The 138,235-nt window shown below is 46.5% G+C and overlaps 1 protein-coding gene and 1 long non-coding RNA gene across 3 annotated transcripts; one reads left to right on the top strand and one right to left on the bottom strand.

Annotated features, from left to right (window-relative positions):
* Window positions 1-29,930: 29,930 nt before the first annotated feature.
* On the top strand, window positions 29,931-92,040 carry aifm4 (apoptosis inducing factor mitochondria associated 4). Of its 2 annotated transcripts, none has more exons than XM_038814199.1 (19): window positions 29,931-30,099; window positions 38,976-39,120; window positions 42,349-42,458; window positions 43,573-43,682; window positions 44,316-44,360; window positions 44,472-44,553; window positions 50,487-50,599; window positions 52,395-52,481; window positions 54,268-54,359; window positions 56,461-56,591; window positions 58,940-59,055; window positions 59,691-59,762; window positions 59,885-59,948; window positions 60,063-60,139; window positions 69,255-69,372; window positions 71,458-71,556; window positions 88,223-88,298; window positions 88,407-88,511; window positions 90,642-92,040. In XM_038814199.1, the coding sequence occupies exons 1-19, from the start codon at window positions 30,075-30,077 to the stop codon at window positions 90,673-90,675; spliced, it is 1,701 nt and encodes a 566-aa protein (XP_038670127.1). In that variant the 5' UTR covers window positions 29,931-30,074; the 3' UTR covers window positions 90,676-92,040. The 2 variants fall into 2 exon arrangements, with proteins under 2 accessions (XP_038670127.1, XP_038670128.1); XM_038814200.1 differs by lacking the exon at window positions 29,931-30,099 and adding an exon at window positions 30,763-30,875.
* A 535-nt stretch (window positions 92,041-92,575) lies between these two features.
* On the bottom strand, window positions 92,576-116,787 carry LOC119974876. The gene is made up of 2 exons (XR_005462601.1): window positions 116,740-116,787; window positions 92,576-92,814 (listed from the first exon to the last, which is right to left on the bottom strand). It is a non-coding gene; the product is annotated as an uncharacterized LOC119974876 (long non-coding RNA).
* Between the last annotated feature and the right edge of the window lie 21,448 nt (window positions 116,788-138,235).

Genomic DNA, 138,235 nt, shown 5'->3' with positions numbered 1-138,235 from the left:
AAACTGGAAAAGCTTCCGTCTATGAACAGATCTCCCACCCTTCTGATGCCTGCCCTCTGCCAGCTCTGGAACCCACCATCCATCCTACCCGGGAAAAACCTGTGGTTTTGCATATCGGGGTCCAGACCGATGCTCCCTCCACCTTCTTGTACCTCCTCCACTGTCCCCAGATTCGCAGTGTCGCCACCACCACCACCGGACCGTTATCAAAGCTCACACCCCTTTACATGACGCCGCCTCCAGCTGCTCCCACGCCACCGCTCCCCCCCCCCCCCTCCATCGCCCACTTCCTAATCATAGGCTATATTGGCCGCCCAGTGGTAGTTGCGAAAGTTCAGTAGCGCCAATTCCCTCCCCCATCCAACTGCGCTCCAACAGCGATCTCCTTACTGGCGGGGTCTTATTCGCCCACACAAAGCCCGTAATGACCCTACTCACCCGCTTACAAAAGGCCTTAGGGATGAAGATGGGGAGGCACTGAAAGACAAACAAAAATCTGGGGAGGACAGGCATTTTCACGGTCTGCACCCTCCCTGCCAGTGACAGTGGGAGCATGTCCCACCTTTTAAAGTCCCCTTCCATTTGCTCCACCAACCGGATCAGATTGAGCCTGTGCAGGGCATCCCATATCCTGGCCACCTGTATACACAGGTAACAAAAACTTTTCTCTACCATCTTGAGCGGCAGCTCTTTCAGTCTCTCCTCCGACCCCTTGTCCTGGATCACGATCCCCCCCCCGCCAGTTCCTCGAGGCTCTCAGCGCCATAGCTAGTGGTTCTATAGCTAGGGCAAATAGTAACGGGGAGAGGGGCACCCCTGCCTCGTTCACCGGTGAAGCTCGAAGTACCCCGATCTCAGCCAGTTATACACTTGCTACAGGCTCCTGGTACAGCAATTTCACCCAGCCAATAAAGCCCTCACGAAATCCGAACCTCCCCAGCATTTCCCACAGGTACTCCCACTCCACCTGGTCAAAGGCTTTTTCTGCATCCATCGCTGTTACCACCTCCGCCTCCCCTCCCTCTGAGGGCATCATAATAATATTCAAAAGTCTCCGGACATTGGTGTTGAGTTGTCTGCCTTTAACAAACCCAGTCTTGTCTTCCTCTATCACCCCTGGGACACAATCCTCAATTCTTGTGGCCAGAATCTTAGCGAGCAATTTGGCATCCACATTTAAAAGCGAAATTGGCCTGTATGACCCGCAATGTTCTGTGTCCTTCCCTCGTTTAAGAATGAGTGAGATCAAAGCCTGTGACATTGTTGGGTGGAGGGTTCCTTTCTCTCTGGCCTCATTGAAGGTCCTCATCAGGAGTGGGCTCAATAGTTCCCAAAATTTCTGATAGAATTCTAGCTGGTAACCGTCCGGCCCCGGGGTTTTATCCGATTGCATTCCCTCTATACCCTTAACAGTCTCCTCCAATTCAATCGGGGCCCCCAGCCCCTCCATCAGGCCCTCTTCCACCTTTGGAAACCTCAACTGGTCCAAAAATTGCCTCATCCCTTCCGCTCCCGTCGGGGGCTCCGACTCGTATAGAAGTCCTCAAAGACTCTGTTCACCCCCCGGATCCAAGACCCTGTTACCCTCCTTATTCTTTACTCTCCCGATTTCCCTGGCCGCCTCCCTCTTTCGCAGTTGGTGTGCCAGCATTCTACTCGCTTTCTCCCCGTACTCATAGACTGCCCCCCTTGCCTTCCTCAGCTGTGCTACCGCTTTCCCTGTGGTCAGCAGTTCAAACTCCACCTGCAGACTACGCCGCTCCCTCAGTAGCACCGCCTCAGGGGCCTCCGTGTATCTCCTGTCCACTCGGAGTATCTCCTCCACCAATCTCTCCCTCTCGGCTCTTTCTCTCTTTTCCCTATGGGATTGAATTGAGATGAGTTCCCCTCTGACAACTGCCTTCAGAGCCACCCAGACCGTTGCCGCTGCTACCTCACCCGTATCATTTGTTTCCAGGTAATTTGGATGTTCCTGCTAATCCGCCCGCAAACCTCTTCGTCCGCCAGCAGCCCCACATCCAGTCTCCAGAGTGGGCGCTGCCCTCCTCACTAAGTCGTAGGTCCACCCAGTGTGGGGCATGGTCCAAGACTGTGGTTGCTGAGTATTCTGTGCCGGCCACCTTTGGGATTAACACCCTGCTCAAGACAAAGAAGTCTATGCGGGAATAAACCTTATTAACGTGGGAGAAAAAAAGAGAACTCCTTTGATCTCGGCTGCGCGAACCTCCAGGGATCCACCCCCCCCCCCCCCCCCCCCCCCCCCCCACCCCATCTGCTGCATAAAACCCTTCAGTTCCTTAGCCACTGGCGGTTGCTTCCCTGTCCTGAACTTCGACCGGTCCAGCTGGGGGTCAATGACTGTGTTAAAGTCTCCCCCCATGATCAGGTTGTGTGACTCTTAAGTCGGGGATTTTGCCTAGCATGCGTCTCATAAATTCTACATCATCCCAATTCGGAGCATAGACATTCACAAACACCACCCGGACCCCTTCCCACTTACCATTATATACCTGCCCCCCTTATCTGCCACAATTCTCCCAGCCTCAAATGCCACACCCTTACTGATCAGAATTGCTTCCCCACTGGTCTTCAAATCCAGCCCTGAATGGAACACCAGGCCTACCCATCCCTTTCTCAATCTCGTGTGATCTGCGAGCTTTAAATGTGTCTCCTGAAGCATTGCTACGTCTGCCTTTAACCCCCTTAGATGCACAAACATGCGTGCCCTTTTGACCGGCCCATTCAACCCTCACATTCCACGTGATCAGCCTGGACGGGGGTTACGCCCGCCCGCCGACTAGCCATCACCCTTTCTTGGCCAACCTCGAGCCCGCGCCCGTCACTTCCTCCGGCATCCTCCTCATCGGACGAGGCCTGGCGTTCCTCCTCCTCCTCCAGCACACCGCCCCTCTGCTGCACGATATTGTGGAGGATGCAGCAGACTTCCACGATGCAGGCAACGGACAATCCTCTCAGCATCATACTGGAGGGCCCCTCCAGAGTGGTCCAGGCACCTGAACTGCATCTTCAGGAGGCCGAAGTACCACTCAATAACGCCCCTGGTTGCTGTATGGATGCCATTGTAGCGGGTCTCTGCATCAGTCTGTGGTCTCCAGATAGGTGTTTTCAGCCAAGTCCACAGTGGATAACCCAGGAGCCAACCTCTCAGATAGGAGGGGCATCTCGAAGAGGCCGGGATTCCTCGAGTGTGCCACAATAAAGGCATTGTGCACACTGCCTGGGTATCAGTGGACCCCTTTCGGTTTGTGTAGATCAGCCTGTTATTCGCAGGTGCTCGTAGGGGGGCATGCATCTCGTTATCACCGTCTGGACCCGGGGCATCCCTTCGATGGCGGTCAACCCCGCTGCTCGGACATCCTGGTGGGCTTGGTCCACATTGAAGTGGAAGTATTTTGCTGCCTGGGCAGATAGGGTCTCCGTGATAATACGGATGTACCTGTGCACCCGAGATCTGTGAGCTCCCGGACAGGTCCCCATTTGGCGCCTGGAAAGACCCCATCGGGTAAAAGTTCAATAACTGCTTTGTTCACCTGTCCTACCACTTTCAAAGGTCAATGCCAAGTACCCCAGGTCTCTCTATTCTATTATCCCCTTTATAATTGTATCCTTTCAGCACACACTGATTTTCCTCATTCTTCCTACTAAATTATATCACCTCATACTATTCTGCATTGAATTTTATCTGTCATGTGTCCGCCCATTCCACCCACCTGCCTATGTGCTCTTCAAGTCTATTACTGTCTTCCTAACTGTTGCATTTATGTGCTGGCCAATGGTGCCAGCCTATGGAGCCTTAACTGCCTTTATCGGTGATGCACCATCAATTGGACTCGAGTCGTAGTGAAGTTCCAAACAACAGGCTTTAATACGCTAGATGTGAGCCCGGCAGTGGTCATACAGAGAAAGGCCGACAGCCAGCCAGCATGAGCTCTTATACCCCGCCTTGTAGGCGGGGCTACCAACCTCTCAGCCAATCGGCGGGGAGTCACGTGACCAGCCACAACCAATTAGCAGAGAGGCACATGACTTGCCTGGGCCAATGGGCAGCGAGGCTGCTGTACCAATGGCAGCTTGGTTCTCCGGTAATATGATCTCTCTAGCCATACTACCACAATCGGGAAATCTATTCTGTATATTTAACAATCTATTAGCAGGAAGTAGATTCCTTCTAATCTTGGGCCCAAGAATTTCCTAGATATAAATCAGGTTGCTGTTGCACATTTACTTTAAGAAAATGGCACACCTTGCAACTGGCCTCTAGGGAGAGCTGTATAGAGGTATTCTGGGTATGGAATTTCCATATCCATTGTACAAGCAGTGCTGTAAAACCATAAGCAGCTAATGCAGCAGGAAATCTCTTTAATTCAGTCTGTGATATTCAGCCGAGTACAGGACAAAAAGGAAACACTGGAACTCTTTAATTTCTCTCACAAATTACTTTATCACGGGTTATCAAAATTTGTATCACACATGTATATATTATGACCCATTCGGATGTCATTTGTGTTTAGAGGGAAGCAGGAAATGGCACCAAGCCAGAGGTGAAGAATGCACAACTTAATTTGTTTGGACTTCTGCGCCCTTTTAGGAAAATTGAAGCAAGGATACACAGATTTCTGGGTACGGATGACCCAAATCACCGAGAATTACCACTCATCACTACTTGGAGAGAGATGGCACCAGTTGACTGCTGACTCGCTCGTAGAAGAGTACTGCAAAGCAATTCCATATCCTTAGCATGGCAGGTACCATGAACACTCTCACGTTAGTCACCCTCTTAAAGCAACGAATCCATCACAATTAACTCTGGTTAAGGAGGCATCTAATTCCCTAGTCTGTGCTGTAATAATAATAATAATCTTTATTAGTGTCACAAGTAGTCTTACATTAACACTGCAATGAAGTTACTGTGAAAATCCCCCAGTCGCCACACTTCAGCACCTGTTTGGGTACACCGAGGGAGAATTCAGAATGTCCAGTTCACCTCGGCAGCACGTAGCAGAAGTGGATAGCACTGTGGCTTCACAGCGCCAGGGTCCCAGGTTCGATACCCCGCTGGGTCACTGTCTGTGCGAAGTCTGCACGTTCTCCCCGTGTCTGCGTGGGTTTCCTCCGGGTGCTCCGGTTTCCTCCCACAGTCCAAAGACATGCAGGTTAGATGGATTGGCCATGATAAATTGCCCTTAGTGACCAAAAAGGTTAAGAGGAATTATTGGGTTACAGGGATAGGGTGGAAGTGAGGGTTTAAGTGGGTTGGTTCAGACTCAATGGGCCAAATGGCATCCTTCTGCACTATATGTTCTATGTTCTAACGAGGACACGTCTTTTGGGTCTTGTAGGAGGAAACCGGAGCACCCGGAGGAAACCCACACAGACACGGGAGAACGTGCAGACTTCACACAGGCAGTGACCCAAGCCGGGAATTGAACCGGGTCCCTGATGCTGTGAAGCAACAGTACGTATGAGGTGGAGAGGATTGTGGCCAAACCGGGGGATGGAAATGTGATGGTTAGTGGGAAGCTGGAGGGGTTGCAGGTAGTCCTGGTAAACGTTTATGCCCCAAATTGGAATGACGTGGACTTTATGAGGCGAGTGTTGAGGAAGATTCCAGACCTGGATATGCATTGTTTGATTACAGGCGGTGATTTCAATACAGTCCTTTACCTGGCTATGGACCGGTCGAGTCCCAAGTCATCGAGGATTTCGGCAATGACCATGGAGCTGAGGGGGTTCATGGAGCGAATGGGGGAAGCGGACCCGTAGAGGTTTGGGAGGCTGAGGGTGAAGGAGAGTTCATACTTCTTCCATGTGTACCGGGCATATTCCTGGATTGATTTATTCGTCATGGAGAAGGCGCTGGTGGCGGGATTGGCCAACTTGGAGTACTCGGCGATTGTAGTTCTGATTACGCGCTGCATCGGGAGGATTTACGGGTAGTTTAGGGGGAGGCCCAATGGCCGCAGTGGAGGCTGGATGTGGGGCTGTTGCCGGATAAAGGAGTGTGCGAGTGGGTGAGGGCTGTCATTTGAGGCTATGTGGAGTTGAATGACATGGGGAAGGTCACAGCTGCCACGCTTCGGAAGGCACTCAAGGCTGTAGTTCGGGTGAAGTTTGTTTCAATTCGGGCGCACAGGGAGAGGGTGCAGCAGAGGAGAGGGCAAGGCTGATAGATGAGGAGTAGGGTGGTGATGGAACCAGAGGGGGTGAATGGGGCATTTGAGTCCTTTTATCGGAGGCTGTACGAGTCAGAGGGCCCGACAGGGGAAGAGGGGTTGCAGCGGTTCCTGGATGGGTTGGAGTTTCTCAAAGTGGAGGAGGGGCAGGTTCGGGCCCTGGGGGCCCTGATTCAGTTGAGGGAGGTGATGGACGGTATGGGTGCGATGCAGGCAGGGAAGGACCCAGGGCCAGACGGGTTCCCAGTAGAGTTTTAAAGAAAGTTTGGGGATGAGCTGGAGCCACTGCTAGTGAGGATGTATAATGAGTTGAGGGAAAGGGGGGATCTTCCCCCCCAATACTGTTGCAGCCTTCCATCGCCCTGATCTTAAAGAAGTTAAGGACGGGATGAGCGTGGGTCGCACCACCCAATATCGCAATTGATGTTGATGCCAAGCTGTTGGCAAAGGTGCTTTCATCGTGGATTGCGTGCCGGGGTTGACTGGGAGGACCAGACGGGTTTTGTGAAGAGAAGGCAGTTGTCGATGAATGTGATTATGATACCCTCAGAAGGGTAGGAGGAAGAAGTAATAGTGGCAATGAGTTCGGAGAAGGTTTTTGATCGGATGGAATGGGCGTGTTTGTTTGAGGTGCTGGGGTGGTTTGGGTTTGGGCAGGGGTTATTGGATTGGGTCCGGCTGCTGTACAAGGTGTCGGTGGTGAGTGTGCAGACGAACCTAGTGAGTTTGAGGTAGGCTGGTCACATGGCATGTGAGAGGGCTGAATGGGCCAGTCGAATGGTCGCGCGTGTTGGCCCACCTGAGGAGTTTAAAGCTGGATGTGGCATTTTTACAGGAAAAGCATTTGAAGATCATATAGAAGGCTAAGGAAAGGGTGGGTAGGGCGGGCATGTCTTCCATTCTGGATTAGATATGAAGATACGAAGACGCAGCGGGTGGCCGGTGCTGATAAATAAGCGGTAGCGTTTGAGGTGGGGAATATAGTGGCTGATTCTGGGCGAAGGTTTGTGATGGTGAATGGGAAATTGGAGGGGATGACAGTGGTCTTTATTTTATGCCCCAAATTGACATGATATCAAATTTTATGAGGCAAGCGTTGGGAAAAATCCTGGACCTGGACTCGCACCAGTTGATAATTGGGGAGGACATTAACAGTTATCGAGCCGAGATTGCACCGGTCGATTTGGGGCCCTATTTGTGAGGGGCAGCTTTTCGAGTTGAGAGGAATTGGAAGATGAGTATGAGTTGCCCGGTGGGAATGGGTTACAAGTGCAGGACTATGTCAGGAAACAGGTGCCGCCCTTTCCCGAACTGCCGCCCCATGGGGCTGCAGGATAAGGTGGTGTTGAAAACAGGGATTGGCGAAGGTAGGGTTTCGGAGATCTATAAGGAGTTAAAGGATTGGGAGGACACCCCGACAGGAGAAGTTAAACGGAGGTGGGATGAGGACCTGGGGAGGGAACTGAAGGCTGAAGTATGTGAGGAGGCTCTGAAGAGAGTGAACGCATTCTCCTCGTGTGCTGAGCTTAGCCTTATTCAATTCAAAGTAGTCCATAGGTCGCGTATGGAGGTGGCCAGAATGAGTAGGTTTTTTTGAGGGGGTGGTGGATAGGTGTAGATGGTGTGCAGGGGGGCCCTTGAACCATGCCCACATATTCTGGGCCTGTCCGAAGCTGAGGGGGTTCCGGCAGGGGTTCACAGGTCTAATGTAGGAGGTGCTGAAGGTGAAGGTGACCCTGAGTCCAGAAGTGACAATTTTCGGAGTATCGGAAAACCCGGCAGTCCAGGGAGCGAAAGAAGCCGACATTTTGGCCTGTATCTCGCTGGTAGCCTGGAGACAGAATTTGTGGGGTGTTATTTATCTGATAGAAGATTTCCCGTTTATTCGCTTTTTGGTTTTGGTTGTGTGTAATGTGTATTATAAATGCCTTAATAAAAATATTTTTTTAAAAACACTGCAATGTAGTTACTGTGAAATTTCCCACGTCACCACACTCCAGCACCTGTTCAGGAACACTGAGGGAGAATTCAGAATGTCCAATTCACCTAATATGCATGTCTTTCAAGACTTGTGGACGGAAACCTATATGCGGGTGATTTGTTGTATATCTCGGACCAGATGGGCAGCACTGGGGGGGTTATGGAGATTTGGAGGGAATTTGGCCAGTTTTCAGGATATAAATTGAACATGGGAAAGATTGAGGTGTTTCAATCAATGCCAGAGTGCAAGAAAGGACGTTAGGAGAGTTGTCGTTTAGGGTGGTGGGGATGAGTTTCAGGCACCCAGGTATTCAAGTAGTGCGGAGCTGGGCCCAGATGCATAGATTGTACTTGGCTCGATTGGAGAAGGGGATGAAGGTGGATTTTAAGAGCTGGACATTTTAACAGTGCTGCCTAGGATTCTGGTTTTGCTTCAGAACCTCCCTATCTTTGTTCCTAAGTCTTTTTTTTAGGAAAGTCAATGGGCTGATCTTGGGGTTTTTGTGGGCGGGGAAGGACCCGCGAGCTGGCGGACTTTTTTGGAACTGGAGTAGGGGTGGGAGGTGGAGGCTGGCATTGCAGTAGTTGATAAATGATTATTGGGTGGTGATTATTGCGATGGTGAGGAAGGGAGAGGTCAGTCTGGGGCGGGTGGAGGCGGCATCATGTAAGGGAACGAGTTTGAGGGCTTTGTTGTTGGCGCCTTTGCTGTTCTTGCTGATCAGGGACTCTGTAAATGCAGTGGTGGTGTCAGCTTTAAAGGTGTGGGGGCAGTGTAGGCAGCATTTGGGCTGGAGGGCATGTCGTTGTGGGCAGAGATCTGCGACAATCATAGGTTTGTGCCGGCCGGGCTGGGCACGAGATTTTGGGGGTGGACACATCCTCGGCGTGTGCAAGGTTGAGCCTCATCCAGTTTAAGGCTAGAGGATAGATGTGGGTGGTGCGTGGATGGCCAGCGAACCACGTCCACGTGTCCAAAACTGAAGGGGTTCTCGGATGTGATGCCCGAGGTGCTGGGTGTGGCAGTGTCTCTGAGACCGTAGGTGGCGGTATTTGGCATGCTGGAAGACCCAGGAGTCCGGGGGGAGTATTGGCCTTTGCCTCCCTGATAGCCAGGAAACGGATTTTGTTGGGTTGGCAGGACTCGGAGCCGCCGAAAGCGGGAATGTGGGTGAGCAGCATGGCAGAATTCCTGAGGTTGGAGAAGGTCAAGTTCACTCTGTGGGGGTCGCTAGGGTGAGTTCGCTCAGAGGTGGAAACCTTTCATCGATTTCTTCAAGGAGAATTGAGGAGTCCGCAAGGAAAAGGGTTTTTTTTTGTTCAGGGGGGGATAAGGGGGTAAAAATGGGGAAAGCGGGACGTGGCAGGATGATGGTGTCAGGGGTGTTGGAGGGTGGTGGCTGTTTATTGGGTTGATGTGTCCTTCTTCTGATATTCTGTACTCTGTGTATATATGTTAAATGCCTTGAATATTTTTTTTTTAAAAGAAGGCAAATGGTATGCTGGCTGCTGTGTTATGCTTCTTCATGTACCATAAGCTGCTTCCTTGATGAATACTCTGACAAAGGAAGGTTCAGACTTGGAGATAGGTTTAACATTTATTGAACAGTTAACAATTCTCCTACTTGAGTTCGACTCTCCTGCTGATCTGGCTATAGTAACTCAATCTAACTAACCAGTCTGATCTAATCCATGCGGTGGGTGTGATGCTTCCTGATCTTCCTGATGCTTCCTGATGGGCAGCATGGTAGCATGGTGGTTAGCATCAATGCTTCACAGCTCCAGGGTCCCAGGTTCGGTTCCCGGCTGGGTCACTGTCTGTGCGGAGTCTGCACGTCCTCCCCGTGTGTGCGTGGGTTTCCTCCAGGTGCTCCGGTTTCCTCCCACAGTCCAAAGATGTGCGGATTAGGTGGATTGGCCATGCTAAATTGCCCGTAGTGTCCTAAAAAGTAAGGTTAAGGGGGAGTTGTTGGGTTACGGGTATAGGGTGGATACGTGAGTTTGAGTAGGGTGATCATTGCTCGGCACAACATTGAGGGCCGAAGGGCCTGTTCTGTGCTGTACTGTTCTAAATTCTAAATTCTAAATCTGCCCCTGTCTCTCTGAGTGTCGCCAATGAAAAGAGAAAGAGCATGTGTGCCCTGTCTTTTTATATGCGTTGCCTGCTTGTGGTAGTGTTACCTCTGGGTGTGTCTTGACTGCCCATTGGTCGTGTCCTATCTTACTGACCTATTAGTTGAATGTCTGTGTGTCATAATGTCTCTGGTGCTCCCTCTAGTGTTTATTTAGTTGTAAATACCCCTTGTGTATTTACAGTGATGCATATCACCACACTGGCCTTCACTGTGAGTGGATTCGAGTACAGGGACAGGGGTGTCTAGCTGTAATTATACAGGGCCTTGATGAGGCCACACCTGGAATATTGTGTGCAGTTATCCTTATCTGAGAAAGGATACTCTCGAGGGAGTGCACCTAAGGTTTACCAGACTGATTCCTGAAATGGTGGGACTGACATATGAGGAGGGATTAAATGGGTTAGGATTGCATTCGCTGGAGTTTAGAAGAATGAGGGGGATCTCACAGAAACTTTTAAAATTCAAAAAGGACTAGATGGGGTAGATGCAGGAAGGATATTCCCGATGGTGGGGGTGTCCAGACTCAGGGGTCACAGTCGGAGGATACGGGGTAGACCATTTAGGACAGAGATGAAGAGAAATTCCTTCACCTAAGGAGTGGTGAACCTGTGGAATTTGTTACCACAGGAAGTAGTTAAGGCCAAAACAATGTGGGCTGGATTCTCCCGCCCCGCTCACGGCAAGAACGCCACGGGCAAGCCGCGTACAATGGATCGCGCGCGGGATTCTCCGGTCGGCGGATGGACGTGGCCGGACAATCCCGCCCCGTATGTTTTCAAGAAGCAGTTAGGTATTAAACTTACGGTGAAGGGGATCGAAGGATATGGATGGATTGGTTTATTGTCACGTGTACCGAAGTACAGTGAAAAGTATCTTTCTGCGAGCAGCTCAACAGATCATGGATATGGGGGGGGGGGGGGGGGGGGGTGCGGAATTAGGCATTTGAATTGGATGATGAGCAATGATCATAATGATCAGTGGAGGAGGCTTGAAGGGCTGAATGGCCTCCTCCTGTTTTCTATGTTTCTATGAATACTCGATCAATTGAAAATGTAAAGTACAATTGAAGCTAATGATGTTATGCCCCAGTGGGGTAGAAAGTTCACTGTTTTGCTTACCTTTCAGGTGTACCAGGGTTGTAAACGTTTGACTCATATTGACTCATAGTTTACAGATTGGGAATTGTCTAAATTATCTTTGACCTAGCTTTAGCAAACTGATTATTTTTAAATGACTGCCGCTACTTGGGAGCAATTGTTTTTCGCTTCCGTCATTCAGGGGTTGCAAACTGTTAGAATTAAGTGAGCATATGATTTTTACAGACAGTGCTCAAATCCAAAGAAATCTCTATGTCTGGTTCATTCTAATATAGTTTTAAGGAGGTGCTATAGTGGCTGATAAATAGCAAGACTGTTATAGTTTGGCTGGATGGAAATATTGTGGTTTGTGTTTTCCTTTTTCTCACAAAAATGATGTTCTCACAGAAATGTTTTTTATAAACTGAAATCTGTACTTTGTTCTTAAATATGCTGAGTTTAATAATGATGATAATAATATTTATTATTGTCACAAGTAGGCTTACACTAACACTACAATGACATTTCTGTGAAAAGCCCCTCGTCGCCACATTTGGCGCCTGTTCGGAGAATTCAGAATATCCAAATTACCTAACAGCATGTCTTTTGGGACTTGTGAGAGGAAACCGGAGCACCCGGGAGGCACGGTAGCACAGTGGTTAGCACAGTTGCTACGCAGCTCCAGGGTCCCAGGTTCGATTCCAGGCTTGGGTCACTGTCTGTGCGGAGTCTGCACGTTCTCACCCTGTCAGCGTGGGTTTCCTCCAGGTGCTCCAGTTTCCTCCCACAGTCCAAAGATGTGCAGGTTAGGTGGATTGGCCATGGTAAATTGTCCCTTGGTGTCCAAAAGGTCAGGTGGGGGTTACTGGGTTGCGGGGATAGAGTGGAAGCGTGGGCCTAGGTAGGGTGGTCTTTCCAAAGGTCGGTGCAGACTCAAATGGCCTCCTTGTGCACTGTAGTGATTCTATGATTCTAAACTTCCAATCAATTAAAAATTATACACTCTACAATAAATTACAGAATGATATTGTCTTCAGTACCATAATTGATATTTCTTACTTGTGGGCTCAGCCTTTCATCAAAAGTTTTTTGCTTGCATTAACTTATTACTCAGATCTGATATGGGCGGCACGGTAGCACAGTGGTTAGCAGTGTTGCTTCACAGCGCCAGGGTCCCAGGTTCGATTCTCGGCTTGCGCCGCTGTCTGTGTGGAGTCTGTACATTCTCCCTGTGTCTGCGTGGGTCTCCTCCAGGTGCTCAGGTTTCCTCCCACAAATTCCAAAAAATGTGCTGTTACATAATTTGGACATTCTGAATTCTCCCTCTGTGTACCCGAACAGACGCCGGACTGTGGCGACTAGGGGCTTTTCACAGGAACTTTGTTGCAGTGCTAATGTAAGCCTACTTGTGACAATAGAGATTATTATTATTATATTTTGACCAAGAAATGTGGGTCCATTCGCTCAAGGTAGCTCCTGTGGGCTGATCAATAATGTGTCATTTCCAAAATGTATCCAACGCATTTAATGGATCATATTTGCATGACTGTTTTTCAATACTATTTGAAGTAAGGTCAGAAGACAAATCTCTTTAACGGGAAATGTTTATTATGGCTGTTTTTTTAAATGTTTGATAAAGTTTGCAACTGTACTATCTGGATGAACAGAAGAATTCTGAAGTTGCCTTTGATAGCTTTAATAAATAAAAAGACCGCTGGTCGAGAGACATGGTAATGTTCCTCTTCTCTACCTGGGTGGCAATCTATTGGAGTGGATTGCCTGCTCATTGTAGAACCTGTCCAATTTTCCACCTTTCGGTTTCTACAACAGGAGAGTAATTCATCCTGCGAGGTCATCCCCCAGGCGATGAAGAGAAAAATGACCCCCATCGGGACAGGAGATGATACTTTGCAATAAAATTCTTTTCAACAACTCTGTTGGCAGATTAACACGGGCTACAATCTGTGATAAATTGGCTGGTGAGATTGTGTTTGCACATGGGGCCAGGCACAGGGGAAATGGACAACTTCCTGTTAAAATTGAGAATTAGAAATTAATTACAAAGCTTAAAGTCTGAAAACAAAACATGTTCTCTGGTAAACTCACAAACTATTCGATATTTTTTTGTAAGGAGAAACTTTGAGAAAATAAGCATCACTTCCAGAGAGCGTTTACCTCTTAATGGAAGCCTTAAATTTCCTTACCTGGCAGATAACTATTTGTTAGGTTGCATTTATAAAGCATTCATAGGCTATATTTCTCTGCCGGTTTGGTATCTATAGAAAACACAAATCTTGATAGTGCAGATGTATTTTTCACATTCAGAGTTTGTTTGTTGCTGTTGCAATTTCCGAACTTGACACCATGAAACACTCCTGTAATTGATCTCTCACTCCCCAATAAACAAACGTAGCAACTTCTACACTCAATATCTGGGAAGGTAGTGCTGAACAGAACACGCATGCTATTGTATCTTGCTCACTTGAAATGATACAATACAGGGTATTGGTAGAATAAGCATTCCATTAGACCATGTAAGCTAGACGGTAATTTACACATTAGATTTATTGAATAATGAAACTCAAACAAAAGAAAGAAGTTGTGACAACCAGGTTTTATTAACTCATAGCTGAACAAAACTGAATTCCTGAGGGGGTAAGATGGAAGGTGGGTGAGTGAGGGGGTAAGGTAGCAGGTGGGTGGGTGAGGGTATGTTGGTCGGCAAGTGGGTCAGGGGGTAAGGTAGCAGGTGGGTGGGTCAGGAGGTAGGGTAGCTGGTGGGTGGGTGAGGGGGTAGTGTGGCTGGTAGGTGGGTGAGATGTTAGGGTCGCTGGCAAGTGGGTCAGGGTTGGGGTGGCAGGTGGGTGGGTGAGGAGGTAGGGTGATAGTCAAGTGGGTTGGGAAAGGTTTGTGGGAGGTGAGCGGGTAGAGCACGTAGGGGATGTCAGGAAGGTAGGGTTGGATTCTCCCATAATCGGCGCGATCGCCAGAATCCGGCGGCAAAAACGGCACGGATCACTCCACAGTTGGGACCCCCAAACGGCGCAAAGTCTCCGGCCCAGAATGGGCTGGGAGCGGCGTGACGCCATTCGCGACGGAGTCACCTGCCGCGCCACTGATGCCGCAGGGCGTCACATGACAAAAGACGCACTCCCCCCGGTGAGCCGTCAAGATGGATGCCCGCCGTGCAGCTCCGAGGTTCCAGGAGCGCGTATTCGAGGTGCTTCTGGACGCAGTAGAGCAGAGGAGGGAGGCCCTGTACTCCGGACACGGCCGCAAGGTCGCCCCACGCCTCAGCCGGCGCCTCTGCAGGGAGGTGGCAGAGTCCGTCAGCGCTGTGGCTGTAACACCAAGGACAGCCGCCCAGTGCACAAGAAGGTGAATGTCCTCGTCAGGGTAGACAGGGTGCGTACCCCCCCTCACCTCCCCGATGTGCGGCACATGCCCAGGTGCAACTAACCCTAACACTAAACCTACCCCGAACCTTAACCCTTGCCCTAACCCTAGCCCGAACCTTAGCCCTAGCCCTAACCCTAACCCTAACCCTAACCCTAGCCCTAACTCAAGCCCTAACCCCAGCCCTAACCCGAGCCCTAACCCTAGCCCTAACCCCAGCCATAACCGTAAACCTACCCCTAACCCTAAACCTAACCCTAACCCTGGCCCTAACCCTAACCCTATCCCTAACCCTAGCCCTGGCCCTAACCCTAACCCCCCCGCCATGTATGGCACATCCCCAGGTGCAACTAACCCTAACCCTAACCCTAGCCCAACCCTAACCCTAACCCTAATGTGCTGTGCACCTCTGCCAATATACGCTCAACTGCTGGCCTGCATGTATATCCCTGCCTAACACTGTTGCCCTTTATCCCTGCCACCCACCTGCCCACCCCCCACAGGAGAAGCGCGCACACAACAACGTGTGTGAGAGTGTGAGAGGACCCAGCTGATGAGAGACCACTCACCGTTCATGAGGAGAGGGCCCTGGAACTGGCAGGCGGACCCGAGGACCGGGAGGTTGCCGATGCAGAGGTCGGGGGCGAACCACCAAGTAAGACCCCCTACGGCCCGTCCCCCTTCCCCCATATCCCCCCTCCCCCATATCCCCCTTTCCCATACCGCCCATATCCCCATCCCGCATATCCCTCTCCCCATATCCCCCATATCCCCCATCCCATTACACCCCATATCCCCCCTCCCCCATATCCTCCACAATCCCCCTCCCCCATATCCCCGTGCATGTCTGACTATGCTGCTGTATTGTGTATTGCAAGACCAAACGTCGAGGCACCCATCCCCGTGGATGCCGACCGCCCCCTGGACGCCCCAGGGTGGCCACGAGACAGGGAGCAACAGGGAGGAAACCTGAGCACCTGGAGGAAACCATGCAGACACAGGGAGAATGTACAGACTCCATACAGACAGCGACGCAAGCCGAGAATCGATGGTGGAGGGTGTTGGAGATAGCAGTGGCATTGTGTCGTACTCATCATCCATACCAGAGTCCATGGTCCCCTGGGTTGGCGGTTCCTGTCCACCTGTTCCCTGTGTGTCAGTGTCCTGTGTGTCGGTGTCATGTGTGTCAGTGTCATGTGTGTCGATGTCCTGGGTAGGGCTGTCCTGGGTAGTGGTGTCCTGGGTAGGGCTGTGCTGGGTAGTGGTGTCCTGGGTAGTGGTGTCCTGGGTAGGGGTGTCCTCGCTCGGCTGCGACGGGGGCCTGTGGCTGCCCCCCTCATCACTGGGTGTCGCACGCCTGCGTCGCCGCACTTGCACGAGACGGGCGCAGACGTGCAGGATCGTCATGCGGTGGGTCACAGACCACCTGAATGTTCATGGAATAGGTCCCCTTCCTATTGGTGAACACAGCCCTGTTATCTGCAGGTGGCCGCACGGCGACGTGCATCCTATCGATCGCCCCCTGGACCATGGGAAACCTGGCCTCGGCAGGGAAGCCCACTGCCCGGGCATCCTGGCTGGCTCGGTCCACACGGGACTGGATGTAGCGGTCTGCAATGACATATAGGGCGTCTGTCACTGCCAGGATGCACCGGTGCACCGATGTCTGCGAGATTCCGGACAGGTCCCCACTTGGCGCCTGGAATGACCCCGTGGCATAAATGTTCAGGGCCACCGTAACCTTGACGGACACGGGGAGAGGGTGTCCTCCCCAATGCCACGCGGTGCCAGGTGTGCCATCAGGTGGCAAATGTGTGCCATGGTTTCCTGGCTCATCCGGAGTCTCCTCCTGCATGCCAGGTGCAGGAGGTCCTGGTACGACGAGCGGGGCCGGTACACATGGGGCCTCCTAGGGCATCTCCGTCGCCATGGCGCCACCACCTCCTCCTCCACCTCCTCCTCCTCCTCTTCCTCCTCCTCCTCCTCCTCCTCCTCGTCCTGTCGGGTGGGCGGCCCTCCAGCCTGGGCGGCTGCCACCTGCCCCTCTGCGGCACGCTCTTCTGCGGAAGCCTCTCCCCCTCCCCGGCACTCGCCCTCCCCTCACCCCGGCACTCGCCCCCTCCCCTCCCCGGCACTCGCCCCCTCCCCAGCACTCGCCCCCTCACCCCGGCACTCACCCCCTCACCCCGGCACTCGCCCTCCCCTCACCCCGGCACTCACCCCCTCCCCTCCCCAGCACTCACCCCCTCCCCTCCCCGGCACTCGCCCCCTCCCCTCCCCGGCACTCACCCCCCTCACCCCGGCACTCGCCCTCCCCTCACCCCGGCACTCGCCCCCTCCCCTCCCCGGCACTCGCCCTCCCCTCACCCCGGCACTCACCCCCTCACCCCGGCACTCGCCCCCTCCCCTCCCCGGCTCTCGCCCTCCCCTCACCCCGGCACTCGCCCCCTCCCCTTCCCGGCACTCGCCCCCTCACCCCGGCACTCGCCCTCCCCTCTCCACTTCTCCAACCCCCTCACACCCCCCCACCCCACCCCCACACCCCCACCTCACACCCCCTCCTCACCCCCTCCTCCCCTCACAACACCCCCTCCACACCCCCCTCCACACACCCCCCCCTCCACACACACACCCCCCCTCCACACCGACTGCGGCCGTGCCGTCACTTCTCCTGCGGCCACCCCACGCCGTGACGAACCTCCGCGCTGTCCGGCGTCAACCATCAGCACTGTTTGACGCCGTTATATAGGTGTTTTAATTTACGCCGGTGTGACCCGTGGTCACATCAGTGGGACTTCGGCCCATCCGGCCGGGAGAATTCGTGCAGCCCCGAGGCCCATAGCGTCACGCTGGTGCCTGCCATTCTCCGAGGTGGGCGGCGCGATTAACGCAGGGCCAGAATTTGGGGGCTTTGAGAATTTGGAGGACGGCGGGGGCGGGATTCATGCCACCCCCCCTGGTGATTCTACGACGCGGCGGGGGGTCGGAGAATCCCGCCCGTAGTTTTCTCTCTCTCTCTCTCTCTGATGCATAGAAATTCCATCTCCACATTTACCGAGCTATCAAGTTCTAGCACAACTCTTTATCACAATCATTTGAATCCTCCTCTTTCTCAAACTGCAAAACAGGATCTACGCTCAACAAATCATCTGTTACTTAGGAGATATATGAATCGTTCATGAACGTAACAATGTAGAAACTATCAGCATAATATTGAGTACCTGTGAGGCAGCACAGTGGTGCAGTGGGTTCGATCCCAGCCCTACGTCACTGTCTCTGTGGAGTTTGCACATTCTCCCCATGTCTGCGTGGGTCTCCCCCTCACAACCCAAAGATGTGAAGGGTACGTGGATTAGCCACACTAAATTGCCCCTTAATTGAAAAAAAAGAATTTGCTATTTTAAACAAAAATTGAGTATCTGTATTTAGAAACCTGCTCTGCATTACGATTTGAATTTTCAGTTTATTGAATGCAGGCACAAGAGGACAGAGCAATACTACCAATGCATTTTACTCGGCACTGACCATATTTCACATAGAGTAGACACTTATCGCAACTGGATACAATGAATTAGATCTATGACTAAATTACTCGATTGTCCTCAGCAAAATACCATCCAAAATGGCAAAATAGTACAGATAAATCTTATCATTTATATTATGGAATATTTCTGTTACATTACATTCGACATAAGATTTTTTCCATTAGTAAACAACTCACTGTATTAACCATCAACAAAGGTTATTATTTAGTGTGGATCAGTTTAAGATCAAGGAAAAAATGTTTTCATTTATAAAAACTATTGAATAGGGCACTTGCCTCCCCGAATAGGCGCCGGAATGTAGCGACTAGGGGCTTTTCACAGTAACTTCAATTAAAGCCTACTTGTGACAATAAGCGATTTTCATTTCATTTCATTTCACTTAGTAGAGCAAATGCCTCCACCACGCTGTATCAATTCAATGTTATTACTATTGTGAAACTTGAGGCTTTTTCCTGCCCGGTTGATGGCCGGTAACTACAAAGCTCAAAAATGAAATATTTTTATTAAGAGCTTCCATTTCACCAAGGAGGCTGCAGGCTAATCCGCATCCAACAACTTGCTCTGAAAACTCGGCTGACCTTTTGACAGCTGTGACAAATTCTACCACAGTAGCCGTGACAAGCCACGAAGAAAAAGTAACTTTGTACTAACTCGAATGTTAACATCTTCGCCGAAACTAGTAAGTTCTTCTTTGGACCATACCCTACCTGCGTACCAGATATTGTAACAAATCTGTCCAATAGTTCATTGAGAGATAAACAGACCTTCAGTGGTGGAAGTGATACTATAATTATATATACTGGAAATACTTAGTAGTAGTCCAGGTAATAATTGTAAACAGGCTAATATTTTCCTTCAAAACTTAGAGATAAGAAAGACTCTTTGCAATGTTGTAAAGAAAAAAAGAGATGGAAGGAAAGAAACAAATATATTTCTATTCATGAGAGGAACATAAGAATAATAATCTTTATTATTGTCACAAGTAGGCTTACATTAGGACTGCAATGACGTTACTGTGAAAATCCCCTAGTCGCGACACTCCAGCACCTGTTCAGAGACACAGAGGGAGAATTCAGAATGTCCAATTCATCTAAGAAACACGTCTTTTGGGACCTGTAGGAGGAAACCGGAGCATCTGGAGGAATCCCATGCAGACACGGGGAGTACGTTCAGACTCCGCACAGTGACCCAGTGGGGAATCGAACCTGGCACCATGGCGCTGTGAAGCAACAGTGCTCACCACTATGCTACCGTGCCGTCCATAGATGGTATGCAACTTTTTTATCTGGAAAGCAATAAAATATTATAAATAATGTACCAATATAAAAAGTCACCTCATTGAGACAATTTAAAGATATCAGAAAAACAATAGGGTATTAATAATTATTTTACAGCTGTTACTTTACAACCTTCCGAACTCAAAATTGAGTTCAACAATTTCAGACCATGACCATTGCTCCCATTTCGTCAGGCTGCAGATGTTGCTATCAGTTCCGCTGTTGCCATTTACAACACTGCTTGACCTACCTTCTGTTTATTTACTTATCCCATTACAGTGCCACCCAGTTCTGCTGTGCCCAATCATCTCATTTTTCATTTAGTCACTTCTCTCACCCTACCACAGGGGTTCCCTTTTACCTTTCCTCCCTCTGCATCCCTATTTCTTTGCCTCTGTACTAGTTTTAAAAGCCGTTACATCTCTAACTTTTGTCAGTTCCAACAAGAGGCTAGCCACCTGAAACATTAACAGTGGGCCGGATTTATCAGCTGTTCGTACCGGTGGGAAATTCCCGTCCCACGCCCGGGCAAGGGTTTCCCGGTGACGAGGGGTGTTGTCGTGACTACGGCGGAACCAGTAGATCCCACTGGCTGGCTACCGAAAAACTTGCGGCGTGGTGGTCGGTAAATCTCTCTCCACCGATGAGTATTTAGAATCATAGAAACTTACAGCACAGAAGGAAGATGTTTGATCATTCAATCCTCTATGATACCTTCAAAAGAGATTAACTATTTAGTCCCACACCCCACTTCTTTCCCATAATCTCCACACGAACAGTGACCCAGAGCTGGGATTGAACCTGGGACCTCGGTGCCGTTAGGCAGCAGTGCTAACCACTGCGCCACCATGCCGCCCACAACATTCGAATTGAGGAGTCAAAATAGCTCTGCCCTTGCCCAAAGCTGGCTGGGGCAGACACTTTGTCCACTAGTCCTTTGTGATGGTTTGGCTGGAATGTTCATACCATGCAAAGGGTTTGACATTCCAGGACATTGGTGAATTAGCATTGATCCTATTGAAAAAATATTAAACAAAAGAACATGGAAGAGAAACAAATTTTAAAGATTTTTTTCTGTAATATGGTCATCTCAGTATAGCAATAGTAATAAACTGGTGAAGAGCAAACGTCTCAGGAGCAAATGTGGGTATCTCCCACCATTAAATCATCAGTGGCACGTTCAAAACCATTAAAATGAAACTGTGACGTTGTTGGATTTTCATGCACACATGATCTAAATACACCTTCAAATAAGGATATATAAGCTCACCATGAGTTGAACTATATATGCTCAGGTTTAGGGATCGATGGTACTCCAGCAATTCTTGGACTTCAGTTGATCATGTCTTTTGATGTAATTTCCACTACCTGTTCATTGAATCTGACCTAAATCATTCCATTTCAGTGTCTTTCAAACTTTTTTGCCCGGGACCCATTTTTACCAACTGGCGATCCTTCGGGACCCACGCTGGCCGACCTTTGCGACCCACCATTTTCACTTACCTTTAATGTGACAGGTGACCCTGCTTGGTCCTCACAATCTCACTTGCTTTGTTATCCAATGTTACATTTTTTATAATGACTTCATCAGATGATTTAAGATCCCACTGCATCCGTTGAAACAAATAGAGGTTTGCCCTCAAACTCACCATGATTAGTCTTCAAATGACTTTGAAGTTTTGAGGGTTTCAAACATTCATTTGCCATTGCTTCCCTACATATAACACACATAACCTTTGAATCCTGATTTGCAGTGGCACTATAAATAAACCTGATGAGACCATCAATTCACGCGACACATGGTTAGAAGCGAACAGTGGTTTTAATCGTCTTACAACAGAGCCTGCCTGTGACGGGATGAACTCGAGATGAACTGGCAGCAGGCTCACAGCACTGATCTATATACTTCCAGCTGGGGGAGGGGCCATGGGCGGAGCCAAGGGTGGAGCCCATCTCCCCCTATGGGCAGGGCCGCGCGATTACACACAATCCGGTACAGAGTACAGGCTCAATACATGTGGTACAATACAGTGTGAATTCCTGAAGTTTATAATTCAGCACATTCACCCCCTGTGAAAAAAATCAAGTCCGGCAGGGGTGATGGGTCTACAAATTGAGTCTGTCCGGTGGCCGGGTTGTCCTTTGTGATTGGCGGAGCACCGGAGTTGCAGCCTCTTCCGGTGGCTGGACGATAACGGTTGGTTGGGGTATGATGGCGTACTCCGGGGGTGATTCTGTCCGAGCTTTGTACCCGCCTGGTTCGACTGGTGACGGGGAGCGCTGGAAGCTTGTGGGCGCGGATGCGCGGAACATGGGTAGCGGACCGGTAGGTGCGGGGGCGTGAGGCGTGGTGAGTTGGGTGGGGTGTAGTGTGAGGGGTACCTCGGCGGTAGTAGTGGTTGGATTAGATCCTGCAGGCGCTAGGTCCCGGAGGGATACAGTGTCCTGACGGCCGTCTGGGTACTCTATGAAGGCGTATTGGGGTTTGAGTGGAGTAGGAGCACTCTTTCTACGAGTGGGTCAGTTTTGTGTGCCCTGACGTGCTTCCGGAGGAGTACTGGGCCTGGTGTCTTCAACCATGCTGGGAGCGAAGCCCCCGTGGTAGTGCCCCTGGGAAAAACAAAGAGCCGCTAGTGAGGGGTCTGGTTGGTGGCCGTACATAGGAGGAACCTAATAGCATGGAGCACGTCGGGGAATACCTCCTGCCAATGGGAGGTCGGGAGCTTCCTGGACCAGAGGCACAGTAGGACGGTCTTCCAGACCGTCGCATTCTCCATCTCCACCTGCCCGTTCCCCCTGGGATTATAGCTGGTAGTCCTGCTCGAGGCGATGCCCTTGTCGAGCAGGTACTGACGCAGCCCGTCGCTCATGAAGGACGAAACCCTGTCGCTGTGTACGTAGCTGGGGGAACCAAACAGGGTGAAGATACTATGCAGGTGCCTAATGACTGTGTGGGAGGTCATAATGGGGCACGGGATAGCAAAGGCGAAGCAGGAGAACTCGTCGATGACATTAAAGAAGTACACATTCCAATTAGTCGAGGGGAGTGGCCCGTTGCAATCGATAGCGAGGCATTCAAAGGGCCGAGAAGCCTTGACCAGGTGGACCCTGTTTGGTCTATAGAAGTGGGGTTTGCACTCCGCACAGATCGGGCAATCTTTGGTGATGGCTTTTACCTCTTCAGTGGAGAAAGGCAGATTTCGGGCTTTGACGTAGTGGGCGAGCCGGGTGACCCCCGGGTGGCAGAGGTCATTGTGGATAGCTTTCAGGCTGTCGCTTTGCGCGCTGGCGCACGTACCGCGGGACAGGGCATCTGGGGGCTCGTTGAGCTTCCCCGGTCGATACATAATATCGTATTTGTAGGAGGAGAGTTTGATTCTCCACCTCAGGATTTAATCATTTTTAATTTTGCCCCTTTGGAGTTGTCAAACATGAAGGCAACCGATCTTTGGTCGGTGATGAGGGTGAACCTTCTACCTGTGAGGTAGTGCCTCCAGTGTCGTATAGCCTCCACAATGGCTTGTGCTTCCTTTTCGACCGAGGAGTGTCGAAGTTCCGAAGCGGAGAGGGTTCGGGAGAAAAAGGTGACGGGTCTCCCTGCCTGATTCAGTGTGGCAGGCGAGAGCGACCTCTGAGGCATCGCTCTCTACCTGAAAAGGGACGGATTCATCCACCGCCCGCATGGCCGCTTTGGCGATGTCCTCCTTGATCCGAGTGAAGGCCTGACGAGCCTCATCTGATAGAGGGAAGAGTGTGGCCTTAAATAGTGGGCGGGCTTTGTCCGCATATTGAGGGACCCACTGGGCATAATACGAGAAGAATCCCAGGCACCTTTTGAGGGCCCTGGGACAATGACGGAGAGGGAGTTCTAAGAGGGGGCGCATACGGTCCGGGTCGGGGCCCAGGACTCCGTTTTCCACGACACAGCCGAGGATGGCTAGCCTGGTCGTGCGGAAAACGCATTTCTCCGTGTTGTAAGTGAGGTTGAGTTTCTGGGCCGTCTGGAGAAATCGATGGAGGTTGGCATCATGGTCCTGCTGGTCATAGCCGCAGATGGTGACGTTATCCAAGTATGGAAACGTGGCCTGCAGCCCGTACTGGTCCACCATTCGGTCCATTGCTCGTTGGAACACCGAGACCCCATTCGTGACGGAGGAAATGGAAGAGACGGCCATCGGCCTCGAACGCCGTGTCCGGGCGGATTGGGAGCTGGTGGTATGCAGACCTCAGATCCACCGTGGAGAAAATACGATACTGGGCGATCTGAGTCACCATGTCTGCAATCCTGGGGAGGGGGTACGCATCGAGGTGCGTGAACTGATTAATGGTCTGACTATAGTCCACTACCATTCAGAATTTTTCCCCGGTCTTGACAACCACCACCTGAGCTCTCCAGGCGCTGTTACTGGCCTCTATGATCCCCTCACATAGGAGCCTCCGGACCTCGGTTCTGATAAACACCCTGTCCTCGCCTGCTGCGAGTGGCTACGGGTTTACAGTCCGGAGTGAGATTGGCAAAGAGTGGAGGGGGGGGAGATTCTTAGCGTCACTAGACTGCAGATAGTGAGTGGGGGTAGGGGTCCGCCGAAGCTGAGTGTGAGACTTTTGAGATTACACTGGAAATCGAGTCCCAGTAAGAGTGGGGCGCAGAGTTCGGGCAGGACGTATAGCTGAAAATTTGAGTAGCTAGCGCCTTGGATCATTAGAGTCGCGATTGTGCTCCCTTGGAGGTGAACAGAGTGGGAGCCCGAAGCGAGGGAGATAGTTTGCCGTGCAGGAAAAACAGCGAGCGAACAGCGTCTTACCAGATCTGGGTGTAGGAAACTCTCGGTGCTCCCGGAGTCGAAGAGGCACGGCATACTGTACCCGTTGATTTTAACGGTCATCATTGAGTTTCGGAGGTGTTTCGGACACGACTGGTCCAACGTGACCGTGCTGAGTTGCGGGTAGTCGTTGGCTCGATCAGCTGTGCTGGAGTGGCCCCGTGATGAATGCCGCTGAGGTTGCAGTCTTCGATTTGAGTTTCTGAGTTTAGAGAGGATGGAGCCCAAGATGGCCGCCCCCGTGGATAGCACGTGGCGGGCGGCGAGGAAGATGGCATCCAAGATGGCGGCCCCCATGAGTCGCACGTGGCTGGCCGCGGGGAGGGTGGTTGCCAAGATGGCGGCTCCCATGGGTCGCACGTGGCGGTTGGGGGCGGAGTCGGAGTACAGGCTGCAGCGTTATGGGGCCTGTGGGCCTGCGAGTTCGGGGAGCGAGTGCTCTGGGCTGCGAGAGAGTTTGGGGCAGGAGTTTTCTTCGCCAGGCATACCCGGGCATAGTGTCCTTTGCGACCGCAGCTGCTGCAGGTTGCGTTGCGGGCCGGGCAGTGCTGCCGCGGGTGCTGGGGCTGTCCACAAAAGTGGCACATTGGTGCAGTATAGTGGCTGGGTGGCCGTGCGGCACAGGCCTGGGGCAGTCGCTGGTTGGGGGCCCATGACGGGGTCGCGGGGTCCGCAGGGAACGAGGTGAGGCTGCGGAATGAGACCTCCATAGTAGTGGTGAGTTCTACAGTGTCTTCTAAGTTTTGTGCCCCCTTCTCAAGCAACCGCTGGCACACGTAGTTGGACCTGAGGCCTGCAACGAATACATCTCGGACAGCGAGTTCCCTGTGTTCGGCAGTAGTTACAGCTTGATAATTACAGTCCCAGGATAAGGCTTTTAAATCGTGCAGGAATTCTTCTAGCGATTCTGTGGGGCACTGGCGGCGAGTCGGAAAAAGGGGCGCGCGTAGACCTCATTGACGGGCCTCACGTACATTCTGTCGAGCAGGGCCAGGGCCTCCGTATATGAGTTGGTACAATTAAGTTGAGTAGAGATACGATGGCTCACCCTTGCGTGCAGTAGGCTGAGTTTCTGCTCCTCTGTAGTTTCTGTAGTGCTTGCTTCAGCCAGGTAGGCCTTGAAACATCTGAGCCAGTGTGAAAGATTTCTTTCGCCTCTGCATCCTGTGGGTCGAGTTCCAGTCGATCAGGTTTGAGGGCTGATTCCATAGTCGTTTCTTACTGTTTCTTAAGACGATTAAATTGATGATACCATCAATTCAAGCGACACGTGGTTAGAAGTGAACAGTGGTTTTAATCGTCTTACAACAGAGCCTGCCTGTGACGGGATGAACTCGAGATGAACTGGCAGCAGGCTCACAGCACTGATCTTTATACTTCCAGCTGGGGGAGGAGCCATGGGGGAGCCATGGGCGGAGCCAAGGGTGGAGTCCAGTACAAACTCCTCATCCCCCCCTATGGGCAGGGCCGCGCGATTACACACAATTCGGTACAGAGTACAGGCTCAATACATGTGGTACAATACAGTGTGAATTACTGAGGGTTATAATTCACCACAAAACCCACACATCAAGTAATCATCTCTATGCTGCTTTATTCCTGTTCTTAGTTTATTCTTCGTGGGTTGTTCACCAGAGGCCCAGGAGTTCACACCAGTACTGCTGGCAGCTGCAAAATGGAGGAATCTCTCTCGCACTCAGAACATGTGACATCAGCATACGGGGCGTGTGACCTGCTCTCTGCCGCTGCTTCCGGTGGGAGGACTCTGCCCTTTGCTGAAAATACTGGCCCTGGACAGCGTGCTGAGTCAGGAGGAGGTGGTCCACAACGCTGGGCTCCGAGCCTGCCCACATTTTGATCCAGCACGCATGCGTGGGATGGCCGGCAATCACAAAGGTTCGTGAAGGCTGGCATTTTGTTGGTCACTCCTCCAGCCATCGGGATCGACGCAACCGACCACCACAACTCTCCCGAAACCTGCCCCGACTTTGAAAATCCCTGTTCTATTTTATCAGGATGTAATTATCTTCAACATTGGGACAATAGTGTATGACAGCTCATTGAGCATTAAAGGTCTGATTTCTGGCTTGTGAAGATAGATTAAACAACCGCTGAAATGTTTTGATTGAAGCCAAATTACAAATCACAACATTAATACAAAATATTGTGTCCAGGTATCATTAAAAGTACCTTACTAACCATACAGCATCCTCTCATACAGAGACACAGTAGCTTTATTTCCTTTCTCAAGCTTTCATGTTATTTCCTGGGCTGAGGGTTGCCTTTCCTGGTTGTCTGAACTCTGAAACATGTCAAATAAACTTACAAAACTGCAATGGCAGTATAATTTTAAATAAATGTTGCATTAAAAATAGTAAAAACACACCAAAATCTCTACAACTCTCCATACTAATATATTGTCGGAGAGTGTGTATTTACCTTATCATAGAATCATAGAATTTACAGTGCAGAAGGAGGCCATTTGGCCCATCGAGTTTGCACCGGTCCTTGGAAAGAGTACCCACTTATGCCCACACTTCCAACCTATCCCTGTAGTGCAGTAACCCCACCTAACCTTTTTTTTTGGACACAGGGCGATTTAGCATGTCCAATCCATCTAACCTGGACATCTTTGGACTGAGGAGGAAACCGCAGCACACGGAGGAAACCCACGCAGACACGGGGAGAACGTGCAGACTCCGCATAGAAAGTGACCCAGCCGGGAATCAAACCTGGGACTCTGGAGCTGTGAAGCAGCTGTGCTAACCACTGTGCTACCATGCTGTCACTCTGATTATTAATTAGTCGATAGTTTGACTGGTATTCTGTTTAGATTTGTAATAATTTGTCAAATACAGTCAATTTACGTTACTATATTTTGGTTCATGGCAGTAATGCTTGTGGACATTTTAGACAAGTGGTTTAAAGCTACTAATGAATGCTCTGAGACTGCTAGCAACACTATAGTTTAGATCTAAAGCAAAATGGGAATGCTGGAAATGCACAGCAGGTGCCTGAGAAAGAGGAAAAAGTCTTATTTTCCATGCACAGCCAGCGAGGGATGGTGGAAACATATCTCATCCAACAAAAACACCAAGTGCTGGAAACACTCAGCAGGTTTCAGTTGTAAGTCTTCGACAAAATTTTCCAGCATTGTCCATTTTATTTCAGGATTTCCAGCGGCCACAATATTTTGTTCTTTTTTCAGTTTCCAGCCTTTTTGACATGTGCATAATACACCCTGCTCTGATCGCGAAAAATGCCTCTGCTATTTACAAATGGATAGTTAGGTTAGGTGAGTGGGCCAAAATTTGGCAGATCAGCAGATCATAATGGAGTTTAACGTGGATAGGTATATGGTTATACAGTTTGATCAGAAAATGGAAAGGCAACTTATTATCGAAATGGAAAGAAACTTCAGATTGCTTTGGTGCAGAGGGATCTGGGTGTCCTTGCTCACGAATTGCAGAAAACTAGCATGCAGGTACAGCAGGTAATAAGGAAGGCAAATGGAAATTTGTCCGTTATGGCGAAATGAATAGAGTATAAAAGTAGGGAAGTGTTGTATCTGTACAAGGCATGAGCGAGACCGCACCTGGAGTATTGTGCACAGTTTTGGTCCTGTTACTTGAGGAGGGATATAGTTACATTAGAGACAGTTCAGAGGAGGTTCACTAGGTTGATTCCAGAGATGTGAGGTTTGTGTTATGAAGAGAGATTGTGCAGTTTATACCTATACTCTCTTGAGTTTAGAAGAATGAGAAGAGATGTAATTGAGGTATGTTAGATGATAAAAGGTGGTATTGACAAAGTAGATAATGTAGAATGGATGCTTCCTCTTGTGGGGCAATCTAAAATAAGAGGTGATAGTTTTAGGATAAGGGGTAGCAGATTTAAAACAGAGATGAGGAGGAATTACTTCTCTCAAAGGGTCCTGAATCCATGGAATTCACTACCCCGGAGTACAGTGGATGCAGGAACATTGAGGAAATTTGAGGAGGAGATGTGCAGATTTTTAATTAGTAATAGGTTGAAGGGTTCTGGAGAATGAGCAGGAAATTGGAGTTGAGACCGAGAGGAGATCAGTCTTGATTGTACTGAATGGCGGAGAAGGCTTGAGGGGCCGAATTGTCTACTCCTGCTCCTAGTTCTTATGCTCTTATCATGCCACACTCCCTACAAGCGGTAAAAGGTTTCAGCTGGGAGGGGAGGTGTGTTGTGGAACCTTCCTAAACTCTCAACAATCTTGTAATTTTCCTGTCTTATGCTTTTCCATTTCTTAATACAACTATACAGAATCACAAGACCAGTTTTCACGTTGCTTCGGGGTGCTCTGCGTGAACAACAGTTTCAGTTTAGTGTTCCAGCCAAAAATACTGCTGTGTAAATGGCAAATGGCATAAAGCAATAGGGCTGTGTTTAGAGTGCAGGAGTTTGTTGAGTTAACTGATCCCAGCATGCAAAAAAAACCTGGAGGCGGAGGGTCTGTTACATTCTCAATGGTTTTATTAATACTGCAGATCCTTCATAAACTGATGCCAAACAAACATCAGGCTTCATGGGATGCTATTTCCATAAGGTATATGGAGAGCACAGATGGCGGCACGGTGGTTAGCATTGCTGCCTCAAAGCGCCAGGGATCTGTGTTTGATTCCAGCCTCGGGTGACTGTGTGGAGTTTTACGTTCTCTCTGCGTCTGCGTGGATTTTTGCGTCGGCACCACGTTAGCATTGTGGATAGCACAATTGCTTCACAGCTCCAGGGTCCCAGGTTCGATTCCAGCTTGGGTCACTGTCTGTGCGGAGTCTGCACATCCTCCCCGTGTGTGCGTGGTTTCCTCCGGGTGCTCCGATTTCATCCCACAGTCCAAAGATGTGCAGGTTAGGTGGATTGGCCATGTTAAATTGCCCTTAGTGTCCAAAATTGCCCTTAGTGTTGGGTGGGGTTACTGGGTTATGGGGATAGGGTGGAGGTGTTGACCTTGTGTAGGGTGCTCTTTCCAAGAGCAGGTGCAGACTCGATGTGCCGAATGGCCTCCTTCTGCACTGTATATTCTATGAATTCTATGATAAGATGTGCAGGTCAGGTGGACTGGCCGTGCTGAATTGCCCCTCAGTGTCCAGGGAAGTGGGGAATAGGAGCGGGGTGGATGGGGGTATAAGACCTTGGGGGGGGGGGGGGGGGGGGGGGGAGGGGGGGCGAGTGCAGACTCGATGGGCCGAACGGCCTCCTTTTGCACCGCAAGGGATGGGATCTGTGACCCTCCCGGTTTGGTTTGTGGAATCCACATACCCCGGTTTAAACGCGCCGGGTAAAAGTGAGGAAAGTTAGTCAAGTCTCCCTCCCTCCGATGGAAGGCGAAGCGAAAAGTCCTGATTTGTGTCCCCAGGGCCCGGGGGCGGTGACATCGCGGGGAGGGGGCGGGGCGGGGCGGTTCCTAGGACACCGGCAATGATACAATAAATAGTGTCTGATTGTTTACACTGGCCTCAGTCTCTGTGCGCGCCGACACTCGGCTATTCCCGCAGCTGCCCACTTATCCCCGTGCCCCAAAGCCATACCGCTGGGGACTCGGAGAGCCGGCCAGCGGCTCCACCACTCGCTCCCTGCTCCTGTCTCAAAAAAAAATATCCAATCCATCCAACGCCATGGGAGGGACCAAATCCAAATCAGGTAGGGAGAGGATGGGGAAAGGCACCGCTTTTGACCCAAGTCTGGGCGGGCGAGCAACCTGCTCTCAAGTTTATTTTATTTTGCCCTTCGCGGTTTTCCAGTTGGTGCCCTGCCGAGAGGAGCTGGCCAGATTGTTGTCGTTCAGTGCGGATGGTTGACGACACCGAGGATACTTCAATGGCCCCATTCCAAAGCGAACTCGGATAGTGATTTAATCGGGGTTTCAAATTTGCCGCGACAGACAGTCCAAGTAATGCAGCCCGTCGGTAAAAAAAAACCAGTAAATCCGGGAGTAAAATTCCTCACCGGCCTCCAGCTATAAATAGAGTCAGGAAGAGTGAGGCCGGCGTGCCTTTCGAATGCAAATGCACTCGACCCCAATCTCCCCACCGTGACACCTGCAGTTCTGGTCGATATTTCTTCTTCAGAGAATTGTGTGTGGGTTTAGGGTTTACGAATGTTTCTTAATAATACAAAAAAAAAGCCGTGTTAGAGTCAGGGGTAGGGCGGGGATTTGGTTCTGCTCTCCTCGCAATATAAACTTTACCGCATGTTAGATAAGCAGTAATGAATTAAATTCGGGTGTTAATAGCTAGCTCCATGAATGTGAAATGTCAAGTTGTATCGCGGTGCCAGATTGATTTTTTTTTTCTCTCTCACTGGCGGATCTGGCTTCATGGTGCACATGGACGGGCCGTGTGTCCAGCAGTGATGCCGTGGGCGAGGAGTGAGCGGGGTGGGGACAGGCAGAGCAAAACTGGAGTTGGTGCATGGAGGTAAAGGAGGAGAATGTTGTGCAGGAGAAAGACGTCGAGGGAAAGGAGTAACAGGATTTAATCGGGTTGGACTGGAGGGGTGAGCAGATTGGGATTGGGGTGGGGGGAGCGAATGGGAAAGGGTTGCGCAAAGGCAATTCCACCTCCTGGGGTGGGGTTGCAGGGAGGGATGTTACCTGGAAGGTGGAAGATTTTTTTGCTAGGGCAGTTCTGAGAAGTGCAAGTTAAATTATCTAAGATGGGGGGCTACTGGTGTGCTAAATTGGGGGGGGGGGGTCGGTTACTGGGATGGGTTGGTGTGGTAAACTATTTTCCAGTTTAAGAAGAGGTGCGAACGTTCATTTTGAAGAGCGAACTATAGTGCTCTTGGTCTTGTTTAGAGTCTGCTGAGGTACGAAAAATGTATTAAAAAAAATACATATTTTATTGAGGCATTGATCTCTTAACACAATAGATTAAAAACACCACCCAACTCCAAACAACATGGCAGTACATAACCAGCTCAACAAAATACCCCACCGACCGGCCCCCACATTACCCAAATGTAAGGAAAATGTTAACTTTATTTAGAAACTATTTATTGTGGCATGCTAACCATGACATCAAGATCATGAGACAGTATCTCCCTTCCTGTGATGTACACTGTTTCATTAGCAAATCAGTTAGAATTAATAATCTCTAATACAATATCTCCAAGTCAATTGCATGCCACAATCTCCCCCCCCCCCCCCCCCCCCAAAATTTCTGACTTCAATATTTTTAAAAATAATGCCCAAATATCTTTGGTACAGTCATTGCAGTGCATTGAGTCTCAAGTCTTGGAATGTCCACTCATTCGTCAACTACACTGAGGTGTCCTCTCTTTTCATTGTATTGTCTGAAAATGGGATTGTGTGGCATGTATGCTGACCATCCTTCGAAGTACTCTCTGACCTGGGCCACTTAATCTGATTTCTGTGCCTCTCCAACTTCATTTATTCACTGAGTTGTTGCTGGTTGAGTTTTGGTTGTTGTCAATGCAAAGGTTTCTACCACTTCAAGCGTTATACCATCTTGTTCAGGTCTTGCCACTAGGACGTGGGACAAAGCATCTGCTGTTTTCCCAGAACGTAATATATTCTTGCATGAAATCTCATCTGTTTGTATTGTTGGTGGCATTTTTGTGAATTTCTTGTGTTCACTAAGAATTTATGATCTGCTTCTGTCTTGAAGTCGAGACCAAGAGCATAATCTGAAAACTTTTCACGGCCCGTGTAGCAGAAAATGCAAATTTATCACAACCTATCTCTCTGTTCAGTTTTTGTTAGTGAATGGAATGCTTAGTAAACTGTGCTTTTCATCCCTCTGCATCTAATGCTGGAGAAGATGTATCTGCAGGAATGATGATAGACAGTTTTGGGTCATAGTGAGTAAAATGTCAGCTTTTTCTTAAAAGTCCTCTGTTGTGCTTTCTGCCAGCACCACCGAGGAACTTCAGAATTGGCTGTGAGAATTCTCATTTGTTGAGTTTTCAGGTACCCGTCCTCTAGGCATTGCAGCACAGCTCTTTGTCTAATGCCATGTTCTATCTGAGTGCACCCATGGATCAACATCCATGTGACATACGACTCCCATCTAGTCCCTCTCGACTACTTTATTATCCTCTTTCTGGTTGCCGAAGGTAATCTAGTGGAACAAAATCTCCCAAATGGTGTAATGGGGGTTGTGAGCAGCTTAGACTCTTCATCGAGGAGTCTAAGTTATTAAAAAACAGTATTTTCATCCAACTTCATGAAGATTGAACTCTTAAGTTCACCTCCACAGATCACAGAGGCTGAACTTTGCGTTCAACTGCTTTGTTCAGCTGTATAAGATCTAGACAGATCAGTTGGATTTTGGAGCTAGGACCATCCCTGAGCACAGGGTTGTTGTTTCTGTCACAGGTAAAATAACTCCAAATCAATTTCCTGCTTTACCTTTGGCAAGAACTTTTTTCAGGGTATAAACAAACAGGCTTAATTTCAGGATGTAGAGTAATGAGATATGCAGTCTTCAGCTTTCGTAGTCCTGTGAACAGCTATGGGAATTCAGCTCTGAAGATTTTAGTCTGATCTTTTCAGCTTTCTCAGTGTGGGACAGCACAGTAGCACAGTGGTTAGCACAGTTGGTTCACAGCTCCAGGGTCCCAGGTTCAATTCCGGCTCGGGTCACTCTGTGCGGAGTCTGCACGTTCTCCCCGTGTCTGCGTGGGTTTCCTCCGGGTGCTCTGGTTTCCTCCCACAGTCTAAAGATGTGCAGGTTAGGTGGATTGGCCATGATAAGTTACCCTTAGTGTCCAAAAAGGTAAGGTGGGGTTACTGGGTTACGGGGATGGGGTGAAGGTGTGGGCTTTACTGGGGTGCTCTTTCCAAGGGCTGGTGCAGACTCGATGGGCTGAATGGCCTCCTTCTGCACTGTATTTTCTATGAATTTCCAGTTCCTCTAATCTGCAAATGAGATGTTAGTTGGTACAGGCTTTCCTGCTTGAATGAACAGCTCGGCTTCAGGGTCACATGGTGGTACAGTGGTTAACACTTCTGCCTTACAGCGCCAAGAACTGGGTTTGACGACTTTGTCTGTATGGAGTTTGTACATTCTTCCAGTATCTGTGTGGGTTTCCTCTGGGTGCTCCAGTTTTCTCCCATATTTCAAAGATGTGCAGGTTGGATGGATTGGCCACGCTAAATTGCCCCTTCATGTGCAGATTAGGTTATGGGGATTGGGTGGGGAGTGGGCCTAGTTAGGTTGCTCTTTCGGAGGGTCGGTGCAGAATTGATGGGCCGGATGGCCTCTTTCTGCACTGTAGGGATTCTATAATTCACATATAAGGTTTCTGTGTTTTTTTTTCTTTTTATATTGAAGAGTTGCATTCAGTTGTCCTATGACCTTAAGTTCTATGCCTCCTGGCCCATGTAGCTATTTGCATGATGGCTGATGAGAACTTTCTTTCAACTGCACATCAGCAATAACCAAAACTGTTGCACCATATCAAGCTTAAAGTGTCTCTTATTTCCCTCTACTAGGATATAAGCATTCCAATAGCTTCCCACTTGATTCCTGGAGCTCCCTGAGGAAAGACATCTCCATATCATTGATATCTTCTATGTCATGGATCTTGCCACCTTTTGAAGGCTTCATTTTTTGCTTATTCTGCAGTCTTCTTGCTGAGATACAGAGCCTGTAAATTACCTTTCTTTCTGCAGTAATGGCATTTGGCCTCTTTGACGGGACAACTTTCTTGCCTGTGCTTCTTCCCACCACACCTCTCTGCTTTTAAATTTAACATACTCCACTTAGTCAGTCATTTTTGTGATTGACAAAGGATTCAGTGCTTTTTTTGCTTCGTTGTATGTAGTTTTTTCTTCATTGATCCCTTGCCTGAATAGGATATCATCTGCCAGCCACCCACTACCTGCAATAGCGTACTGACCTGCTTGCCACTCGCCCCTACCGCGAGCCCCGTGTCTTGCGATATCTGGTAAATCTGCACCATCATTTCAGCCATGCTTCTGCTTCATTGGACCCTGTGATCTGGCAGAATCTTCAGATACTAGCAGAGACATTTCTAGCATTTCCATGCTTACTCTCTCACTCACTGTCACCATGTAAATATTCTTGATCCTGTTTTCTGAATATTTATGAGTCTGCTGAATGAAGGAAAACATTAACTTTATTGGATATCTATTATTGCTGGCTACATGTCCCAACGAGGTTGTATAAGAAGGAATGAGATAATGACATTGCGTCATTTTCTGTGATGGTGTTTACATCCAATTTGCATTTTCTCTAACCGGTATATTGAGAACTTCCCATGCATGTTGTCTGCTTAAGGTCTTTCATTTTCCTATCCAGATTCATGACATTAAGTATTCTGGTCTGCACCTCCACTCCTTTATTATTGACCACTCTTAAATTGGAAATATGATATCTCATCTCTGGTTGCTTCCAAAAATATTATGCCAAATTCTCTATTCAGTTAGGCCAAAGGGTTCAGCAAAACTGCAATCTCTGCTTATTCTGTGGTGGTGGCATAGATCCCATTTTTGGAGCAATCCTTCCTCAAAGTGGATTTGTGGTGATCTGCTTCACTGGTTCGGGATTAGGGCCTTTGTTCTGAAGGGGGTTGGATGAAGAAGATTAATTTTTTGTTCACCACTCAGCAATTCTCATTTCAGCCAGGGAGCGTTTTATTTGTGGATGGAGTGGCTTTTAAACTCTGCTTTAGCGAGGGGCCAGGACTGCCCATTTGTTGGGGGTTGATGAGGAGAAGTAAAGACTCGGTAGGAGAAGAATTTGTTCTCTAGCTGCTGCTGGGAATGCACTGTGTGGGTGAAGGGATTTGCTAAATCTCTCCTTGCTGTTGGGATAGGCAGGAAGGGAGCTGAAAAACCTGTATATTGGTTTAGGATTCTGTGTTATTCCTTGCTTTAATTGGCCTCGTTCAACCTCACATCTTTCCTGTGGTTTACACAACTTATACTTGTGGGAATCATCCCTGAATTTAAAGTCGCAGCGTGATTGAAATGAATAGCGGTGATGAGGCATCCAAACCTCTAATATTGGCGCAGTAAGAAGTCTTACAACACCAGGTTGAATTCCAACTCCTTCCTCAGCAGTGCTCCGAAAGCTAGTGATTTGAAACAAACCTGGTGGACTTTAACCTGGTGTTGTAACTGTGCTCACTTCTTGCTGTGCTCACCCCAGCCCAACGCCGGCATCTCCACATCATGTCTAACATTGGCGAACAACGCAACTGCATTTGAAAATTACTTCTGTCGCAACATGAGTCTTTCAAGAGAACCACCTTACCAAACAAAACATTGTCTTTATTTGATTAATCCTATTAGCAAATGTCTCTCAAAAGCATAATGATTCCTGGTGTCGCTTATGACAGTTTGCTGCAAGTGGGCAATAACTAAGACAGTTTAGCTTGTGCCTATCAAATCGTAGGTTTGCAGTTGGAAATAAGACAATTAACTGTGGAGCTTTAGTATCCAGTAACTGGTGGTTAAAAGGAAAGCTTATATTTTTCCTTTCTGGATCGTGTTTCCATTTGGACAAAAGTAGCTTTCATGCCAGGTAAGGCGCTTGAAGTTACACTTCGATTTCTTGAAAATGTTTTTTTTAGTGAGCAAGTTTTAAATATTTTTAAACTTTGTTACAAAGATCTTTTAGTGTTGCTCCATATGTGGAGCTATCCAAAAACTAAATTTTAATTCCCAAAAAGGTGCAGTTTAAAAAAAAAAAAAGTTTGAAAATCATTCCCTTCACAACATTTTTGAATAGTCAGTTGTTCAAAATCTTGTACTCTATACTGCCCTCGAAGAGTAAAGGTTGAGGATGTACACATTAAAGGATCTTCTGAACTGATATGGGTGAGAGTGACAATGATTGGAAATCCTACAATGCTTGCAGCATGTGGAACATTTCTGCTTTGCAGCAGTGGATATTTTGGAAAAAATGCTATTTATAGAAAGACCTTTCTGTTCATCCCTACTGTTGAAATGTGAAATTAGGCATTTTAAGAAAAGAAATAGTGGAGGCTCTGATTATTATTTTTAAATCCTCTCTGGCTACAGTTGTGGTGCCAAGAGACTGGAGAATTGCTAACATTGTCCCATTGTTTAAATGATGTGGAGATGCCGGCGTTGGACTGGGGTGAGCACAGTAAGAAGTCTTACAACACCAGGTTAAAGTCCAACAGGTTTGTTTCAAACACGAGCTTTCGGAGCACGGCTCCTTCTTCAGGTGAATGAAGGGTCATTCACCTGAAGAAGGAGCAGTGCTCCGAAAGCTCGTGTTTGAAACAAACCTGTTGGACTTTAACCTGGTGTTGTAAGACTTCTTACCATTGTTTAAAGAGGGAGGAAGGGATCGACCGAGTTCTTACCAGCCTGTCAGCCTAACCCACGTGGGGAAGAAAATTCTGAGGGGCGATTAAATCTTCATTTAGAAAGGTGGAGATTAATCAAGGGTCATTAATATTGATTTGTTAAGGGAAGTCATGACTGACTAATGTGATTTAATTTTTTTGAGGTAACGTGAAGAATCGGTGAGGATAGTGCATTTGATATAGTCTATACGGATTTTATTAAGGCTTTTGATAAGGTCCCACATGCAGACTGGCCCAAAAATGTAAAAGCCTACGGCAAAGTTGCAAGTTGGATCCAAAATTGGCTCATTGATGGGAAGCAGAGGGTAATGGCCGATAGGTGTTCATATGACTGGAAGGCTGTTTTAGTGAGCACACCGTACCAGCTACCTTGCTTTTTGTGGTCAATGTCAATGATTTGGACTTGAATTTAAGGGTTATGATTAAGCAGTTTTCAGATGAAACAGAAATTGGCTAAGTGGTTGAAAATGAAGAAAGCTGTGAACCGCAGGAAGCTATCAATGGACTAGTCAGTTAGGCAGAACAGTGGCAAATGTACTTCAATCTGGAGAAGTGCAAAGGAATGCACTTTTTGGGGAAGACTAATGTTAAGGGAATACACAATAAATCGAAGGATTCTGAGAGGTTAAGAGGAACAAAGGGACCTTGGAACGCTTGTCCACAGATCTTGGCAGGTTTCTCGACAGCTGGAGAAGGTGCTTGAGGAAGCATTAAAAAGTTGGGAGATTATCCTGGGAACTATAATGAAATAATCCTTGGACGGGATTCTCTGGCCTCTCTACTGTGTGTTTCTCGGCGAGGGGAGAGGCAGCATGCTGTTGCTGGCAACACGATTCACTGATCCTTCCGCTGTCAAAGGGATTTCGCACTGAAGATGCCGGGAAAACTGCAGGCGAAGGTGGACAGCTGGCGGCACCAGAGAATCCCGCCCACCAGGAAATGGCCACAGAATTCCGGCCTTGGTTAAATCCCAGCTGGAGTTTGGTGTGCAATTTTGGTTACTGTACTATTGGAAAGTTCTGATTGAACTAGAGATGGTACAGGGCAGAATTATGAGGATGTTATCTGACTGGAGAATTTTATTTATCAGGAAGGATTGGATGGAGTGGGATCTTGAAACTGGTGAGGCTGAAGGGGAACATGATTGAAATTTGAGGGGTCCAGATACTGTGGACAGGAAGGCCCTATTCCCTGTGGTGAAGGGATCCATAACCAGGGGACATAGATGTAGGGTAAGGTAGAAGATCTAGAGGGAGTTCAAGGGGAAATTATAGTGGCAATCTGAAACTCACTGCCTGAAATAGTGATATAGCCAGGAACCCTCATTTTGAAAGTACTTGGATAAGTGTCATAGCCAACAAAACTCTGGGCCAAGAGCTGGAAAGTGGAATTGGGCTGGGTGATCACTTGTTGTTCAGTGTAGATGTAGGTGTAGATGTGCTGAATGGCCTCCTTCTATGCTGTAAGTTCCTATGATTGCTTAATTACCAGCTAAAGTAAAGGTAATCATCTTCTCACTGCAATGAGAGATTAGAGCTGAGAAAACTGTGCTGCTGCTTTTGGATTCAAATGATATGTGACTGCCACTTCTTCTGTGACACTAATTCTGCCTTAAATATGCTACGCTGAGAATATTTCGGTCTCTTTTCATTACCAATGCTCCCTTTTTCACCTCCCCACCCCACACACTGGGCTGCAGCTTCAGGGCAAATAACTCTGTATCCTGCCTTGTTTCTGATAATTTGACGCATTGACATTTTATATTGGAATGTAACTATAAAGCAATTTCCTTTTGGCTGCTCTAAGTTCAGCTCAATATAGCCTGAACTCTGCATCTGAACTCTCTTATGCTGAAAGGAAGCTTAAGCAGGATGCTTCGGAGGTTAATCATTTTTTCTTTTGACAATTAAATCAAATGGATGGTCTTTGTTCTCCAAAACGTGAGTTACATTTTTTTTTTGGATGCGAACTATATTGTACAAGCACCAATTCTAAAATTATTTATAATTCAGCTTAACATAGCAGTGACACTATGGGCATTGTTCATTAAGGGAAAACTAACTGACCATGGTGGTAACAGAGATATGACCAACACAGTTGGAAATGGCATATCTATTCTCTCGCTAGCCTGAAAAAAGGAGGTGAACTTAAATCTTTTTTTTCTCTTCCCCCGCCCTCCCTCAACGTAGTTGATCTTCCCACACTTTCTAGCTTTGAAGCCAAGGATAATCAATTACATAATGACAGACAGAAGCGTAGAAGTAAAACGAACAAGGAGCCAGAGACTATATTTGAAAAAGAAGTTTGTTTGGCGACTGAGATGCAAGATGAAGAGTAAGTGCTGGTATTTTATAATTGCAGTCTTCAAAGCATTAATGTTTTTCATAGTTCAAAACTCAGCAGTTACATAGAATTTACAGTGCAGAAGGAGGCCATTCGGCCCATCGAATCTGCACTGGCTCTTGGAAAGAGCACCCTACCCAAGGTCAACACCTCCCCCTATTCCAATAACCCAGTAACCCCACCCAACACTAAGGGCAATTTTGGACACCAAGGACAATTTTATCATGGCCAATCCACCTAACCTGCACATCTTTGGACTGTGGGAGGAAACCGGAGCACCCGGAGGAAACCCACGCACACACTGGGAGAATGTGCAGACTCCGCACAGACATTGACCCAAGCCGGAATCGAACCTGGGACCCTGGAGCTGTGAAGCCATTGTGCTATCCACAATGCTACCGTGCTGCTGGTTTACTATATTTAATGTTGCGGCAATGGAAAAATCTGTCTAAATGCTCTCTTTGCTCTCCTTATTCCCCAATGTTGCAGGGTGGTGGAAAATGTGTATATAGCAGGTACAACAATAAATATTTATCCCAATATCCAAGATCTCTGCATCGCTACCTATTTAATAATTTATTGAGCAGAGAAATCTTTAAAATAGTTTCAAGTTAAAAGAGCAATAGACCATTATATTTTGGATTCCACCTGCCATCCATTGCTGGCTTACACCAGTGTATTTATTTTCATAGAATCATAGAATTTACAGTGCAGAAGGAGGCCATTCGGCCCATCATGTCTGCACCGGCCTTTGGAAGGAGCACCCTACTTAAGCCCACGCTTCCACCCTATCCCTGCAACCCACCTAACCTTTTGGACACTTAAGGGGTAAATTTAGCATGGCCATTCCATCTAACCTGCACTTTGGACTGTTGGAGGAAACCGGAGTACACGCAGACATGGGAGAAAGTGCAAACTCTACACAGTCACCTGAGGCTGGAATTGAACCCGGGACCCTGAAGCTGTGAGGCAGCAGTGCTAGCCATTGTGCCACCCCTTTTTCTTTGTCACAAGTTATTATCTTTATCCATTTATTTTTGAAGATCACATGAGCTCCTGTCTCTGGTATCTGATTGGACATTGTGACTAATATTTCACTGTTTCATGCTATGTTTCAAATCTATTAGTCTGTGTCCACCTAAACCTCCGCTTTAAACCTCCAAACCTGCTCCATGCCTCAGCTCAGTTCATAGTTCACTCCCAGCTCACCAACAATGAGTTAGTGAAGATGAACATACAAAATTAACAGGCTGGAAAATCCTGGGTGTAATTCTCTCAAAGGGAGACAAAGTGCTGACGCCGGAGTGAAACCCGGAGTGTTTCACTCCGGCGTCGGAGGCCGCGCCTCGCCCCTATTCTCTCACCCCCAGGGGGATAGAAGCGGCGGCGCATCAATCTCGCGCGCCGGGCCTTGACACTTGTGTCAAAGCGGCGCCGCCTGAATGATGCGGCCTGCGGCGCCTAAATGACGTCAGCCGTGCATGCGCAGGTTGGCCGGCGCCAACCTGCACATGCACGGTTGCCGTCTTCCCCTCTGCTGCCCCGCAAGACATGGAGGATTGATCTTGCGGGGCGGCGGAGGGAAAAGAGTGCGTCTTTCAGAGACGCTGGCCCGACGATCGGTGGGCACCGATCGCGGGCCAGACCCCTCCTGAGCACCCCCCTGGTGCTCGATCCTGCCTCCGCCTCCGCCCCCACACGCAGCGGTCGCGCGATGTTCACGCCGGCAGTGACCAGGTGTGGTTGGCGCCGGCGTGAACCGGTCGGATTCGGCAGGCCGCTCGGCCCATCCGGGCCGGCGAATTGGCGCTCAACCGGAGCGGCGATTCTCCGAGCGGCCTGTCGCAAAACGCGACACGCCGTTTTGTGGGGGGTTGGGAGAATCGCGTGCGGGTGCTAGGGCGGCGTGGCGAGAATCGTCCGGCACTCCTGCGATTCTCCCACCTGGTGTGGGGGTTGGGGAATCATGCCCCCCAGCTTTGTCTGCCCAACATCACAATTGCTGGATGGTCATGACTGAAATATAACAATACAAATCTTGTGTCCTATTGTCATGATTTTCGATATTATTTTATACCAATATTTAACATTGTTCCTATAAATACGTGGAATTGAAATATTGAATGCACATACATATTTTTAAAAAATCTGCTGGTGGTGTGCTTTCCACTACTTGGTAGTACTGCAAATATTGATTGTGTGCACTAGATGTGGGACACTACATACTGTGGGAAACTAGGTATTTACTCTTGAATCTCTAAGAAATCAAATCATAATGAGACTACCATGAATGTAACTGTTTTATTCTACATATATGAACATACAGCATCACTTGAGTGAGTGATGTGCTTTAATTCAGCGTGGTGGTTCAGAAATATGCTTTTTAACTTTAATGATCAAGAATGATCTATAATTTATTTTTGGAGTGTTTTGCATCTTGCTTAGTTTTACGATAACTAGTCTACAAACTGATAAATATTTTATCATAAAGGTAAATGCTGCGAGTATTTGCATTTCAATTAGCCATTTTGTTGCTCAACAACCATAACTAGGAACTCCTACCCTACTCTGTTACTATGTCATCCTACTTGCAATGAGATACATCAATTAATGGACCAAGAAGGGGCATTGGTATGATATTCTGCAAATTCAAGATAAAGTAATTGTTGCAGATCTGCGTATCACACCTTATTTATGTAATTCAATGATCGGTTTAATCTTTAAAAAGGTTTTCCATACATTGCTTACTTAATAGTGGAACTATAAAATGCCATCCTATCTTTAGATGAAAGTTGCCTGTGGATTTACTTAATATATTGTACTGAGTTTTAATTGTCAAATATCTTTTTTAGGAGTTGTAGTGCTCTTTGGTAAGATGGATATATTGAAATCTGATGTGCGAATGAAATATCAAAATGCGTTGGTCCTGTATTTTTATTTTACTCACTGAAATTTAAGATATTCTTTTTTTAAAAAAATTCCCCAGCAACACTCACATTTGTTGTATTTTTAATAAAACTTAATTGTGCGTTTTTTTTAATGTGAAAATTGGAATTGAAGTTCTTCCAGTCAATAAATCCGTGCCAGATTTCTTCACCTGCACATAGAAGGAACATTTCGACTTGAGCTGGTTTTACTATGTTTGGAATTCTTTCCGGGTATATTTAATCGCATTTTCTGAGTTTTTTGATCAGTTTTATCTTTTGCTGTCCCGCGCAGGATGCGTGAAGTTGAAATACAAAACCGCAAGGTGCTACTCATTAAAAGCAATGGAGAATTTAGTGCCATAGGACACTTGTGCACTCATTATGGAAGTCCACTGGTAAAAGGTAAAAAATGTTCCATGGGTTATTATAGTACAAGCCAACGAACTGTTTATAAGACCAGTGATTTTGAAACTCATGGGCCGGAATCTTCTGTTCTTATTTGTGGCTGGGATTTCCCAGTGCTGTTGAGAGTAAAGGGAGTTTTGGCTGGAATGGCAAATTCCCCCCCCCCCCCCCCCCCCCCCCCCCCCCCACCCCTTTGCTCGCAGAAGGTCCTTGCCAAGGACGAGACCGGAGAATCCCACCCAACATGTTGCTTATTGGTTTTTTTCAGGGATCGCATAGAATCTAGATGATTCAACTGATTGCCGGAATGAAACTTTGTACTCTAATCTGCCCACGTGGTCTGATTTTGGTGCTGATTGTCACACATCTTAAATGGGTGCACACCTGACAAATGCTGGGATGGATGTCCCTGGACTAACTCGCCTGATGATTTTAACTTTTGTGTTGGGAAAGCACTTTTCCACTTGGTAATAAAGGAAAGTCCTGCACTTTGTTCAAAATAGTTCTCTTACGCATGTAAGGTAGTGGCTGCCATGCAGGCAACTACTTTACAAGCAATAAGATCCTTCAAAAAGCAATGAAATGAACAAACTGTGAAACTATTTTCAGTGGTGTGATTGAGATTTAGAGAAACATTGACCAGGACACACCCCACTGAACATTAAAGTTTTTGTGGCACCATTTGCACAACAGACTGTCAGAGCCTGGGTTTAATGTTTTATCTATGGGACTGCTAATTTGAAATAAATGCACTCACTCAGTACAGTTTAAAAAAAAAAAAAAATGATTTCACTGGATGTGGGTGGTACTAGCAAGGCCAACACTTATTTCCCTTTCCTAATTGCACTTGAGAAGGTGGTGGTAAGCCATCTCCTTGAATCGCTGCAGTCTGCGGTGCAGATACACTCAGTGCTGTTGGAAAGGGATGTCCAGGACAGTACTGCAAGGTATTTCTCCTTTTGTCCAAGCCCATATAATTGAGGTTTGAACCTTATGACCCAGAGATAAATATGCTCCAAACTGTGCCGATTGTTGTATCAACTTTTAGAGTCTCAAATGCTTTGGACAGATGTTCCATTTGTTATCTCCCATCTTCTTCCTGCATGTTTAGGCATTCTCTCACATGGAAAGGTTCGTTGCCCCAGACATGGAGCCTGTTTTAATATTAAAACAGGTGATATTGAAGAGTACCCTTGTGTAGATGGACTACAAAGCTTTAAGGTACAATTTAGACTTCTTGACTGCTTTCTCTCATTTGTACTGGAACTAATTTTAAGTGAAAACTTTTATGTAATAAAACTTTGCAGCTAACATCCAGAGACTGTTGGCTAATTTGAATTTTATAGTAATTCCATTAATTATTTTCTAACTAAATTCCATCTCCTCTTGGTCACGTCACTTTCAGATTTATCTTGCTTTCTCTGCTTTGCCAGAAAGTAAGCCGAGCTTGAGTACAACCTGGAACTCTGAGCGAGGTGTCTTTTGAGGAACGTGAAAGATCATAAATCCTGGGTCCCCATTGGAGACTATCTTTTACATGAATGAAAGAGTGTTCGTAAACACCATCAATGGTGTGGGGCTCAAATTTGCTTTCAAATATTTATCGGAATGCCTAGTGCAGTTCATATGATCATCAGTCATTTTGGTTTTTTTAAAAAGAAGACAGACTTTCTTTTCATTACGCTTCAATATTGGATATCTGGGCTATGGAATCCTAGCACCACTGAATAACTCCCAACTAATATGTAAAAAGGATACAGGTCTTCACACAGGTATCCTCTGTATATGCTGGTATGTAGCACGCATTAAACAAAACTGTTAATTTATAATAATCTTAACATTGCTTCTGTTTAGGTTGAAGTTCAGAATGGCAAGGTTATTTTATCCGTAAGTGCCAAGGTAAGTTTCCTTTTGCATGGCTCAAGGCAAATATGAAAAAAAATTGGATTTACTTACCAATTTGCTTGTCTGCCTATAAATAGGATTCAGCATATTCTGTGTTTTAAATAGGTCTTGGATTTAAACAAAAGAACCCTAAACATGGTCACCCGGTCACCATCGGATAAAGGTGTCATTCTTCTTATAGGGGGAGGTAGGTTCAATGTGCCAGCTCCAACGTTGTGTTCTCTTATTTATGGAGTAAAATAGTGTGTCTTTCATGAGCTCAAGTCTGAAGTTGTCTTGTGATTGATTTGCTATGGACTGTAATAGCCAACAGAACCAAGTTACACTGCCAGGTTTGAATCACGCTGGAGGTCAACAACCAATAAAATCTGTGCACGCAAACTCACGCATGTAGGTAGAGCTCCTTTTCAACTGATCGTGTTGGGAAACAACATGCTGGATCGTGTGTAAACCTGGAATACATTTTGCACAGCTTGGTTTTGGTATGTTCAGTTTATGCAGCCCATTTTGTGTTAATATTCATCTGAAATCACTGCGTCCAATGTTTCCTTGAAGGTGTGTTTGTGTGTGGCTCTACAACAATCTGGGATGTGCCATGCGTTAAAATAAACCGGTCACTCAACATTGAGTTCAAGTGAGGGTCGGAATTAAGCATCAAGCTGCAAACATGCGACTGGCTAGAAAGTGGATTGGAGGAGCTGCAAGCATGGGAGAAAATAAATATGTAATTGGAGAAACACCAACATGGCGACTGGAGGAGCAGCGAGTTGGAGAGGGGTGCAGGGAGGTGCACTTGCATGTCAGCAGTGTGTGGTGATGAGGGCGGGAGGAGAGGAGCCAGATTACGCCTTTTGAAGTGATTCTGCTTCAGTCGGGGTGAGCACTCCAATCAGAGTTATGGGAGGGAGAGAGACTTGGTAAAGTTCACCAGTAAATGGGTTGGCCTGTTCAGGGAGAGACTGAGCCCAATGCTGGGCCAGTCACGCATCTGGTTGCTGGCCCAGGATTAAAGTGGTCCCTGGGAGTCTCATTTTATTCAGCAGCTTCCTAAGACCCAGGACTCCAACTTTCAGCCACAAAAGACCTAGAGCAACTGAAGGTGACAAACCTAGTGGCAATATTTCGGAATGAGCATCCCCAGTCTGGGCTGAAGTTCACCAATGGATTCGCCCCAAATGCTTTCTTGTGGGTAGGTTTATGATAAAGATTTTGTAATTGATCATCTATAGGGAGAATGTATTTGGCAAGGATAATGGATGGGAGACAAGATTACGAGAGTTTCATTGCATTGTTTGGTACTGTGCGTGGTTTAGATAACCTGTGATCCAAAGCCTGACTTTCAGGCTATGTAGACCCCCTCTGCTTCTTTTTGTTTTTGTTTACTCTCCTGAAAGTGAGAACTCTTGTATCTAGAAATGGGAGCTAACATTCCAGGCCTGAGATGTCAAAGGACAGGTAGAATAGGACAGATGTGAGGACAGGTAGAAAAAGAGGAGAGTGAAAATGGAAGCAATGACGAGAGATAGACCCAATGTGGAATAATTGGATTCAGACCAGTGAGAAGTGAAGGTGGAATGAGACCTGCAAGGAGAAGGAAAATGGGACTGAGGGGAAGGTGAGTAATGCTTCCCCGGGTAGTGCACAGCTGTGCGTCAATCTATGCGCCATACATTAATATAAACAGGACACGATCATCTTTGCGACAATTGGTGCTGTTAAAATGTCAACTTTCCATGGGCCCGTTGAGTGGGGGTACCTGTGGGAGGTGCTGGAGCGGTTCGGATTCGGGGAGGGATTCATCAAATGGGTGAGGCTGCTCTACGCAGCTCCGATGGCGAGTGTAGTTACCAATGGAAGGAGATCAGAGTACTTTAGGCTCTACCGTGGGACCAGGCGGGGGTGCCCCCTGTCCCCCTTGCTCTTTGCACTGGCGATTGAACCTTTGGCTATGGCGTTGAGGGAGTCCGGGAGATGGAGGGGTCTGGTGCGGGGTGGGGAGGAACATCGTGTATCGCTGTATGCGGACGACCTGCTGTTGTATGTGGCGGATCCAGAAGGGGGAATGCCGGGGGTGATGGAGCTGTTAGCGGAATTTGGGGGCTTCTCGGGCTATAAGTTAAATTTAGGCAAGAGTGAGGTATTTGTAGTACACCCGGGTGATCAGGAGGAGGGAATTGGGAGACTCCTATTTAAGAGGGCAGTGAAGAGTTTCAGATACCTGGGGGTGCAGGTGGCCAGGAGTTGGGGGACTCTCCATAAGCTTAATTTTACCAGGCTGGTGGAGCAGATGGAAGAGGAATTTAAAAGGTGGGACATGGTGCCGCTATCGTTGGCGGGTAGAGTGCAGTCCGTCAAAATGACGGTTCTCCCGAGGTTCTTGTTCCTTTTTCAGTGTTTGCCCATCTTTATCCCTAGGGCCTTTTTTAGAAGGGTGACTAGCAGCATCATGAGCTTTGTTTGGGCGCATGGGACCCCGAGGGTGAAGAGGGTCTTCTTGGAGCGGGGTAGAGATGGTGGGGGGCTGGCGTTACCCAATCTCTCGGGGTATTATTGGGCGGCCAATGTGTCGATGGTGCGCAAGTGGGTAATGGAGGGGGAGGGGGCAGCATGGAAACGGATGGAGAGGGCGTCCTGTGGCGATACAAGCCTGGGGGCCCTGGTAACGGCGCCGTGGCCGTTCCCTCCTACGAGGTATACCACGAGTCCGGTGGTGGCGGCTACCCTCAAGATTTGGGGGCAGTGGAGGCGACATAGGGGAGAAGTGGGGGGCTCGATGGAGGCTCCGTTAAGGGGGAACCATAGGTTCGTCCCGGGGAACATTGATGGGGGATTTCAGGGTTGGCACAGAGCGGGCATCAGACAGCTGAGGGACCTGTTTATTGATGGGAGGTTTGCGAGCCTGGGGGAGTTGGAGGAGAAATTTGGGCTCCCCCCGGGGAACATGTTCAGGTATCTGCAGGTAAAGGCATTTGCTAGGCGGCAGGTGGAGGGATTCCCTTCGCTTCCCGCGAGGGGGGTGAGCGTCAGGGTGCTTTCGGGGGTCTGGGTCGGAGAGGGGAAGATATCTGATATCTACAAGGTTATGCAGGAGGCGGAGGAGGCGTCAGTAGAGGAGCTGAAAACGAAGTGGGAGGGGGAACTGGGGGAACAGATCGAAGACGGGACATGGGCTGATGCCCTGGAGAGGGTTAATTCTTCCTCCTCGTGTGCGCGGCTTAGCCTCATCCAATTCAAGGTGCTGCACCGGGCCCACATGACTGGGATGAGGATGAGTAGGTTCTTTGGGGGTGAGGACAGGTGTGTCAGGTTCTCGGGGAGTCCAGCAAACCATGCCCATATTTTCTGGGCATGCCCGGCACTGGAGGAGTTCTGGAAGGGGGTGGCGAGGACGGTGTCGAGGGTGGTGGGATCCAGGGTCAAGCCAGGATGGGGACTCGCGATTTTTGGGGTTGGGGTGGAGCCGGGAGTGCAGGAGGCGAAAGAGGCCGGTGTGCTGGCCTTTGCGTCCCTAGTAGCCCGGCGAAGGATCTTACTACAATGGAAGGATGCGAGGCCCCCAAGCGTGGAGACCTGGATCAATGACATGGCGGGTTTCATTAAGCTAGAGAAGGTCAAATTCGCCCTGAGAGGGTCGGTACAAGGGTTCTTTAGGCGGTGGCAGCCTTTTCTCGACTTTCTGGCTCAACGATAGGGTACTGGGACAGTAGCAGCAGCAACCCGGGGAGGGAAAAGGGGAGGGAAAAGGGGGGGGGGGGGGCCGACAATGACTATGTTTATTTAATTTTAATATTTTTTAAAGTTCTTTTGTTGTTCATTAGGGTTGGGGGGGGGGGGGGGTGGGGGGATGTGATACATGCGCCGATACGGTCTGGGGGTGTCACAGTTATTATGGGTTATTTTGTTGCATTTCATTGTTTGTCGTTATGTTTTATATTTTCTGTAAAAAATTCCAATCAAAATTATATTTAAAAAAAAAAGTCAAAACAAAAAACTTTCCATTGGCCCAAAAAGTGCTCTAAGGAGTTTGTAGCCTGCCAGTATAAAGATAATTTATAGGGAGCACTGTTTGCATCAATTAAACATAAGGGCAATAATCGAAACCATATTGCAAAATTTTGTCTCTTTGTCATTGACCTTTTGAGAAGCGTGAAGTATGGTGAATGGGTGGTATTATTTAGTTTAATGGTGATTCTAAAACTCATTCTGGTTCTGCCCTTGAGCTCAAATGAAATTTCCATACTCACCAACCCGCCACACACAATTACCTCCAAATGTGACTATCATCACTCCAGAGGGACGGAGTCTGGCCTGCTGCCCTGGAAGCAGAGAAAATGAGGCCAGGATGGCTGAGTACCGAGGTTGGCAGGTTGGATGGCGTGCCTCAATATTCTGGAAGTTTCATGCCCAGTATGCTGTAAGATTTAAGGTCCTCACTCCTCGGCTCCCTCCAGTCCTGTGACCTCCTTGTACCCTCCAAGCCAACTCCTTCAATATCCTGGGCAGACCTCCAGAGCCAAATGGAGATGAAATAAAAGTTGAAATATCTAATATGGCTCTCCGTATACAGACTTGATAGTAAAAATAAACTCCTAATTCACGAAGGCCTGTTCAGAGATTTTTTAAAAATATTGAATGCTTAGTCTGTTATAAAAACAAACAAACTTCGATTCATACCTCACATCAAAGACAGCTAATCCTTTAATAGGCTTTTTAGAGGGCGCCACAGTGGCTCAGTGGTTAGCACTGTGGCCTCACGGCACCAAGGACCCGGTTTGATCCTGGCCCCGGGTCACTGGCCGTATGGAATTTGCACACTCTTCATGTGTCTACGTGTGTCTCACCCCCACAACCCAACGATGTGCAGGTAGGTGAATTGGCCATGCTCAATTGCCCTTTAATTGTGAAAAAAATTGGGTGTACTCAATTTATTTTAAAAAGTAGGCTTTTTAACCTATCACTCAAACTGTGAATTCAGTTCCCCTTGCCGAGATCACCCAACTGTTCCAATTGAATTCTTGGGGAAATGTCAACAACTATTGAAACTGCTAAAGTAGATGCTACACCACCTGGCCTGTCAATCAAAGCAATTCCACATTGTTCTTTTGTAACTTTCTCTGATAGTGTGGCCTTCTAAAATTCTTTTTAAAGGGTTGGGGATTTGGATAACTTCAGATCATGACATTTAAATATACTTAATTAACCCTCCAAGAGCTTTCATACCTACTCATAAGTTTGTGTCTCCCTCACAGTGGGTTTAAAGCCCTTGTACAGGCAGACATTTCTTTTAAGACTCGGCACCAGGTTCAAGTGACTTTGCTGAGTTTGAGTTTTCCTTTACGTATCACACACCTTCCCCTTTTTCCAATATCGACAAAATGAGAGATCTGGTGGATATGAGGCATGATTTCCACATTTGGGTTATGCCTGCCATGTTTAAATGTATGCAAACTCTTCCCAACTCCTTAAAAATCCCGCACTATGTCTACCTATACTGGTGAAATTACACTCACCCATGTTGCTAAGAGGCAGTAGCATATTCCAAAATTCTGCCAGTGCTCTCTAAAGTTGTCTTAAGTGCTACTCGTACGTCACTATTCTGCTCTCTCACATATGTTAGATATGCATTTCCAATGCTGTCCCTGTGGAATGAATAGTTGATCTTCCTGTGCTACTGTGTGTAGTGCTGTGAAGTCCTCTTGTGAAAAGCCTAAATAGAAGGAACAGCTCCGAGCGGTATTTATGCATTTCCTTGTGGATATTTTCAGAGCAACATTGGTAGCATTCTGGAAGCAACTAAACATCTTCTGTTACTGGACATAACCACATGGAAGAAAATTATGTAGGTTTAAATAGAAATTGTGTCTAATTGTTCGTGGGTAGTGAGACTATGGGGCAGGTTTCTCCATCCCGCCACGCCAGATTTCTGGTTCCGCATGGGATTCTCTGTTTCGCCGGCTGATCAATGGGGTTTCCCGTTGTGGGGCTGCCCCACACCATCGGGAAACCCTCGGGATGCTGGCAAAACTGAGCATCCCGACGGCGGAGAATTCAGCCCATGGTTCTTCAGTAGATGGTAACATTTTCAATCCATGCTGTGATAATTTTCAATTTTGCCATAAGGTCCAGCCTCATTAGTCTGTGCAGAAACTCTTCGCCAGGAAGGTTACAAAGGACGCATAATATTAGCAACCAAAGAAATGCACTTTCCTTATGATCGCCCGAAACTCAGTAAGGTTAGTAAGAAAAATAACTTTTATAGGTGAGACATGACTAATAACTAGGAACATTATGGGCTCAGTATTGTCATGTTTTTGTGGTCTGTATTAAATCATTTAGTTTTGTAATAGAGGTTGAACATTAACGAGGCTCTTGGTAAACAAGATTTATACATCCGGAATATAATCAAGGTGCACCTCAAGTTGTGTTTGAGAATGGCACAACAGAGGTACTATTCTGTGAGTGAACATCAATTAAAAACAAAATATTTATTTTCTATACATAATATGTGACATTGAAGTTGGTATTGCTACTTTTTTGGAGTGCGATGAATGCCTTCAGAACTTAAATGTCTTCTGTGATGCACATGTGAGATGAATCCCATCAGACACCATATTGCTGCAGATTTTAGCGTGCGTGTATTGATTATCCGCATTGGAAGTATGTGGAGCAGGCAGATCATGACGGTCAATCAACAGTATCATTTTGGAGGTCATGCTCCAGGTAGCATCCTCTCTCTCAAACTTGCATAACTGAATACATGTGCAGCAGTAACAAGTATTAACCCCCGCCCCGAAAAACAAGAACTATTTAAAAGGATCATCACAATTACAGGTTAGTTACTGATTGTTTTCAGCTGACTGTTGCTACAATTATTGAAGTCGGTGGTGTCTAAGGAGCATTGGTGAGTTGCTGCAGTGCATTTTGTAAATGATACACACTGCTGCCACTGTTCTTCAGTGGTAGGGGAGTGAATACAGAAGGTGGTAGATGGGGTACCAATCCAGTGGGATCCCCCCACCCACACATGATCCCCGTGCAGGGATTGATAGTGAAGGATACCTCAATGTTAATGCTACTAAGTGACAAAGGGAGATGGTTATATTCTTTCTTGATGGAGATGGTCATTGCCTTGCACTTATAAAGCTTGAATGTTACTCGACTTGACACTGATCACCTAAGACTGACTATTGTCCAGGCTTTGTTACATTTGGACATGGGCTGCTTCAGTATCTGAAGAGTTGCGAATGGAGCTGAATATCGTGCATTCATCAGTGAACATTCCCACTTCTGACCTTATGACGGAGGGAAGGTCATTGAGAAACAGCTGAAGATGGTTGGGCCTAGGGCACTCCATTGAGGAACTCCTGCAGTGATGTTCCGGGACTGAGATTAACTTTCAACAGCCACACCCATCTTCAGTTGTGCTAGGTATGGTTCCAACCAGTGGAGGTTTCCCCCCCTTATTCGCATTGACTTTTGCGCTGGCCTCTTGATGCCACACGTGGTCAAATGCTGCCTTGATGTTAGATGCAGTAAATCACACCTCACGAGTTCAGCTCTTTTCTCCATGTTTGGACTCTGCCATAATGAGGTCAGGAGCCAAGTGGTCCTGGCAGGCAGAACATTGGAAGCACTTAGTGAGAAATTTGTAAACAGTCCTGCTTCCATGTTGCCCTTGTGTGTATGCATGAAGGACTGATGTAGGAAATTGCTCTAGACCTTGGGTATAACAAATCAAATACTGTTTAATTTTAGTGATTATGATACTTTTACCGTCAGACAGACAAGTGGTATCTGTCGTTTTTATGTACTAGTCTGCCTTCCTAAAACCATCCTGTCCTTTTTTGTTTCTTCCTCTCCACCTGTGGGGCGATAAATGTGAACTGGTTACACCAATTACCTCGCTGCACACCATTATCAGGATCACAACAGGGAAGCATTCATCCAGCTAACAGTAGCTATTTATTTCTTCCTCTGTAAAAGGTTCCTGCATTTTATTTCCTAACCGGTTATTGTGTGTTTCCTTAGCATTTAGACAGCCATATTGAAAATATCTTGTTGCGGAAGCCAGAGTTCTACTCAATGCATGCTATTGAAGTGTTCACCGACAAGGAGGTGAGATGGGACTTCACCTTTTGTAATAGCATTTTATGACTCTTTTTCTCTTTGCTTGAATAATTTTTTAAAAAGCAAGTATCACGGTTTTCTTACCAGAGGCCTATGTCTGTGTACAGAAGAGAGCATACTGGCTTTACAACGCATCTCATTGTGATGACAGTGTTGCCTGTTATCAAGCTGAAGACTGGAATGCAAAACTCCTGATGCAGAAAATCCAGTTTTGAAATGTGATTGTGCAATATAATATTCCATCAGTGCTTTCCATGCCAAGGGAAAGAGTCTGCCCAAACTGTTTCAATTTGACTTTCAACCAACAGAAGCGCAGCCATGATTCAAATTGACAAAATACTGTCAAATTACAATAGCTGCAAGCTACTCCACCACTGTGTGCGTGTGTGTGTCAAGTCACTATAAATCTATTTAGAATACCCAATTAATTCTTTCCAAATAAGGGGCAATTTAGCGTGGCCAATCCACCTACTCTGCACATCTTTGGGTTGTGAGGGTGACACCCGTGCAAACACGGGGAGAATGTGCAAATTTCACATGGATAGTGTCCCAGAGCCGGGATCGAATCTGGAACCTCAGTGCCGCGGGTCAGCAGTGGCTAACCACTGTGCCACCATGCTGCCTCTGCACAGTGTTTTCAAGTGTCTAATAGTTACATTAAACCATGGGAGTTTATAATTTTAATTTGGTCTGCGGCAAGTTGAACAGCTGGTTAGGTTGTATTGATAGTGAAATCATCACTGTTCCACTTAGTTACTTTTCTGAAACTAACAGAAATTTCTGGAGACTGCAGATTTGCAGTTCAGTGTGGAATTTACTGTCGGTGTCTCTGCTTCTCCAAAGGGCGTGGAGTCGAAGGCACCACAGATACCAATCATTTACAAATCACTGAATTGACAGAAACCTGTCCCTTTCTGCTATTAGTCTCACTATAGAAATCCTATAAAAAGGGTTGAAGGAATTATTATAAGCAGGTTGTTAACAAGTGCCCTGAGTTCATAATTGCTTCTGAACAGCCTATTGTACCTAAAAGGAATTGTGGTATGTGACATTTCTCCATTTATGATTTTGTATTTACAAAATCACATTTTTCATAAACACTGTTTATATTTCAGTTTCTACCTTTAATACCAATCATTTATTTCACTACCTGTAAATTTTTACCTTATAAAAGTGACAAATCAGTGGCCAGGATTTTCCAACCCCCCAGCCGTGTGTTTTTCCATCACCATTGACTGTTGACAGGATCTTCCAGTCCCGCGGTACATTGTTCTCCAAACTTGATCCAAAATGGCTAAAGTGTTGCTCATCCTGGGCACAAATATAACATTGGTTGTGTCACTTTTGCATTCTTGCTTCATATTTGCTTTATCGCTCACTATGAAGTGTGCAATTCACATTAGTCACATATGTCAGTTTTTAGGTGAACAGAGTCTGCATAAAACTTCTAATCTCCATTCCAGAGAGCTAGCCTTCCAGAGTATTTTTAATTGAAACCAACAAGTTAGACTACAGGAAGTCTGTACTGTAACCTGCATGCAATGCATCACATTATTCATGATGGTTTAGTTACATTAATTCCTTGACGCTTACAGGATATGTCAGCGCTTCTAAAGGATCAATGGACGCATCTTCAATTAATGAGGTGAAGAAAGGGATCTATCTACTTATGTTAGATCCTCTTAGTCTTTTTGCTGCATTCTGGTTCCAGAGTGGTTTCTTTTCAGTATCGCACTTTCGGATTGATGTTCATCTTTGTTTTACTGTGCTTTAGGCCACATCTGTGAACACAGGAAAAAGGAAAGTCAGTTTCAAAGATGGAACCATTCAGCACTATGACAACTTGCTGATTGCAACAGGAAGCATGTAAGTGGTTGACTCCCTTCAACTCAGTCCCTTCTGAGCTATAGCTGGTAACTGCCATTAGTAATGTTGTATGTGTGTGTGAGTTGGGTTTCTCTTAACCTGCTTAGATCTTTCGAATTTTATTTGACAAAATCCAAGCTTTATTGTTTGGATCCCAAATGAGATGGAGAATGAATTGTGAGTATTAGAAACAAAGTAGACAGCCACCCTGTGGTGGTATACAAGACTTTGAGAAATAGCATTCCCCCCCCCCGCCATTCCATTTATGGCAAATCTTTATTTTTGTGGTTTGTTAAATTAATTGACTCGCATGTCTGTCTGGCTTAGAAATGATGTGGAGATGCCAGCATTGGACTGGGGTGGGCACAGTAAGATGTCTTACAACACCAGGTTAAAGTCCAACAGGTTTCTTTCTAATCACTAGCTTTCAGGTGAATCCTGAGGAAGCAGCTGTGCTCCGAAAGCTAGTGATTCAAAACAAACCTGTTGGACTTTAACCTGGTGTTGTAAGACTTCTTAGAAATGGCCAGGAGGTAGAATGTCTGTGGTGTGCAGGTTTAAGGGGAGTTGTAAGAGAGATTAAGATACTCTGAAGCTAGAATTTACTCCTTTCTGAGTAGTAAAACGTTCTTTCAGCGATACTCATTTTTCCTTTGTTTTGCATTCCCATTTCTTTGCCTGCATGCATGCCGCAGAAGCAAAGTAAGCTACTTATCTCTCCAGATGCACTGCTGAGTTTTCAGACCAGATTTTCTGACACTCTGACAAAACAAAACCTGAGGGTGTGGTTTACACAGTCAGTCTGGCAGGGCAGAGCCTGATGGATAAAAGCAAATTATTGCGGATGCTGGAATCTGAAACAAAAGGGCCAATGCTGGAGCCTGATGGAGCTGGCCATGCTGGCTCCCCAGAGATCGGGGCGCCATCTTTAAGCGAGGTTGGTGGACCTCCAGTGGCCAGAGCAGGAGTGGAGGACATCAAGGTAGGCTTCCAAAAGGCATTCCAGTGACTGGTCACTGAACTCTACTTGGTTTTCAGGGACATGTCTCCACTGGAGCAGTCTGGGCTGCAAGCGGTAAGAATTGTGCATGTAGTTGCAGTTTAGATATGGCACCTGAAATGAGGTAACGGTGAGATAATGGCATGGCAGGCGATTCCAAGGCTGCCCACCAGCGATATGCTGTGTTTTCTGTGCCTGCATAATTAATGACGCAGGAAGCAGACGTCATGGCGTGGAAATCCACCCTTCTGGCTAGCTGGGAAAAATCTCGTCTTTTTTTTTAAACACCTATCACTTTGCAATTCAGGGAAAATTCCACCCCAAGTTTTGAATCAACTAACTGGTTCAAAACCAGGGCAACCTACCTTGTATACTTATCTAGAAATTGACCGAAATCTCACAAACATACGATGGTAATGAAGGATGTGGGAAACTTCAACGTAAATTCTGACAGTATCATCGAGTTAATGGACGGGGTTTTCTGGCACTACCGCTGGAGATTCCCGCCCGAGGTCAACGGACCTTTACATGGTCCCTGTCCTGTTCGTGACGATCTTGCGGCAAGCGTGGTCGAAAATCCAGCTCAATATCTTTACTGATATGAAAGAGTATGTATACACTAGTTTTAAAAACATTTCATGTGCGAGTAACTTCATACTACTAGCACCTTCAATGAAGTGTCAGTACATTGACTTGTGATTCACAAATTGGTTGGTGCACAACACACTGGCCTCGTTGAACAGTGCAGGGAACAGGTTTATGAACGGGATCATAACGTACATGGATGTATCACTTAAAAGCAGGTATGTTTGTAACTGCATATGTACAAACCGAATGCACAGGTCTCCCATAGTATGTTTAAATGACGATGTGAATTTTTAAACTTGATAGTGTTTTTCTGTCAATGTGGCGCTTATTAACTTTAAAAAGTACTTCAGGTCTGTTTTTCTATCTGAGTTCTTTGGAATCCACTGTGGTCTGTGCTATGCACTTTAATATTCTAGTTAACATCAGAGCCATGGATGAAAATATTGAGCATATTTGTGTTCCTTTTGAGTTCTTGCTTTGCTCCATTTATGTCATGTTATCCATTAAATCCAGACCCAGAATGGTTGATTGTCCAGGCGCAGATCTAAAAAACGTTTGTCTCTTGCGTACCCCTGAAGATGCAAAGAAAATCAATGAACTATCAGCAGGAAGTAATGTCGTCATCATTGGCACCTCATTCATTGGTAATTTAAAAACTTTTCTTCTGGTGACGCTGTACCAAAATTCACGTGGTTCTGTCAATGCCATAAATTAAGGAGTATTTATTTTTGGAGTCCTGTGATTGCATGCAAAGGATTGTACTTTTCGGGTGGCACATTGGTTAGCACCCGCCGAGATCCCAGGTTAGATCCCGGCTCTGGGTCACTGTCCGTGTGGAGTTTGCACATTCTCCCCGTGTTTTCAACGGTTTTGTTCCCCCCCCCCCCCCCCCCCCCCCAACCCGAAGATGTGCAGGGTAAGTCAGTTGGCCATGCTAAATTGCCCCTTAATTGAAAAAAATGAATTTGTACTCTTAATTTATTTTTTTTAAAGATTACACTTTCCTGAGGGGAAAATTTTCCCTTTCTGTACTTAGGGGCTGGTTTAGCTCGCCAGGCTAAATCGCTGGCTTTTAAAGCTCGATTCCCGTACCAGCCTCCCCTGACAGGCGCCGGAATGTGGCGACTAGGGGCTTTTCACAGTAACTTCATTGAAGTCTACTCGTGACAATAAGTGATTTTCATTTTCATTTTTTCATTTCATAGTAAAAGTTCCATTCACACGGCGGAAAAAAAGAATCCGGTCGGAGACTCATTTTCCTGCAACAGAACCAACTTGATTTTCCTCAAATTAAAGATCATCAAACTGAAATGTTAACTGTTTTTCCCTAAAGGTGCCGAGTATTTGCAGCATTTTCTATTTTTCCTCCGTGTCTTCCAACTGATAAATTATTTACAAGGGAGTGCAACAATCAAAGTAGATTTGTTGATGCGATAATGTGTTTTTTAGCGCAGTGATTGCTTTAGTCGTTCTTTAGTTCCCCTTTGTCTTTTACAAGGGCCAAACTAGCATCCCTTATTTAAGTTTATATTTCATATTTTCATGCCTTCACTGCTGAACCAGGATAACACGACCTCTATGAACGACCTTGGCTGCAAAATTCTAGGAGATGTTAAAGAATCAGATGATCAGGTTTATTTTCACTTCCACTGCTCGATCTGAGAGATTAATCCAGTGTCAACCATTGTTTGTGATGAGCTTTCTGTCATCCATTCTAAATTTTCCTACAAGTTTGTTCTCTACTCTTCATTTTCCAACATAAATGTTTCAGGTCTACCTTTTTCGACCTGTTTGTTATCTCCTATAACTCTTTCTGACTGCCCCATTTATGCCTTAAAGAAGCCCAAGTTTCTCACCTTTCCTCATTACTCAGACCATTGGTTCTGGAAATCAACTTCATGGCTTTTCTGTACTATTTACAATGCCTGCATGTTCCCCATATGTCTCGGTGACCCAGACAGGAGCAACATACGTTTTGATCATGACTTCCTTTTGGCTTTTAAAAAATATATATATACTTCAACTTTTCATTAGCTTTGTTAATTGGGGGACATGTTGAGCGTTGCGTCTGCTAGGATTCATAGGTCTTTTGCAACTTCAGTCTCAACTATTTCGAAACAATTTTTGGAGTGGTTTTCGCCCCTTTCTTTTAATCCTATGAGAAATATTTTGCATACTTGTATTAAATTTAATCCACTGTCTGCCTACTTATATACTTAGTCCAATTTGTTCAATATTTTCTAAGCTGCTTTCAGTTCTATTGCTTCTGTTTAAACTGGTATCATCAACAAGTTTAATTAATTTCTGTATTACGTTTCTGAAAGTCAAGCCAAACAATCAAAAGATTCAGATAGCCTACTGTAATCTGAAGCCAATGATCTAAGGATTTCTTAATATTCTAGGCATTGAAATTGCTTTGAGCTGAATGATAGGTTTGTTTGTCGTATTAGTGTTACATTGCAAGTCTGCACAGTAGAGTTTTGAGGTGAAGTCAGCAGCAGTGCGGAAGCCACAACATATACTTCTAGAAGACAGTGAAGTCTAGTTAAAGTGGTTGCAATATGGTGTAAACTATTAGCTATTACAGTGCTGTGCATGAACCATTAGTGGCAACAGAAATCCTTTATCTTTGTCCACCTAAAAAATTAGGATAGGATTTTCCAGCCCCCTCCGTGGCGTGTTTTGCCATTGGCCGCTCATTTCGATGACATTTTGCAAGGCTTACCCATCCTGTCACCAGGGAACACGCCTGGGGGGTGGCGTGTCACAGGTCCTCGGTTTAATGTCCCATCTGAAAATTGGCACCTCCAACAAATTTTGTATCCCTGCAGTGCTGCACTGGGAGTGCCAGCATAGACATTATGCAAACCTTTGGGGCGGAACTTGCGCCCACAACTTGCTGAACTCGGAAGCCAAGCCATGGCTGACACACTGCTTCATAAAATTAAGTAACGAAAATATTTCTATGAGGGATTTTTCTCTTGTGTTCCAGGAATGGAGGTAGCTGCCTTTGTGGCTGAAAATGCCAAATCGGTGACGGTGATTGGAACCTCTGAGGTACCATATCAACATGTACTGGGGATAGAAATTGGCAAAGCTATAATGAAGTTAAGTTGAAATTCAAATGTTTGAAATGCAAACAATTCAAAGTTCCAGTTGGGATGGTTATAAATGATAGACACGGGACAGTTCTGAAAGGAAATTGTTGTTTGTTTTCTACTTTCCGTTTTGTTATAGATCATAGATTTTACAGTGCAGAAGAAGTCTTTTTGGCCCATCGCGTCTGCACTGGTCCTTGGAAAGAGCACCCTACTCAAGCCCACGCCTCCACCCTATCCCCATAACCCAGTAACCCCACTTAGCCTTTTTGGACACTAAGTAGCAATTTAGCATGGCCAATCCACCTGACCTGCACATCTTTGGACTGTGGGAGGAAACCCACGCGCACACGGGGAGAATGTGCTGACTCCGCACAGATAGTGACCCAAGCTGGGAATCGAACCTGGGACCCTGGAACTGTCAAGCATCTGGGCTAACGACTGGGCTGCTATGCTGCCCATCATCTAATTTAGATCAAAACTTTCAAAAGTATTTTATTGCTGTTCAAGACAGGATTTTAAACCTTCTCCAGTTGTCCTCAGCTTTTAATATAAACTTGCACAATTTCCACTGATGGATTTAATAGAATAAAAGAACTTGGAACTTTAACTTGGTATTCTAATTTTAAGACTGTGAAATTACAGGCGTTTGAGGAGGAAGCTGTGAAGTTTTACATGCTGGATCACGTGACCGAGCTAAGGGGAGAGGATGGATTGGTAAACCAATTTTATGTTTAATCATTTAAATTCACACCTCTTTTTAAAAAAATATTCTTTGCATACTGTTTCAATTCCTGTAGCTTGAATTTGAAAAACAATTGTTTTCCATATATTTGCAGTTGAAAGAAATTGAACTCGCAAGTGGAAATGTTCTCCCAGCAGATATCTGTGTGGTTGGCATTGGTATAAAATTCTCTTTTAATTGGATTTTTAATTTGAACCTGTTAGTTTTTCTGATTGCTGGTGTTCTCAAATCTGCTTTTCTTTTCCATGAATTACTCGCTGCCTTGTGGAAAGGAGTGACACCTGCAACTGATTTCCTTAAAGGGAGTCGTATAAAGACCGAGTCAAAGGGAACAATTGTTGTTAATGAGGTGCCGACGTTTTATCTGAGTTTGTTTACCTTTTTATATATGCTACTTTAAGTGGTAACACTTTCTGAAATGAGATGATTATAATCTGCACTTTCACATGCTCCCCTCCCTCATTTAAAGATCAAATACCAAAGTAAAGCCTTCCCTATTGTTGCTATTCTTCCTCCCCATATGGATACAAGCAAATCCTAATTCTTCATTTCCAGGAATTATTCCGAATGCATTGATCATGGAAATCATCTGCTATGTGGATAAACTTAAAATAAGGGACTCTCATGGGTGAGAGATTCAAGATTTTTGTTAATTGTTTGTTTTCTATGAAGTGGGAGGTTTTTGTTTATTCTTTGCAAGACTGTATAATGACAATATTTTTGAAGGGCTGAAGGTCATGGTGGGTGAAGGAAGGGAATTATTTATAATGGAAAGAAAATAAGTGCATTGGAATTGAGGGGGGTGGGAAGGAGTGTGGATTGCTAGACTTTGGAGGGATTGTAGAAGAGAGAGCAAAACATTTCTGAAGGCATACAGAGTCATGGGAGGGATTAGGGACTGGTGCTTGGCGACGAGGGAGATGAGAAATCATTGGAGGCAACTGTGCAGGTGGGTCAACTTTGATTTAAAGAGATCCATGATACCCCCCCCCCCCCCCGCCCCTTGTGAGGCTTTAATGTGAAGGTGGATGAAACTGAGGAGAAGAGTTTTAAGGAGGTGGCTAGTTATTTAGAAAAAGCGTTTGAGATGATTTTGGAAAAGTCAGCAGGTTTAGTTGAGAGGGAGAAATATTGTAAAACTTGGCATGATAAACGCAGATTTGGCAATCTGCTGTGTGCTATGAATGCTACAATTTATACCCCTTGTGGATACTGTATTGGGGAAGTCCTGAGCGTAGGAAACAGTGATATGTTTGATAGAAATACAAGCATCATGGGCAGATGAGGAAATAAATAAGCCAGTCATGAGTGGCAGATGTCGTTTTTAAAAAATCTTTATTCCACAAGTAGGCTTACATTAACACTGCAATGAAGTTACACTCTGCCGCCTATTCGGGTACATGGAGGGAGAATTCGGAATGTCCAGTTCACCTAACACGCACGTCTTTCGGGAGTGGTGGGAGGAAACCGGAGCACTGGGAGGAAACCCACGCAGACATGGGGAGAATGTGCAGACTCTGCTCCGACAGTGACCCAAGCTGGAAATTGAACCTGGGACCATGGCTTTATGAAGCAACGGTGCTAACCAATGTGCTACCAGGGAAGTGTAGGGGCTGGAGGCGGTTACAGAGATGGGGAGGAGTGTAGTGGCTGGAACGGGGGGGGGGGGGGGGGGGGATGATGAGGCCATGGTGGTGATCTGAAAGCCTGGATCAGAACATTGAACCTCTAGATGGTGCCGGACCAGGAATCGGTGCGCAAAATCTGCCCGCCCGTCTGTCGATCCTCCATCCCACCCCAGCGACCTTGGTGGCCGAGCTGGTACTGACGACCTCGCTGCCATGGTCTAAGGGATCCGTCACTATCCGAGGGGCATCATTTTCCCCCTAAGACGGGGGTGGATTGGCTATCGAGTGGTGTTGGGGTTTGGGACCCTCTGCCGGTTTCCTCCACCTCGGTCTCCAAACCCACTCAATATGTTGAGGATTTGGCCACGGCACAGAGGGGGCCACATCTCCCTCCTCCACCCTGACAACGACCTGGGGCAGAATCCCGGTGGGTGTGAATGGCTAAATTAACATTTGAAAACAGACTTTTACAGCGAACCTACCCCCTTGATCAACTTACCGGCAGCTCTCTGTCTCTCTCTCTCTCTCTCTCTTTCCCCCACCCACCCTACCAAATTTCATAATATCCACATTCACCTTCTTCTTCAGCCACTTGACCAACTGTTGGGGGACGGAGAACAAATATCAAATGGCCTTGGTGGTAGACGACTTGCCCCCAACAACGAGCTGCCCCTTTCCACCATCACCCCACCCAAAGGGAGGAAGTTGTAAATAAGGGAATGATTTGGGAGTGTTGTGAGAGCTTGGGACAAGATTTTTCCAGGGTGAATAATGAAGATAATGGGAGCGAAGGACGATCGGGGTGAGAGGGAAAAAAAGATAAATGGTCGGTGATAACCTTTTATATTAATTACTGACAAAGCTATGAGGAATGATGGTCAAGGCATTGGTCAGTGATATCGTTGGGCTAGGGGTGAAGATGAAGGGTCAGATTGGAGGAGGACGTGAGGTACTGAAATTGAGGAGTGGTGGAAAGATGGAAGAAGACCAGGTGTTTGAAGGAACCAGAAAAATAAAGGGGAGGGGCCTAATGGAAACTTAAAATGAATTACTTCAAGAAGGGAGCTCTCAATAGGGGGCAGAAGATGCCTATGAGACAGGTTTCAGTTAGTGATATAAAATTTAAATACAAGGGCCATATTAGTAATATAGGACGTGATACAAAAGAAAAATCTAGCCCATTTTGGGCATATTTGGTGGCGTGTTTCACGACGGCCTCGTTGGCGACATCGAGGCCCATATTCAACAGTACTTAGTGCCAAAATTGAGCCCCTAGAAGATTCTCGACATCACTGGCTATCTCACCATCTGATTCACTGGACCCACACCTCTTGTGTTTTGCTGCTAACAAAGGGTGCTGCTTTTAAATGCTCCCTCACTCCCAGTCAACACACCAGCATGGTAGCGTATAGACCTGCCCCTCACTTTGGGGATGGCGACCTCACAAGGCTTTTCACGCTGTGGATAAGAGGTGGGCCACCCTGTACCTGAGGGGGTTGGGGAACCAGCAGCAGGGTCAGCAGTGCTGCCTGGTAGGCAGCGGGTGTTAGTGCGGGCAGCCATCCAATGTTCGACAAAGGCCAATTGCCTCCAATGAGCTGTAAGGGCATGTTACCATCTCTCTCCTGCCATCAGTTCTCCCTGCCCTCCCTCCCCCAACCCACCACCAACTCACTGGCTGATATCTCTCACCCTCCCCTCGTGCTTGCTCCTCAGAACCCCCTGGCACCCATCAGTATAACCCAGAGGTGGGCAAACTTTTCCGTGCAAGGGCCACATTCAGAAATTCACAATTTTAAAGGGCCGCATAGTATATTAAGTAAAATAATTACTTCACCCGGTTATGATTCTGGGCGCCTCATATAGAACATAGAACAGTACAGCACAGAACAGGCCCTTTGGCCCTCGACGTTGTGCCGAGCAATGATCACCCTACTCAAGTCAACGTATCCACCCTATACCAGTAAGTAACCCAACAGCCCCCCCATTGACCTTAAAAAAAATTTATTTTTATTTTTTAAAATGACTTGGTGGGCCGCATAAAGACCTTTGGCGGGCCGTAGTTTGCCCACCCCTGGTATAACCCCTTCATGTCCAGGTGTGGGGCCCACGCATGCCACCTGCCACAGACCCCCCGACCCACCAAGCGTGTGGCTCACAGTGCCCTCTCTTTGTCCCCACAGGGGGAAGTTAGCCCATAATGAACAGAAAAGGGCCAAGAGGTTTTGCAGGTAGGGTTGTCCCCACAGGGGGAAGTTAGCCCATAATGAATGGAAAAGGGCCAAGAGGTTTTGCGGGAAGGGGGGTACAGAGTACCAAAGATTCTAGTCCTCGCCCCCTGCGGTTGAGGAATGGGCTCTGGAGATCACGGGGCTGACTGAGGAGAGGGCAGTCACTGCCAGCGAGGTTGGCCTACACTAACAGGTGAAGACCCCTGCACCTTCACCCAGATTACCTGTCTTAAGTGAGTTCTCCATGTTAGACAAAATGATCCTTCCCTCTCACTGACCACATGTCTATTGTCCCACAAGATCTCCAGCTGATGAGACCAGGCCATACAGAGTAGTTTCCCGCACCCCCCTCACCCAAGAGAACATCTCTGAGAGCTCCGAAGAAACCACTGGCGAGGCGTGTGACTGCGATCACCCGCAACTTCCATCAGCCCAGTGACACTCCTCAATGGGCGGCATTAGTGAACAGGCTTCTGGGGCACAATCTGGTGAGCACCTCAGTTGCTAATGCAGGAGGCAGGAACATCCAGGGGAGACAGCAGTCAGAGGTCTGCTGGATCCCAGGATACAGCTGGGTCCCAGACAGATGCTGAGCCTCTGGACAAGGTTCTGCCAGAGCTGAAGTAGATGATAGGACACAGCCATGAAATTCAGGAGGGGGAGTCAGCGATATTCCAGTGATTACAAGACTGATTGGAGAAGTCCCAAAGGCTGCAGGCACAGGAGACTGTCGGCAATGCGTGGCACCGAAGCCAACACTGCTAAGGTGACAACCAAAGTGGAAAAAGTGACATCCACATCATGAGTGGTCGTGGCCAAGGCATTGCTCCGTCTGCGACGACCATGTCTGATGACCTCTACATGTTCCAGATGTTGAGGGTCATTGCTAACTCACTGCAGAGCATGGCCCAGTCACTGAGGAGCATCGGTCAGGGCATCAACACCGTTGTGCACAGTGGAGACCTCACTCCAGCTACCTCTCCATCCCATGGAGTCTCAGGGCTCTAGGGGCATCATTGGGGAGGAAGACAGGTTGGAGGTCAATCAGGGAGCCTGCACCAAGGACATTATGGTGGTCTCCAGTTCTTTTGAATCCCCTTTGCCTCCTGACACCAGCGCATCTCCAGTGCAGCGTGCAGAACAGGGTGGTACAGCGACATCAGTGACGCTGGTAAGTCGGGCAGGGCTCCAGATCCTGCAGAGGATGTCTGCAAAGGCCACAGGGCACAAAAGGCAGCAAACCTTCCTCACAGCAAGTTATCATCATTCTTCTGCCTTTTTATGGTGACGCTGACGGTGCCAACACAAGCCCATCACCCTGAATGATGTAACATAGACCCCTGAAGGGGGAAACAGGGTAGTTGCGGGGGGGGGGGGGGGTGAGGGAAAGGAGGGGGTGAGGGATGAGAGAGGGGGGCATAGTGAAGGAACTGGAGGGAGGGCGCGGGGTTGAGCTGACAGTCACAGCCTTGTAGTAGGAGAATCTGGAGACTCTGAGCACCTCCCTGGCCTTCCTTGCAAGCCGGACCCTTGCCGCTGCCTGTCCTCCATCTTCTGGTTTCTCATTGGGCTCGCCCTCCAGCCCCTCCTGGACCTCCTCGGATGAGTGGTCCGGGCATTTTGTGCAAGCCGATGCACAGGTTCAATGACCGCACGGGTGGTAGGGTGAGCCTTATAATAGTCTCCATCTCAGTCTCCGGCCTCCGCACTGGAGTCATCTGCCATGATCTCAGCGGGTAACCCTTGTCCACCATGAGTCATCATCTCCCCCCCCCCCCCCCCCCCCCCCCCAAGGGAAGTGCAGAGCAGAGTGGTGAACGCTGATTCTCTGGATAGGTAAGAGTGAAGGGAGAAAGCAGATTAGGTCGGAATTCTTCAATCAAGATCATTGCCACGCGTAAACATTGAACTAAGTTTGAGCTGTCATTTTGGAAGGTCCATTGATATTATGCCATGATGGATCTGATTGAAAAATGTAAAAGAAGGTCTGGTAGGAAATACCAGATGTAGCTGCGCAAGCCTGGCATGAGGGGAGAATTAGAATTATGAGGGTAATGAGATTTTTGAATTTGATTTGTATGTTTTGAGGCAAAAAGAGCAAAGGCTGTTGTTCTTGGGGGAGACCTGATAGAGGTTCTCAAAATCATTAAGGTGTCGGGACAGAGTAGATAGGGAGGAACTTTTCCGACTGACGAAGGATAAGCGAGCTAGGGGAACCGTATTTGATGGTTTCTTTTATATTTAGTTTATGTGATGTCGGCTTTGCTGGTTGGGCCAACGTTTACTGCCCAGCCGTAATTGCCCTGGAGAAGGTGGGGGTGTTGAGCAGCCTTTTGAGCCGCCACAGTCCATGTGTTGTAGGAACACCCACAGTGCCATTAGGGAGGGAGTGCCAGGATTTTAACCCAGTGAGTGAAGGAATTGCAATATAGTTCCAAGTCAAGATGGTGTGTAATTTGAACAGGAACCTGCAGGTGGTGGTGTTCCCATGTATTTGCTGCCCTTGTACTTTTTGTAGGTTTTGAGGTCATGAGTTTGGAAAGTGTCGAAGGAGCATTGGTGAGTTGCTGCCGTGCATCTTGTAGATGGTACACACTGTTGCTGCTGTGTGTGTTGGTGGAGGGAGTGAATGTTTCTGGAAGGGATAGCAATTAGTGGGCTGTTTTCTTCTGGATGGAGTCGAGGTTCTTGAGTGTTGGAGCTGCACTCGTCCAGGAATATTCTATTCTATTGCACTCCTAACTCGTGCCTTGTGAGTGATGGACAGACTTTGGGGAGTTACCCTCCATGGAATTTCCAGCCTCTGACCTGCACTTGTAGCCATTGTATGTATGTGACTGGTCCAGTTCAGTTTTTGATCAATGGTAAACACCAGGATGTTGATAGCGGGGGATTCAGCGATTGTAATCATGAGGCAATGGTTAGATTATCTCTTGTTGAAGATGGTCCTTGCCTGACACTTGTGTGCCATGGATGTTATTTACCATTAGTCTGCCCAAGACTGAATATTGTCCAGGCTTGCTGCATATCCCAGGTTCGACTCCCGGCTTGGGTCGCTGTCTCTGAAGAGTCTGCACGTTCTCCCCTTGTCTGCATGGATTTCCTCCTGAGTGCTCCGGTTTCCTCCCACAGTTGCCCTTAGTGTCAACAAGTTTGGTGGGGTTATTGGGTTACGGGAATAGGATGGAGGTGTGGGCGTAGGTAGGGTGCTCTTTCCAAGGGCCGGTGGAGACTTGATGGGCCGAATGGCCTCTTTCACTGTAAATTCTATGATCTATATGGACACTGATTACTTCAGTATCTGAGGAGTTATGAATGGTACTGAACATTTTGCAATCATCCGTAAACATCACACTTCTGATGGAGTAAAGATCATTGATGAAACAACTGAAGGTGGTTGGGCCTTGGACACTACCTGAGGAACTCCTGCAGTGATGTCCTGGAGCTGAGATGATTGACTTCCAACAATCACAACCTTTGTGTTTGGTATGACTCCAATCAGTTGAGTGTTTTTCCCCTGATTCCCGTTGACTCCAGTTTTGCTAGGGTGTCTTGATGCCACACTCGATCAGATACTGCCTTGATGTCAAAGGCAATCACTCTCGCCTCGCTTCTTTTAAGCATTTTGTCCATATTTGGACCAAGGCTGTAATGAGGTCAGGAGCTGACATGCCCTGGTGGAACCCAAACTGAGCATCAATGAGTAAGCATCACTTGATAGCACGGTCGACAACCCCTTCTATCACGATTGTATTGATGAATGTAGACAGATAGGGTAGTAATTGACCTGGTTGGATTTGCCCTGTTTTGTTTACAGGACATACCTGGCAATTTTCCACATTGCCGGGTAGGTGCCAATGTTGTAGTTGTACTGGAACAGCTTGACAAGGGACATGGCAAGTTCTGGAGCACAAGTCTTTGGTACTATTGATAGAATATTGTCGGGGCCTATAGTCTTTGCGGTATCCAGTGCCTTCAGCTGTTTCTGGATATCACATGAAGTGAATTGAATTGGCTGAAGCCGGGCTCCGTGGACCGAGATTTGTCCTGCGGCATCAGGGGTGGCAGTGCCAGAAACGAGACCCCCCTCCTTCCACATGAAATGCCCAACCTTTAGGTTGATAGGTGAACCGTTCCCCTTTGGCAACTGATATTTCCCTTCCAGGTCTGCAAACTTGCCTCCAACAAATAAATCCCTAAATTATTCTATCCCCATCTGCTGCCACCCCAGAACCTCGCATCCAACCCTACAAGGGAAAACCTATGATTGTCATAAATCAGCGTCCACAAGGATAATCCTTCCATTCTAAAATGCTGCCGGCACTGGTTCCACATCCTCAACGCTGATACCATCATCGGGCTTGTGGAGTATCTGGCAGGTGGGAAATAGTGCTCCCAAACTGGTCTTGGGCAGGAGGCCTCCTCCATCCATCCCCATAGTGACCCCTCCTCCAGGGACCATTTCCTTACCATTGCGATGTTTGGTGTGCGATAATAGTTTTGCAATTTCGGCAAAACTTAACACCCCCCCCCCGATTCCGCTCCAAGAAAACCTCCAAGGCCAAGGAGCCTCACCCGCTCACACAAACCTCAATATTTATCCCATTAACCTTCCCAACAAAGAACTTGGTCACAAAGATCGGAGGTCCTGAAACACAAACAAAAACTTCAGAAACACTGTCGCCTTTACCTTCTGGACTCGAACAGCGACCGACAGTGGCAGCACGTCCCACCATTTAAATCCGCCTTCATTCCCTCCATCAACTGAGCCAAATTCAACTTGTGCAGCTGGGCCCAACTCCCAAGGTAACAAAAACCCGCCCCTATCAGCCGAAGCAGCATCCTCCCCAAACTCCTCCCCTGTCCCCGGCCATTGGGAATGTCACTTTTCCCCATGTTCAACTTGTAACCCGAAAAGAGACCAAAATCCCCACGATCCTGTCCTCCTTTCACCCACCCCCAAATACCATATGCCAGCAGCTCAATCGTCAGGGCAAAGAGCAGCAGGGAGAGTGAACACCCCTGCCTCGTCCCCTGGGCAATCTGAGCATTCTGAAAATATTCTGAGCTGACCTTGTTAGTTCGAACACTTGACTTGCCCGTGTTGTAGCTGTACTGGAACAGCTTGACGAGGGGCATGCCAAGTTCTGGAGCACATGTCTTTAGTACTATTGCTAGAATAATGTTAGGGTTCAAATCCCACCACGGCAGATGGTGCATAAAAATCTGGAATTTAAAGTCTAATGGTGACCACGAAACAATTGTCAATTTGTCATGAAACCCATCTGCTTCACTAATGTCCTTTTTAGAGAAGGAAATCTGCTGTATTAACCTGTTCTGACCTACATGTGACTGCCCCAGTTCCATATCAATGTGAATGACTCTTAAGTGCCCCCTTGAGGGCAATTAGGAATGGTCTATTAATGCTGGCATCGCATCACATGATAGATTTTTTAAAAATTACAAAAAGGCCAGTTATGCTGGAACAGAAATTGAACCATCTTGAATATTATTATAGAATATTGTGGCAGATTGAATCTAACTCTAATTTGAACTGTACCAGGAAAGTGATTATTCTCTCTTTTTTTTTGGTTCTTTGTTTCAGTTCATGCAGACCAGTGTTGCTAAAGTATTTGCAGCTGGGGATGTTACTTCATTTCCACTTCCATTGCACAAGAACCAGAGTGTTAATATTGGTCACTGGCAACTCGCGCATAGGCAAGGTAATGAGATGGTCATTTGAGAAATGTTATTTTACAAATTGCAGTGGGAAATGAAGTTTTTCCTATTTCTTCCACTATTTTTCTAGCACAGAGGTTTGGTTAATTTTCACGTTTTGGAGAATGTTGTAGGCCCTATTGGCTAGGAAATCGGCTCACTCTGTCGGCTGCAAACTAAAATGTGTTTGTCCTTCTCAATGCAGTTTATTGACAAGCCCATCCCGTGCAAACCAAATTCAGCGTTAGTTGACATTGTCATTTGGAGAGTTCACATGGGTAACTGGTGTAGAATATGAGATGGCACCTTGTTTAATTTGGAATTTACAGTGCAGAAAGGAGGCCATTCGGCCCATTGAGTCTGCACCGGCTCTTGGAAAGAGCACCCTACCCAAGGTCCACACCTTCACCCTATCCCCATAACCCAGTAACCCCACCCAACACTAAGGGCAGTTTTGGACACTAAGGGACATTTATCATGGCCAATCCACCTAACCTGCACATCTTTGTGACTGTGGGAGGAAACCGGAGCACCCAGAGGAAATCCACGCACACACGGGGAGGATGTGCAGACTCCGCACAGAGTGACCCAAGCCGGAATCAAACCTGGGACCCTAGAGCTGTGAAGCGATTGTGCTATCCACAATGCTACCGTGCTGCCATTTAAGCAAATTGTTAGAGGAGCATCGCTAACCTTGAGCTGCTTATAATGATGCTGGTTATCAAAAGTAGTGAAGTGCTTCATTCAGCAACATTACATCCTTGTGCTGAATATTTGAAAAGAAAATCCAAACTTTTGAATGCTAGGGTTAGGTGGAACGCTGATTGCAGATCCCGTTAATGATAGTTGGGCAGAGGCCAAGGTGCCACACAAATCAGCAACGTTACCCTTCCCCATCAGGTGGATCCATTGTAATAGGTGTCTACAAAGCTGGCTGTGGACTCGAACAAATATGACTATTCCCATTATGTGACATGTATACAACTTTCTTTGCACTCATTGAACAAAAGGGCAGGGAAGATAGTATTACTTTGCTCCAAACCATTATGTTTAACGTTGAAAACCATCACTTGGTTTTGAATATATTTTTCTGTGGAAGGCGGGTGTGGCCTCCACAGTTGATGTTTGATCCTTGGGAAAATGTTACTGAGACTAATCACAAAGCCAAAACTACTTATGCAATTTAAGGACATAGGAATGACAAAAAACAGGCAAGCAACGTTGTGGTTTTAAAATTTGTATCCTTGTTTTCAAATCTCTCCTTGGTCTAACCCTATCTCTGTAATCACCTAGGGCGGCACGGTGGTGCAGCGGTTAGCATTGCTGCCTCGCGGCATTGAGGACCTGGGTTCGATTCTGAGCCTGGGTCACTGTCCGTGTGGCGTTAGCACATTCTCCCCATGTTTGCATGGGTTTCGCTCCCACAACCCAAAGATATGCAGGGTAGGTGGATTGGCCTAGCTAAATTGCCCCTTAATTGGAACAATTTTAATACTGTATTAGTAATAAGGTTTGTTTGAATATACTATATCCCTATTTCTTCGCACAACCACTCCTGCAGCGAAGTAGTCTTTCTTCAGAGTCTTACAAAATTAAAACAAAATAGTTGTCCTGTCCAGTGTGCGAGCAGCTCTTGGGGCCTGGTCTGGGATCGTAAGAAATTCCTGGTGAAAGCCTCTTGAGCATCACTAACTGCAGCCTCGGCCTCTCGTGATACTGCGAGCCATGGAGGTTGGCCAGCAGTCTTCGGGGCCCTTGACGACGTGGGAGGGCCAACGCTGGCCAGTTAGCTACATGATTGGACTTGGACTGGGCCTCCCAGACAGAGCTATGCCAGGCTCCCACTGGTTCCCCAACTGACGGGGCGGTGGGGGGGGGGGGGGGGGGGGGGGGGGGGGGTCCTCTGTTGCTGAATCTAAACTCCATCCAGTATCTCTTTATGTGGTTCAGTGTTCTATTTTATATTATAGTGCTCTTGTGAATTGCCTTGGAATGGTTTGCTATGTTTAAAGGTGCCTTAAAGTTGTTATATAGGTGTCATTGTGCATGTGGACAAGTAAATGGTTTAAGACCTGTTTCTTTTTTTTAAGGTCATGTTGCTGCAATGAACATGCAAAGGAAAAAGATTGGCATTCGTACCGTGCCATTCTTCTGGACATTCTTTTACGGAAAGAGCCTTCGATATGCAGGTAATGGTAACTTGATGGGGGAAACACCATTCTTGGGGAAACAACCAAAATAAATGTGGTCACTCCCTACTGCCTACAATATAATCTGTAATAACGCAGTGCACCAAGAGCATGCTCAGCTACCATTTCAATAATTCTCTTTTACCCATTCCCACTCCTGACATATCACTGATCTAATTTTCATATCTGAAAATAAATTGTCCCACTACCAATTGCGGTCTCCAATTACACAAGTAGGATTTGGGGTACACCTGTGAGCACAGCTGCTGTGGATTAAACAAGTTGTTGAAGTTTGGCTTTCAACCAGATCATAACCTGCCAACCTTGAACCTGCCTTGATGGAGATATAATCTGCCTGTGAGAGAATCCTACATGTAATGGATCTACATAAATGCAACACTTTTTCTTTCTTTTCTCTCTATCTCCAGGTTTTTTAAGAAGGTAAATATTTAGAGAGAGGTGGCACCATGACAGTGGTTAGCACTGCATTCTGATAGCGGAGGGGACCCGGGTTCAATTCCTGCCTTGGCTGATTGTCTGTGTGGAGTTTGAGCGTTCTCCCCGTGTCTGCGTGGGTTTCCTCCAGGTGCTTCGGTTTCCTCCCACAGTCCAAAGAAAGTGCAGGTTAGATGGATTGGCCATGCTAAATTGCCCCTTAATGACTAGGAATATGCAGGTTAGGTGAGGTTATGGAGATAGGGAAGGGGAGTGGGGGTGGGGGGGATGCTTTTTTTTAGAGGATCGGTGCAAACCCAATGGGCTGAATGACCTCCTTCTGCACCATAGAGATTCTTCGATTCTGATGTATGTGATATTTTCATTATCTAAATATTTCTGAAGAGCGACATGGGCCAGGGACACCGGGACTGAATCACGTTAGTTCTGCGACCCCGAAAGCGGCGTCTGTCCTGGAGTGATTCAATAATAATCTTTATTCGTGTCACAAGTAGGCTTACATTAACACTGCAATGGAGTTACTGTGAAAATCCCCTAGTCGCCACACTCTGGTGCCTGTTCGGGTACACTAAGGGAGAATTTAGAATGACCATTTCCCCTAACAAGTACGTCTTTCGGGACTTGAGGACGTTCCAATAGGCAAACACTAGTAATACATGGAACTAGTGCAATTCCAATTAACGCTAACGTGTGATTTGTTGGGATTGGCACGCGAGAGCCTGACGAGCTGCAGCTGCACAAAGCACGCCACTCTCCACATATTTCATTCCAGCCAGAAAATGGCACCCCGAAGAGCAACCCCACAGATGCATTGGAAGAAGACCCTGTGCCCCAGCATGGGAAGGAGGATACTACCCGCAGACATCAACTGGGCCTGCGTGCAGGTGGCAGAGGCCCTGAGCTTTGTGGGCCCCAATGCCAGGACCAAGCAGCAGTGCCTGAAGCTGCATGACCTCAGCCAGGGTGACTCACCACCACTGCACCCGAGCACCACCCTTTTCCTGCACGCACATAGTGACCCCCCCCATCCCAAGAGGGCGATTGAATCCCACCCACCAGCAGTCCGCATGGACCACACCCTGCATCACATGCCGACACCCATACCGCTCAACATGGCTGGGTGCCCTGCACACATACAGGCCACCAGCCGTGGATCCCCTGTGCTGTCCACTTCCAAGTGTGGCTCACTGTGCATTGTCCATGCCCGCCCCCCCCCCCCCCCCCCCCCCCCCCCCCCCCCAGAGGAAGGTGGCTCACAACCGCAGGGAGTCTAAGAAGACCGTAGGGGGCCGACCGCACCTGCGGCCCTTCACTGACACAGAGCTGGAGGCATTGGGCCTAGTTGGTGGGGTCAGAGAGCGGGCAGTCACCAAGGCGGAGGTCGGCATCAGGAATCAAAGTGAGCCTGCAGTGAATAGTGATGGCCCTATGGGACATGTGGCCTGGCACTAATTGATGTGGCACGATCCTTGAGCAATGTGACATGGACCCTGAGTGACGTGGCCCAATTCCTGTCCCCGTGCTCCATGGCTGGGAGCATGGAGACCCTGGTCGAGACGAGAGTGGACCTCCAAGGATTAGCAGTGCCAGGTGGGGGCGGAGCACCTCCGTCCCAGGGAGTAGCCCGGGGCCATCGAGAACCCTGAGGGAGGGGGAGTTGATGGGGTCCATGCCGGTGACTCCTGCAGGGGAGGTGCCGGTGTGATGATAGGTAGCCTATCATCTATATATAATGAGTAGATCATCATCAACTGTATGTTTATTATAAGTTTTATATATTTTACTGTTGTAGTTCTCGCATCCAAACAGTAGGTGGGGTGAGTATGCAGGCATGTGACCCGGACACACCATGTGTTCCAGGACAAGGGCCGGGATTCTCCCCTACCCGGCGGGGCGGGGGCTCCCGGCGGGATGGAGTGGCGTGAACCACTCCAGCCTCGGGCCGCCCCAAAGGTGCCTAGCCCCCTTGAGGGGCTAGGCCTGCGCCGGAGTGGTTGGCGCCCCGCCAGCCGGCGGGAAAGGCCTTTGGCATCACGCCAGCCGGGGCCAAAGGGACTTCGCCGGACGGTGGAAGTCTGCGCATGAGCCGGAGCGCCAGTGGCTGCTAACGTCATCCCCGTGCATGCGCTGGGGAGGGGGTCACTTCCGCATCGGCCATCCTGAATGCTATGGCCAACGCAGAAGGAAGTCCCCCCCCCCCCCCCCCCAAAGGATCCCGGAGCCTGCCAGTCCCGCCGGTAAGGTAGGTGGTTTGATTTCCGCCGGTGGGACCAGAATGACAGCAGCGGGACTTCGGCCCATCGCGGGCTGAAGAATCGCCCCGGGGGGGGGGGCGCCGCCGACGGGCGCGGTGCGATTCCCGTCCCCACCGAATCTAAGTGCCAGAGACTTCGGGAGACAGTGGGTGTGGGATTCACGCCGGTCCCTGGCGATTCTCCGACCCGGCAGGGGGTCGGAGAATCCCGCCCAAGGTGTTAGTAAAGAGTTGATACCAGTTGCATATTAGAGTAGCTCTGTAGTATCTTGGTATAAGTTAGCGTGAGACCATTATTTCCAACTGTATTAATTGTAGACATAGTAATCCTTAGAGTAGTGTTAGTAATAAATAGTTTTGTTGCAACAAAAGTCTAATGTTCACATCAAGATTCAACATCACCATAATCAAAAAACATTATAGCCAGGACACCACAGTACCTCTGAGTCCTGTCCCATTCGCCCCCCCCCCCCCCCCCCAACCTGTCCCTGGCACATCCGATAGGCAGCAAGCAGACCAGGGTGGCACCATGCCACCTGGTGTACCTGGACGACTGCTGGGCCCGCCCAGGCCTGGTCGCTCCAGAGGGCAGCTGCCAAAGGGGAGCAAGGTCATAGGGCACGAATTGCAGAAGGCTGCCTTCACACCTGGGGACCCACCTAGATGGAGTGTTAGGGCCCATAAGGAAGTTGGACATCAGCTAAGTTGGCACAGGTTGATGCACTATCAATTGTACTAAAGGCTCGGATTGGTACAACAGAGCCTTTTATTACAGTCAGATGTGTGGCCTCCGACTGCAGCTGGTAGAATGGCTGATCAGGAGAAGTCATGCATATTTATACGGCTCCTTGTGGGCGGAGCTAGCCGGCAGGGGCTACCTGCAAACCTGTAATATAGGTACTACTGTACATCCCCTAATACCGGCACACACACAGTTACACAGTGGATCACCACACAGGTGAAACACATACTTTAGCCTTAAGGCCTAGGGCACATTAGCTGTGCATTAACAGTAAATACCTCAACAATGTTCCGAACTGCCTCGCTGCTGTATCGGAAGGGTGCGGTCCGTGGGATAGGATGGGCTGGGCTGGGTGTTTAAGGTAGGCACAGGCCAGGTCCCCAGGGCAGTTGGTGGCCACAGGGCACTGGGTTAGATATGTGGGGGCACTTTGTGGTAGGACCTACATGGTGCTTGACCCACCACTGCATGCTGTCCAGGTACCCAACCCCATGCATATCTCCGCCACCCCAGGGGTCCAATGGGACCATATGATGGTACGGCCAGCATGCATGCAGGAATCACCCAGGTGGATGGTGGAATGTGCTACTGTGAGCAGGAGTCAGACTTGTCAAATAATGCAGAGCCCCAGAGTTCATTGCGGAGTGGGTCTTCATGATCCTCCGTCCCATGGACCAGACCCGCTGATACTTTCAACCCAGGGCCAGTACCTCTAGTGAAGCAGGTAGCAGCTACGGAGAGGGATGCAGGGGGGGGTTGTACGGGACGGGATGTTCATAATCTCACTGGCCAGGCCTCCTGGTCGGCGAATATGGTGGCGATTAGGGTGTCCTGTTCATGGCGGCCGTGGCGCGCACATTGCGTGGCCTCCTGTGCCTACCTAGGTCACATGTCCTGGCTATCCTCCTCACTATGATGTGGGAGATTCTATTGGGGCTAGACTGGAGGGCTCCTCCAGATGGTCCAGGCGCCTGAACCGCATCTTCAGGATGCCGATGCACCGATCAATCATGCTGCTGGTTGCTTCATTGGCGTCATTGTAGTGGTTATCACTGTTGGTCTGAGGCATCCGCGTTGGCATCATCAGCCATGACCGCAGCAGATAACTCCTGTTGTTCAGGAGCCAATCCCTCAGCCGGGGTGCACTTGTCGGCATAACTCGCAAGAAATGACCAAAATGTAATGGGACAACAATTTATACTGCATGGGAATCACATGCTGATTGGTCGGCTTTAGGACTCTGTTTGCTCTTCCCACATTAGTTGCCCTGGTGGTCGAACTGATCCCCAAGCACAAGGTAAACTAGATTTGATTCTGAAGTGCATTTACACCCCATCTAACATATTAACTAATGTGAGTCTGTGGACTGGTCATGAAAGTTTAGCATTGATGCAAAGCAGGAGTTGTTGTTTACCTTGTGAAACCTGTACCTTGTTCAGCCGAAGATAATACTTGATGGCCCAAGTGATCTAACAATCTGAATTCTGATCAAATAAGTAGTTATGTTGCTGGTTCTGGTTGAGTTGAAGTGCAGGTGTTTAAAGGACTGAAGATTTTGGCTTCCCTCCAGCTCTTACACTTAACTACAATGCTACCTGTGAGGGGAAAATGCAGAAGATAAACAGGTTATTGGAATGGGCAACAGGTAGCGGGTGTAGTTCAATGCTGAGGAATATAAAGTAGCATCTCTGGGTAGGATCTTGCGGAAACAGTATATACCTTAATGCAGTGTTTTTCAAACTTTTTTTTCCGGGTCCCATTTTTGCCAACCTTCGGGACCCACCCTGGCCGACCTTTATGACCCAAACCGGCCGACCTTTGCGACCCACGCCGGCAATCTGCGCTTGCGCACCGATGAGCGGGCACGCATGCGCAGTGCAGCCGCATTTTGTTTAATACGGTCGCGGCCTTTTTGAAGGCCGCTCGCAGCCGGCATTGTTAAAAGCCAGCTGCTGCCCGTGAATTTGCACAGTCTGGAGCGCCACAAAGGACAGCTCCGTGACCCTCCCAACACCCGCCTGTGACTCACTCGCGGGTCGCGTCCCCAACTTTGAAAATGCCTGTCTTAATGTAAAGACTCTTGTGTTGCATTAGTGTTTTGAAAAGTGCCGTGTCATACATTATTGTTTGCTTGAGGATTTTGTGCCAGCAGATGGGAGTCTGCAAGCAGAAGCAGGGAGTATGACGAAGCTGCTTTAATGAAAGGAGTCATGTGCTCATGGACTTTTAAATTCTGATCAGCCTCATGTCTCTGGCTGTTTCAAGTCCTATGAACCTCACACTGATGACGCGGGTACTGCAAAATATGTCGGAATAAAACTTTGGGCTGTTTTCCTATACTCTCTGCAGAGAAAACAGCATTTGGGTTCAGTCAGTATTTTAAGCTACAGATTTTGAGAAACACTCTTTTTTTTTCCTTGAAAACACAAGCTCAGATCAAAAAAGTGGGAAAGCTTTTAAGAGATGTTTCATCGCTATTGTCGTTTTGCGTAGTCTGTGAAATCAACGACTGCACAAGGGACTTTCAACAAACGGGAGATTTATTAACTAAATAAACAATAGCAAATCTACCACCTTTTGGCAGCACATCCAGAGCCATTATCTGTATTCCCACATTGGCAACAGTGACTAAGACACGTTGTAGATTTGGCAGCTTTTTCCATCATGGAGAATGGAAGGAAAATGGCCGTTTCCACTATAGTGGTGAAGAGGCAGAAGTTTGTGATATAATTGCATCTGAGAAAAATGACTGACTATCATCTTGAGACACAAGGAAATAAGCAAATGTGAAAATTGAACAATACTGTGCGTGCGCTTGAGGCAACTGTAACTTTGGAAAATTGTCAGAAGGGAAATCTAAACACAAAAATAATTGACGGTTGTCTCTCCAGTCAACGACATCAAAAAGCATTTGAGAAAGACTGAAAGCTGTCAGACCTGTTGGAGTTAGTAAGGTTATTGTTGCTTCCAGAATCTTGAGTTACTCCACCTGAGGCTGCCAAAAATCTCACTCCCTTGTTCAACTCCTGTGAACACTGTTCATTCTTCATGTGCCAAGCAATGACTTGCAAAGCAACAACTGCAGTCTCTCAAACCGCATTCCAACTTGTCCAGACAGTATTTCCACTGTGTGGAGGTGCTTACTCACTCCAATAGTGTCTGACTACTGATAACTGCAAAGTCTGCGAAAAATCTGACCACTTGGTTCGTGAGTGCCACTTGCCAGCAAAGTCAACTGCTGAGGTGACTAGCCAAAGTAGAGGTAGATTTTTTTTTTTTCCAATTCATCTATGAAATGAGGGCATGACTGGCTGGGCCAGCATTTATTGCCCATCCCTAATTGCCCTTGAACTGATAGGCTTTGCTGGGCCATTGTGGTTAAGAGTCAACCACATTGCTGTGGATCTGGAGTCACGTAGGCCAGACCAAGAAGGGATGATTGAAGGACATGAAGTGAACCAGGTTGGTTTTATTACAATTGACACTGTTTTCATGGTCAACAAATTTTGCCAGCTTTCGTGTGGGATTTGAATCAGGGTCACAAGAGCATTAACCTGGGTCTCTGGATGACTAGTCCAGTTGCTTCCTCTGAAGGTACTTTTTTCCCCTCTTCAGGCACTGCAAGCCTGACACATGGGACACTGATTGGCTGCTCAGACATTGATGCTTGGATTGTGGGGATAGGGTTGAGATGTGGGCTTGGGCAGGGTATTCTTTCCAAGGGCTGGTGCAGACTTGATGGGCCAAATGGCCGCCTTCTGAATTGTAAAGTCTATGATCCTATAGATACAGGAGCATCTGCCAGTGTCATGAGAGACAAAACATTCAAGAAACTTCAGACTGACCCATTTTCTTCAAGCCAGGAAATATAAAAAATATTCCCTACACTCCTAGTGACAAGCCATCACAAATCCTCAGGACCTTTTGAAATGGCAATCTCATTCAAAAGCACCAGAACAAATGCTGTATTTTATGTCCTATCTGGGAAATGTGACACGCATTTTCCACACAGTGGCAGACCTACACATGATTCCTGTCACATACGCAACTCCTACGCATACAACAACGTCCTTGAATTGTTTGCTAACTGCTTCACTGGTATTAACAAGCTGAGAGGCGGTACATGCAAGTTGTGCATGGGGCCGAATGGGCCCCCTTCTGCATTGTAGGTGTTCTGGGAAAATCACCTATGGTCACACTTAAAGTGAACTCCAGACACGCCTACAATGCCTTGGAGAATGTGACTTCATCTTGATCAAAGACAAGTGCTTGTTCAATGAAGCCGAGCAAATTCTTCAATCATGTGTTGAGCAGTGAAGGAGTACCACCTCATCCATGGAAATTTGAAGCGATTGCAAATGTTGTGGACGGTACAAACATGCAAGAAGTCAAAAGTTTGCTGGGGCTCATCACGTACTGTAGTTGATTCATTCAGTGTCTGCCCCCCCCACACAACGATCTGACAAGAGACCAGCAAGTGGGAATGAACTGCATCACTCAAACATCAGTTCAAACAAAAGATGTAAGCAAGTTGTTCAAATACCTATTTGACCCTGAGAAAACCACTCCGCTAAATCAGGCAAGCTCAATCCAGCAGATTACCTTTCATGACAGCTGTTGCCAACATTAACTCCTACTAGTTGTGAGATAAAGGTAACCGAATAATATCTTAACTATGCAAGTCTAGCTGGCATCAAAGGAGCAACCACAACCAGATAAGGGGTTACAGCTATTTTATGACAGCAATCTTGAATCTAGAAAGACATGATCGAGAGAGCATCTACAAATGAAATCTCACACACTACAAGGTCTTCAAAATGTTTGAAATCAGCTCACCATTGCAACCACATCTGCTCTTGTCTTGTGCAACAAATGCAGTGTCGTTCCACCAGCATTTGAGGGAATGGGTTGTCAATACAGCGCATGAAAGGTCACCAAGGAATTGTCAGAACCGGTTCCCGGGAATTGACAGCACCATATCAATCATGTCAAGCAACCACCATGTCAAATCCTCATGATCCTCTCCAGATATCTGAACTACCTCCAGAATTTGGATTTGTCATGTGAGAGTCCCTTTAAAAAAAGTGTGTTTTATCAAATGGCTTCAGTGATGTCATTGTGTGGGTGGGAGCTGGATTGTGATTCTGCTTTTTACTTTCGTTTTGAGCCGGAAGCTCTTTTTGGCTCTGTGTTTTAGTTTCACTTTCAGTTGGAGAGCTGAATTCAAACCAAGCAGATGCATACTGGTCTCTTTCTGTGTATGTTAAACAAGGTGTTTAGATCACTTGATAATTTAAAAGTGATAACTGTTCTCTGTAGAGAAACTGTCTTTGTTAAAAAGTGTTTTTGGCTTATGGATGTTGTTAGGAAAGTTACTAAGGTTTATCTATAGAGTACTGTATCTTTTTGGGGGGTTATCAGTGTTGGTAGTTAGTAAGATGTTTCCTGTGCGTTTATAAAATGTTAACTGGATTCATAGAATAAACATTGTTTTGTTTTAAAAATACTTTAGACCTCTGTTGCATCACACCTGTAAAGTGGGCACTTGTGCTCCCCATAACCAAAATCTATTAAAAGTTGTGTGTCAGGTGAACTCCATGATATACTTTGGTGTTCTCTAAACCCTGGCCCATAACAGATTGATGTTAGCATAACGAACACAGCACATGGGGATAGTTACTTCAACAAAAGCCGTTATCACAAAGCTTGACCGGGGACTAGATTCTCCGCCCCGCCGCACCACATTTCTGCCTAGACCGGCTGGCGGGATTCTCCATTACACCGGGCGGTCAATGGGGTTTCCCGTCAGGAAAAACGGAGCATCCCAACGGCGGAGAATCCCGCCCCAGATCTTTGCTTTGCTTGTAATTCCTTAAATCCCATTCAACAGCGATTTTGTTCAGTAAATTTCCAACCATCAACCAGATAATGGAGAATTTGAGAGATTTATGCATACTTTTTGTGGGTGGGGTGGGGAGAGAAATGGGTTGTGGAGCTACAAATCAGAACCAGTCATGGAATCCAGCGCTGTATTGCTTTCTTCACAATTACAGAGCAACAATTCACTCAACTGCTGGAAAGTCTCCTGTCTGTCCCACCTCTTCATGGCTACGCTTGCACCCGGGTGCCATTGGAAGGGGAGTGTGCGTTGTTCGCTGTTGCGCTTGAGGCCTTCAGTGACCGGTGTGCTTAGCAGGAGCTGCAGTGCACCATCAGCCCCAGAAATTACTTTTTCATTTAATTTGGTTTCCATTGAAGAATCTGTTTTAAGTTACAGTTCCCTTTAAGGGCTGTTAACTTATTTGTTAATTTGTTTAAATAGAGACAGTTCCTGAAACCAGGTTGTGTTAGGTGATGTATGCTTGTAATATTTCACTTAGTAGATAAATAGAAAGCTGAGTAAAGATTGTTATCTGCACAATCGTTCACCAACTGTAGTTCTAGAATCCTTCAGTTCAATCAATATAAATATTTGTGCAAATTATGCAATGTTGTCTATGTCAATGCACAGTTTTGATCTCCATATTTAAGGAAGGATGTATTCCATCAAAGATGATCCAGAGAAAGTTCACTAGGTTGCGTTCAGGAAAGAGCGTAGATTGCGTTCAGGAAACGGCGTGTTCACTATGGTGAGAGGCTGTGTAAACTGAGCCGATGTTCTCCAGACTTTGGAAGAATGAGAGGCAATCTCATTGTAACATGCAAGATTCTGAAGGGACTTGATAGTAGACACACAAGTTGTTTCCCTGGGTTGAGGAATCCAGAACAATCCGGGATAAGGCAATGATAATTTAGGGCTTGAATGAGGAGAAATTTCTTCACCTCCTAGATTTTTTGTGAATCTCTGGAATTGTCTAGCCATCAAGGGCTGCTGCAGTGTTGAACATATTTACAGCTGAGATAGGTAGACATTTGGCCACGGAATCTGGAGGGGGTGGGGGGGGGGGGGGATATAGGGAGGAAACGTACAGGTGGGGTTCAGGAGATTAGCTATGATCATATATTTTTTTTTAATAAGTTTAGATTACCCAATTATTTTTTCCAATTAAGGGGCAATTTAGCGTGGCCAATCCACCTACTCTGCACATTTTTGGGTTGTGGGGGTGAAACCCACGCAGACACAAGGAGAATGTGCAAACTCCACACGGACAGTGACCCAGAACCGGGATCGAACCTGGGACCTCAGCGCCGTGAGGCGGTTGTGCTAGCCACTAGGCCACCGTGCTGCCCTAGCTATGATCATATTGAATAGTGGAGCAGACCAATGGGTGACATGCGGTGGGTCTAAGTCGGTTTCTATTTCTTATCTTTGGCTTCTCTAGCTCATCTTTCCTGATTTGAACGGAATAATCTCCCTGCAGTCTGATGTTTCAATCCATTTAGTGGCCTGTCTTTACTTTTGTTGTTGGTTTTGTTTCAAAAACCTGCCATTCACCCTTGTTAGATAAAGATCAAAAGATTTTCCAACACCATAATGAGAGTTGTCTTTCTGAATCAGCAGTCCAGCTTAAAAAAAGTGCCAAATGTTTAATCTATGAGAGAACAACTTCCTCATTTTAGTCATGTACAGGATGTGGATGTCACAGGCAAGTCCAGCATTGAAGGTGTTGATGAGCCGCCACCTTGAACTTCTGCAGTCCATGTGGTGAAGGTACTCGTGTTAACATATCAAGCATACATGAATCCAGGTGTCTGTTTCGTATTGTTGCCCTTTCTCAACCACAGTGTGTTTTAACCTGTAGGCGGTGGGCAACTGACTGAGACTCTGTTTATAAAACAGAACAATATTTATTCACACGCACACAATTGTTATGGTTATTCAATCACACACTCCCAATCATAGGTTACACTATACACCAATAGTTCCAAGATCTTAACTTAACTTGGCAGTGACTGACAAGTGCTGGGCAGATGCAGGCCTGTTATCTGTAATTCCAGTCCTGTAGTCTGTTAGTTGATTATCGATCTGGTTCTCTTCTGGCTCTGTCTTCCTTCTGTTGGTAGCGTGGATGGTCTCCTTCGTCAGCCGGTGGAAGTCACCGTTGTTAGTTACTGATGCTCAAGAGAAAGAATGGATCTGTGCAGTAAATTTTATGCTGTTTGAATTTCGTGACTCCTGGTGGGCGGTGCCTGGATCATTTGTCAATCAATTGATCGACCAAGCCCAAACAGGGGCTGCCACATCAATTTTGTGGTGGGCACTCAGTGGCCATGCCTGAAGGTGTTGAAAACATGTACGCCTTCCAAATATGGAAGTTAGGTGCCACTTGTCTGGTAAACAAGTGTGATTAACAGGACAGTTCTATTGATCCTGGGGTGGCCTGGAGATGGCCTTTTGCTTATGTTAATCTGCATCAGCCTGTGAAATCGTTTGATGCCTGCAAAGTCTTTTGCTGCAACTTTGATGAGCTCTGCAGCCTGCTTGTCCATACCCTTGACCACTTTTCCCAGCATCCCTTGCTGGACACCATTTTAGGTGGCCACAGTATATATATATTTTTTAAGTACTCCATATAAAAACCCAATTTAAAGCAATTTATTTTTTCCAATTCCTATCTGTAAAACAAAAGCCCAGTTTCCAGAAACATGAAGAGGCATTGAATATAAAATCAAGGAGTTGATATTGAATTTAGTTGCAGGCTGTGCAAGCATTTACTGCCCATCCTAATTGCCCTGGGGGGGGAGGGGGAAAGAGTCACATGGAGACCAGGTGAGGACAGCAAATCCTCTTCCCTGAAGGACATTAGTGAACCAGATGGGTTTTACGACAATCAACGTGGTCATCATTAGATTTAATTCCAGATTTTTAAAAAATTGAATTCAAATTTCGCCACCTGCAGTGGCGGGATCCCCAGAGCATTACTCTGGGTCTCTGGTTTACTAATCCAGTGACAATAACACTACGCCATGGCCTCCCTTGTGTGCAGTATTGATTTAATCCCCTACTGTAATATTCTGTGCAGTTTAGACCTCTATGATAGCAAATGTATTGGAGGCATAGGAAGATACAGAGCTGAATATTCATTCTCTAGTCCAAACACAGAGTTTGGAGGGATAATCTTATTTTTAATATATTTAGAGTACCCAATTCATTTTTTCCCGATTTTAAGGGGCAATTGAACGTGACCAATCCACCTACCCTGCACATCTTTGGGTTGTGGGGGCAAAACCCACGCAAACACTGGGAGAATGTGCAAACTCCACATGGAGAGTGACCCAGAGCCAGGATCGAACCTGGGATCTCGGTGCTGTGAGGCAGCAGGGCTAACCACTGCGCCACCATGCTGCCCTTGGAGAGATAATCTGAGACTTAATCCAAGTTGTGTTTTTCTTTTTTAAAACATTAAAACCAAAAATAGCTCTCAAGCTCACATACTTTCACCTCTCCGTACACTCCATCAATGAAAACTCATGCCCCATTCACCCCTCAGCCCCTTATCGTCTCCATGCCAAATAACATCCTTCTACCCAGCCCCATTGTCCCTCATACTCACCATGCCAACTAATGACCATCCCACTGATCCCCATGACCCTCTTCCCACCATCTTTTGCCCTTACACTCTTCATAGCAACTCACCCAGCAGCCACCATGGATAGACATCAGGACCGGCACTCTTGAGGGAAGCCAGAGTCCAGGACTCTGCTGAGCCCCCGGCTGAGGACGTGCCCCTGGGGCCGGTCGTCCCAGAGCTGCTGGAGCTACAAAGGCAGAGTTGCAAGCATCAAGAAGGGACGACTGCATCGCTCCTCAGACTGCAAGGCCGACTGGGGGATACCATTGCCTTCTCTCTGAGGTGATGGTACTGTCACTCCCAACGCCATAAGGACACCACTGCGAGGGTGACATCCGCAGCGAAGACCTTGGCACAGGATGTGCACTCCATTGGTCGTCTCATGACCTCCATGGCTGAGGACCTGAGCTCCATGGTGCAGGGTTTCACCTCATGAGTGTCTGCACCAGAGGACGGCGGGGCTTCTGGGTCTTGCTCCAGCTGCCCCATCGATCCCATCAAGGAGACCCTGGGCACCCAAGCGCAAGAGGAGTAGCAGGAGCGCAGCACAGGGCCTACCACCCTGGGGTTGTCCAGCCCATAAGACAGCCTCTCCCTGTGAGTGACGCACCTCCTAGCCATGCACACCAAGGAGTGCAGCCCTGGAACACGTATGCTGCCTGAACGTAGGCCAGGACCTTTAAGGTCCAGCTCCCCTACCCCAGCGGACCCTCACCAAAGTCACCCGAGGCATCAGGGAGTGAAAGGCTGCAGGCCACCTCAAACTCTGAGTGCATCCTGGGGGTATACCTAGACGTAGCGGGAAAGATAGGAAGAGTAAGAAACTATAGGCAGCTGGTGGGCATAGGTGAACCTAGGTACCAGTTGAAATATGTCACCATTGTAACATAACTCTTACATTAAACATAACTTTGATCACACATACAGATCCTCCACCTTATCATTTCATGGCGCCAGGCTCCGTAAACCCATGTGCACAGTGGGTGCTTCATCCTCGTGGAGTTTGAGGATGGCAGTACCATGACTCTCCCACCTCCCACAGTGACAACACATTAAAGACACGCAGCTGCTGGCATGGGTCCCCAGCCCCAATCCCTCATCCATGAAAGGTTAAACCCCTACCCAGCCACCGCTAACACTAATGCACAGGCCTCTCGTGCCTGACAGTATTCTGTACTGAGTGATGAAAATGTCAAGGACTTAAAATTGAGAGCCTCTCCACCAAGAAAAACACTAGTGCCCCTGAACGAGGAGGAGGCAGTAGCAGCTGAGATTTTTCATTCATTTGGTGTCTCTGGGCTTGACCGTATATATTCACCTGCCCCCACTTACTTTCCAGCTGGCTATCTCCGTGGCATTTTTCTCGTTACGGCAACAGTGAAATGCCTGGAAAATCGGAAAACGCCATTCTGCTGGCGCGAATTGGAAAACTCTCTATTCTCCCCGAATTTCCCACCCACATTGTCCTGAGAAAGGCTGACATGGGCCCAAAATCGCCACCATGTCTCTTTTTAAGACGTATGAAGAGATTCTGTGCAGGAAGGGACATGAGGAAAGTCTTTTGAGATGACTAGTTTCTGATGCAAGTGCAAATTTTGAATTGAACTCTGGGTAAGTCGTGCTATGACCCGGTGTCATCTTTAATGCTACATAAATATATACAGAAATAAACGTTTCCATGATGACTGCCTAATCTTTCTGTTGTCCTCAACTCGTATAAGTTAATTGTTGGACAATTTCTTGTATTTAAGATACGTTTAAAGTGGTGTGCATATGTTGCTTTATAAGGATGGTGTTAAGAAGCGTTGCTGAGTTTTTGTATCTGGAAAACGTGAAATTTGCTTTGAGGGACGCGAGTGAGGGGTTCCACAAGTCATGGGGTTTTTTTGTGCTACATTTCAAGGAGCTGGTTACTGTCAGCAGTTAACGGGGAGCTGTGGGGGTGCAAAGTGGGATGTTTGGTTGAGGTTATTGGGGGGGTAGGGATGGGAGTTGGTATTGTTTTTTTTCTTTGCTATGTTGGGTGTTTAAAATATCAAAAACTTGAATAAAAATATTTTCAAAAACAAAAAAGAGTTGCTATTTACTATTTCTGCAGTGTAATTATAAATCTTGTAAATGAAAATCGATTACCAATTTATGTCTGAACGATATGATCTTACAGGATGCCTTTTGGAGTGGACAGGCCTCTATGTTGGGTAGGCAGTACAACCTGTGGAGTAAAATATGGTGAAAGGGGGGTCACTGCTCTCCTAGTGGCACAACACTTCCTTTCACAACATGGGCAATAAAGACAGATTTCACCAATGCCTGAGGCTGAGCATCAAAACCACAGGGAAGGGTCTGCCTCCTGACTTGTACTGATCCAAGAACATCCAGCAGCAAGGCATAAAGATTGCCTCAAGCTTAGGGAAGAGAAAAAAAATGGTCAGAGTTTCTGCCTCCAGCTGTTACTCGGCAGCTAGCGCCACTGCAATAATGCTTTTGTCAGAGCCCGCCCACGAAAATAAATGACCGGTTGTGAAGTGATTTTACGTTGCATTGTTTTAACTAAGTAGTCCTGTGCATAATTTTAGTCGCCAAGGATTACTGTGACATTGGTCCAACAGAACCACTGCAGCATAATTTGTCACTCGAGGACTGGTTTTGTATTGTCAGTATTCTGTGCCTTGAGGCCCAGCTGATAAGATATTGTGATGGATAATGTGCAACATGAATAAAGAATTTGTTTAGACACCAGTGCATACACTTCAGAAAGTAATTCATCAGCTGATGAGTACTCTGGGGCATTTTGAGGACCTGAAGCATAAAGGGAAACCCCTCCTTTCTAATTAGATTACATCAGCAAAATACATGTCACTAATTCATCGCTATCCCTTTCTCTCCTCAAATACTTTCCTCCCACAATTTTTTTAAAATGTAGTTTTAGTGAAAGCGTTTCGAAGATATTTCTGACAGCTTGTTGCAGTCTTTTCAACATTTTCCTCAGCATTTATTTGTGTGTGGACGTTCAATACCATTTCGCACAGCAGTATTGACTTACTTAGTTTGGAGTCCGCTGTCATACATGTGTTTTAATCTTGTTTTCAGTACTAAGTTCTGGTCACCTGAGCTTGATGTGCAAATGCCATCTTTAAAAATTTGGCTGTGTACTCAATAATTTGCTAACTTTTATTTATGAAAACGAAACAAATATGGGCCCTATTACTTTTTTTTCTTGGCTATTTCTCTCTTTGTTGATTTGCCCACCAGCTGCCCCAAAGCTCCTCCATATGCGCACACACTCTGATTAAAGCGATCACAGCATGAAAGCCTGTGTCACCCTAAAGTGCTTATTTAATGGCAAGGTTTTTAAATTTCCAATGATAACTGTACTCCTATTCCAAGTTTGAATAATGTGTTAGATTTCAGGAACTTGTTAAAAGATTCTGTTCGTGATACAAAACGATTAGGGATCCCTCTTTTTATGGTGGGGGAAGGGCAGGGGAGTGTGACTAGCTAAGATTTCTCACAGGACCAGCATGGACTTGATGGTATGAATGGCCTTTCTGTGTTGTAACCATTCTACAATTATGTGTTATCTGTTAAATCCACTTGGCGGAGACTGTGTTTCCAGTCAGTGCACACAAAATGTGATGGTCTTGCTGAATTTCCAAGTTATTTAAAGTTTTCTTTAAAAGTTTACATTTGATAATTTGGCAGGATATGGCGCAGGTTATGAAGAAGTCATCATACACGGCACCATTAATGAACTGAAGTTTGTGGCATTTTACATCAAGTAAGCCTTTAGTGTGAACATTTTTAGAAGAATAAAAACAATGATTCTAAATTGTTCTGCTGAAATTAGAAATTTTTCTAGCTGTAATATTCTGTATTTTATTTTCAGAGAGGATAAGGTTGTTGCAGTTGCCAGTTTGAACTATGACCCTGTGGTTGCCCAGGTGGCCGAAGTTCTGGCCTTGGGAAAGACCATATCGAAGAGTGAAGCTGAGTAAGTCACTTTAAAAAATAACCTTTGTTTAATGTGAGACTTTTGTCTTATTCATGAGAAATTATTCCTGAATTTAACAAAACCAAGGGCCACAACCTTCTTGTCTTTGACTATTAAAAACTTAATGCAGGCCACAATTCTCTAAAATTAAAATATAAAGCTACTGCAGAGGTTCACTGTCAAATACTTGCAGTTGCTTATCATTATTAGAATTTTGGCACGCAATTTGGATGTTAAAATGTTGTCATAGTTGGTAATAAATCTGCTCTTTGAACTTCATAGCCCAAGGATGCATTAAAATGGATGAAGACAACTTGCACACTAACATGCTTTTTGCTTCTTGGGTTTAAAGTGTGGTTTTACAAATGTTTTCTCTCACTCTCTCTCCTAATTCCACCTGCCCTATTATGCTTTTAAATTTTGCTGTTAAAATTCTATTCATCCTATGCTTGCAGATGCAGCAATATACAGCATGACTTGCCTCCCTGCTCAAATACCAAATGTACAATAAATCTAGCCCAGGGACAATTTGGGGTGCATATTTATCTTGTGTATATTTTCAATCAGGAAAATAAAGATGTTTTTTTTATATGAAAATGATTTTGTTCGGAACAAACTAAATTCACTTTTTTTAATACTTTAGTTTCCATCTCGATTTATTTTTAAATCTTCAAATATTTTTCACTTAATATCTGCATCTCCACAGTCAAAATGAACACACACTATGATCTGGATTTTCCGGCACGAGCAGGGGCGAATCCAGCATCGGGCAGAAATCAGGATTGCCGTGGGGACTGATCCCATTCTGATGATCCGGGCCCCCGCTGGCGTCGGATCGAGGTTCAAACCCTGCGCCAGCGGGAAGATGCAATAGGGTGACTGTGACCCATTTGCATTCTATTAAAGATGTAAAAAATACTTAACTATTTTCTATCCACTCCCGATTGCCTTTAATCTGCGGAAGTGGTTAATTTTGTGCTACAACCATGTTATATAATTTCAAAAAAAAACTAGGATTAGAGTAAATCTAAATTGTTGGTTTTTGAGCTATGGATGGGATATTCCGGCCTCCCTTGCGCCAGGTTTTTCGGGGGCCGATCACCATTGGCCGGGGGGTTCCTGATCCTAGTTGGTCAATGGCAAGCTCTTTCTGCCACTGGAAAACACACCTGCGGCAGTGGAAAATCTCAGCCCATGTTTTGAAAAAGTTTACTAACATTTAAGCTGGTAAAATATCTTGTAAAATGGTATTAATATTTTGCTGCACACTCATAGTGAAATGCTACCTTTGTGATAAATGGAAATGAGAAATCTGGAATTGTCTGCTTAGATGTTTTCTTAGAATTCAATGCTTGATCAAGATTTTAATGAAAGTGAATTCACCAATCCCATGCCTCGGGCAGGAGATGATACGAGACAGGGATTCAGTCAATCAGTACTACCATATTCTCACCCGATCTCCAATTTATCCTTTCTTTCAATCACAGCACTCCTGTGACTTTGCACAATGGGAGTGTTAAACCTTAAATATGCACGCAATTTTAGGATTATTTGTTGTGGGCACAAGAAAAGTATTGATCTTAAAAAAAAATAAATAAAAAAATAGACCAATCAACATTATTTTGATACATGTTAATGCAACTGTGCATTTAATTAATTTTGTTAACTAATTCCATCTCCTGTGACATGAACTCTTTGCCTGTGTTGCGCTCTGCCTTAACTTTCTGCAGCACTTGTATTACATAATGGCCGCTACATTAAAGAGATACCCTGTGACACACTTTGCTCTTGGGCATATGGGTATGGTTGGGAAAAGCACATTGTGGAAAACCAGGCAGCGAAGCGATGGTCGGTCTCCAACATGGGAGCCCACATGTTTCTCCACTGAATGAATAGGGTGAAGACCATTTTTCATAAAGGGCATGCACCCCTCCAGCTCAATTTAATTAACTGCTCTTTCCCTATTTGAAGTTCCTATGTCTAAGCACAAGAGGAGGGAAATCTTTCTCCCCTCGTTTTAAACCTCTCGGTACGATTCTTGTTCCAAGTGCTGTTTTGTTTGTTGTCCTGATTATATGCAGTACAAGGTGTATTTGACTATGTATTTACCCATCTTTTTTTTTAAAACAGGGATGAAGATAGGCCATGGCTTAAAAACATCTGATATGCTTATTTGTGCTTCAAGTGAACTTCTTTTAGAATCCTAAGGGAGTCTTGCAACACTTGATTGACTTTCCTGTCATATTTCATTATTTTGAATAATTGTCATATATTCATCTGCAGAATGCAAGAAATAATTTCTATGATCTGAGAATCCAAAAAAGTTGGCATTGTCCAAAATTTAATTTTTACTCTGAAGAATAAACAAAAATATTTAGAAATACCATTAAAAATCCAATAAATAGCATTTTTAAAGGTAAACTTTTTGTTCTGACATCTACTTTTTTTTTCTGTAATTGGCCATTAAATAATTGGTGGGAATTTGAATATATAACTAATCAGCATGACTGGTGACGAACACATCATAATCAAATATTCCAATGAAGTGAGCATGATTTGGTGGGTAAAGCATTGGTGGAAAAGATACGTTTCAACTTGCAGTTTAAGTCACATGTAAAATTATACATTCAAGGCTTGAGTGCTCTTTTTGAAAAAAAGAAATATGTACTGATCTGGTCCTCTGTTAATCCCTCCTCCACATGTTATTTTTGGCATTTATTTTTGTTTCATTCAAAAACTTTGTGCCAATAACATGATGGAAAGAATTGCTGAAAATCTGAAATAAAATCAGAAGATGGTGGCAATGTACTTTGCTAGCAGCTCCAAAGGAAGACTTGTACTTATCAAAGATTTTCTGTTTATCGTATCCTTTGTGCAATGATTCTTTTCATTATTTTGTTGCATTCAAGCCAAGAAAGACCAAACTTGAACATGTTCAGTGACTTAGTCTATTGGATGAACCTTATGTGCATTTTTAGGGAGTTGTTCCATTTTTTCCTCTTTAATGTATTTGTTGAAAGTAGCATCCGTTTGAGATACAAATCCCGTACCGAAATTCGGAGCAGTGCTTGTCACATTGCTCAAACGTCTATCTTTGGACGTTCACAATGAAAAAGGGAAATCGGCGCCAATTCCAAAACCAGCAAGTTTGTCTACAAGAGAGATTGATATCCTGAGAACTTTTCTGCCTCTCTCCAGCAAAGATACGCTGGATATGTGATGCAGGGATTCACTTTTGGATAGCTTGCTCTGACTGATGCAAAATAATTTCATCTCTGTCCATGTTATATTATAACAAAGGTTGTCACAAGTTTCTTTTTCAAGCAAAACATATAAAGCTTCTAAATAGTTCACATTGTATTTAAATGTGTTTTTTCATACACATTAATAACAAAATCCTATAATTTCAGGTGAAAGAAACAATTTGTGCTGATTGATTTAAATTTTTGTGTTGAATCATCTTGTTCACTGTAAAATCATTTGATGTCTCACTTTCGTAACTTCAATAAATATAATCATAAATGCAAAATTATCTCTTTTTTTGTAAACTTAAATCTGAAACTATTTGTATTTCCCAATGTTAATACTTTTTTATTTGGCTCAACTTTACCCCTTGCCTGAGGTGTGGTGATCCTCGGGTTAAATCACCACCAGTCAGCTCTCCCCCTCAAAAGGGGAAAGCAGCCTATGGTCATCTGGGACTATGGTGACTTTACCATCACCGTACCTTTACTTTTTATTTGGTTATTTAGTTGAGGGCCAAATTTTCTCTTTTTGAATCAATGTTTTCCCCCAGTAAGTGGAATGCATTTGAAAGCATCACTGTTACATGTTAATGTGATTACGTTGTCCCACAGTCGTTAGAATTGGAACTTCTATCCTGTCTTTTTCAAATGTATCCCCAACAGACAAAAAAAACAGTACAGCTAATGAATATCTACACGCTTTGTCTTCATGGGATTTGTTGATATGCATATATGTGAGCCTTGAAGGCCACAAGTAAACTTCTTAAATCAAAATTTTTTGTAAGGTTGTTTGGAGACTCATTAGGTTAGTTAGGAAGATTGAATGGTTGAACATAAACTGTTTATTGACAACCCACAACTATATACATCTCCAAGGTACAGCCATGCATTGGCTTCTTCCAGATTGTTCTGCTGGTGCTGATGTTATTGCAAAAGGCAATCTCTTGTTCCGGAATAGGTCTTTGTGAGCGACCAAGATGGTGAGCAGACATTGATTCAGTGGCCACATTCATTTGCAGATAAGCCAATCTTGCTGAACTTCTGTCCCCCTGCTAGGCCTGCAAAATAAATCTTCAATCAATGGGGCAGGTATTGATCCGCACAAGGAACCGGATTGATTGTTGTCTTAATATCTCCGCAGATACAAATTGTACCATCCTGCTTCCTAGAATCCTTTATAGTACAGAAAGAGGCCATTTGGCCCATCGAGCCTGCACCGACCCTTGACCACCCTTTCTCTGTTATCCCACCTAATCTTTTGGACACTTGGGTGCAATTTAGCATGGCCAATCCACCTAACCTGCACATCTTCAGACTGTAGGAGGAAACCGGAACACCCTGAGGAAACCCATGCAGACATGGCGAGAATGTGCAAACTCCAGACAGACTGTTACCCAAAGTCAGAATCGAACCTGCGTCCCTGGTGCTGTGAGGCAGCAGTGCTAACCGTTGTGCCACCATGCAGCACTCCTTATATTTCTTTTCTTGGTTGTCCTGCTTGAACTTTGAATTTAGAAAGGTCTGGTTAACGCGCAGTCACATCATCAACAGATTAGTTTATATTCGAGGCTTAAAATATATGCACATTGTGAATCATGTGGTGTGAGGTTACACCACATGTGGTATGTAGAACAGTCTGGCAGGAACCAGCATGAAGGCATGTTGGAGATGAACCTTACGACATGGTAGAAATGGACGTTTGAGATGGAACTCAATCTCAAAGCATAGAAAACTAAAAAGTGAAGCCGAAGGTCACCCAAAAAGAAGTTCCATCTCAGATGAGAAGGCTGAAGGACTCCACGAGGCGACATGGCAATTCATTACCAGATCTGATAGAACACAAGAGTCGAGGGACCTAGCTAGATCATGAGAGGGTGAGCAAAATTCAAAAAAAGGCTGAAAGGGAGCAGAATAATCCATTGTGCAGATGAAAAGAAGAACCTGAGTGAATACAGAGCCAAGCGACCTAGCCAAATCACAAGGGTGAGAAAAATCCAGTAAAAAGGCTATAATTATCTCTTAAAATAGGACACAACCAAGAATAGCATATCCAGAGCACAGCTGAAAGAAACTGTAGCAATGCAGAATGAAAAGCAATGGCCGAATGTTGTAGCCCACCCAACTAGAAAGAAAGTGTTGGCTGCTGGTGAGACCTTCCCATCCTGCTAAAGTCAATGGCAATTTGCATGGATCATCTTTCCAACTGCCAGAGAACCAGCAGTGGTAGTTACAGCACAGACATTTTTAAACGGGCAACAATAATATTTGCAATCATCGATAGCAAAATAATATTGTCAGACTGAATTAGGCTAAGGCAAGGGCCAAACTGTACCCAAAATTGAGTGTCATGGAGAAACCATTTAGATTACAGGCATGCATTGGGTTTAGCAAAAAGTCAACATATTCAATAATTTTTTATTGTCATAAGTACGAAGTTACTGTGAAAAGCCCCTAGTCGCCACATTCTGGCGCCTGTTCGGGTAAGCTGGTACGGGAATTGAACCCGTGCTTCTGGCCTTGTTTTACAAACCAGCTGTCTAACCCACCAAGCTACTAAACCAGCCCCTGGCATCGATGTATCCTCAACCACATTTGGGGAGGTATTAAATGGTTTTGACATTTTTAACTTCCAAGTTGTGGAGAGTGCAAACCTTAAAAAAAAAAAAATCTAAAATGGCCCAATAAAGCACCATAGGAACAAAGAGACTCCGGGGTGACAGCGGAGACCCCAGCAACAAGGGAGGGAGCGGAGACCCTGGGGGTGAGGGAGGGAGTGGAGACCCCGGGGGCGAGGGAGGGCATGGGTGCGAGAGAGTGGAGAGCCGGGGAGAGAGCGGAGAGAAAGACGTGGGAGACAATACCTTACCAAACCACAAGATGGTCACAAAATATGTGACCAAATCTATAAATCCACATGGGAGTTCAAATTTTGCAGTCTTCGTGAAGTGCAAATGAAAGAGGGATTTGCTGTGTTTTGTGTTAGGTGTAATTAATTGATATATCTTTATTGGATGACAATTTAGTTACCTCTAAGTTCATGTAAAAGAAGTTGCAGAATGAATAGGAGCGGAAAATACTATTTATTCTTCATCAGAAGAGGTATGAGGAGATTGCTGGCACCTCCCAGAGAACACCAGGCTTGATCCAAGTTTGTGGTAGCCAGTTGTGACATATGGGTCATATACGTGTTCACTCAATGGAATCATAAAATTATTATACCAGAGAAGGAAGTCATTCTGTCCATCTGTGGGAGCAATATGTCTAGTCCCACTCCCTCTGCCTTTTCCCCATAGCCTTGCACATTTCAGATAAAAATCCAATTTTCTTTGAATGTCTCAATTGAACCTGCTTTTAGACAATCTCTGGCAGATTATTCCAGACCCTAGCACTCACTACGTGAAAAGAGCTTTCCTTATGTCGTATTACGGGCCAGGGTTTAGAGAACCCCAAAGTGTATGATGGAGTTCACCTAACCCACAACGTTTAATAGATTTTGGTTATGGGGAGCACAAAGGGCCCACTCTACAGGTGTGATGCAAAACAATGTTTATTATATGAATTCAGTTAACATTTTATGAACACACAGTAAACATCTTAGCAACTATCAACTCAAATACTTCCCCCAAAAATACAGTACTCTATAAGTAACCCTTAATCTTTCCTAGCAACATCCATAAGACAAATAACCTCTTTAACAAAGACAGCAGGGTTTAAATTCTCTACTGAGAGCAGTTATCACTTTTAAATTAGCAAGTGATCTGAAGACCTTTTCATGCAGAGAGAGGTCAAATTTACACCTTGTTTGGCTGGATGCAGCTCCAACTCTGAAAACAAAATTAAACACACTGTAGCTGCCAGCTAAAAAACGAAAGTAAAAGCAGACAGATAGCCCAGCTCCATCCACACTCTGACATCACTTCAGTTATTTGATAAACACCCCTTTATTAAAGGTACATCCACTACAGTTATTTGATAAACACCCATTTCTTAAAGGTACTCACACATGACAGTCGCCATTGCATATTTTGCCAATGACCTTAAACCTGTGCCCTCTGCTTCTCAAACCTCTCAAGAATGGGGGCAGTTTCTCGCTATTTATTCTGTCCAGTCTCCTCATGGTTATGAATACACCTATCCAATCTCGACCTTCTCTTCCCCAAGGGGAACAGTTCCCCCCAACTGCTCTAATCCACTGAACTGAAGTTCCTCACCCCAGGGACCATTCTCATCAGTCTTTTCTGGACCCCCTCTAAATGCCTTCACATTCCTCCTAAAGTGTGCTGAGGCAGAGTTAGTATTTTATACCAGTTTCCATAATTTTGTTCTCTACCCCTATTGATAACACCCAATTTATTCATAAATACCTGATAATAGCTACAGGGGATTGAGCAGAACGTTGCATTGTGGTGGTGGTGGGGGGAAGGGAGGGGAAGAGGGAACAAAATAATAGTAGTGGTGGGAGAATAATAATAAATAGTTGTGGCAGAATGATTGCTGGCAGCCAGGTAATTGAATAACAGGATAGTCGGGGCAGCAGGGTAGCATGGTGGTTAGCATAAATGCTTCACAGCTCCAGGGTCCCAGGTTCGATTCCCGGCTGGGTCACTGTCTGTGTGGAGTCTGCACGTCCTCCCCCTGTGTGCGTGGGTTTCCTCCGGGTGCTCCGGTTTCCTCCCACAGTCCAAAGATGTGCGGGTTAGGTGGATTGGCCATTCTAAATTGCCCGTAGTGTCCTAATAAAAGTAAGGTTAAGGGGGGGGGGGGTTGTTGGGTTACAGGTATAGGGTGGATACGTGGGTTTGAGTAGGGTGATCATGGCTCGGCACAACATTGAGGGCCGAAGGGCCTGTTCTGTGCTGTACTGTTCTATGTTCTATGTCTTCGAGCAGAGGAAAGAAGAACAAGAAATATAGCTCATTTTATGCCTGACTGGGTCTTGACTAAAAATGATCTACCTGTGGGGGGAAAATATCATTCAAAAGATGCCAAGTAAATCATATTCTAACATTGCCGTTAACCGTCAACACAATGAGGATTTTGCTGGTAACATTTTACTTCAATGAATATATGTGTAACCACCAGGAGGCAGTGTCTCACCTGCTTCATAAAGCTTTATCTCAGTGGGATATTTTTCCACTGCAGCCATTTAGAAAAACAAGCCAAGTTGGCAAGTATACATGATCTTTAGTAAATTGCACATCAAGGGCTAATTTAAGAAACATTTTGGTACGAGGACCAAGGAATGTTCCTGGTGTGTGATCAACAATGGGATGAATGACTTTCTTGTTTTTATTTATCTTTGATCAGGATGCATTGCAGGTTCTTATTTTAATATCTGACCCACATCTCTCTTGGCACCCTACTTCATTTTACCCCATCAGCATATCCTTCTATTCCTTTGTCCCTCATCCATTTTCTAGCCTACCTATGCTATTAACATCAACCACTCCACATATTTGCTACTTTATGTGAGGACGTACCTGCTGAATTCCTTGTTGGATTCATAAGTGGTTATCTGTGCAAAGTAGCACAGTGGTTAGCACTGTTGCTTCACAGCGCCAGGATCCCAGGTTCGCTGCCTGGCTTGGGTCACTGTGCGGAGTCTGCAAGTTCTCCCTGTGTCTGTGTGTGTTCCTCCTCTACGTGCTCCCTCAGCATAGCGGAACTGGAGCCGGACTGTGGTGACTAGGGACTTCTGCCGTTGGTCTTCTGTACCTGCCAAGCTGTGGTTTTACGATGAGGATGTTGCTCTGAACTCTAAAGTTCATTTGATAAGGTAAAAGGCGTGTTGTGCTGTCACTCAATCATTCAATGTCACTGTTTACTGCTGGATACAACTGGCTTATAATGCATCACAATACCCAAGGCACAGGTCTAATTAAGTCCTCGAATATAACTAATCAGTGGAGTAATTGCTGACTGCGCTGGAACTTCCATTAGACTTTTGAATATAAACAATGACAACCGCTCTCAAAGTCGGGGGAAACAAAACGTTTGCACACTGCTACACATTCTACATGGAGCCTATGTACAACCTGCTTTTCTGAGAGGTAATCCAACTCTGCACTTTCACTAGATTTTTTCCCCCCACCTGTTTGTTTAAGGGTTTTATTGAGATTCATTGAATCCTACCAATTATTTGCAAAGTGCATAATATTCAAAGGTAATGATCATGAGCGACTTCTATTTAAACAAAATGCATTGCTTATCCCGCATATGTAAACATTCCAGTCCCTTCCTTTCCCATCTAGGGTTAAGCCACAAGTACAGATAGAATCTTAGACTCACAACCTCATTGAAATATTTTAATGAATGGCCAGCCTCCTGGGAAAGAAATTTGGTTGCCTGTTCCCCATCGCACATCCGTAGGTTTTTTTATTCTTTCATGGGATGTGAGTGTCGCTGACTCGGCCGACATTTACTGCCCAACCTCAAGTTCCTTTTAAGAAGGTGGTGATGAACCACCTTCTTGATCCGCTGCAGTCCATCTGGTGTCGGCACTCCCACAGTGCTGTTAGGAAGGGCGCTCCAGTATTGTGATGCAGTGACAGAGTAGGAACGGTGATTTAGTCCCAAATTGGGATGGTGTGGGGCTGGGAGAAGAACTTGCAGGTGGCAGTGTTCCCATGTGTCAGCTACCCTTGTCCTTCCAGGTGTCAGATGTCACGGTGGGCAAAGTAGCACAGTGGTTCGCACTGCTGCTTCACAGTGCCAGGGTCCCAGGTTCGCTGCCGGGCTTGGGTCACTGTCTGTGCAGAGTCTGCACGTTCTCCCTGTGTCTGCGTGTGTTCCTCTACGTGCTCCGGTTTCGTCCTACTAGTCCTGAAAGACTTCTGTTCGGTAAATTGGACATTCTGAATTCTCCCTCTGTACCCGAACAGGCACCGGAATGTGGCGACAAGGGCATTTTCACAGTAACTCACTGCACTGTTAATGTAAGCCTGCTTGTGACAATAATAAAGATAATTATCACGGGTTTTGGAAGGTGCTGCCAAAAGAGGCATTGGTAAGTTGCTGCAGTGCTTCTTGTATGTTACACAATGTTGCCGCTGTTTGCGCGGCTGGAGAGAGTAATCATGGTGTGAAAGAAAAAAGTCCTAACTTATTCAATCTTTCCTGATTGCTGTAATCTTTCAGCTCTGGTACCATCCTTAGAAATTCTTTTTGTATTTTCTCCGGTGCTTCTATGTCCTTTTTATAGTATGACGAACAGAATTATGCACAGAACTCTGTGTGGCATGCGCAGAATCCTGTACAAGTTTAACATAATTTCACTACCTTTAAATTATATGGCAAATCCGAGTGCTTTGTTAGCATTTTTAATTGCTTTACTATGCTAGTTTTGATGAGTTGTTCACCTGCATCCCTCGATCTTATTTTCCAAGGTGCGGGTAATTTATCGATGTTCCATACCAAAGTGCGTCACCTTGCACTATCTATGGCCCAACTAATTGCCCAGTTTGCAAGTTTTCCAATGTCGTCTTGTTTTATGTTGCATTCCACCGCAGTGTTAGCTATACCAGCCAATTTGATGTTGTTTGCAGGTGGTGAACTATCTTAACCTATGAAAAACCTTGGGCCAATTTTGCCATCGGATTGATCCTGGCGCGATCCTGTTACGTTGGGTGCATAGCGGGAGAGGCCAAAGACAGGGTTCACACTGGGTGCCGAGTGTTCGCAATGCCCCTGACCTGTTACACCAAGGATCATGTCCTCGCTGGGCGCGATCCAGATCAGCATATTTAAATCAGTCATTAAACTCATTTCTGCAGCCCATTCGAGACCGCAGTCACCCCGTACCTGGTATTTACCGACCCCACTGGCAGGGCCTCACATTGGCACGAATGAGTAATGATCTCCAAAAATGGAAATCAGACGTGATCGCCATGCCGGTGGGGTTGGGGGGGGGGGCATTGGAGCGCCCAGGTGGTCTGAGACAGGGCATTGCCATGGTAAGTGGCACCTGGGCAATGGCAACCTGGCACTCTGGAAGTGCCAACATTGCATTTGAAGAGATGCCATGTCGGCACTGCTCAGATGCCAAGGGGCAGTGCCCATGAAAGAGGGGGTGAAAGGGGGCCTTTAACCGGTATACTCACTTGGTGGGGGCCACAATGCCCCAATGCTGACGAGGGTGGATAGGTTAAAGCCAGGTGACCCTCATGCTGGGTGGGGGCGGGGTGGGGTGGGTCTTGCGGGGTGGGAGGTTGCCTTTCTGGGGTCAAGGGTATGAGGTGTTGCCAGTGTCTGCAGGGGGTCATGATGTCCATGGGTGGGGCTGGGAGGGGGATGTGGGGGCCCTCAACCTAACTTTGAGATCTGAGCAGTCTTCAGAAATGGCACCATGATCTCTTGAGGAGCTGTTCTTGCCAGCGTCTTGGATAAGAGGCCTAAACGGGGAAACGCATGGACGAGGCCGCACATAGCCGCATTTATTTACAATGGGGAGTGATGAGCCATCAATTGCACGAGAGACGAGTTGCTTTACAAAAGTTAGGCTTTAATAAACTAGAACTTAGCCCTGCGGTTGTCTACAATAAAATGGACGACCGCCGGGCGTTTGACTATTTGTACCTCGGCAAGGAGGCGTGGCTAACTCAGCCTCTCGACCAATCGGAGAGCTGTCACATGACTGGTCTCAACCAATCGGTCGAGAGGCACATGACCGACCAGGGCCAATGGTAAGCCGGTGTTCTGCCCCAATGACAGACAGCTATGCAAATCATATCACCACAGGGAGCTCCACTCGACGGAACTCCCCGTTGTAGCGAGAGATGGGACAACATTTAAAAATGGCATCTTGATCACAAAAGGGCCACAAAAAAAACCCAACCTCCCCCCACCCGAACACAACCGAGTGCCAGGCTGGCACTGCCAGGGTACCCAGGTAGCACCAGCAGTGCCAGGGCTCCACCCTTCCCAAAGGGCATAAAGCTGGGGGCCTGAGATCCCCACAAGTGCTATTTTGTCTGGTCCCCATTTGGGAGGATCAATACCAAACAGCATTCACCTGAGGTCTCCGAGGCAAAGGGATTGAATCCCAAAGCCTCAGGTACCTCAGGAATCTGCGCATTAGAGTGAGGTTTACAGCCTTGCTTTAATATGCAGATTTACCAAAAGGTGATCCTGCCCATTGTGGGCGGGATTCTCCTTACAACGTCTCGCGAGATTGCGTTGAATCTTCTGAGGTAATGCACTCCGGGTTATGCACGTGGTAGAATACGAGTGATTCCCACTCTCAGGCCGCCATCATGAGCAGGGCCATGCTTGGAGCATTTACGTTCAGGTCAGCGCCTGGCACCCTCTCTATGCCCGATTCTTCTTCCCATTGGGGAATTGCAATCTGGGCGTCCCGGGATGGAGAATCCTGCCCTCCAAGTGTGGAATTTGTTAGTGAGAAACTCCCCAAGTTCCAAAAAAATGATTTAAGTGTGGGTGACTGCAGACCTGGAACACTCGTCGGGAATCACCACTGAAACCCGCCCAAAATGACACGTCATCAATTTGTGGGTGAGTCACTGTAGCAGTTTACATAGTATTGTGGCAGTAAAGCTTTATTCTATACTTGTTGCTTGTACTTAAATCTCAAAGACCATTCTGAAAATATGTCAGCTACTATATGAATCTGACAGGCCTTCACTCCTCTCCTCTATGACAAAATTGGGGAGGCGGTGACATTGTAGTATTATCACTGGACTCGTAAACCAGAGACCTAGGGTAATACTCTGGGGACACGGGTTCGAATCCTGCCACTGCAGATGGTGAAATTTGAATTCAATAATAAACAAAATCTGGAATTAAAAGTCTAGTGACAACCATGAAACCATTGCTGATTGTCGTCAAAACCAATCTGGTTCACTAGTGTCATTTAGGACTGGAAATCTGCCATCCTTATCTGGTCTGGCTGACATGTGACTCCAGACCCACAGCAATGTGGCTGACTCTGAACTGCCCCTCAAGGGGCAATTAGGGATGGGCAATAACATTTGGGATACATACAAGTGGCTGGGGGAGCAGGGAGATGAGCGGGTGGTGAAGACCAAGGAGAAATGGGAAGCAAAGTTGGGAGGGGAAATCAATTGGGGAGCATGGAATGAGGCACTGTGTAGGGTAAATGGGGCCTCCTCCTGTGCAAGGATGAGTCTGATACAGTTTAAGGTGGTGCACGGTGCATATGACTCGGGCGAGAATGAGTGGGTTCTTTCAGGGGGGTAGGAGGTGAGTGTGAGAGGGTGGGAGCCAGTGAATCATGCGTACATGTTTTGGGGTTGCAAAACATTGGGAAGATTCTGGGTGGGAGTGTTCGCAGTCTTAGCCAGGATAGTGGAGGAGGAGGTGGACCCTTTGGTGGCGATATTTGGTGTCTCAGAGAAGCCGGAGCTCATGGAGAGGAGGAAGGCAGATGTCTTGACCTTCACCTCTCTGAATGCACGGCGGCGGATTTTGCTGGAGTGATGGTCGGCATCGCCACCAGGGGTAGCGGCTTGGTTGGGTGTCCTGAATGACTTCCTGCGATTGGAGAAGATAAAGTATGAGTTAAGGGGCTCTTCAAAGGTGTTTGAGGAAAGGTGGGGGATGTTTGTGAATGTGTTTGAGGGGCTGTTCATCGCGGGGGATGAAAAAGGGGGAAAATTTGTACAGACTGTATAGTTTGTTTTTATAAATTTAGATTACCCAATTATTTTTTCCAATTAAGGGGCAATTTAGTATGGCCAATCCACCTACTCTGCACATTTTTGGGTTGTGGGGGTGAAACCCACGCAGACACGGGGAGAATGTGCAAACTCCACACGGACAGTGACCCAGAGCCGGGATCAAACCTGGGACCTCAGCGCCGTGAGGCAGCTGTGCTAACCACTAGGCCACCGTGCTGCCCTCAGGCTGTATTGTTGATTGTAGGGAAGCATGTTTCTCGGGGTGTTTGTTCACTGTAACCTGTTTTGATACATGTTTGTAATAAAACACATTTTTTAAAAAAAGGGATGGGCAATAAATGCTGGCCCAGCCTGCTAATGATAGATGCCAGTCTGAAAAGGGTTAGCAACATGGACATTCAAGAAAATGAATCTATTCATCTATTCCCAACTAAAGAGAGTATAAACACATAATGGGAGTCTCCAGTGGGAAATTAGTTGAAAACAGGAAATTATAAATGAACAGAATGCTATCAGATGATCAGTTTCAAGAGAGTCTCTGTATAGTCTGTTCTTAATGTTTTTGTGCAGTACACATTCAAGATATTCCAAACAAGCCACTACCATGTTTCAGTACATTTCAGTAGTCGTCTAATTTAATGCATTACATCTTCACTTCAGCAAAAATAATTTGAATAAATAAGCAAATCCATATCATCAGCCCTGCTTTATAAATAATTTTTATAAATACTCTTAAATCAAAGCCATTTAATTTCAATTTTCTGGTGATCCTAATCTTTTGTAAGCACAGTAAAGGTAATGTTTTTATACCAGATTGTTAAATTTGAATTACTGGTTAATTCAATAATTCCATGCACAAACAATTTTTAATAAAAGCAGCAGATGCTAAGTGCAAGTTGTTTGTAATTTGCAGTCTCTTTTGGAGGTTTATGATCAGACACCTAGGGATTTGAAATTCTTCTTGTTTTTCATCGTCATGGTAAGGCATGACTTTGTGAGATTTCTGTTGTTGAATTGTTGGTTACAGACATTTGCCAATATTGCCTTAAAAGGAAAATGCTACTTCTCCCTTAATCTCTTGGAACCCTAGTGCGAACTGGCCTTGATGGTATATTTTTCTCCAACAACCTCAGATTTTACATCTTCCTCCATCCCATTGCACAAATGCATAGTTCGGCCAGGAAAGTTGTTCTGAAGTACATATAATAGATTGGTTAGCAAATGAAACAATGGTACATCATGTTATGACTCAAACGGCAACTTGTGTACCCTGCACTGTGAACAAAACATGTTGCAGCAATAAAATGGACCAATTGTGTTTGTACAACATTTTCCACATCCCATTCCGTAAACCAAATAACCTTAACAAATCCCCTAGTCGCCACACTATGGCGTCTTGTTGGGTACACCAAGGGAGAATTCAGAATGTCCAATTCACCTGACAAGCACGTCTTTCGGGACTTGTGGGAGGAAGCCGGAGCACCCGGAGGAACACACGCAGTCACGGGGAGAACGTGTAGACTCCGCACAGACAGTAACCCAAGCCGGGAATCAAACCCTGCCACTGTGCTAATCATTGTGCTACTGTGCTAGAATTGTACCATTTGAGCTGACTAAATAAAAGATGTCGTACAGTTTATGCACTTTATTACACAATTCTAAGATTTGAGCATAATCCTGGAACAAGGACATAAGATCTTCCAATAATAGACCAAATACACATGGAGGGATGGGAAAATTCAGGAAGGGAGCAGAGCGTGAGCATACCATTATGATTTTAAAGACCTATTCCGGTAAAAGGGGTGAGGAAAATCTTGCAACAGGTCACATTATGGCAGCTGGAACAGCTTCAAAGAGCTTCAATACATATTTCTCAAGTGTGATGATAGTTTAATTATCAGAATGAAGTCAAAAATAGGATGCCATCATTGCAATAGCTGGAAAAAAGCCACCAAATAAATGTCATAGCTCCGATAATAAATGGAACCCCTCACAAAGCATCCCAATCAATGGCAGGCAGAAGTTCAATGATTTCACAGTCAGCAAATCTAAATAGGCTGAAAGTTGCTTAACTATACAGCTGTCCGAAATATAGAGAGGCAAATGTTTCATACTTCCAGCATTATCATTTGGGGTGTCACATATCAGCTTGTTCCTTGCAGGCATTCCAAGTCACTCTGAGGGTGATAGAGAATGAAGATGCCAGTTACCTGAATGAACTGGTGCAAGAATATTTCAGATACACATAAAAAAAACAAATCGGCCAAAAATAGCAACTTAGATTTATTTAGTGTCGTTGACATGACAAAATGGTTCTTTACGAAAACATTATAAAACAAGGTATGACACCAAACCACATAAAAGGAATTCGGCCAGATGCTCAAAAGCTTTATCAAAGAGATAGATTTCAGAAATATGGAATCATAGATTGGTTACAGCACAAAAGGAGACCATTTGGCCCATTGTGTCTGTGCTGTTTCTCTGAAGAGCTATTCACCAAGCGTCACTCTCTTCCCTGTATCTCTGAAAATATTTCCATTTCAGAAAATTATGCAATTCCCTTTTGATAGCCTCAGTGGACCTTGCCTCCACCACACTATCAGGCAATGTATTCTAGATCCTAACCACTTGCTGTGTAAAACGCTTTTCCTCATGTCACCATTGTTTCTTTTGCCAACTTCAATCTATGTTCTTGATCCATCCACCAATGGGGACATTTTATCTCTATTCCTACTGTTCAGACCCCTCATGATTTTGAATACCTTTATGAAATCTCCTCTCAACCTTGTCCAAGGAGAACAGTCCAAACTTCTCCAATCTTTCCATGTAATTGAAGTTCCTCATCCCTGGAACTATTCTTGTGAATCCTTTCTGCACCATCTCTAATGTCGTCACGCCTTTTGTAAAGTGAGTTGCCCAGAACAGGACACAGTGCTCCATAAGAGCCCGAATTAGTGTTTTATATGGATTGACCTAACTTCCTTGCTTTTGTACTCTGTGTCCCTATTAATAAAGCCCAGGATACTAAATACTTCATTAACTGCTCTCTCAATCTGTGCTGCTAACTTAAATGATTTCTACACCTATACACCCAGATCCCTCAGCATCTGCACCTCCATTAGCATTGTACCCATTATTTTATATTGTCTCTCCATGTCCTGCCTCTCAAAAATGAATCGTGTCACACTTCCCTGCATTAACTCTCATTTCTTACCTGTCTACCATTCCATCAACCTGTCTATGTTCTTTTGAAGTTCCACACTGTCCTCCTCATGGTTCACAGTACTTTCAAGTTTTGTATCATCTACAAATTTTGTAATTCTACTCTGTCCTCCATGGTCTAAGTCATTAATATATATTGGGATGAGCAGGGGCACAAACACAGATTCCTGGTAACTTCACCATAAACCTACCTCCAATCAAAAAAAACAACCATTCACCGTGACTGTTTCCTCTCACTCAGCCAATCTCACATCTATTTTGCTGTTGTCTTTTTTTGTTCCATAAGCTCTAATTTGGTTCACAAGCCTGTTGTGCATCACTTTATCAAATACCTTTTGGAAGACATGTACATCACATCAACGGTATTACCTTCATCAACCCTCTGTTACCTCATCCAAACACTCAAGCAAGTTAAACTCAGTAAAACAGTGCTGGCTGTCCTTAATTCACTAGCATTTGTCCAAGTAACTATTAACTTTGTCTCAAATAATCATTTCTAAAAAAATATTTTTGAGGAAAGAGTTGGCCCAAGTAGACTGGGCACAATGATTGAGGGTAGGACAGTTGAGGAACAATGGCAGATTTTCAGGGTGATATTAGGGCAGCATGGTAACACAAGTGGCTAGAACTGTGGCTTCACAACGCCAGGGTCCCAGGTTCGATTCCCCGCTGGGTCACTATATGTGCGGAGTCTGCATGTTCTCCTCGTGTGTACGTGGGTTTCCTCCGGGTGCTCCGGTTTCCTGCCGCAGTCCAAAGACTTGCAGGTTAGGTAGATTGGCTATGATAAATTGCCCTTTGTGACCAGAAAGGTTAGGAGGGGTTACTGGGTTACGGAGATAGGATGGAAGTGAGGGCTTAGTTGGATCGATGCAGACTCGATGGGCCGAATGGCCTCCTTCTGCACTGTATGTTTAATGTTCATGTATGTACCTCTCAAAATATATTCATGAGAGGAACACGAATTGTAAAAGGTAGAAAATTGTTCCATGGCTAAACAAAGAAATCAAGGAAGACAGAAAGGCAAAAGCCAGGGCTTGCCATACTGCAAGAGCTAGTGGTAAACTGGAGGATTGGGAGAACTTTAAAGTTCAGCAAAAAGCTACTAAAACTAAAATTAAAAGAGCTGAGATGAATTACAAAAGGAAACTAGCAGAAAACATAAACACTAATACCAAAAACTTCTGCAAGTTAATAAAGAGGAAGAGAATAGCTAAAGTAAATGTTGGCCCTTTAGAGGATGATACCGGTGAGGTAATAATGGGGAACCCAGGGATGGCAGAGGCACTGAACCAATATTTTACCTTTGTCTTCACGTTAGAGAATAAAAAAATTCCAAAAACTGCAGTTAATGCAGAGGACCTTTGTGCAATAATCATCATTAGGGAGATGGTATTGAATAAACTAATGGGATTAAAGGCAAATAGGTCTCCGGACCTGATGGCCTGCATTCTGGGGCATTAGGAGAGGTGGCAGCAGAGATAATGGGTGCATTGGTTATGATATTTCAGAATTCACCGGATTCTGGAAGAGGCCCAGTGGATTGGAAACACAGATCTGACGCCCCTATTCGAAAAGGGAGAGAGGCAAAAAGTAATAACTATAGACCGGTTAGCTTGACCTCTGCGGTGGGGAAGTTGGTGGAATCAATCATTAAGGAGGAGATGCCTGAATATTTGGAAAGACAAAGTTCAATCCATCATTGCCAGCATGGTTTCATGAAGGGTAAGTCAGGCTTGACAAACTTGCTTGAGGTCTTTGAGGATGTAACTAGCAAGGTGGATAATGGAGAACTTGCAGGGGATTGGGGGTAGAATACTAGATTGGATTGAGGATTGGCTGACTGATAGAAAGCAGAGGGTCGCGATAAATGGGTCCTTCGCTGGCTGGAGAACTGTAACTAGCGGGGCGCTGCAGGGGTCAGTCCTCGGACCTAAACTGTTTAGAATCTATATAAAGCAGGGACAGAGTGTAACATAGCTCTTACAATAGCACCTTCATGAAAAATAACTCATGATTTGGATTTTGCATTTGCCTCAGACTCTTGTTATGATTCTAGGCCAAGTCCCCAAGTTTTTGGTAGGATCCAGTAGGGGAAAAATAATATTTTGTTTAAAGTTGTCAAAGTTTGAGATATTTCCACAAGGGACAGGTAATACAGCATGGTCCAACTACTTGGAACGTTCCGAGTCAATGTGGCCAGACCCATCCTTTGCAACACTGGGGTCAGGTAGAACCTCAGTGCAAAATGACACTAGGGCTGGAATTCTCTGGCTGTTGGGATTCTCCTTTCCCACTGGCAGAGCACCTCAACCCTTGGCTTTCCCAGTTGCGTGGCATGGCGGGATGAGAGGATCCCGCTGCAGGAGTGGCGTGGCAACTGGGAGACTGGAGAATCACGCCCTTGGTGTTTGTGTACCCAATCTATGCACAGCTTTATGCTGCCGTACACAAAGGTGGCCATCATTCATTGACCAAAATGGAGAGGGAACTTTGCTGTCACATGCCCAGTTGCTGCTTTACCGTGGCAAAATGCTCCTCCCAGTTTTTGGCGCACACCCCAGCCGCTCCAAACCAAATGCCCAGCACCTTCAGGTAATCTGACCTGATGCTGAAGGGGACAAAGGATCAAGCAGGCCAGTTTCAAAGAAGCTGGTTTATCTTGGTTCCTGACGTCAGTTTGAACTATTCGCAAACATACATTAGGCTGCGCGCTAACATCAGATCCGAGCAGAAGATGGCGGATTTGTCCATGTACAGGGAAGCCTCTTGTCTGGCATCATCACTCCTCTTATTCCCGGATTCTTCCTGATGGATTCAGCAAAATATTCTATGCAACACACAATCAGCACAGAGGAGAGAGGGCAGACCTGCCTGATACCAGATTTGATCTAAAACCTTTAATTCCCACAAATTATTGAAACTGCGCTACTGATGTTTGTGTCCAGCAGTTAGATCGAATTTCAGATTCCCTCCCTGAACCCTATTTTGGAGAGTACATCCATCGTGTAGGTGTGTGATGTTCTGTCAAAGACCTTCTCCTAGTTCAGGTTGATGAGGGAGGTGATAACACCCCTGACCCGCACATTAGCAATCGTGTCAGTGCGAAACAATCAGAGATCTTCCTGCTGGACACAGAGCAGGTCTGGTCAGGGTAGATCACCAACCTCAGATCAGACCTGACCTAATTGGTGATGACTTTGGATAGAATTTGATAGTCCACATTAACAGTGAAATGGGTTGTCAATTTCTAATTTCTTCCCTTTCCACCTTGTAGACGAGGGTGATGATGCCTTTCGTCATGGATTCTGACATGCTCCCAGCCAGAAGCATACTCTCATACACTTCCAGAAGGTCTGTGCCGATCCAGTCCCACAGAGTTGAATACAACTCAACCGGTAAGCCGTTGCTCCCAGGGGTTTTAATTATCTCAAAGGATTGGCAGCTTTGTCAGCTCATCCATAGATCGCAGTTTGTCCAGGCTCTCCCGCTCACTGTCGGCTAAGATCTCGGCGATAGATGACAGAAAGGACTGGGAGGCCGTACTGTCTGCTGGCTTCAGGTCATACAGTCTGGCATTGAAGGATTTGCTGATCCTCCGAATGTAGGACTGAGATGGCTTTATTGAGCCATCTTCTGGACATATTTGCTGACAGCCCTGCCGGATTGCCCAACCGCTTCAATGATACAGTTGAAGTCACCACCCAGAATGACCAACCTGGAAGTCGGCAGCAGAAGTGGAAGTTGCTGAAGGAGTTCCAGCCACTCACTCTTTATGGCTGAGGAGTACAGGTTAATAAGCCAGATAGGAGGGTTTTTGTGTGTGAGACATCTGCAATGAGGAGGCATCCGCCCACCCCCTCCTTAACTTCGATGATGGTGAAGTTGCCACCCTGCAGCAGAATACCCAGGCCAGAGGAACGTCAGTCATTTCCTCCTGAACAAATGGATGGCCTGTGGGATCACCATCTCGACCACTATCTGTAGCTGCTGAGGTGCGGTATTGCAAACTCCTACAAGAACAGCAGGGTGTGCTGGGGCCTCCACAATTGGTTCAGAAGCTTTATCTTCTTTTGCAGCATCTTGTGCGGCATTCAGCTCAACGTACCTAGCGAGAAACATGAGCAGGTCCACCACATGGGTGCAGGGCTTGTACATGTGGAATGTAATACCCCTGCTGCTTCAAATCCACAGCACTCAAAGAGCACCTGCTTCATGAATTAGGTTCGATCCTGTAGTAATCCACGAGAGGCAGGAGTTCCGTCACCACACCAATATTTATTTACAATAACGATATTACAGGAGCAGCTACAAAACAGTGCTGCTAGCTGTCCACTCAACTTAAGACTAGCTCACAAAGCCTACACAGGTGATTATATGGGCCCCCTCAATGAGCTATCATTGAGGGAGCTCATACTCCAATTGGCCAACCAATAAAGCCAATTGGAGTTCATTACACCCCTCCCCCCCCCCCCCCCCCCCCCCAAGGTCCGAGGAATTCCTGCCAGCTGGCATTCCTCTGAGCTTCTTCCTGCTCCTCATGTCTGGGTCTGTCAACTCTGTGTCGTCCGCCGGGTCATTCTCCGAAGTGGGCGGGGTGTACCTTATAGGTGCCCATCTTTTCCTTGGCGACCTCCTTGGAAGTTGTTCTTCCTCCTCCTCGGGGAGAGGTGTTGCGGCGGCCTCGTCGAGTGTGTCTATCTCCGACTCTGATGACTGGATGATGGGGTCTGGAGAAATTACTCGGGGCTAGGGTGTGGGTATCCTTTCCGTCTGGGCTATCCCAGCTGGAGGCGGTCCTGCTTCGCCTGCCTCCAGGTGTGGTTCCGCTGCCCTAATTTGGTCTAGGTGTTTCTTCAGCACCTTGCCTCCTATTGAAACCTCATAGGATGTGGGCCCTGTTTGGGACTCTACCGTGCCTTTGACCCACGTTGGTCCATTCCCATAATTCTTGACCCAAACCGGTGCCCCCACCTGGAAATGTCTCTGCTGCCGACTATTATCATGCCCCCTGCGTTGGGCCTCCTGTTGTTTCTCCACTTTCCCTGTTAAATTTGGGAAAAGGAGACTCAGCCTCGTTCGCAGCCGCCTTCCCATTAAGAGTTCAGCTGGCGGTATGCCCGTTGTGGAATGCGATGTGGTCCTGTAATCAAACAGCCAGCGGGAGAGCTTTATATCTATTGACACTGCCGGCTGCTTCTTGGGTCCCGCTTTAAGTGTCTGGACCGCTCTCTCTGCCAGGCCATTGGTCGCTGGATGGTAAGGGGCCGTTTTGATGTGACGGACTCCGTTTTCCTTCAGGAATTTTCCAAATTCCCCACTTGTGAATGCCGTTTCGTTGTCCGACACCAATACCTCCGGAAGTCCATGTGTTGCAAACGAGGCCCTGAGCTTTTCAATTGTCGATGCTGTGCTTGCCGTGTTTACCTGGTGGACGTCCAACCATTTGGAGTGGGCGTCCACTATCACCAAAAACCTTGAGCCCATGAAAGGGCCGGCGTGGTCAATATGCAGGCGGGTCTACGGTCTGCCTGGCCATTCCCACGGGTGCAATGGCGCCGCTGGTGGCACTCTTTTCCCCTGTTGGCACTCCTGGCACCGACGTACCAAGGCTGCTATGTCTGTGTCCAAACCTGGCCACCAAACGTAGCTTCGAGCTAGCATCTTCATTTTAGACACCCCTGGGTGTCCGTGATGTAACTCAGTTAAGATTGCCTGACGGCCCTGAGCTGGGACGATTACTCGGGCTCCCCATAACAGGATATCGTCTTCTACGGTTATTTGGTCCCTTCTGCTCCAGTATGGGTGCATCTGGGGCTCCACTGGTCTTTCCAGTTCCCGTTAGCAGTAAATACTTCATCTTGGCTAAAACTGGGTCTTTTTGCGTCCACAACCAAATATGTTGTGCGTCTACTGGTAGGGTGTCCAAAAAATTTAGAGTCATTACTGTCTCCTCTACTTTTGGTATTTGCGGCGGAGTGTCCGGGAGGGGAAGTCTGCTCAAAGCATCTGCATGTGCTACTCGTGTTCCCGGTCTGTGCTCCAGAACGTATCTATATGCCGCTAGTAGCATGGATTCTAGCTGATGCAATCGGGGGTATTGACTTGTCTTCTTTTAATAACCCTAATAACGGCTTATGGTCCGTCACTATGGTGAATTTCTGCCCGTACAGATACTGGTGAAATTTTTTTACTGCGAATATCACCGCCAGTCCTTCCTTCTCGATTTGGGCGTACTTCCTCTCAGCCGTTCTTCCCCATTCCTTCCTCTATGGGCTAAGACGGCTCCTACCCCATAGGGGGATGCATCACAAGACCACCAACTCCTTCCTCAGATCCCATCCTCGTCGCCACTGTAGTAATCCACGAGAGGCAGGAGTTCCGTCACCACACCAATATTTATTTACAATAACGATATTACAGGAGCAGCTACAAACAGTGCTGCTAGCTGTCCACTCAACTTAAGACTAGCTCACAAAGCCTACACAGGTGATTATATGGGCTCCCTCAATGAGCTATCATTGAGGGAGCTCATACTCCAATTGGCCAACCAATAAAGCCAATTGGAGTTCATTACAGATCCACAGGTGAGTCTTTTTTCGATGACTTCACTGTTACTCGGAGCGTGCTCTACACCCCTTGGTCTGGTGTTAGAGAGACTGCTGCAGCCATAGCTCAAATGCTGAGTCATGCTGTATCAGTGTTAGGTCAAAGCCAGAGGCTTAAACCAGCATGAAGATCCAACATTAGCAGCAGAGTTCAAGCACTGGCTCCTTCTGTTTCTTCTTTCCCGCTGTCTTCTTCACTCCACATAGAAATCCAATAGCTGTTTGGAAAAGCTGTAATGAATAGAAACAACAATTGATTTTGGCCAAAAGGCCGACTCGGAACATCAGCCTAAATTCACTGAAGTGGGACTTGAACCCATGACCTCAGCTTTAATGACTTACACTGCTGAATTACACATATGCAGCCTGCTCCTGGTTTATGCATGTGTAAAAACGACAAGGTCAAACAGGACTTGGAGTTCCCAGCCTTCACACTCAAGACCAAGGACCACTCTGCGTAATTGGTTGATACATCACGTTTTCACCATTGTCTGTTGGAACCAGTTTTCTCACTTTTGGAGGTTCAAGAGGAATTGCATGGTGGCATTGGTAGGGCAAGTGGGCGATCGTGTTCAAAAATGACACTGTGTCAAAGAAGAGAGGCAACAGGGCAGCCAGCCTTCTTTTTATTTTTATGTTTATATACAATTCACTGGAGCTGAGGTAAAACTGTCTTTCCAATCAATTCTGCCTTTGGCCAATTGTGGCATCAATGTGAATCAGGAGTAAAAATCTCCACTGGTTGGAATCATACGCAGCACAAAGGAAGTTGTGGTTGCTTGAGGTAACTCAATTCCAGGACATCACTGTAGGAGTTCCTCAGGGTAGTGTCCTAGACCCAACCATCTTAAGCTGCTTCATCAACTACCTTCCCTCCATCATAAAGGATGGTAAGTGGGGATGTTTGTTGATGACTGCACAAAGTTCAGCACCTTTCATAACTCCTCAGGTACTGCAGCAATCTGTTCATAAGCAACAAGGCCTGGACAACAGTTAGGCTTAGGCTCATAAGCGTAAATGACATTCGCACCACACATGTGCCAGGCATTACCACCTCCAACAAGAAATAATCTAATTATCTCATTCCCTTTACTGATTCCCCCACTATCAACAATCTAGTAGTTAGTATTAACCATAAAGATCAGCCATGATCTTATTGAATGGCGGAGCAGGCTCGAGGGGCCAGATAGCCCACTCCTGCTCCTAGTTCTTATGTTCTTATAAACATTAGTTTGGAGCTTGTTTTAATAATAATCCCCAATGTAGGCAAGATTAGAACTGTGATAATTTAGAAACCTGAACTGCAGCCTGTAACTTCCAGTGGAGTGGCAATTGAGTCGGATTGTCACTTTGCTTCTAGTTTCTTATCTTAAAACGAAGCTGCTGCTATCTCATCCAGCCTTATGTCTCAGACATGCCAAACCACTCTCGTACAGCAGAAGGGCAGCTCCATCAAGGTAAATAAGCCACGTCCCCATTTTTATGGCACTGTCTGCCTAAATCAAGTAATTTTAAAGATCCAGCAACTTTGACAAGCCAAGTAGAGAGTGCATACACAAAGTGGGTAAGATTTATGGAGGGAGCGTTGGGGGGCAAGGGTCATGCCTGGTGGGGTGTCGGGTCAGGTCGGAGGGTGGAGATTCTGTAGGTCGGGGCAGGGTGGGTGGAAGTGGTGGTGTAGGGTCGGGTTGGGCCTGTGAAGGGGATCTGGCTAGTTGGTTCGAGGAAGGAGGAGGTAGGGAGACAAGTAGATAACTTCACACTTATCCATGTTAGGCTGCATCTGCCATAGACCATAAGACCATAGACATAGGAGCAGAACAAAGCATTGACCAATCGAGTCTGCTCTGCCATTCAATCATGGCTGATCTGATTCTCATCCCCATCCCCCTGCCTATTCCCCATAACCCTAATCGCCTTATTAATCAAGAACTAACCTCCTATTTACCTTCTTATTACCTGCTGAACTTGCATGCTAGCTTTTTGTGATTTATGCACAATGACCCCCAAATCCCTCTGCCCTCCAGCTTTCTGCATGCTTTCTCCATTTAAATAATATTCAGCTCCTTTATTCTTCCTACCAAAGTGCATAACTTCACATTTTCCTGCAGTAACTTCCACCTGCCCAGTTTTTACCCATTCAGCTAACCTGTCTAGTCCCTCTGCTGTGTCATCCTCAACATTTGTCTTGTACTTGCCCACTGGTTTGGAAGATGCCAACCAACGCATCCACTATTTCCATTGCCACATCATTTAGTACCCTGGGTGTAGATTATCAGGCCTTGGGGATTTATCAGCGTTCAGTCCCACTAATTTCTCCAGCACTATTTGTTTACTAATACAATTTCCTGCACTTCCTCCTTCTCACTAAACCCTGAGTTCCCTTGCATTTCTGTGAAGTTATTTATATCTTCTTCTGTTCTTCTTTCCTGCATACAATTGTTATGAATCCCCCTGATGCTAAATGTTAGAGTATCCCAAAACCCAGAAGGGTAACTTGGAACATTGGTTCTCAGTGATGTATATTTTCAATTTGGCTGAATGTGCGAAAAATGTGAACCAGGGAGGAATAGTCCAGTTATTGTGTGAACAAATAATGAAGAATACTTATTAACTTAAAAGAAAAACACAACAAGAAGGACTATAACACACTACAGCACGCAAATGCACTGATCCACACACACTATTACAGGAAATTACCCCTTGGTTCCAACTACCTGTGTTCCCTGAAGTTATAAGTTCCCCTTTGCTCCCAAACAACATCCAAAATTATATAATTCTAATGGCTACATCCAGTAAAGAATTACCACGCACAGGTTGTGTGGCCACGTTTGAGTCTTCTAGTTTCAGCGAAGGCAAAATCTGTTTGGTTTGAGTTTTGATCTTCATCAGCGACCTGTTTAGCAATAACTTGCTTTTGGGCACACTGTAGGGCGGCATTCTCCCCTACCCGGCGTGACGGAGGGTCCCGGCGTAGGGGAGTGGCGCCAACCACTCAGGGGTCGGGCCTCCCCAAAGGTGGGGAATTCTCCCCACCTTTGGGGGCCAGCCCTGCGCCGGAGAGGTTGGCACCAGAAGACTGGCGCAAAAAAACCAGCGCCCCCGGCAGCGGGGCTGGCCGAAAGGCTTTCGCCGGTCGGCGCATGCGCCGGCAGTGACGTCAGCGGCAGCTGGCCGCTGACGTCACTGCCGGCGCATGCGGATGTGGGGTTCTCTTCCGCTTCCGCCATGGTGGAGGCCGTGGCGGACGCGGAAGAACATAGTGCAGCCAGGGCACTGGCCCGGAGTCTGAGCGGGGGGCCCCAATCTCGGGCCAGGCCACCATGGGGGTACCCCCTGGGGTTCGATCGCCCCCCACCCCCCCCCCAGATTTGCAAAAATGGATATTGTTTTTTTTTCAAAGAAAGAACCAGGACCAGGTTTAAATTAGAACTGGAATTTAAATCTGGGGCTAAAGGAACACTTCTGACAAAGATTTCATTTATTTAACAGAATGGACATCCTCCTTCCTCAAAACAAATGATAATTTCCAGGTTTAGATGATTCTCTCAGTTGATTAATAAGGTGCGCTATGATACCCCCGCTGGAAACAATAAACCAAAATAACCAAATGGTCCCCAAAGGAGAAATTACCAGCATGATTTAACTTTTTGCAAATTTTACTTTCATTTACAGTTATTCAGATTTGTATTAAATATGAATTAACAAGCAAATGATCTTTCAAGCATAAAAAGATAAATTCCATTTCCATAATCAATACAACAAAGATATGTCTCACGCAACCGCAAGCATTTGCATCACACCCCACACAAACATTTACTGCGTAGCAATGCAATTCCACAAAATGCTGTTCCCCCCCCCCACACAGTGGGTCAGGAGTCCTATCCAACAATAGCTTTCAACTTTCAGTTTCATGGGTATTATTATCATTAGCAAGGCACCCTTCTATGAATGCTGTCTCCCTCAGGTCATGATGGTGTATCTTTCCAGAGTTCCTTTTCATAAACCAAGCATTAATACCCTGGTTCACAGTTTGGCAACTTCTGGGGAAACACTCAGCTTTTTGGAATCTCTGAGCTAGTCACACAGTTTCTCATGTTTTAGATCTTTTTAGCCAGCTCACACAGCACCTCCAAGAAATTCTGTCTCCTTTTCTGCCAAACAGAAAAACTGACCTCTTCCCGAGAGTGATTTGCTCCTTTTCCTCGCAAGAATTTTATGCGTTCCTCTTTCTGTCTCTGATTTTTCTTTGCTTTTGTATTTGTGCACATATCACCGTAACCATCGACTCCTCTGCTTGTAGCTCTCCTTCTGTTTGCCACCCACATGTCTTTTTAATGTATTTTCTTTTGTTACTGCGTTTGATTGAAGGATCACCAGGTCACATGCACCAAATTTCTTACAGTGTAAGAAAATTACAATTGATCCCTTTACAATTGATGCAAACTCTTAAAATCGCCTTCAAACATTCGTACAAACGATTACAGATTCCACAGACCTTTTAAAGGAATTATAGCATTGCTTCTGTATTAAAGGTTGACACACCTTCTCCCTTGGGAAAAAGAAAGATTTACTGTAGTAAAATGTTCTTTATGACAGGATTTTAAGTTCAGCAAGGTCTTTACATCATAAACATTTTAACAACTATTGCATTCATGTCACACAGGAACAACAATGATTCATCATATTTACAAAACAAGTTTCATTACAAACAGTGTTATTTTACAATCTTTCAAAACCAAAAATGTTCCCCTGATTTTAAAACATTGTTATCATCCCCTGTTCTTTAAGCACTTGACAGGGGAAACCACAGCCACATCATTTTGAACAGCAACACATCGCCGCTTACACAATTGTGAGTATCAATCTCCACCAAAAACAACCTTTGGTCATTGGTTTGGAACTTCTTTTTAGGAATACCAGTGGTTGATGGTCCATATAGACTAGCTACCTTGGCTTTTCACTCTTCATGTTGCTTTTTGAAAATTGATATTGGACTTTGGACAGTCAGCACATTGGATTAGCACACGTGAGAGATCCAAAGGTTTTTCAGTTTGTTTATTCTGACGTCAAGAATAACATTGCTGATTACTAGCAGATGATGGTGTTCCCCCATGCATCTGCTGCCCTTCTGCATTCACCTGAGGAAGGAGCTGCGCTCCGAAATCTAGTGATTCGAAACAAACCTGTTGGACTTTAACCTGGTGTTGTAAGACTTCTTATTGTGCTCACTCCAGTCCAACGCCGGCATCTCCACATCATCTTCTTCTAGGTGATAGAGGCTGCAGTTCTGGAAGGTGCTATTGAAGGCGTCTTGATGGGCTAGTTGCTGCATTGAATTTGGTAGATGGTATAGACTGCTGCTTCTGTGCACCAGTGGTGGAGGGAGTGAATGTTTAAGGTGGTGGAAGGGGTTCCGATCAAGCATGCTCCATTTTATTGGATGGTGTGAGTTTCTGGAGTGATTTCGGAGCTGCACTTATCCAGGCAAGGGAGAGTATTCCAACACACTCCTGATTGGAGCCTTTCAAATGGTGCACAGGCTTTAGAGCACCAGGAGGTGACTTACTTGCTGCATAATTCTCAGCTTCTGACCTGCTCAGTGTTTATATGGCTGGTTTGGTTTATCTTCTGACCAATGGTGACCCATGTGAGGGACTTTGTGCTCATTTATATTCCAAATATTTTAAAACTGAACAAAGTCCTATACAATGGTTGAATTTAAGTCTGCCTATGATAGTTTCAGGCCACCTGTGGACTGCTCAATCCAAATTCAAAGAGCTATAGAAAGGCCATCTACATTTAATAACCCAGGCTGACCAGACGGAGATGGATCGTCTGCTAAGACAGAGGCCTCCCATCTTCCTTTCAGTTCCTAATGGCTGAGACATTTAACAATCTTTGGAATGCAGATAATGGATGTTGATGCAAACGTGGGTGTCATGTGACATGGGCCTCTGGCTTGTGGAGCAAGTAATATTGTCTTGCTGAACTCCATCGCTCAGTCTGCTGTTTATCACCAAACTGGCAGCCTCACAGATAAGGAGCTCCTCCCAGGTGGAATACCTGATCCCTAGCTACACTGCTACGTCTGGAAGTTCTATGTCATCACCTACAAGGCTGATTAATATCTGCGAGCATTTCTCATCATGTGAAGTCAACATCACCAGAAAAATGAATTATACAGCATTGAATTTCAACCCACCGGCACCTGTGAAGGAATACATAATTGGACCGTGATTCTGGACATTGGAACCCATGTGAAATAATATTCCCTTTTCTCTGGACATCTGTACTGTAAATATTTTCTTTCTCTATCCCTCTCTTTATTATCTGAATGTGATGGGGATGTTATAAACACTCTTTTCACATTCTAGGTGTATGCAAATAAACTAATGCAGTGAGTTAATCCTATCTCGAGTTTCCTGTGGGGTTATTAATAGAAAATTGGACCACAGCAAAACTGAAGGGTTGGGAAATTCTGCTTATAAAGAGGGAAACAAATAAAAACACCTTTCTTTTTACAGACAGGTGGTGAGTGGCAAAATTAGTGTTGTTTAAATTAGCCCCCTCCTGTTTGTGTAGCCCCAGGAGGTTGTTTCAGTAATAATCAGGTATTGCCAATGAATATCAAGGGGCAATTGTTAGATTCTATTTTGTTGGCGATGGTCATTGCCTGACACTTGGGTGGCACGAACATTCCTTGCAACTCATCAGCCCAGCAAACCTGAACATTGTCTCAGTTTTGCTGGATGCACCCATGGACTGCTACAGTATCTGAGGAGTTGCAAATGGTACTAAAGCTGTGCAATCATCAGCGAATACCCCCAATTCTAACCGAATGGTGGAAGGTAGGTCATTGATGAAATTGAATCATTGATGCAATTTCCCACATTGCCAGATATTTATGCTAACATTATAGAAATACTGGAACAGATTGGAGAGAGGCACAGTGAGGTCTGCTGCACAATAGTACAGCTAGGTTGTTGTCAGAGCTCAATCACTTTTACTGTATCCACTGCTTTAAAACATTTAAAAATATCAATATCCTACAGCATGATCTGGACAGGTTGGGCGAGTGGGCAAATAAATGGCAGATGCAGTATAATTTGGATAATTGGGAGAGTAGAGTGTGCAGTGAGACCTGGGTGTCCTTGTGCACCAGTCGCTGAAGGTAAGCATGCAGGTGCAGCAGGTGGTAAAGGCGAATGGTATGTTGGCCTTCATTGCAAGAGGTTTCGAGTATAGAAGCTGGGATATCTTGCTGCAATTATACAGGACCTTGGTGAGGCCACACCTGGAGTATTGTGTGGCGTTTCGGTCTGCTTCTCTGAGGAAGGATGTTCTTGCTCTCGAGGGAGTGCAGTGAAGGTTTACCAGACTGATTCCAGGGATGGCAGGACTGTCATGTGAGGAGAGATTGGCTGAATTGGGATTGTTCTCGCTGGTGTTCAGAAGAATGAGTGGGGGTTCTCATAGAGACTTATAAAATTCTAACAGGACTAGACAGGGTAGATACAGGGAAGATGTTACCAATGATGGGTGTGTCCAGAACCTGGAGTCAGAGTCTGAGGATTCAGGGTAAATCATTTTAGACAGAGATGAGAAGATATTTCTTCACCCAAAGAGTGATGAGCCTGCGGAATTCATTACCACAGGAAGTAGTTGATGCTAAAACATTGAATATATTCAAGAGGCGGCTAGATATAGCACTTGGGGCGAATGGAATCAAAGACTTTGGGGAGAAAGCAGGATTAGGCTATTGAGTTGGATGATCAGCCATGAGTGTGATGAATGACGGAGAAGGCTCGAAAGGCCGAAAGGCCTCCTCCTGCTCCTATCTTCTATGTATCTATGTATCACTTGGAGTGAATCATATTCATAGCAGCACCTAGAGGAGAATGTGAGAGGAGGACACAGGGACAGACAGTCAACAGCACCTAGAAGAGAAGAGTGTGAGAGGAGGGCATTGGGACAGATAACAACACCTAGAGGAGAGTGTGAGAGGAGGACACAGGGACAGACAGTCAACAGCACCTAGAGGAGAGTGTAATAGGAGGACACCGGGACAGAACACCTAGAGGAGAGTGTAAGAGGAGGACACAGGGACAGACAGTCAACAGCACCTAGAAGAGGAGAGTGTGAGAGGAGGGCAACGGGACAGATAACAACACCTAGTGGAGAGTGTCAGAGGAGAACATCGGGACAGACAGCAGCACCTAGAGGAGAGTGTGATAGGAGGACATTCTCCTATCACAGCCAGCAATACCTAGAGGAGAGAATGAGAGGAGATTGAAAACATTGAATATGGAAGTCCTGAGGTGACATCAAGTTTCAAAAGTGATGTTGGGCAAATGTAAGCATCTGATTGAGTGAATACGGTTAGGTAAGTATTGATTACTTTTATCGCTCATAGTTTGTAAGGTCTTTTACTTTGTGGTTCATAGTTTGTAGTAACAAGGATCAAGTAAGAAGGACCCTGGAGAAATTGATATTATTTGATTTTTAAATTTTTTTTCCAATTAAGAAACAATTTAGCGTGACCAATCCACCTACCTTGCACATCTTTTGGGTTGTGGGGGTGAGACTCATGCAGACGTGGGGACAATGTGCAAACTCCAAATGGACAGTGACCCAGTGCTGGAATCAAACGTGGGTTCTTGGTGCTGTGAGGCAACAGTGCTAACCACTGCACATCATGCCACCTGATAGGGGTACGTCATGGCAGGAGAGAGCAAAGACATGGTATGCTCCTCCTGTCGTATGTAGGGAGCCCAGACCATTTCCAATGCCTGGGGCCAGCGTCTGTGCAGAAAGTGTCTCAAGCTGCAACTCCTGGAAGCCTGGGTTTCAGAGTTGGGGCAGTAGCGGAGGATGGTGTGGAGCATATTTGAGGCAGAGATAGCACTTATAGAGAGGTGGTCACATCACAGGCTAAGACGCAGCAAGTGAATGGATGACCACCAGGAAGAGCAAGAGGACTAGGGGGGCAGTGCAGGAATCCCCTGTGGCCATTCCCCTGCAGAACAAATAAACCGCTTTGGATAGTATTGAGGGGAATAGCCACTCAGGGGAAAGAAGCAGCAGCCAAATTTGTTGCACCACAGTAGGCTCTGCTACAAGGGAGAGGAGTAAAAATTGTGAGAATGCAATAGTTATAAATATGGAAAGTAAACGGTGAAGTCTATACCCTTTCCGACTTGCAAGTTGGAAGAGATTATATGATGAGGGACACATGGAATGTGAGGATACTGTAATCTTGGTGAATTCAGCCTGGCAACTGGCCCCATCCTCAATCAGAGACCTTCCGATGGTAGTCAGCATGGTTGCCTTCATGACAGTTAGACAGATGCACCTATTTCCCCTAGTTAATGCCTGTTGTCTCTACTTTTGGGTCACTTTCTTCTGCAAGAGAGAGTGTCATGCAATTTGTTTGGGTGATGTAGTTGTCATGGTAAAATGGCTGGTAGCGTCTTCAAACAATGAGATGTGGATATGAGGCTCACAGCAGTGCTAAATGTGTGAGGGTGAGGTGAAGCATAGGAATTCTGATTGATAGAAATTGGTAATTTGAGTAATGGCTGATTTGAGGTGCAGTTGGTGGGATATGTTATTTGAAGATGTAACCACTGACCTTGACCACTTTTTGTGGTCAACCTCAATCAGCTTTTTGTGACATTGCATCTAGTTCATGGGGCTGTACTCCTGATGTTGACTCCCACGGCTATCTGCTGCCAGTGATTTTGTCTGAAGGGCGTTCTGACTCTCTGTGGATACAGGGCATCTCTTCTCCTTTATACCTCCTCCATCAAGACCTCCAGTGCAGTGTCAGAAAACCATTCTCTTGCAGTCTACTGCATTTGATTTCAGCACTTCCAATGCATCTTCTCAGTAAGTGGTCCAGGCTAGCTTCAGGTAAGAAGGCTATTGCCAAAGAATCCCTAATAGCAGACATCGTTGTGACATACGGAGGTGATGTCATTCATTGTCCTTCAAGGTATAAAAGGGTTGGGGAAATGGGGGGTGGGGGGGTGAGAAAATGACCCAGTCACTTTGAATAACTGCTGTACATGAGGCACAAGCCCAGGCCCCTATTAAGGCACAAACTACTGGACATAGAACCGTCCAGTATTGGATAGTGGCCAGACCAGCTAAAAACAGGTCCATTGGTACAAAGCTGGATGCTGGATTCCTAGCTTTCAGTAGTGTTAAAAATGATGATGCTGGGTCCCCTGCTGATAAACTGCACAGTCCAATGCCAACCCATGCTGCCTGCCTTACATTTAACGGACGTGGGTTAACCGTGCTTGATGATCTGTTCACCTGTTTGAGGACTATCCAGTTTAGGCCCAAGCGACTCTAGTCCTTCTACTTTTGCTTCCTCTTAAAAGAATCTGGAGAGAATTACTGAAGTATGCCTGGCATTCTTCAATTGCCGTGAATTGGAATTGTGCTGTTGTTCATAGCTAAAGAGTTAAAGGAGAAAAACAATACTACACACGGGGTCAATCTGGTGCAAGGCAAGGTTCAGCCCTGCAGGGGCAATTCTCTTTTAGCTACCATTATTTTAGAACTTCCAAAAGTTGCCTGAAAATACAATTGCCAAAAAAAAAAATTCCGACACTTCCTTCATTTTATTTTAAATATATTGTTTGTTTCAGAAAGGGAAAATACCAGGTTCACAGAAGTACTGCTACTGACAGCATGAGGTACAGAAATTAGTGCACACAGAATGATGCATTTCCTGACTCACCCTGGGTTAATCACTGTTGTTTTGATGTTGTTTTTATGTTAATTCGGCTCCCTCACACCACCAGGCTCCGTAACTCATCCCATCCAACAAGATAATGAACAGTTTATACAAAAATATTCCGTTCTGGGGGATACTACATTATTTTATTTCTTCCCCAATTCCTTTCTGAGTCTCATTTCACATATCTTCCAAAGGCAAAAAAAGGAATGAAATTCTTCTCCCAGGCCTCTGCCGACAGTGCTTACTTTGCCCCTACTAAGAGATGCAAGAACCTTAGTGACTGACCCTCTCGGTGGAGGATTATTTTGTTATTTTTGTGAGTTCCTGCATGTGCAAAGTCCTTTCCTGCCATTCACCATGTCATTGCCATTCCACAGTTGTCAAATTGGGAGTTCTGATAATCTGAGGTTTCATTACACTGAAAGAAATGGCTGACCTTTGTTTTGCCAGAGCATTGTAAATGTCAATGTGCAATAACTCAATTTAAGACATTTCAGTGATCATATTTGTGCTTAATTGTTTTTCTTTTAAAACTCGTTTGCATTGAGTTGGCTTCAAGAAACCACATCATAAGTCGTGCTGAAGCAGTCAAAGACATCTGCTGCAAAGAAACTTTGCCAGATATTGTGGCGACTGAAATATAAATTCCTGGAAGAGGCTGCCGCCAGGAAGTGAACTTATATCAAACCTTCCTGAAAGAGCTACACTAACCCTTCTAAGAATATACGGGTTACAATATTGGTTTTCATTCCAGGAAAGTATAAAGTCAGAATGCTGTCAATCAAACATCTACCAAAGATTCAATCAATTCTCAGCATTTTAAAAATTTCTCATTTCAAAGAAAAACCTAACATGTTGCCTAACAAAAAACCTAGTTGCACGGTCAACAGTTGACGGTAATTCTGGCTTTGAAACCCTATGGAAAAACAGGCCAAAACGAAATCACATTGAAGAATTATGATGGATCCAAATTTTCACCCATCCTCTCTTTACAAAGGTGGCCAGCCACGTCGCATGTGGGAGTCATTGCCCAGCATTCCAATCAAACCTTAATGCCTGGACAATGCATCAATACCACACACGTAGCAGCCAACATCCGAACACCCAGGGGATGGGACACAGCTCCCTGGAGATGACCACGGTTCGAGGGTGGGTTGGTGCCACGGGGCATCACAATGTTTGTGCAACGAGTTGTTTAATGTGCTGTACAGTACCCCATTCCCGAAAGTGTTGCACCCCCCCAAACCCCTAGCTCCCCCCCCCCCCCCAGTGCCCTCAGCGATGCTCAACGTGCTTGGCCGTCCTAGATCTACCACTACGTCTGTGCCCCGAGGGCGCACATCTGAGGTGGGGGGCAGCCAGCTGCTTACCTCGCCCCGTGGCCTTCGATGTCCCTGGCGGGTGTCCTCTGGGGGCTTTGGCCATGCCCAGCTGCAACTGGGACAAGCGCCGCAAAGCCTCAGCCATTCCCATCTGAGAGCGGGACATGTTCTGCAGAACCCCATCAAGGTGGGCCTGGCACTGGGTGACATCCCCCAGTGCAGCAGACATACTCCCAGCCTTTGCGATCTTACAGCCATGTCTCTGTAATGGCTATCAAACCATATATATTTATTTGTATTTGAACTGTCAGTACACCCATTTTGCTGTGAATGCAATGTGCATGGGTGGCATGTTGAATAGCTTTGGCGGCAGAGAGGGCATTAAACTAAATAAAGGAATCTCAAGTGAGGGAGGATGTGATCAATTAGAAAGAAAGGACAAGGCAAGAAAACGGGGTAGCAATAAGGGAAATAACAATTGTGGCATAGCAGGAAGGGACAGAGCACACACTGGTTAGCACTGTTGCTTCACTGCTTCAGGGACCCAGGTTAATTTCCAGCCCTGGGTGACTGAGGGGTTTGTACGTTCTACCATGTCTGCGTGGTTTTCGACCCGGTGCTCCGGTTTCCTCCCATAGTCCAAAAATGTACAGATTAGGTGGATTGGCCATGCAAAATTGTCCCTTAGTATCCAAAAGATTAGGTGGGGTTACAGGGTTCTGGGGATAGGCTGCAGCGTGGGCCTAGATAGGGTGTTCTTTCAGAGGGTTGGTGAAAATTCAAGCCAAATGGCCTCCTTCACACTAGGGATTCTATGATTCAAATATGGAGCCCTTTAGTTCTGTCTTTATGATTTTTGCAACCTCTGGCCTGGTCTACACAGTTTGTGTGCTCTGTCCCTTCCTGCTATGCTCCAATTGTTATTTCCCTTATTGCTACCCCGTTTTCTTGCCTTGTCCTTTCTATTTAATTGATCACATCCTCCCTCACTTGAGATTCCTTTATTTAGTTTAATGCCCTCTCTACCGCCAGAGTTATTCAACTCGCCAGAACATTGGTGTCAAGAGCTGAGCACTTCTGCTTTTTCATCCCTGCCCCACCCCCTTAACTGCGTCACTCACAGTCACGCCCTTCTGTTTCCGAGAGATTACCCTATCCTAAGGGGTACGACAGCCTCCTGGAATAAAGTATCCAGCTAACTTTCCCCTTCCCTGATGTCTGCAGCCTGGTCTCCAGCTCATTGACCTTGAGCTGAAGCTCCTTAAGCTGCAGATGTGGTTGTCCTGGATCATGCTAGTGTCCAGGAACTCCCACATTCTACAGCTGCAACACATCTCTTGCCTTGCTATCTTGATTACCCATTTATTAATGACTATTTTCTTAATTAATGAACCATATTACTTCCAATAAGCTTAATCATTGCTAGTAACCCTTACAATTGCTAATATATTACATAAATTTAGAAAGATAAATAAGCACAATACTCTCCAACAAATCACTTATCTGTTTCCCTATGTCACACTTTGATTTTTCTCAATGCAGCCAGTCCACAGACTGAGCTGTCTAGCTCTTTAAAACTGGTCCACTGCTCTCCGCACTCTGTTACTCAAAGTTAAGGGGCTTGATTCTCCGTCCCGCCATGCCAGATTTCTGGTTTGGCACGCTGGCGGGATGCTCCATTTTGCTGGCTGGTCAATGGGGTTCCTGGAGAACGTCCAGAGTGATTCTTCTACCTGAGGGGGGCTAGCCATGCCCCGGAGTTCCCCTTACAGCTCCGGCTGCCGATACGGGGTCCTGAACTTCTGGCCGGGGATCCATGCATGCGTGCAGCAGCGGCGGCCCCGCACAACATGGCAGGCTGTAGCCACCTAAAATGGATGCTGAGCTACAAAAATAGGCCAAGCGCTAAGACTGCTGGGAAACAGACAGTTTAGCCAGAACAGCAGTCTGCAAAGAGCATTTTGCATTCTGCAGCAGCAGAAACCAGTTTGGGCTCAGGTGAGAAGACCTTAGCTAGGTGCAAATGGCAAAACGCTTTGCATGCTAATGAGGCAATCAGACCTGAACACCCACACAATAGATACATTTGATTCTGAATGGACACATTTTAATCAAGGCCCAGACATCGAGGCACCAGAAACCTCCAAACAAAAGGGCATAAGAAACGCCCCCCCCCCATCACGGAGACCCCCTCGCATTGGGGAATTAAAACAGTATCGATGAGGAATTGACCCAATAGGTAGAGCCCGCCCAAGAAGAGGGAAGGACAATGGAACCCCTATAAAAGATAGGGACCTCGTGTTGTCCGGTCTGTTTTTCCGTGCTCCGGCTCTGACCACGACCTTGAAGATCCACTCTGACTCCAGCCGTTGAGCACCAGCCGCCGAACCGTAAGTGCCAGTACGACGCTCGCTACGCGAACTAAGCCCGCTAGAACCCCCAGTGACCAGAACGCTTGCTGAAGGTTGCAGCCCAAGACCAGGACGAAGGCCTCGCTCCCTGACCTTGCCTGTTCCTGTTAGATAAGTATTCTGATTACTTTAGTTTAGTCATAGCTTAGTCTCTTAGTGTGTGCATGAATATTTATTATTACTGTATAATAAATATTATCGTTTGGACCTTACTAATCGGTGTATCGTCTTTATTACTTTGAACTTGACCTTGGAATACTAGTGACGTTGTCTATACGGCAACTGGCGACTCCTAAAGCTGAATAAATACATAAGACAGAGCCTAGTGGTGTTAAGCACTTGGAAGTTAATACACCCCAATAAACGCGTTTTACGCCCAAAGTAAAACGTGCAACATTTAGTGGCGACTCCGCCGGGACCCGGTTGTAAGTGGAAACCCCACACCGTCCAGGACCCCGAAATTTGAATTGGAACTCCAAATTACAGAGAAAGTAAGAAAGTAAAGAAAATCACGAGTATTCAAGGTGTTCAAACTAATAAGCGTAATTCGGAAGTGTGTTTAGTGCATGCGTACTAACAGGGCTGTAAGGTAAAACTGAAAGCATTTTGTTGCGACAAACTTTCGGCAGTTTTTGAACGGAACATAGCGTAAGCCGTACCCGTTTCTTGAAACACAACCCAGCAACCCCCTGTTCTAAATTAACTAAAAGAGAGTCAGAGAAAATGGCCATGCAGGCAATGGAACGTCTGATGGATCCAGAAAAGTTTGTGGTCGCAGCGACCAGCAACAGTAGCAGGGTAGGCCAGTGTCCCACGTGGGAGCTGGAACTCCGCAAATATTTACAAGGAAAGGGATGGCCCCTTTGGAAAGAGTTTTGTTTGAATGAGGAGACAGGTCCCGGAAGTATAGGACATACTTGGTGGGAGAACCTCTCTCAAATTCACAAAAAGAACCTCAGTAAAGCACGCAAGCCGATGGCGATTGTGTCCTGTTTGGCACAATTGCGAGGCACAGAGGAGGTCGTCAGGACGCTCCGGGCAGAATTAGAAGAAAGGAACCGCATGAGTAAGGTCGATGTCAGGGACATTGAGAAGGAAAATCTGGATCTAAGAGGGAAGTTGGTAGAGAAAGGTAGAGAGGGGGATGATGCCAAGAGGGCACATCAGTCTTATCTAGCCCATCTCAGCAGTTCCCAGACCCAGTACGAAAAGGCTTATCAGGACGTGCAACGTGCCGTTCTGATAAGAGAGGAATCAGAGAAGCAGGTGGAGGCATTGCAGAGGCAATGCTCTGATCTCAAAGCAGCTTTGAGAGCACTCCATGCTGCAACCACAGAGCAAAGGCAAAGTACTGTGGATCACGCGCAATGCAGGAAACAGATTGCAGAGCTGCAATCGCTGCTTTCGGTGCAAAATGGGTTCCAAAGCACCTTTGGAACCCAGTTAGATGGAGAAAATGCCCCAGATTGGCAAGAATTAAGTGAAACAGCGCAGCGATATGTTCAGGGAACATGTGCGCCAGCAGCGCAACAGAAAAGGCAGGCACCCCCACCCCCCACAGATCAGATCATAACCGCACCCATGAACCCAGTAACCACGCAGAGAAAAGCCATAGCAGAAGGCGCACCAGATCTAACCTACACCACCCCCTTAACTGTAACCCAGCTCAGGGACGCATGTGAGAAGATCACTCCGTTCCTCCCCACCGCAGACCCCCACCAGTTCTTCGCTAAAGTAAAACAGCAGGCTACAATGTACGGCCTGGATGAGAGAGAGCAGGTTAAGCTCACCGTGCTGAGCTTAGACCAGTCAGTAGTAGCAGCCCTCCCCGACCCACAGAACGTTGCAGGAGGCACCCTAGAAGAGATGCACACCTCCATTTTAGATGCCATCGGGTATAATCGAGGTGACCCCGTGGAAGGTCTTAATAAGTGCCGGCAGAAAAGATCCGAACACCCCACAGCATTCGCAGGAAGGCTGTGGATTCATTTCAATGCAGTTTTCGGCGAGTTAAACAGAGCGCATTTGAACCGGGAAAATATGGTCAAATGGACGCGAACCATAATCTCACACGCAACAGGGGCAGGACAGAGCGCTTGCAACAGTTATGACCCCTCTGAAGAGGCCCATAATGAGAAATGGGTCCTGAAAAGGTTGTCCCGCGCTTGGGAGCAATCAATTCAGGCAAAGAGTAAGGTTCAATCCCCAGAAGAGGCTCAGGCTGCCGCAGATATTCAGGCAGTGAGAGAGCACCAGATACCCGCATGGGTAAATGAAGGGAAGAGCAGCACACAACAGAAAGGCCAGGAATGCTATAACTGTGGACAGTTAGGGCATTGGGCAAAAGAATGCAATGCACCCCAGCGATCTCAGAGAGGCCAGCAGACAGGCACTCTGAACCGCAGTAAGGCAAAACCCATCCACAATATAGCAGTACAGTCAGGACCCACCAATGTGGACGAGACGAACTGACGGTGTTCGGGCTCCCCCACTTGGGTCTGTGACACACTATGGGACTCATCAGGGAGACCCGTAGTCACAGCAAGAGTAAAAGGGAAGCCCATAGAGTTACTGTGGGACACAGGAGGCTCCCGCACCACCATTAACTCTACGACCACGGCACACGCAGACACGTGGCCGACCACCTCCCCCATTACACTTAGCGGGTTCACCGGACACTCGCAGCAGGGACATATCACAGCACCCGTAGCGATCCAGCTAGGGAACATCTCAACCAAACACTCCGTAGTTCTAGTAAATCTTCCCCGGACAGCAGAACACATCCTAGGGATAGACTTTATGAACGCTCATAGCTTGTCGTTCGACCCAGTGAACCAGTGTGTCTGGCGAATGGCTAGATCAGACAGAGCACCAGCCACCCTCACAGTAGGAGACTACGCTAATCGGATTAGCGCAGTGGGAGAGTACTCATTTGACCTGACTACACTCCACACCGACAGACAAATAAAAGCCCTACTGAACAAACACAGGACAGCATTTGCAAGTCACCGTCATGACTGTGGCAGAATGACTGGACCAGTTCACGTAACCGGACAGGACCCCCGACCACAGAAACAGTACAGATTTCCCCTGGAAGCAGAGGTGGAAATAGAAAAGGTGATAGGAAGCTTATTGGAGCAAGGTGTGCTCAGAACGGTAGCCTCGACCAATAATGCCCCTATTTGGCCAGTGAGGAAGCCCGATGGATCATGGCGTCTGACCATCGATTATCGGGAACTCAACAAAGTCACCCCCGCAGTAGCCCCAACGGTAGCTACTAGTCCCGAGACCATGCTCAAGCAGGGACTCAACTCCAAATACTTCACGGTATTGGACATCAGTAACGGATTCTGGTCAATACCATTGGCAAAAGCGTGCCAGTACAAATTTGCCTTCACTTTCAAATCGCAGCAATATACGTGGACATGCCTTCCACAAGGATTCCACAATTCCCCCTCCATTTTCCACCGACAGCTGGCAAGTGGTTTAGAGAAATTCTCCCGCCCCGAATGTCTGGTACAGTATGTAGACGACCTACTACTGCAGACAGACACAAAGGCAGAGCACATTACGCTTCTGGCCGAACTCCTGGAACTGTTGACTTCAATTGGTTGTAAAGTTAACCCAAGAAAGGCCCAGATTTTGGAAAGTAAAGTGATGTATTTGGGAACAGTCATCACACACGGCAAACGCGAGATCGAATTCAAAAGAATTGATTCGATTGTCAAATTGCCCCTTCCCCAAAATGTATCAGCCCTCCGGTCGTTTTTAGGACTGGTTGGCTATTGTCGGAACCACATCGACGGATTCGCGACAAAAGCCGCCCCACTCTCAGACCTCCTTAAGAAAGGAGCCCCCTGGGAATGGCTTCCGCAGCATACAGAGGCTGTGGAGGAGTTAAAACGAGCCCTTAGCGCAGCACCCGCGGTGCTAGTCCCAGACCAACTTTCACCCTACGCAATAGAGGTAGCGAGCACTGATCTGACCCTCTCGGCCGTGTTGCTTCAGGAACGGCACGAGCAGCTAAGACCAGTGGCTTATGCCTCCCGACTGTTAGACCCGGTAGAACAAGGATTCTCTGCCTGTGAGAGGCACCTCCTTGCTGTCTTCTGGGCAGTACAATACTTCTCATACATTACCGGACTCAACCCCATTACTATTCTGACCGAACACAGACCCACACAGCTACTCCTAGACGGTCGACTGAAGGACGGTTCAGTTAGCCAGATTAGGGCAGCTAGATGGACACTACTTTTACAAGGACGGGACATTACAGTAAAACGGACCCGCACACACACATATTTAGCAGACAACCTCCAATACCCAGGACAGCCCCATGACTGTGAAATTGTAGCTCCCCTGCATAACACAGGACCCTTTATCGCAAAAACACCCCCCAGGAAGATAGGGAACCCAAAACAAAGTCCCCAACCCACAGACACGTGTGGACCCCTGAGGATTTATGTAGACGGTTCCTCCACAGTTTTAAATGGTGAGCGTATCACAGGATGCGGCATCTATGTAGAGGACGCTCTCGAAGAAATCGCTCTTAAATTACCAGGTCACTTAGGCGCGCAGGCAGCAGAGCTCGCAGCCATAGCGTATATAGTGGACCACCCCGCTTCTTTCCCCAGCCCAGCGGACATATATTCAGACAGCTTATATGTCTGTAACAGTTTGACCGATTTTCTGCCCTTGTGGAGGACACGAGGTTTTGTCTCCGCAGACGGGAAACCCCTTCCATCAGCCCCTCTACTCCAGCATATTTTAGAAAAAGCGAAGGACAGGACCTTCGGAATAATAAAGGTACGAAGTCACCATAGGTCATCCCCCCCTGGGAATGTAAAGGCCGACGCACTGGCTAAGGCAGGTTCCAGGCGAGGACACTTATGGACCCCCCCAGCTAGCGCACCAGCTAGCGCCCCTGTGAGCGCAGTCCAAATCTCACAGACAGATATTAAAGATCTTGTGGCAGCACAGAAGCAGGGTAAGGACCTCCGGGAGGTTTTTAAAGGCAACTTTGTGCCAGAGTACGAGAGCTTTAAACACGCACTGACCACACATGAGGGTGTGATCATTAAGGAACAACTTTATGTGGTCCCACAGCAGGACAGGAATGCAATGATTGCTTTATTCCATGATAACCACGGGCATCAGGGAATTGATGCAACAACGAGGCACCTCAGGCAACTCTGTTGGTGGCCTAATCTCAGGACTGCTGTCACACATTACATAGAGAATTGCCTTATTTGTGCACAGAATAACCCGGAGAGGTATTCTAAGAAGGCACAACTTCGGCATACTCGCCCAGTAAACGGCCCCTGGACAAACCTCCAGATCGATTTCATAGGACCATTGCCCCCTTGCAGGAATGGCTATAAATACGTTCTGGTGGTCATCGACACCTTTACCAAATGGGTAGAGGCATTCCCCTCTAGAACAAATACAGCAAAGACAGCTGCAAAGATCCTGACCCACCACATCTTCACGAGATGGGGTTTACCCCGAAGTATCGATTCGGACCAGGGATCTCACTTTACAGGACGGGTCATGAGGAACGTCCTGACAATATTTGGGATAAAACAAAATTTCCATATTGCGTATCATCCACAGTCCAGCGGGATTGTGGAGCGCATGAATCGGACTCTAAAAACTACCCTTAGAAAAATGGTTCAGGAGAATAACTCCACATGGGATTCAGTGCTCCCATTTGCACTCATGTTCATAAGGAACACTGTTTCCACTTCCACAGGCTACACACCACACACATTCATGACCGGACGCCCTATGAAAGGGACAGAATTCCTTTTAGGACTGGACATGACCAGCCCCGAGGTGACAGCCCTCACACACGAAAAGACGGTTAAAGACTTGGTTGAGACTGTGAGGTCTGCACAGATTGCAGCCGCAGTTCAGCTTGGAAAACGCCGTCAACAACGCACCGCTTGTTTTAATAAGACCGTACACCCCACAGAATTCCAGGTTGGGCAACAGGTAATGTTATCTGTTTACAACCCCAGCAGTTTTTTGGCTCCAAAATATTCCGGCCCTTACTCAATTTCGGATAAAATTAGCCCCTCAGTTTACAGGGTAAAATATCCTAATGGGAAGACCGCGTGGTTCCATATTAACCAGCTTAAGGCATATGGAACACAGTCTAACCATGCTCATCATGTACTGCTAGACGCAGCAGAACACTTCACCCCGCCCACTAGAGACACTTTTCCACCATCCCCCTCACAGACCAGTTCATCAACGGACTCGCCCACGACTCCGCCCACAGACCACAACAGACCACGCCCCGACACACCCACAAGCTGCCACAGCAGAAACACCAGGACAGACACTGACTCTGAGGACAGCGACAGCACACAGCCATACAGCCCACACTGCACCAACTACGACCCCGACTCCAGTGACCCCATGGAAGTCACTTACCTTAAAAACCCAGAACCACCACCCGACCCCGACTACCCCGACAACACACTTGACACAACACTATGGCACAGGGACAATTCGTACAGACTTGTCCGCAATGACGAAAGTGACCCCCGGTCACACAATTCGAAAATAGCATGCCTGATCCACACAAGGGTGTGGGATCCGGGAGAGCAGGACGACACGGTGTCTGAATCCCGACACGGCAACCCCTTTGTGACCCTGTTCACAGAGACAGAGGAAAAGTGAGGTGTCCAGATGATGTAAAATAGGAATCGTTTGAGGGAAACGATGTCCTTTCTGATGGAACCTGCACGTATGTTTGTCTTCGTTTTATGTTTGTTTTGTGTCAGTAATGTAAATGGTTCAGCTGGAGGATGGACATCTTCTTTTCAGCTGAAAAGATTGTGACCACCTCACATACACGTTAGCTTGTCCGCCGATACCTTTGAGAACTTCGGTTCCAACACACCCAATAGTTTCTCTGCCGAAACCTCTGAGAACTTCTATGGTGAGCAGCTCACCGTATCAGCTAAATTGTCTGAAGCCCAGCTCAATTTCCCAAAAAGGAGCATCTTGGCTCCCTTGTTTTTAGGTGCCCCTCTATTCGGTGAATAGAGGCTGCAAGTCACGGTTAACACATTCATACCCGTTTTACTCCAGGTTACTCAGGCAGTGGACAAACGGCACTGAGGACCCGCCCTGTCTGAGAACCCACTTTGGTCAGCCAAGCTCGGGTATGGCACAGCACGCCCTACCCGGGGATCCCATCCAACTCGTACCCGTAGCGGCCCATACGCAACTCATTCGGACGTTTCTTTCAAAATTTTGTTTTAATTTTTCGTTAGGCAGCCCTTCGGCCGCCATCCCACATGCTATTTACATCCAGGAACATTCGGACGGTAAACTAGCAAAGCCTGCGAGACGGCTTGCAGGAGAAGGATTGTTAGGTGTATTCTGGTCTTCAAATTCGCTTTTGAAAAAAAAAATGAGGGGAGTCACAGGGTGTGACTTGGCCAGTCATTTTTAAAGGGTCATTTGGAATTTAAAAGACAGATGCACTAACAGGTAAAGATCTTAAGCTGTGTATTGACAGATACTGTGCTTGATCCCATAGCTTTCGAAGGACGAGACAGGGATCGAAGCAAGGATTGTCCATACAGGAGGAAGAAAGAAGGAAACCAAGATAAAGATGATGGAAGCTCACCTATTGTTGTTAACTGTTATATCTGTTTGTGTGGAAACAAGACACGTTTCCCCCACAACCCCCACAGTAAATGTTTCCCTTACAACCACTCCCCAGTGCTCAGCTCTGATCAGTGAGGTTCAGACCTGGTGCACTAAATTTATGACATGGTACTCCATGTCATACGTAATCGAATCACTACTGGTGATTGCGATCCTCGTTATCCTTGTACAGACCCTCAGGTTGAGGAAGTGGAAGAGGAGAGCCTCCCGTTCTTGCCCTTCCGTCTATGGAGTTCGATCTCCGATTTTCCGATTTCATCAATCCCCTCTGCCCCATGATGAATAAAGAACTGTGTAATGAATAAAAAAAATTCGACCCTGTATTGTATTGTCCTATACTCGACTGCCGAGTTAGGAAATGTGATGTTGTGGTGTGAATGGTTAAGGTTTTAGAGTGTGAGGAAATGTTTAAGTAAAGTTAGGGATAATTGTGATAGGTAGAGGTTCCCAGTTTATGGTAATGCATGTCCCCTTTGACATAGCGCCAAGTAGAATGTTAGGTAAAAAATTTTTCTTCCCATAGTTTAAGATAGAGTAGCCCAGGAACTGGCAAGAGGTCAGGGGACACAAAGAAGGCAACCCAGATGCACTCAAGGCGACGTACATTGTGATCCTTCACAATATTTTGATTGTGAGGATCACAAGGAGGGAATGTAGCCACCTAAAATGGATGCTGAGCTACAAAAATAGGCCAAGCGCTAAGACTGCTGGGAAACAGACAGTTTAGCCAGAACAGCAGTCTGCAAAGAGCATTTTGCATTCTGCAGCAGCAGAAACCAGTTTGGGCTCAGGTGAGAAGACCTTAGCTAGGTGCAAATGGCAAAACGCTTTGCATGCTAATGAGGCAATCAGACCTGAACACCCACACAATAGATACATTTGATTCTGAATGGACACATTTTAATCAAGGCCCAGACATCGAGGCACCAGAAACCTCCAAACAAAAGGGCATAAGAAACGCCCCCCCCATCACGGAGACCCCCTCGCATTGGGGAATTAAAACAGTATCGATGAGGAATTGACCCAATAGGTAGAGCCCGCCCAAGAAGAGGGAAGGACAATGGAACCCCTATAAAAGATAGGGACCTCGTGTTGTCCGGTCTGTTTTTCCGTGCTCCGGCTCTGACCACGACCTTGAAGATCCACTCTGACTCCAGCCGTTGAGCACCAGCCGCCGAACCGTAAGTGCCAGTACGACGCTCGCTACGCGAACAAAGCCCGCTAGAACCCCCAGTGACCAGAACGCTTGCTGAAGGTTGCAGCCCAAGACCAGGACGAAGGCCTCGCTCCCTGACCTTGCCTGTTCCTGTTAGATAAGTATTCTGATTACTTTAGTTTAGTCATAGCTTAGTCTCTTAGTGTGTGCATGAATATTTATTATTACTGTATAATAAATATTATCATTTGGACCTTACTAATCGGTCTTTATTACTTTGAACTTGACCTTGGAATACTAGTGACGTTGTCTATACGGCAACTGGCGACTCCTAAAGCTGAATAAATACATAAGACAGAGCCTAGTGGTGTTAAGCACTTGGAAGTTAATACACCCCAATAAACGCGTTTTACGCCCAAAGTAAAACGTGCAACAAGGCCTACACCGCGGACCAGCACTGACAATATAGACTGCCCCCGAGATCACGTGCGCCCACCGATCGGTGGCCCCCGATCGTGAGCCTGGCCATCCTGGAGGTCACCCCCCGGTGATGGATCCCCCATACCCCCCACCAGCCCCTGACTCCGAACGCCCGCTGGGTGGAACCATGAGTGAACCACGCCGGCCGGAACTTGGCCAGTTGCCGGCGGAGAATTGCTGCATGGGCATCTTTCAACGGCCCCCGACCGGTGCCGTGTCGACAGCGTGCGTGCGCGATTGGCAGTGAATCACGGGAGCGGCATTGGACCCGATCACGGGTGTGACACCCATTCTCCACCCCCGCACCGAGCGCGATTGCGGCGCAGGGGCTTGGCGAATCCCAGCCATGCTGTTAGGTAATTTGGACATTCTGAATTCTCTCTCTATGTACCCAAACAGGCACTGAAATGTGTGAATAGGGGTTTTTCACCGTAACTTCATTGCAGTTTTCACGTAAGCCTATTTGTGACTATAAAGATCATTATTATGGGGCGGCACGGGAGCACAGTGGTTAGCGCTGTTGCTTCACAGCTCCAGGGTCCCAAGTTCGATTCCCGGCTTAGATCGCTGTCTGTGCAAAGTCTGCACGTTCTCCTCGTGTCTGCATGGGTTTCCTCCGGGAGGTCCGGTTTCCTCCCACAGTCCAAAGATGTGCAGGCTAGATGGATTGGCCATTCTAAATTGCCCTTAGTGTCCAAAGAGTTTGGGTGGGGTTGCTGGGTTACGGGTTTGAGGCAGAGGTATGGGCTTAAGTGGGGTGCTCTTTCCAAGGGCCGGAGCAGAGTCGATGGACCGAATGGCCTCCTTCTGCATTGTAAATTCTATATCCATGTCTATCAGTCTACTTTCAAGCATTGTGATGGAAGGGGTCATCAACAGTGCTATCAAGCGGCAAACATTTAAAAAAAATAAATTTAGGAGCACTCAATTATTTTTTTCTTACTCAGGGGCAATTTAGCATGGCCAATTCACCTACCAGGCACATTTTAGGTTGTTGGGGTGAGACCCACACAGACATGGAGATTATGTGCTAACAACTGCACCATCGTGCTGCCCCAAGTGGCACTTAGCAATAATCTGCTCACTGACGCTCAGTTTGGGTTCTGCCAGGGACACTCAGCTCCTGACCTCATTACAGCCTTGGTTCAAACATGGACAAAAGATAGAGGGTGTGATTTCTGATCCTGTGGCTAAGTGTTGATGCCATCGTAAACGCCATCGCGTTTACGACGGCATCAACTTACACCACATGGACTGTAACATAGATTTTGACCCAAGAAGGCAGCTCACCACTTTCTTCTATAGACCAATTAGGGATGGGCAACAAATGTTCCCACATACAGTAAAAAAATTATTAAATAATACATTTAGACCAGACCAGCTAATATTTCTTCCCTAACTGGCATTAGTGAAGCAGATGGGATATCTTTATATGCCAGATTTATTAACTGAGTTCAAATTGTCCCCAGAACATTAACCTGGGTCTCTGGATTACTAGGCCAACAACATTACCACTATGCTGCTGTTTTTCCATAGATTTGTATAAAACACTTGTTCGACTACAGCTAGCACATTGCAGTCAGTTTAAGTCACTGCATTTCAGGAAGAATTTGATTGCACTACAATCTGCAAATTCACAAGGATGTTGTGAGGTGCCAGATCTGTGGACCACAAACGTGGACCAGGCGGAATGGAACCCGGGGAGTCTGCCGGGCCATCGGAGATCCCTGGCTGGTCAGGGTAAGTGCAGGATGGCTCCCTGGCCCTCTCCCTAGAATGTGGGCACCTTGGCACTGCCCATCTGGCACATTGACACTGCCACCCTGGCACTGCTAAGGTGCCCTTATGGCAAGCCAGCAGAAGCACTGCCTGGCTGCCAGAGTGTTAGTGCAAGGGCCAGGGTGAGGGGGGCCATGCCCATAAAATGAAGGTAGGGGGGTGTTTGAAGGGGGGGGGGGGGAGTGCAGGGCCGGTATGCAGGAGCCTCTGGGAGGTTGGAGGGGTGATGGGGAGGTCCTAGAAGGGAGGGGGTGCTGTAAGGGAGCTTGGGGAGGCCTGAAGAGGGAAGGGACTTCTGGGACCCCACAGTGGGGTGTCCTCACTTGGGAGGTATGGGGTAGTGTCCATATGTGTGGGGGGTGACATTGCCCATGGGTGGGGTGTGTGGGTGACCCACAAGCTCACTT

Source organism: Scyliorhinus canicula, chromosome 12, assembly GCF_902713615.1.
Source record: "Scyliorhinus canicula chromosome 12, sScyCan1.1, whole genome shotgun sequence".
NCBI classification, from domain to species: domain Eukaryota; kingdom Metazoa; phylum Chordata; class Chondrichthyes; order Carcharhiniformes; family Scyliorhinidae; genus Scyliorhinus; species Scyliorhinus canicula.
The sequence above is the reverse complement of the archived record's forward strand: the minus strand, read 5'-3'. Positions and strand labels throughout refer to the sequence as shown.

Coding starts and splice junctions, on each gene's coding strand:
- aifm4 (XM_038814199.1), top strand. CDS start 30,075: ATGGGAGGGACCAAATCCAAATCAG. Junction 44,361..44,471: donor TTTTATCCGTAAGTGCCAAG/GTAAGTTTCCTT, acceptor TGTTTTAAATAG/GTCTTGGATTTAAACAAAAG. Junction 88,299..88,406: donor TTTGTGGCATTTTACATCAA/GTAAGCCTTTAG, acceptor TTTTATTTTCAG/AGAGGATAAGGTTGTTGCAG.